The sequence below is a fragment of the Acipenser ruthenus genome, chromosome 25 (assembly GCF_902713425.1).
Source record: "Acipenser ruthenus chromosome 25, fAciRut3.2 maternal haplotype, whole genome shotgun sequence".
Classification (NCBI taxonomy): domain Eukaryota; kingdom Metazoa; phylum Chordata; class Actinopteri; order Acipenseriformes; family Acipenseridae; genus Acipenser; species Acipenser ruthenus.
The window spans coordinates 3,215,189-3,359,367 of NC_081213.1; the positions used below are offsets into that span (position 1 = coordinate 3,215,189).

At 39.1% G+C, this 144,179-nt stretch overlaps 5 protein-coding genes across 24 annotated transcripts in view; all 5 read left to right on the plus strand.

Moving 5' to 3' along the window:
• Positions 1-5,315: 5,315 nt before the first annotated feature.
• Positions 5,316-18,654, plus strand: LOC117413868 (nuclear GTPase SLIP-GC-like). Of its 5 annotated transcripts, none has more exons than XM_059000311.1 (22): positions 5,316-5,387; positions 5,652-5,672; positions 6,248-6,325; positions 6,901-6,936; positions 7,851-8,383; positions 8,966-9,052; positions 9,427-9,544; positions 9,815-10,037; positions 11,048-11,284; positions 11,428-11,616; positions 11,858-12,036; positions 12,123-12,159; positions 12,536-12,631; positions 13,514-13,634; positions 13,953-14,086; positions 14,222-14,398; positions 14,987-15,144; positions 15,480-15,603; positions 16,034-16,142; positions 16,508-16,641; positions 17,274-17,361; positions 17,712-18,654. In XM_059000311.1, the coding sequence occupies exons 5-22, from the start codon at positions 7,891-7,893 to the stop codon at positions 17,780-17,782; spliced, it is 2,775 nt and encodes a 924-aa protein (XP_058856294.1). In that variant the 5' UTR covers positions 5,316-5,387; positions 5,652-5,672; positions 6,248-6,325; positions 6,901-6,936; positions 7,851-7,890; the 3' UTR covers positions 17,783-18,654. The 5 variants fall into 5 exon arrangements, with proteins under 5 accessions (XP_058856294.1, XP_058856292.1, XP_058856293.1 ...); XM_059000309.1 differs by having other exon boundaries at positions 6,901-6,927; XM_059000310.1 differs by having other exon boundaries at positions 6,248-6,320.
• A 2,883-nt stretch (positions 18,655-21,537) lies between these two features.
• Positions 21,538-25,166, plus strand: LOC117413929 (ficolin-1-like). The gene is made up of 8 exons (XM_034023394.3): positions 21,538-21,663; positions 22,082-22,201; positions 22,567-22,647; positions 22,999-23,037; positions 23,132-23,259; positions 23,681-23,810; positions 23,961-24,095; positions 24,606-25,166. The coding sequence occupies exons 1-8, from the start codon at positions 21,567-21,569 to the stop codon at positions 24,836-24,838; spliced, it is 963 nt and encodes a 320-aa protein (XP_033879285.2). The 5' UTR covers positions 21,538-21,566; the 3' UTR covers positions 24,839-25,166.
• A 481-nt stretch (positions 25,167-25,647) lies between these two features.
• LOC117414092 (mitogen-activated protein kinase kinase kinase 5-like) lies at positions 25,648-48,953 on the plus strand. Of its 2 annotated transcripts, XM_034023768.3 has the most exons (29): positions 25,648-26,125; positions 29,859-29,998; positions 30,867-30,890; positions 32,309-32,499; positions 33,254-33,422; positions 33,810-33,916; positions 33,991-34,161; positions 35,520-35,632; positions 36,208-36,367; positions 37,100-37,250; positions 37,918-38,025; positions 38,302-38,351; positions 38,952-39,047; positions 39,569-39,653; positions 39,775-39,908; positions 40,209-40,336; positions 40,614-40,750; positions 41,326-41,431; positions 41,747-41,904; positions 42,258-42,459; positions 42,930-43,098; positions 43,452-43,620; positions 43,954-44,139; positions 44,485-44,590; positions 45,065-45,287; positions 45,671-45,765; positions 46,935-47,047; positions 47,591-47,667; positions 47,878-48,953. In XM_034023768.3, exons 1-29 carry the CDS (start codon positions 25,801-25,803, stop codon positions 47,939-47,941), a joined length of 3,957 nt encoding a protein of 1,318 aa, XP_033879659.3. In that variant the 5' UTR covers positions 25,648-25,800; the 3' UTR covers positions 47,942-48,953. The 2 variants fall into 2 exon arrangements, with proteins under 2 accessions (XP_033879659.3, XP_033879660.3); XM_034023769.3 differs by lacking the exon at positions 30,867-30,890.
• Positions 48,954-64,039: 15,086 nt separating this feature from the next.
• LOC117414001 (MAP7 domain-containing protein 1-like) lies at positions 64,040-116,325 on the plus strand. Of its 11 annotated transcripts, none has more exons than XM_058999371.1 (19): positions 64,040-64,479; positions 85,006-85,161; positions 90,220-90,288; positions 91,241-91,261; positions 94,358-94,521; positions 95,385-95,493; positions 97,874-97,984; positions 102,622-102,756; positions 103,204-103,385; positions 103,891-104,021; positions 105,893-106,134; positions 107,031-107,313; positions 108,425-108,617; positions 110,898-111,002; positions 112,313-112,363; positions 112,524-112,596; positions 113,474-113,576; positions 114,011-114,270; positions 115,792-116,325. In XM_058999371.1, exons 1-19 carry the CDS (start codon positions 64,425-64,427, stop codon positions 115,800-115,802), a joined length of 2,454 nt encoding a protein of 817 aa, XP_058855354.1. In that variant the 5' UTR covers positions 64,040-64,424; the 3' UTR covers positions 115,803-116,325. The 11 variants fall into 11 exon arrangements, with proteins under 11 accessions (XP_058855354.1, XP_058855355.1, XP_058855357.1 ...); XM_058999372.1 differs by having other exon boundaries at positions 105,896-106,134; XM_058999374.1 differs by having other exon boundaries at positions 103,204-103,373.
• Positions 116,326-142,360: 26,035 nt separating this feature from the next.
• LOC117413229 (thyroid hormone receptor-associated protein 3-like) overlaps positions 142,361-144,179 on the plus strand; it is a 19,437-nt gene continuing 17,618 nt past the window's right edge. For 2 of the 5 annotated variants that reach the window (XM_034022090.3, XM_034023623.3), the window contains exons 1-2: positions 142,389-142,660; positions 142,798-142,896. The gene's annotated coding sequence lies outside the window, so the exon portion shown is untranslated. Of the gene's footprint in view, positions 142,661-142,797; positions 142,897-144,179 lie in introns of all 5 variants that reach the window. The other 3 variants (XM_058999483.1, XM_034023622.3, XM_058999482.1) reach the window with 3 other exon arrangements.

Genomic DNA, 144,179 nt, shown 5'->3' on the forward strand with positions numbered 1-144,179 from the left:
ATTATTTAAGAAATAGCCTTTTCTGTGCTTGCCAGATGTTTACATGCAGGTTGATGAACGCTGTATATCAGTTTGGTAAGTAACTTTTCTCCCAGAACTTGAATATATACAGAGGCTTCGAGGCTCATGCACCCATGGGGAAAAATAAGCACACGTTGTATTTTTATGCGATGTCATGTAAAAAAAACATTGCTCTGAAAGCAAACTTTGAAAAAATAGCTACATTTGAAAGTTCCTGCATACTTCAGCATACCGCTACAGCCCCTACAACCGGTATTTTTGGAGAATAAAAGTAAAATAAAAATTCTTAACAACACTTCTACACTTGTTAATGATGGGTGGAAAGAGGGAAGATTTAATGGACAGACCACAACAATTAATTGTCTTTCCTTTTTATCCTAAATGGAAAAGAACAGGTATGTAAGATAAAGTAAACTTATACTACGCAAAATTGGTCTTGTGTTGTATTAAAACGTCGCTTTAATTTTTTGAGAGTCGCGTTGCGTGACTGACTGGTGTCAATGCACGTCATTAGAATTTTAGAATCATCCTATCCCCACCAGTTCAACTAAGAAAAACTAGAACTACTAAAGAAAATGTATAGAATTTGTATAAACACCCCCACTCCCCTCGTTCTGAAATGGGTTGGGCTTGTTTTGTTCATTTGTTCTTAATTTTATTCCAATAAATAAATACCACGTACCACATTTAACATCTTGTAGTTCAGGATGCTGAATTTTAAGGGCCGTTTATCTGTTTGCATTTTATTATAAATTAATTTCTTACTTGCTGTCTATCCTGTCGTAATGTTTTTATTACGTAGGTGCTTAATACGTGTTATGAAACGCGCCTTTAAATGTCATTACGTTTATAGTAGTGCTGGTCCTGAAGGCTGCAGGAGCGAATAAATAAATGCACGTCGCAGAGGAAGCGAACGACACAGATATGCTGCTCACCTACCCCTAGTTATGGCTCTGGGGTTGCGAGTTGAAAAGCATTAACTAAATCAAACTGTCCCGCTGAACACGGAGCCATATAGTCACCTTACCTGTAAAGGACGTACTGTTGTAAAAAGAAACCGTGAGTTTGTGGTGTTTTGTTTTGTTTCTCTATTAAACTGTCACGTTTCTCATTTATAGAAGGCTAAACTCTGGGAACTGTAGCTAAACAGCCAGCAAATAAAACCCGGACTACACTTCACCACTGCATACATAGCCCCTATATGGTCGGGACAGTCCCGATTTCCTGGCAAATGTCCCGCTTCCCAATGCATATGAAGAAAGTCCCGATATTTACCTCCCCCCCCCCAAAAAATACATTTATTCTGTACAGTAGAGTTAGTGAAAACCACACGCTGTGCTCTTCGTGCGGCTGACACATCTGCTGATCACTAACTTATACAAAGGCAAGAACGCTTCATTGAGTCTGTTTTTACTGTCATGATGGTCGTGCCGTGTTGAGTTAGGGGTGATACGTCTGTTATATGATAATGTAAATGAGTGTTTTTTGCGTATGATTCCTCCCATGTGTATGATGCATATGACTCATTGGGCACGTTTAAACGTGTAATTCACCGCTAGTTACACTAATAGCACTCACTCTCGGACTTGTGACCGTGTGTGTGTCTTGTTCGTGTAATTACTGTTATTACAGTATTTCGGGACTGAACCCCGTGGTTTTGACTGGTTTTACACATCGCTGTGTATAGCCAGTATTATTATTTAAGCAAATAATAAGGCTTCGTTTTTCACCATTGAACTGTTGTTGGATTGTTGTTACTGAGCACTGCATCACATCTACACCTGCGCACTGCAAACCACCTTGCCACAGTACTGTATTCATTTGTAAACCTTCTTATGTTCTTGTGTGTGTGTGTGTGTGTGTGTGTGTGTGTGTGTGTGTGTGTGTGTGTGTGTGTGTGTGACCCTCTGCTCCGTCCTTTGGATGAGACTTTAAACCGAGGTCCTTTGGATAAAAGCGTCAATGACTAATTAATATATATATATATATATATATATATATATATATATATATATATATATATATATAGACCAGTTTATTTAACAAGACACCCCCAGTCATTGAAATAGTATGCTCAGCTGAAGGACTGGGTGCAGGGCGAGTGTGAGTCTGTATAGAAACACCATGGTATCCTTTAACATGTTTTCTGCCCAGGTGCTGCGGGCCTGTCAGCTGCAGAGACTGCTGTTACTGCGGGGGTCGGAGGGGCTGTGGGGTATATCGGATCCGCAATCGCCAGCAAGTTTGAAAAATAGAAGAGAGCAGAGGAAACTAACAATCAGCCGCGGGCTGTTCTAACTCCTGTTTACTATAAAAGCCAATAAAAGTCTTTGCCTTGCATCTCTGGGTTTCCGTCCTCTTAGTTGCACAATAATCAAAGGGGCTTCTTCCTTTACTTTAGTTTACCTCTGAAACCATGTTTCCAGTATCTCCGAGGGGTCTCCCTGCATCAGGAATCATAAAACTATGTAACACAATTTTTGTTCCTGGGTAGTGTTATTTCCTAATTGCTTATGCCTCAAAAGTATAGAAAATGGCTATTATTCCCCAGAAACTTTGCTTTTGTGACCAGGACAGTGATATTTTGAAATTTACCTATTTCCAATGAGAAAACGGGCGAATTTGTGTCTTTTCGTTCACATAAAGTCAGAAAAAAACAACATATGAATCCAAATTAACATGTATTTATACTAAAGTAATACAAAAATGACTACAAAAGATTTAGAAGTGAGTAGTTTTTCGAGATTTACGATTATACTGTAAATCACTTTCACGAATCAGCCCCCAAATGTAGTCTCCCATCATGTTCTCGTTATACTGTCCTTGGTAGCGGCGTTCAAAGTCCAGTATATCCTGGTGGAAGCGCTCGCCTTGCTCCTCCGAGTACGCTCCCATGTTCTCCTTGAATTTATCAAGATGAGCATCAAGGATATGGACCTTGAGGGACTTCCTACAGCCCATTGTGCCGTAGTTCTTCACCAGAGTCTCAACCAGCTCCACATAGTTTTCGGCCTTGTGATTGCCCAGGAAGCCCCGAACCACTGCGACAAAGCTGTTCCAAGCCGCTTTCTCCTTACTAGTGAGCTTCTTGGGGAATTCATTGCACTCCAGGATCTTCTTTATCTGTGGTCCGACGAAGACACCGGCTTTGACCTTTGCCTCAGACAGCTTAGGGAAGAAGTCTTGAAGGTACTTGAAGGCTGCCGACTCCTTATCTAGAACTCTGACAAATTGTTTCATAAGGCCCAATTTGATGTGCAGTGGTGGCATCAGCACCTTCTGGGGGTCCACCAGTGACTCCCACTTGACGTTGTTCCTCCCCACAGAGAACTCGGTCCGCTGTGGCCAATCCCGCCTGTGGTAGTGCGCCTTGGTGTCCCTGCTGTCCCAAAGGCAAAGATAGCAGGGAAACTTGGTAAAACCGCCTTGGAGACCCATCAGGAATGGCACCATTTTGAAGTCTCCTATGACCTCCCAGCCGTACTCATCATACTTCAAGGCGTCCAGCAAGGTCTTGATGCTGTTGTAATCCTCTTTGAGGTGCACCGAGTGAGCCAGGGGAAGAGACGGGTACTTGTTACCATTATGGAGCAGCACGGCTTTGAGGCTCCTGGATGAGCTGTCAATGAAGAGGCGCCACTCATTCTGGTTACAGGCGATTCCGATTGCCTCGAACAGACTGGTCACATTGTGGCAGAAGCAGAGCCCATCTTGACGGGTGAAGAAGCTGGAAGAAGGTTGGTGACGCTTCCTCTGATCTGCGACTTGCACACTTTCATCCAACAAGTTCCACTGCTTGAGCCTAGACGTCAAAAGCTCGGCATTGGACTTGGTGAGACCAAGATCTCTAATCAAGTCGTTGAGGTCTTTTTGGTTGGGGTAGTATGGGTTTTTCTCCTCAGCTCCACCTCTGAAATTGTCATCTGGATCTACAACGTCTTCCTCGCTCTCTGACTTGCTGCTCTCTTCTAAAGACGGCTGCTCTCTCTCCGGAGGAGTGGGTACGGGGAGCTCATGGCAGTGTGGCACCGGGGCGATGGATGAAGGAAGGTCCGGATACGTGATAGCAGGTGCATTCTTGCCAGTCCGACGTTTGGAAGGGTCCACCATGTAGAAGTAGCAGTTGCTTGAGTGGTCAGTGGGTTCCCGCCAAATTCTTGGGATAGCGAACTTCATGGCTCTCTTTTCCCCTCTGTACCATCCTACAAAAATACATTTATTTCACCCAGCACTTAATCTATCTGGAATGTTCTGGAAATTAGGTACATTTCAAAATATCACTGTCCTGGTCACAAAAGCAAAGTTTCTGGGGAATAATAGCCATTTTCTATACTTTTGAGGCATAAGTAATTAGGAAATAACACTTACTACCCAGGAACCAAAAAAAAAAAAAAATTTGTTACACGGTGTATAATCTGGGACTGGAGCACACGTATAATGCCATGGCTGTGTGGTACTGCTGTGGATTACTGTTGTTTGGGACCTCCTCACTTGCCTGCATATAATACAATATCGCAGGTGTTTCTTTGTGTCAGCAGCTGATATGCGAAAGAGCAAATGAAAAAAACGTGTTAAATATTTCGACTAGAAGTCTGTAACGATGCCTTTTGTGTTATAACGTGGACAGAGACGCCTTGTAAAAACGTTTTGTGTTGTTTTATTAAGCCTGTTTAACCATCCCAATAGTTATTTTTATTTTACTGAAAGCTATTAGAACCTAATAGTTTTATTTAACTATTGGGTTAGTTTATAAACCTACACCTTATCCATTTATGGATGCCAGTTAGTTTAGTGTCAAGGGGTTCTGGTTGGGGTTCAACAGTCAATAAACACCCACATCTTTGTATGGGTCATAACAGTACCAACTGTACAAAAGAAAGGTGCTGGTTATAGCGTCAAGAAAAATGGAATCAAACTGCACCAGAGATGCTGAGAAAGTACACAGACACAATGCCAAAGAGATGCCAAGCTGTAATTGATGCCAAGGTGGCCAGACTAAATATTAGCTTAAAGACACTTTGAAGCATCGCTGTGTTTTTAGTTTTGAATTAGTTTCATGTAAGATGAGTAAATTCATAAATCTGTGTGCAAAGCTCAATAAATGACAAATCTTGAGGTGTTCTAACGCATTTGCACACTGCTCTAAATTGAACTTTTAGTACAGCGACATGCATGACCTAACCAAATCCATTTCTGCAGAAACGAAACTTAACACACACTTTGGGTGGAACTGAATTATTTACATTGACGTTTGTTTTTACCATTATTTCATGTTGTGACAAGAACGAGGGGCGTAAACCCAGCCCTATATAAAAATACGTGGTGCCGCATTCAATCCATGAGAATGTGTACTAGCAACTACACGGGTATGTACATTGCAGAAATACTGGTATTATTATTGTTATTATTATTATGATGATTATTATTATTATTATTATTATTATTATTATTATTATTATTATTATTATTATTATTATTATTATTATACTCCTTGCTTTTCCATGATAAGAATTGTTTGGGAAGGGTCAAGCGCGTCTCAAAGATTATTCAAAGGGGAACACACTATATTTATCGATGCATATTTTAAGATGTTTTTTTAATTGTATTTTTCTTTTTCTGTCTTATTACAGGATTTTAAAAAAACATGGCAAGTAAGTTATACTTTATACTTTTGTTTATAAGTTAATCTATCGAAAATGATTTTAATTCGGATAGGTTGCTTTATTTTTGAAAATATGGCTGCAAACAAGCTGTCAATCTAACGGAACTACTACTAAAAGAAACATATCGCCCTTTTGACAGGGTATGCTTGTTCAGGTGTTTAAAGCCCAGTTGGTTGATTAAATCAAGGTGCAAGTTCATGAAAACATTTTAAAACTGTTTTATTAGTTTATTGTTAATACTTTTATTGTTCATTGAAAAGCCACTCCTTAAATACGCCTTATTCACGCAGTGGCCATGTTTGGTTGAAAACGAGGCTTGGTGTGCGAGCAACTGTCATGGCTGCCGCAGCTACTGATAATATCACTGTGTGGACGAAATTGTTAATGTGTTCCTCAAATAAGTTTAAGAAATTGATAATTGGGCAGATAATGCGAGGATTCCAAAAAACATACACCAGAAAGGGTACAGCAATTGGATCGAGGGTTATATTCATTAAGTAGAAAGGGGGGGGGGGGGGGTATCTCCATAGATATAGATATCAATGTATTGTAATTTTTTTCAGGTGTTCGATGAGGAAGTTCATATTTCCTTTTTCCTCATCAGTTTGGGTTCGTTGCTGATTGGTGGTTGTACTGGTAAGGTGCGTTGTGTTTTCTTTGCCATCAACAGTATCTATTTCTAACCCTTATATGGTTAATTAAAAAAAAAAAAGATTACTGCAAAAAAAAAATGGTTTGATGAAAGCAAGTTTTGCTTATTTATTTGCTTATTTATTCCTTACTTATCAGTCCCGCTGATATGTACGGAACAATATATGTAGGCAAAATCTATGAAGTTTTGCATCACCCTATATAATTAACTTATTTTGCTAACTGAGTCAGACTTGTGTTATTCCATTATAATCTGCTCTGTATTTTCATTAAGATTAAGATAATATCAGTAAGGTCCCACTCCCATTGTATTTTAAGTACATTTTGTGCTGATCGTTTTAATGACACTGACACTATACAACAGTATCAGAATGCATTGATTACTTACTTTTAAGCAACTAATAGTTAATATGTTTTTCAGGAAACTGTGATTTTAAAGTTGGAACTAAGTTTTTATAGATTTCTGTAAAAAAAAAGTTGATCAGCATTAAAATAGGGTGATTCATATTTTTATCATGACTAGTGAATGCTACCTCTTTGCCATCATAATTTTGTTTCGTTGCAGAGTTATTCATGACTGGTGGTTGTATTGGTAAGGAAGGTACTTTTTATTTTTCTTCGCCATATTTCTGAACGTTGTATGATTTTAATAAATAAAAATACAGCAGCAAGGGTTTTATACCTTACTTATCATGTCCTAAAAAATGATACGTACTGTATTTAGTTCTGTGTTCTAGTAAAATCTTTGAAGATGAAAACTGTGTTCAGTTACTTTGCGATGAAAGGGTGCAGTCATTAAAATTATACTATGTGAGTGGATTGAAAAAAAAAATAGGAGTCACACTTTGTTATTCCATTAAAATGTGTTTACATTTTCATTAAGATTAAGATAATAATATCAGTAAGGTCCCACCCCCATTGTAAATGTATCTACCAGTATGCTGGCAGATTACACCAGGAAGTAAGTATATTCAGTGTAATTTGATATAGTTTGTGCCCTGGCAGATTACACTAGGAAGTGAGAATTAGACAAAATCTTTAATGGAACTAAACCATATGCAGACAAGACTGTTATAGACTACAAAAGCTAAAACTCTTTGAACATTAATTATCACTTATAGGGAGAATGCACATGCAACCTAATTGCATGAAATATAAGCAGAGTGGTTTAACTAGAAGTACATAACTTGTGGAAGGTAATTTTAATCTACCTCTTGATTTACATGAAGAGCCTTTAAGTAAACTTGCTATTTGTAGACATGTATATCTTGATGAGTTAAAGGTTTGATACAATTGGTTATTTTTGATACAATGTACATGTTTAAGATTCATTGCTGGCTTTAAGATTTATATTCTTTTCTATTTCTGTATTCAATAAACTCTGCTATTAATGAAACCTTTTGTGTGTCTGGAGTGTTCACAGTAATTCCACTATCTCTCTGAACTTAATGTATCAGATTGGAAATTACTCAATTGTAGTTAAACACTGCCTGTCTTGTCGATTGTATTTTACAGTGGATGTTCTCGTATCAAGTGTCTTAAAAAGCTAAGCAAAATGGAGCAAAAGATGATCAGGACAGTAGCTTTTGCATTCCCTCAAAGCTCTTCACATGTTCAGCCAGGAGTATATAAATGTGATGCAAAAAAATGTGACTGTTGCACCACTTATATAAGGTCTATTAATAATTTCACCAGCACCACAAAAAAGAAAACGCATCAGATCACAGATATATTAACATGTAAAACATCAGACGTTATCTATGTTATACAATGTGCACACACCGAATGTAAGAAGCAGTATGTTGGAAAGACCACATCGGCCTTGAAAAGCAGGTTCAGCGTCCACAAACGTGCCATCAGATATAAACAGAATACATCAGTCGCTGAGCATTTCAACAACAAAAATCATTGTTTGGATGACGTCACCATTTTTCCTATTGAGCAAATTTGTGATAAAAAAGCCCTGGGTGAGCGAGAGATGTTTTGGATCCGTGAGCTTGGCACAGAGTCTCCTGATGGGCTCAACCTGGATGTACCCATGGAGGAAGGTATGCGTTTAGTGATAATGATGGGTAACCTTGGCGAAGTGATCTCTAAGGTTCTTGTGTTGTTTATTACATAATATATGTAAGCACTAATATATGTAAGCAAAACTGTTAAAAGAAGAATATATAAAAAAGAACCAAGAAATTGGAACAACATACAGTAGCAGTTGAAAATATACCTGCTATTAAGACCACGTGATCCCTTCATCAGGTAAAAGTGGATTGAGAATAGTGAAGATGATTACATTTAAATGGAATTAGAACTTGTCAAAATGGAACACAGTTGAATAAAGTTCTGAAAAGTGTTGCATTCTGTTCTATGCGTACAGTATAGTGCAAAAGGCTGTCCACATAACAGGTTAGTAAGAAATAAAAGTATAACCATGGCATGTTTTTTAATGAGAGATTGCGGGTAATGTCAAATTAATCATTCTGTACTGTGCAACAAATGGTAAAATACTATTTTTGGAAATTTTCTAAATTGAATGTTGTGCTAGTCTTGATAAAACTAGTGGTTTAGAGCGTAATGATCCATGTGTTGAATTGTGCAGTATTGTAGTTTTAATATTATTTTGTTTATTACAGGAAAAAAGAGAAAACATGCAGCAGATTTTGCTCCTCCCAATAAAAAGCAAAAGATGTACTATGAAGCTGAAGAATCTATGAATTTTTGTAAGAACTAAATTTGTGTCTATCTCCTTGCCATGGTCATTGTAAGGCATACGGGTTGCATGTTATATACGAAGGTTACAGAATTCTGGTATGCATTATACAAAGGATGTAACAAGGTCAGGGAAGCATGTTATAGACAGGGTGCATGTTATATTATTAAAACGACAGTAATTGAACCTGTTCTCATTGCCTATTTAAAAAATAGACCTGTTGCACGCTACATCAATGCAGTCTGGAAATTTTGCGTTCTTTAAGCATCAGCCATTTTGTGTTGAAACTGTTTCTTTTTATGTTTTTATATGTTTGTTGAGTTATGGATAAATAGTAAAATTAATGGCAGACTTTGTAAAGATGTTTTTTCTTTTTTTTTCCAGGTTATGAAATGGAGGAAGAAGCCAGGAATATTATATCTCAAGTGTGTGAAAAACTTCAAAACGTGTGCTACAGTGATATGAAAGATGGGGAAGATGTGGAATTCCTGAATAAACTAATGTATGAATAACTGTCTGTCTATCTATCTATCTATCTATCTATCTATCTATCTCTATCTATCTATCTATCTATATATCAATGTTTCCTTTTCTAGCAATAAAATATATTTAAACATTTCCGAACAAATGCAATCATATATACACTCATGTTAATTAAAGGTAGCATTTGACCTGACATTATTATTATTATTATTATTATTATTATTATTATTATTATTATTATTATTATTATTATTATTATTATTATTATTATTGTTGTTTTTTTTAACAGAAAGGAGACGTCGAATTTGAAAGAAAAAAATCTGAAAAACAAAATTTACATTGGAGTGTTTGGAAAGACAGGGGCTGGAAAGAGTTCCTTAATAACTGCACTTGTGAATGAAAGAGATCTTCTGCCTGTATCAACATCCGGTGCTTGTACCGCCTGCTTTATTGAAGTTCAGGCTCATGAAAAGGCAACGTACAAAGCAGAGATTGATTTTATCACCAAAGAGGTATCGATGTAATAATAACACCGTGTAACAATTTTTTTTTTTTTTGTGGGAGACTACATTTGGGGGCTGATTCGTGAAAGTGATTTACAGTATAATCGTAAATCTCGAAAAACTACTCACTTCTAAATCTTTTGTAGTCATTTTTGTATTACTTTAGTATAAATACATGTTAATTTGGATTCATATGTTGTTTTTTTCTGACTTTATGTGAACGAAAAGACACAAATTCGCCCGTTTTCTCATTGGAAATAGGTAAATTTCAAAATATCACTGTCCTGGTCACAAAAGCAAAGTTTGTGGGGAATAATAGCCATTTTCTATACTTTTGAGGCATAAGCAATTAGGAAATAACACTTACTACCCAGGAACAAAAATTGTGTTATTTAGTGTAATCATGTTAAGTGTCGTATGACAAAATATAAACAATTGTTTGTTTGCTGTTGTACAGTAAGGTTTTATAGGGCCAGATTTTCAGAGGGCTGTTGGAGGAATACATAACAACCATTCAGCACAAAGCACAAAGTCTGTTACACTGGATTCTGTATGAAATCAAAGATATAGGGAATTGGTTTAAATATTTAGGTTGACGTTAGGAATTAAAAAAACACCTACTTTTGTACATGCAAAAGTAAATAAAGTCTGACTAAAGTTAGCATGTTCTCAACTAAGTAAAAGACATTTACAGAAACCTATTTACTGTACCATTCTACAAAGTAGTCATCCTGGTTCGGCTTTGTACCATATTCTACATAGTAAGGCTGGCCCAAGATTAAAAATCAGAGGAAATCAATATGATGAGTGTTAGAAATAGCTTCTGTACATTTTTTTCTTGAATAAGTCATAGTTGATCTCTTTATTGAAATGTGTAATCGGGGCTCAATTTGTTTTACATTTAAGGACATGTGTGATTTTGTACAGCGTCCTCTCGCTCATGAAATGCTGCACGAAACATAAAATATGATTAGGTTTACATGAAAAACAGAAATATGGAAATTAAGTCTTTATTACAGGACTGGAAGCAAGAATTACTGTGTCTAGTGGAAAATTGTCAGAAAAATGCAGAAGATGGGGAGTACGAAGATGAGGATTCTGAAGATGAGGATTCTGAAGATGATGAATATATAATGGCAAAAGCAAAAATACAAGCAGTTTATGGGGAAATAGGGTTAACGCAAACTTATGATGAACTGCAGCGATCAGCAGTAGAAATCCCAAACACACACAAGAAAACGATTACTTCAAATTCTGTAAGTACAGTGTTAACTCATTTTAAATAATGTGAAAATCACAATAATGTTATTCAAAGGACTCGGGCAATGTATATGATATCAGAAGGCTAATTTATTTGAATATTTAGGTGTCTTTTAAACTAAGCTTTGATTGTTTGCAGGCGAGTGATCTTTCAAGAGAGATAAGTGGCTATATAAGGAGTGACACTGAATCACAACAGTACTGGCCCCTAGTGAAAAAGGTGACTCTGTACGTGCCAGGATCTTCTGTTCTTCTGGATCGGATAGTGCTGGTTGACCTCCCTGGGGCTGGAGATGCCAATAAGTGCCGAGATCAAATGTGGAAAGAGGTACCGGTCCATTCTGTTTACCCCTTTCCTCTTTAGATAGCATGCAGTAAGTTCTTTCACTTTTCAGGTCCATTGCCTTCATTCATTATTTTTTTGTGTAGTATTAAGGGAAAGCCATCAGATCCTGAAAATGTATATCTTTCTATTTTATGATGGCTGTTATAATTTAGACCCAGCTTCAGTCGTATCCATGTAAATAGCCTGATTGTGTGAAATTATTGTTTTATTTTACTTTGCACAGTACCTAGGCAAATGCTCGTCTGTGTGGATTGTTAACGATATCACCCGGGCAATCAGTGACAAGACAGCAATGGAAATCCAGAACACAACTATAAGAAATGTGGTTGGTGGTGGAGAGTGCCATAATATTACCTACATTTGCACCAAATCAGATAATATAGACCCACACCACTTGAAAAGGTATTACATTTTTAAAATATGGTTAAAATTGATTGATCATAATTCAATTTAAATTGTAAACTAATTGTTATATATTTTATTCTCAGGCAATATAACCTGACAGATGAAAAACTTGGAATAACAGTATGTAATTTTTACTATAGAGAACTACAGATACTTAGGATTATAATTAGCTAAATGTGTTACATTTTTTTTTGACTTGAATTAATATGCCTGCCATCCTGAGGTAATGTGGCTTTGTAAGTTGTGCTGTAAAGGAACAGTATTTCTTGTTTGGCACACAGCTGTATTCCTGGAATTTCTTATTCATGCAATGCCCTTGGGGATGCTTTTTTTTTTTTTTTTTTTACTAAAACTCCCATTTTTGATTTTAGACGCACAATCTCACTGTAAACCCCCAAATGGATTTATTAAAGTTTAAGTATTATAGTTTTAGTTCACTGTAAGTTTATGCAGACTGTTCAATCTTACAGTATTTTTCAAAATTAATTCTTTACAGATCCCCAATGATAAGAAAGTAAAGAATAAGTGCATACTATACAGAAATGACAAGGTTAAAGAACTTGTGAGGAAAAACTTCAATGAAAAAGTAAAGGTGAGATTTGCGTGTTTAATGAGTTCTCAACAGCACTAATGCCAGCTTTCTGCTGAAAGCATCGGAAAATAGCTTTCCATTTTCACATTTGGAGAAGATGACTCCAGCACAATCGCTGTTCCCTGTACAGTTACCTGAGGCACACATGACAGGCAAGACACCATAAACTTTGAGCATCTTCAAAAAAGGTTTCATGAACACTTGCTTAAATATATTTGAAGTTAAAAAGATATATTTGAGGGCTCCCGAGTGGCGCTTCCAGTAAAGGAGCTACGTGTGGAGTGCAGGATGCGCTCTATGGCCTGGACGTCGCCGGTTCGAGTCCAGGCTGTTCCACAGCCGACTGTGGACGGGAGCTCCCAGGGGGAGGTGCACAATTGGCTGAGCGTCGCCCGGGTGGGGCGGGGTGGGGTGCGGTGTGGGGGGGGTTTAGGTTGGCCAGGGTATCCTCGGCTCACCACACACCAGTGATCCCTGTAGTCTGGCCGGGCGCCTGTAAGCTGCCTGAGAGCTGCATTGTCCTCCGACGCTGTAGCTCTTGGGTGGCTGCATGGTGAGTCCGCAGTGTGAAAAAAAGCGGTCGGCTGACGGCACATGCTTCGGAGGACAGCATGTGTTCGTCTTCACCCTCCCGAGTCAGCGCAGGGGTGGTAGTGGTGAGCTGAGCCTAAAAATAATTGGCCATTCCAAATTGGGAGGAAAATAATTTAAAATATTTGGCAACGACTAAATAAAAAAAAAATTAAAAAAGATATATTTGTAATCAAGAAACTGTAATTCTCTGTAACTGTAATTCTGTAATTACAGTTACTTCTCTGTAAACTGTAATACTCTGTAGTGTCTTTTTCTGTATATTGCTATTGTATTTATTCATTTTTTCAGAAAAAGCTCCTTGGTACTGATGTGAACAGCACTGAGTTTTTTAAGGTATTCACAGTCAGTTCTGCAGACTTTTGGAATAATGAAGAAAAAAAAGAACATATCCTCGATCGTGATGAAACTGGTATGACTCAAGACTCTCTTGTATTGTGTATCTTATGGAATACATGTCAGCTGCACTATTTATATAAATAATTATTCAGTCATGTGAGACCGCCTATTTGTAGTAAAGTATGAAAAGATAAAAACAAAACCTGAAATATCCGGCCATGTTCACAAAACTTAAATGACTGTTTTGAGGAATGTTTTTTTGATAGTGATGAATCTAAAATTGTTTCCAGAGCTGATTTCATTAATCTAAGGGGATTTAAAAACAGTCAAACAAAACAAGTCTTTCTCAGGAGTGTTCATCATTTTATTTCATTTCAATTCACTGTTCTAGAATTGCCAGCACTTAAAGAACATATCAAGGATCTGTATGTCAGCCACTCTCAGAAAGCAGTAAAAGACTATGTATCTAAAGTCTCTGGGATTGTTTCTTTTCTTCACATTCCAAAGAAAAACACAAGCACTCAGGTATCATTTTCTTTTGTTAATATTCATAAACTTGTTACACCATACATACATTATGATATACAACAAAATAATGAATTTGTACATGTTTTAAAATTAACGTTTTAAATCAAACCATTAGTCTATTAACTGTTTCAGACTGAAGACTTGAAGGATAAACTATTCTCAGAACTGAAACAGAAATTTGAGACTAGACTTCAAGATCTGGCCAAATTTTTCGACGGTGTTTACACAAAAATGACGAACAACTTGGATGAAGGTGTGAAGAACGCTGAGAAACAATGCCTCATAAATGCTCTCAAAGTCCTTAAGCCTGTAAGTGAATTCAGCTTTTTTCTATAATTATTTTTTTTAAAACAAATAATTACTTATCTCAGCTGGGAACTTCATATTTGCAGTGTTGTAGACACTCCTTGGCCACAATCCATTGGCACCCTTCACTTTGACCTGTGACCTAAGATGGCCACCACATTGGAGTCATTTGACTTTTTGGTTTCTGGATAATTAGACTCAACAATCTGAGATATTGGCTTCATACACATATGTATTCTGTGATTCGCTAGGTGAGCAACTCCCCCCACAGCTCAGGAGAACTGAAGGATCACAGGGCTTATTTCCTCTCAGGAGGGCGAGTAATTGGGATTCTGCTACTAGGGATGCTCCCATTTCTAGCCAATCTCATTCTTTCTTTTCACACTGAGTTAATGTATAAAGTTTGTCTATTAGTGGCTTAATGCGCCAAATTTGATGAGATTTCACTTTGTATTATTTTTCTTAATGTTTATTGTTAGGACATGCATATAAATACTAACATTTTCAAACTGTACAAATACTTATAAATACTGTAATTCAAACAAGGCAGTGTGTTAATTGGCATGAATATGTTTTTTGTTTTTTGTACAGGAAAAGACAAAATTTAGTGGATACCATAAGACACTTAAGGCTTTATGTAGGTGTTCCGGATACTACAGATCCCGTGATGGTAAAACTGTAGATTTGAACTATGCTTTAGTCTTACCCATGTATGCTGCTATGGATAACACTTTCGTCAGCTGTTTTCGGTAAGCGTGTGTGTTTCACTTTATTAGTTGGGCAGAAAGAATTGTGGTTTAATTGTTGTGTACATAACGTTAAAAAAAATAAATAAATCCTGAATCCTTATCAAAGGACGTTTCAGACAATGTGTCTGGATTCAGTGCAATAGGTATTGATTTTCAAATGAGACTTAATTAATTAATTGATTAATTAATTAATTAATTAATTAATTAATTAATTAATTAATTAATTAATTAATTATATATATAACCCTCCACCCAGTAAACCAAAGTGTTTGTATCAATTGATCCAGTATTAGACCCAGTATGTGCTTATTCAAATGATCATATTATAATTATAGGTTCAATCAAAACTCAAGGAGCTCAATTAAGGGAGCCTTTGATCTTCTTCAAAATGATTTGATTATAATTGACAAGAGAAAACATGCTGCCGTCGAGCTGCGTCTGACGTACATCAAAACAGAGGTAAGAAGAAAAAAAATCACTTCCAGTTTAGCAAAGCACGATACATTTTACCAAATACTATTAAAGATTTTACAAAAACTCCATGGAACGTACTGTAGATTCTGCTGTTTGCCGGTTTTCGTTTTCATTTTCATTTTTAAACATAACTAGTTTGGATGGCTCCGCATACTATGCCATTTTTTTCCCATGATATGATGATTGGCTAGGTACCAGTGGTGTCTATTTATTTGGGTTTATCTTGCTCTAGGCTGTCCCAGAGTAGCCTACAGACATTACCAGAATAATTAAATAAAACCCTTTGAAGATGATTCATGAGGGGTTGAGTTTATTCTAACCTGAGAGTTGAACTTCTTTAAAATCAGACTTTACAGTTTTGTTTGTAATGCTTTTATACACACCTTTCAGATATACTTTATTTTATATTATTTAGCTCAGAATACTAATAGCTGACTTGGAGACAGAAGTCATTGCAAGAAAGAAAAACATCTACAATTCTATTACCCAGTCTGTCCAGGATACCATGGACCCAGCTTATAAAGGTACAATTCTATTATTTTTGTAAACATTACAATATGTATTGTTGTAAAAGTTCAATTTTTAAAGACGAATAGTATAACAATATCGAATTTACAATAAAATCATATTAAATTACAATTACTGTAAAAGTAATTGCCATCATTTACGAAAAATATAATACCGTAGAAATGATATTAAAATTACAAGTATACATGTATAGTAAAAATAATATTGATTCCAACTGTGGTGATATTATACTATATAATAAAACACAGTAAGCTGCAGTCAAAATGTGTAAATTCATTGCTGTTTAAAAGTCATGCTTTTATTAATATTATTAGAATTTTACCATTCGCTCTTATATATATTTTTTATATTTAATTTTCAGATGGAGCAGTGATAACTGGAAGTGAATTAGTTACCAGAATTCAAAGGAGGCTTAAAGAACATGTAGAATCATATAAACTGTCCATGTTCAGGGAAGCAAAGAAAAGAGTGATGGACCAGTTCAAGCAACTGAAGGTTTGTCAAGTCTGGCTATTCTGCCGTTAAATGTCCAGAGCTCCAGTCAAAATGTGCACATTTATTGCTGTTTAAAAATCATGCTTTTTATTAATATAATTGGAACTTTACCATTCACTGTTATATATTTTAAAAATATGTAGTTAATGTGTCATTTAATATTGAAATAAGCATAATTAAACTGTGAAACAAATGTGATCATTTTTGTTGAAAATGAACTGTAGAAAGAAACTAAGCCAAGTTGACAAACATTTTGGTCAGTGCCACTCATTTTTAATTATGAAATATATAGAGAATATGCCATGAACATTCATATACTTTAGCTACCCTAACTCATCTGCATGGTAATCTATTACTTTAGAGTAGGCAGTGTAGAGCTCCTCCCTAACAGGTGAGCTGGATGTAGTGAAATTCATTCTTCAGATCCAGTGTTTTGTAATTAATCTACTAAAAATCCTTATGGAAGTCAAAATGCAGATCAAAGTTTACTTCTATCTTTAAAATATTATTTATTTTAATAAAGAGTTTAAATGATACACAGTTATGTCAAAATGAAAACCTTTTAATCCAAAGTATCTGTCATTATATCTTCTATTCCCAGTCACTGTACTATTTTTTTAAAATCCCTCTAGGACTATGTGATTCAAACTTTGAAGAAAGAAATGGGCATGTCAATGAAACTGGCACTGACTCAGCTTCCCACAGATGTCACTTTCCCAGGTAAAAATAATATAAGGATATGCAGCTTTTATATTTTAATTAATATTATGAATAATCAGATATAGAAATGGACTAAAATAATACAAATGCTTATTTCACAAAAATAGGTTATGAGGTGAAGTAAGCATGTTATCATGCAGTTTCATCTGGAAAACTCTTCTGTTGCTGGTCTTTTTTTATTTTATTAGCTCAACAAGCTTGTTTTGAGTGTAAAATAATGTCTTAATCAAAGTCATGCAGCTTGACATTGGCAGCCAGTAAGTGGCAGGTAATGTCCTCAATTGCTGCAGTCGTTTGTTATTTCTAAGATCTGTTTTCTTAAATATCTTTCTGTTACATTTATATTTTAGATGTTGAAGATGAACTCAAGAAGATGAAGGGAATTTGTAAAGCTTTGGAGCTAGACGTATTTCAAGATTAAAAACATTCCACCATGTGTTTGAACAAACAAACTTGCAGGAGTTGTTCAATCAAAAACGACAGATGAAGCGCTTACTGAATACTAATGAAAGTTTTGATTTACCAAACTCTAAATTAGCAAGAAACTGAATACTAATGAAAGTTTTGATTTACCAAACTCTAAATTAGCAAGATGTCCTGAAAAAAGAGAAAGCTGCCTGATGAGACTATAAAAGGAAAATTGCAAACAAAAAATAAGATGGATTATGAACTACTTTGCTTCTGTGTGGTACTAAACTGATTCTACTTTTAATCTTTTTTTATAATGACGAGAGCAGTGGTGATTTAAAATGACATTTAGAAACTGGTTATGGGATTTTTAAAAGTTTTATGTTGTCTATATAATAATGGTTAAAGTAGTATTTTCTAGAAGATAAATGATTAGGGAACAGCGAGAAAAGAATAATCAGAAACTGATTTTTAAAACATTACAGCATAGCTCGCAAAAATATAGCAATAGAATTAAGATGAGAAATGTTGTGTGAGCTATGTGACTATTTTAGATGGGTCCAGTTGGTGATTTGTGGCTCCTTAAATTTGTGGTAAAGGGTGCTCAGTATATGATGTTTTTAATTATTTGTCTTTAACTGATCTGATATTAAATTGCATGCTGTTTTTATTATAAAAAATGTGCTTGATAATGACTGACTGCTAATTATTTTAATCTACAATATTTACATTTGTATCAGCAGTAATAGCAGTTTATTTTTGCCTCATCAAATGCTTGATTTCTTTTAATAGCATTATTATAATTTTCCTTATTAAATCTTCTTTAATTAACCAAAAAATAATAAAATTAATCTGTAAAATTGTGTGGTTTATTTTCATCATAATGCAGCCGTTACATTTGTCGACATTGCTCGATGGTGGATCTCTTTTCACTGTATTTCACTGTCAGTATTTAGATCTGTCTACATCATAAAAATATACCTTGCCTTTAAAGCGAATTTGTCTTCTGATAGTTGAATTATTTCTGTGAACACTTTGGAAGTTTTTATGAAGAATCCTGTCATGTCATTTCTCGACAGTGTGGCAATAGGGTCTACTTTCTTTATACATACTGTAGTAATTGTAATGCTTGAGTCCGGAAATACACAATCAGATGCTAACAGATGAGAATGACATTTGCTTTTAGAAATTTAGCAAATGTGCCTTATTTAAGTGTATAAAATAACATTTACATAAATGTATGCTGAAAAAAAAAAGTTTTGATTCATGGAAGCCAAACAGGATTAGACTTTAAACTTTGTTTTATTATTTAGTCATTTAGCAGTGACTTACAGAGACTTGGGGGTGAACTATGCATCACAACTGTTGCTGCAGAGTCATTTACAATAGGACCTTGTTTTTTTATGTCTCATCAGAAGGATGGAACATAAAGAGGTTAAGTGACTTATTCAGGATCACACAGTGAGTCAGTGTCTGAGCTGGGATCGAACCTGGAACCTCCTAGTAACAAGCCCCCCTTTATTTAACCACTGGACCACCAAGCCTCCTTGCAAAAAAGAAATAATGTATGATAAATCCAAATCAGCACAAACAGGGAAACTTTCTTAATTCAGATTTATTTTATTAACTTTACTCAAAAGATATTTTCCATTATATGTACACATTCTATTTATTAACTATTTCATTTGAGAAAGGAAGCTTTATCATTGATTCAAACAGGGTTATACTAGATACATTATAACATGTTACTCAGCTCAACTATCCTATAGCTCCCAGTCAGTGTATTCTCTGTATGAAGCTAGGTCTGCACCTAGCTAGTTGCATGTTGTACAACTTACCCTTGGACTCATTTTTAACTATGGCACTGCTATCCGAATAACACAATCTATGATAACTGTGTAGTTATTTATTGAGAAATAGCGGCTCAATAATAATAATTTAAAAAATACCTTAGGGTAAGTTGCTAACTTGCTCATCCGGTGAAGTAGCAGGCATCATGGAAAACAGTCAATCAGAAAATAGGCACATACAATTTGCTTGAGCTGATCACTCTAAACTAGAACCCTGCTCTTTTCAACCCAAGTTGTGCTAAAGCTTGCAAACAGTCCACAACTAGTTGCCTGGTGGCAACAGGTTGCACTTCCAAATAACGTAGTTTTGTACCTGCCTTAAGATATCATGAACCAATTTAGTATAGTATATAGGCAAACTGATTAGGGACCATTTGTGACAAAACATTGCTGCCGGGGATTGTAGAGGACATAGGTCTCTAGGGATAGTGGTAACATATAAGCTTGTTTGTTTGTTTGTTTGTTTAATGTACACGATGAGGAATTGAAAGGCTTCTGGTAAGAGAGCAGCTCTTCAGTGAGTTATTGTGCTGCAATCATCTCCACTGCACTGAATTCTTCTCAAAGTGGAACCCACTTGTTACAGAAGTTGTACAGAAAAGACTGTTTTGTTGGCTTCTCCGGCTAGTAGTAACCTACAAACAGAGATGCTTGCTTAACATGCATGTTTAATAAAATAGTCAATATACATTGATGTCATATTTCACACCTTTGACTAGATAACCACTTGTTTAATTCTTAATATATTAATACACAGAAATTGAAGTGTTACTGAGTCAGCTATTCACCACATTCACTCCTTCTTCAAAGATATTTTTGACGAGAGCTATGCAATTTTAAGGTGTAACGCTACACTATTTTTTAATAAAGACTCATTCTGTTGCATACATTACCTGGTTGGTTTCATAGAGGAATCTTTTAGTTTGAGAAGTGAACCCTTTCCTTTCTGTGTTGCAGGTGACCACTGTCTGGTATTTTGAGGGAATCGAAGATATTTTTGTTTTAAATCTAAATCCTAGACCCCATAAGAAAAATGTCAGTTAGTTCTTGGACAAATTTTTGAACAAGCATTGCTTGAAATGTATTCACTGGCAAAAATAGAAATGAATGGATGCGTCAAAAAAGATATCAAGACGTCTGAAATAAATAGCTCACATTCTAGTGTATTGAAGAGTGTTTCTCTCCTTTCCTTAATAGGTCATTTGACTGAGTGCCTAGATTATTTTACTTTTTTTATGTAATTGGTACGAATTATACTTTTGTTTTTCATTAAATTCAAAATGTGTTTAAATGTTTAAATTTTGAAAGAGTATTTGTACTCTATTTGTACAGTATTTGAAAAACCCATGTTCGTCCTGCAGCGCTAAAGTCAGCAGAAAAGTGATTTAAAAATGTACTCTTAACTGTAAATGCTCAACCAGGATCCAAAAGGTAATACCCAAAAACATTTGCCTACTTGTTACAGTCACTGTCATCCCTCAAACCTTAGCAGAAGCAATGCAAAGCGGCATGGTATATACAGTAGTTTATTTCTAATTATACCGTCCCTCTACGAAGTTTGCCTGCATTGTTGTGAATTTGAGCAGTTTCTCCTAATAGAAAGGAAATGACCATGCATTTTTATGGAGTATTCACAAATCTCCTTCCTAGTGTTTGGGTGTTCTTCTGACCTTCGCATATCTGATAATGGGCTATTCACACACGAAAATACCTTATCAGTGGAAAAGCATCAATGACAGGAAGCTTCCCTGAAAAAGAAAAAAAAAAAAAAAGGATTTATTCCTAAACATTCCCCACAACATTTCCTGATTTTAATAGTGTACCATTGTTTAAAAAATGGGAGGGAAAAAAACATTATTGCTCAACAACAGATTTGTTTTCGGGGTGGGGTATGTTAGGGATATAAAACGTCTGCTAACACAGCAGAGAGAGGACAGTGGAATTGAAATGGACCAGACCATGTATTCCATCACAAGTGCAGCAAAACTAAGTGTTTTTCTTCTGCTTTCCTCTGTGGTATGTGAAGATCAAGGAAAGTGTCCTGGTAAGTACATTTGCATTCATTTAAATACTTATTCAAACAAAGGTTATGTGTAATAAATGCTACTACTTCATTGTGACTTTGTTGTGCCTGTTTTGTTTAGTTTTTTTTTTTGTGAAGATTGAACAAAGTAGCTGACGTTTTATAAGTGTAATCCTTATTATAAGTCTTGCACACAAAAGCGATGACAACAAACCATGCAAGCAAGTATAAAAGTACTGTTATCCAGACTGTGTGGAATCGTACTGCACCAAGGTCAGGTTAACCATACTGAACTGTAGTATAGTGCATGTGATACAGTATCCCACCTTGCAGTATATGTAAGATTAGCATATTGTATGTGCTGTATATTTCATATGGGCTTGGAATCAGGGTGTGACAATTGAAATATCTATTTTTTTGTGCCCTGTTTTCCTTGCAGAGGTTAAGGTTGTAGGAGTGGGCTCGGAGAAACTCACTTTACTACAGGGGTGTCCTGGAACCCCAGGACAAAATGGGTTCCCAGGCACAAAGGGGGAGATCGGCGCCACTGGGAGTAAAGGCAAGGACTATTTTTCTTTATCCAGCTGTTTCTGAATCCTGGGAAGTGTATGTTGGGACTGTACAGTATACCAATACTATATAAAACAACTGCAATGAAAGTGTAGTCAATTGTTATAAAATTACATCCCCAGTCATTCATGTACAAAATTAGACAGTGGCTTCTTGTTAAAATTTCATTGCAATTGCCACTGCAGCGTTCGTCCACTAGGTGGCATTATATACAAAGGGATGTTCTATGTTCCACATACAGTTTTTGTTATGCTGATAACATCTAATAGAAAATGCTTACAACTGCTCATCTTTTAGCAATTCTGAATGTGTGCCCTGTACCTTGAACTGGGAAGTCTTTTCATTGTGTTTAAGGTGATAAGGGGGACCAAGGTATACCTGGAAAGGTGGGTCCTCCTGGAGAAAAGGGGGAGAGAGGTTTTCCTGGAGAAAAGGGTGAGCAAGATCATTTAGATAAGCAACCGCAAATACTCACTCATTTTCTTTTTTCTTAGCTTTATTAATAACACTGGTGCCGCTTTTGTTGTGCAGAGAATCTGCAGATAAAGGATGACATCCTGGAACCTTTGTGTGAGGTCAGATGATATGAGTAGCGATTAGCGAGTAGAGATTAGCCCTCCTTTTAAAGGCACCACGCTTAATGTGTACTGTTAGTCACAGCATTTGTTGGCATTTGGCTAAGCATGTGTTTTAAAAACAAAAAGTGTTTTTAAAATATCATATTAAAAGTATTTTTTTTTTTGTAAAAATGAATTCATTTATTATTGTTAATATGTATTTACACAGGATCATTTGCAAACTTGAATGTTTCCCAATGTCAGAATGGTAAGCCTTTTTAAAATATATCTATTATGCATGCACATGTTGAGTTACACACGCTTCAGAAGAGAACCCAATAATCAGACTGTCTTCAATCTAGGAGCTAGGAACTGCAAGCAGCTGCTGCAGCGAGGGCACACAATAAGTGGTTGGTACACCATATTTACAGACTCCTGCAAGGCAGTGAGGGTGCTCTGTGACATGGATACCAATGGAGGGGGCTGGGTGGTGAGTGTGCTTTCAAAAATAGTCTCATTTGTTTTCAGTTTGTAAGTCAGTTATTAGTGTTATTATATAGTACAGTATATCAACAAATTGTATGGCACTGAACAGTGTAATGAAAAGTGGTATTTAAGACGTAATGTCATTAGGTAAGCAAATGAGGTGTTAGTAAAATGGTAAAGTGTACAAGAATGACGTTTTGTGTTCTCGACAAATGTACGGACAGGCAGAAACTAATCTCAGGATCTAATCAATAACTAATCTGTCTCTTTCTATATATGCTATAAAATGTTAATATTAAATTGCATCACGACCGCCTGCATTGTATCCCATGGCCAGTGAGGGTGGGAGGATCTAACTCCACTCCACATCTCTTTAATAATTCCTTACTAACAGTTTTTTTTTTTTTTTTTCTAATGTGTTGCAGGTTTTTCAAAGGCGCATGGACGGCTCTGTGGATTTCTATCGCAACTGGGAGTCTTACAAGAATGGATTTGGAAAGCAGCAGTCTGAGTTCTGGCTGGGGAATGAAAATATCCACATGCTCACACAAAATGGTATCACTGCACTGTATTAAGTATTTTTCAACCAAAAACCCTATATATTAAAAAGAAACAAAGTTCTGTTCCGTTGATATTTAAAGTTTGTTTGCTGTTTTTGTGTACCGGCTTGTAATCATTTTCTGTTTGAATATCTGGATTTTGTAGGAAATGAGGAGTTCAGAGTTGATTTGGAAGATTTTGACGGGAAAAAGACACACGCCACATACAAGTCTTTTAAACTGGCGGGGGAATCAGAACTTTACAAACTTCATCTGGGTGCATTTCTTGGAGGCCCTGCAGGTAAAACACAAACTATTCTTTCCTTTTCTTTTTTAAACTTTTCCTTTGTGGCTTTTGTGATTATAGACGGCTGTCCTGCATGTTAGCAGCACTGATTCAGTTTCTGCTCTCGAGATGTGGCCTCTTGCTAATGCTGTATTACAGAGCTGTATAGATTTTTTGGCTGAAAAACCATTCTTAGAGTTCTTAAAGAGCCATAAACAAAATAATCACTCTTTTTAAAACGGATCTACAAGTTGCTTCAGTATTTGTGTGTTCATTAAACAGGTTTAAACGATTGCAGAGCATTTGTTTCAAACACTACAGAATGTCCAGCCTTCACCTCCAAATCAAGAGCAATATTGTGGAGCTCAAAGTCCTTTTGAAAGTCTTGGCCACACCCCTGAAAATAAAACAATTTTCGCTATAAAAAGAAAAACATATCACCAAATATTACATGTTGATAGATGGTTTGCTGCTCCGGAAAATGAATAACTCTGAATGTTTTTTTTTTCTTTTTTCTCTACCTAGGGGATTCTCTGACCTTTCATAATGACCAGCCTTTCTCCACTTTTGACAAGGACAATGACAATGGGTCCTTAAACTGTGCCGTCACTGTCAGTGGAGCCTGGTGGTATCAGACCTGCTACTCTTCAAACTTAAATGGGAAGTATTCCAAGGAAGCAATTAAATACGGCATAGACTGGAAAACTGGGAAGGGGATTGGTTATTCATACAAGTACACAGATATGAAGTTCAGGTGATATTTCTCTGCACTTTGTCCATTTTTGTTTTTTGTTGCTGTGACCACTCTTGGATGGCTATCAGCTTTCATCGTGCAGAACCCTATACAATGTTCTGAATATATAAAACACTGTCAGGTTTGGTTACCACCATAATGATGCACCTGTATGGCTATATTTCTGTAATATAAGTTTTTAACTAATTCTGATTTTTTTTTCAAGCTTTTTAAAAACTGCTTGTTCATATTGTCAATATTTGTTTGTGCTTTCTGTAGAATAAAATGCTCAAGTTAAAAAGTTATTTCTGCATATGTAACGTGAATGAATAAAATATAAATACACAAGTAAATGTTGTTTTACTGTGTAATCCAAAAAGCAATTTTCTCCATTGGGGCATTCATGTGCTGCCTGATGTTTATATTTACTAAAATATCGTTCCTTAGTGTCTGCTTATTACAGTAGTGTATATCTTAGTCTTCTCTCCACAGCTTTATCAAACAGTAGAATTTGTTGCCAGTCCATTTGGTTTACCTTGTTTTTTTTATGTAGACATAATTCCTTCTCCCTTGAATCCTGCCTACCACTATTGTCCCACTGTGAGACAGTAATTAGGTATGCTCTGGCTTATGAATGATATTCAATTATGCTCAATATTCCAGCTATGTTACAATATTAATTTATTTACCAATCCATGCATTTTAATATACATACATAAACAGTTTTTAGTTTCCCTAAATCATCCTGTACTGTGGTTAGTGTTTTAATTTTGCACACTTATTTTATCCGAACGACACAAGAGGTCGCATTGGTACTAACATTTTGTTATGGGAAGTTTTTGAGGGGCGTGTCTGCTGACTCCCTGAGAGAGCAAACAGCAAGTGAACTTCCTAGAAGTGCCTGCCGACTAACATGTGGAATTACGGAAGCATGGACGGTCTGCAGACGTAATGGGTTCACCTGAGCAATAAAAAGTAAAAGGCGAAATGGATGAACATTACGACAGGCCGCTGCAAAACGAGCCCAAGGCGGACACAAACGGTGCTTCAGCTGGGAGTTTTTGGCAGGACCCTTTGGCTATTGCATTAAGCAATACACCTAAAGATATAATTTCTCCCAGGAGCCGAACTAGAGCAGTAACTGTGGTATACATTTTAATAGACGAAGCTGACTTGCCACAGTCGGAGGAGAATCTTTCACTAAGATGCCTGGAAGAGGCTTGTGCCTATGCCCACGCCAAAATGAACACCATTCCATTTGGGAGTCTTGCGCTTGGAACGACGGATATTTTAGACATCTTCTACAACGCAGGCAAGTACTGGCTTGGCTTGTTTACATCTAGGCGTTGTTTAAAGGTATTTACAGCGCGATGTCCAAACCTGAGCAAGGGCTTCAGGTAGCCTGAAGATACTGTAAGGAATGCAAGTGCGTAATGACTGAAAGTTGTATTTGTTTTAAATGTTAATGTTTTAAATCTAAACATTAAACTTGTAAATACATTCTTTAAAAAAACAATAGGTTGTTCTTGGCAATTAAGTCTCCAAAGATGTCAGTTTCCATTTGATCTGAATGCACTGATTTTGGCACAAAATCAAAGACGTACATGGCTGGGAAAGAGGTTACTTGAACGTGTCTCGGCAGTGTAAATAATTACGCATTGTGTAACCATTATGGTATTGCAGTATGTTTCTGGCATTGTTACTTAGCTGGTAAAACACAATTACAATACCAAAAATGCAGGCTATTAGTATTATGGGTGTTATAAAGTCAGTATTCCAATCTGTAATGGGTTGGGGGTTGGGGGTTGGGGGGGAGGGGAACACCAAAGAAGAAATAAACCTGACAGGTGTAGGCAGCAACAGATGGGCAAAAAAATCTAGGATTTTCCAGACAGAAGTCACAAAACTGTCTACATGGAGGATTGTAAGGGAGATCAGCTGAATGCAGAATTTGCTCCTGTTGATGAATACTAGTAAAGCCACTTTCAATAGTTCCTCTCCCGCTTTATGACCATCTGCAGTGACTAGACCTATCAAGACACTGTTTAATTACCAGCATGCAGTTAACGGCCAAACCCCGTTAAAACCTTGAATGTGTAACAGGGCGGAGGCCAATGCAGAAGAGGATTGGATTTGTGATTTTTAACCTCATCTCGTCTCACCGATAGGGACATTACAGGCAATGTATCACAGAGCACTACCTGTTACACATGCAACAGGTTTACATATTTTATTAAGCTTAACACAATAAGAAGACAAAAGAAAATACAGTCTTTTACAAATTATTTGACAAATGAATGTAAAATAACACAGCAGCAGTTCAAAGTCACATAATAATAACTGTATTATGTTAAATGTATTTAATATCAATATAGGGGGACACATACAGAATTGATTTAGGATCCGATTCACTACGTAACACAATTTTTGTTCCTGGGTAGTAAGTGTTATTTCCTAATTGCTTATGCCTCAAAAGTATAGAAAATGGCTATTGTTCCCCACAAACTTTGCTTTTGTGACCAGGACAGTAATATTTTGAAATTTACCTATTTCCAATGAGAAAACGGGCAAATTTGTGTCTTTTTGTTCACATAAAGTCAGAAAAAAACAACATATGAATCCAAATTAACATGTATTTATACTAAAGTAATACAAAAATGACTACAAAAGATTTAGAAGTGAGTAGTTTTTCGAGATTTACGATTATACTGTAAAGCACTTTCACGAATCAGCCCCCAAATGTAGTCTCCCATCATGTTCTCGTTATACTGTCCTTGGTAGCGGCGTTCAAAGTCCAGTATATCCTGGTGGAAGCGCTCGTCTTGCTCCTCCGAGTACGCTCCCATGTTCTCCTTGAATTGATCAAGATGAGCATCAAGGATATGGACTTTGAGGGACATCCTACAGCCCATTGTGCCGTAGTTCTTCACCAGAGTCTCAACCAGCTCCACATAGTTTTCAGCCTTGTGATTGCCCAGGAAGCCCCGAACGACTGCGACAAAGCTGTTCCAAGCCGCTTTCTCCTTACTAGTGAGCTTCTTGGGGAATTCATTGCACTCCAGGATCTTCTTTATCTGTGGTCCGACGAAGACACCGGCTTTGACCTTTGCCTCAGACAGCTTAGGGAAGAAGTCTTGTAGGTACTTGAAGGCTGCCGACTCCTTATCTAGAGCTCTGACAAATTGTTTCATAAGGCCCAATTTGATATGCAGTGTTGGCATCAGCACCTTCCGGGGGTCCTCCAGTGGCTCCCACTTGACGTTGTTCCTCCCCACAGAGAACTCGGTCCGCTGTGGCCAGTCCCGCCTGTGGTAGTGCGCCTTGGTGTCCCTGGTGTCCCTGCTGTCCCAAAGGCAAAGATAGCAGGGAAACTTGGTAAAACCGCCTTGGAGACCCATCAGGAATGCCACCATTTTGAAGTCTCCTATGACCTCCCAGCCTTACTCATCATACTTCAAGGCGTCCAGCAAGGTCTTGATGCTGTTGTAATCCTCTTTGAGGTGCACCGAGTGAGCCAGGGGAAGAGACGGGTACTTGTTACCATTATGGAGCAGCACGGCTTTGAGGCTCCTGGATGAGCTGTCAATGAAGAGGCGCCACTCATTCTGGTTACAGGCGATTCCGATTGCCTCGAACAGACTGGTCACATTGTGGCAGAAGCAGAGCCCATCTTGACGGGTGAAGAAGCTGGAAGAAGGTTGGTGACGCTTCCTCTGATCTGCGACTTGCACACTTTCATCCAACAAGTTCCACTGCTTGAGCCTAGACGTCAAAAGCTCGGCATTGGACTTGGTGAGACCAAGATCTCTAATCAAGTCGTTGAGGTCTTTTTGGTTGGGGTAGTATGGATTTCTCTCCTCAGCTCCACCTCTGAAATTGAAATTGTCACCTGGATCTACAACGTCTTCCTCGCTCTCTGATTTGCTGCTCTCTTCTAAAGACGGCTGCTCTCTCTCCGGAGGAGTGGGTACGGGGAGCTCATGGCAGTGTGGCACCGGGGCGATGGATGAAGGAAGGTCCGGATACGTGATAGCAGGTGCATTCTTGTCAGTCTGACGTTTGGAAGGGTCCACCATGCAGAAGTAGCAGTTGCTTGAGTGGTCAGTGGGTTCCCGTCAAATTCTTGGGATAGCGAACTTCATGGCTCTCTTTTCCCCTCTGTACCATCCTACAAAAATACGTTTATTTCACCCATGACTAATGTGTAAGAGATTCTCGCAACATTTTTCATATATGATATATTTTTTCAATAACATTGAAAATTGTAAAACATTTTAAAATTAAAAACTTTTACAATTTTAAAAATTTTAACAAATTTTATAACAGAAAATTCCGAGCTTACCTTCCAGAGTTTTTTTTGCAGTGCTCGCAGGTGAAATGAGGTGCCCAGGGTTTGTCTTGATCCCCGACAGGGGACATGCCGAAATATGCCTTGTAGGCCTCACACATCTTAGCAAATGCTTCCACGGAGTACTTTTTCGCTCTTGTCTTGATAAATTGGCCGCAGATATAGCAAAATGCGTCTGCCGGATGCTTGCAGCCTCTTGATGCCATCTCAGAAAAATGCAGATATGTATCCACTTAGGCAACTGGAACTAAACTGAACTGGTGGGCTTAAGGCCCCTGTATTTATGATACTATTTATATTACTGGAAAGTTTTAGAAAGTTCTAGAAGTTACTCCAAGTTTACTCAGCACTGAATCTATATGGAATGTTCTGGAAAATAGGTAAATTTCAAAATATCACTGTCCTGGTCACAAAAGCAAAGTTTGTGGGGAATAATAGCCATTTTCTATACTTTTGAGGCATAAGCAATTAGGAAATAACATTTACTACCCAGGAACCAAAAAACAAAATTGTTACACGGTGTTATGTGACGTAATACGCTTTAAAAAAAGGTGGTTTTAAAATATAATTGAATTGGAAAGCTATTGTTCAGTGTGAACGGCAGCTAGGGAATGTGGAAAGGCTGATGGAACTTGATTGGGAGGTTTAATAAAATGATTTTGAAGCTGTTTTGCGGATTGATGTGTTTTTCTTGCAGACGTTGCTGTGGTGGAGATGAGCGATACGTTCTGCCAGCCCTCCCTTTTCTACCACCTGGGAGTGCGGGAGAGTTTCAGCATGACCAACAACTTCATCATGTACTGTGTGAAGAAGCAGAACGACCTGCAGGCACTCAAGGTGAGGGCTGGCTTCTGCAAGGGGAAGCTGCTCACTCCATGAGCTTGTAGGCATTGCAAAACGTGCCAGTACGCTGCACTGATGAAACGTCAAACGTCTCTGTATTAAAGGTGAAATCGAAAGACAGTTCTGAAGAATCACCTTATATAGTTTACCTTGTTTAATAAAGACCACTTTTAAATGGTGCCTTGGTAGTCTTTATAAACAGGTTTGACACTGTGTTCCTGTGGCACGCCTTAGAGTTCAGGTGTGGCCCCCCCGAGGCTAGCTTCACAAACCACTGCTACTGTAGCACTTTACAGGCTGCTAGCTGGAAAGCGGTCTTATTTCTTACCTGTTTTTTGATAGAACGATAGTTTAGTAGAGCTCCACTCAACAAGTCTACATGATTAAAGATTGAATGTGTTATTTTCTTCTTTTTTTTGTTATGGGAGTGAATTGCATTTGGTTGACTGCTACCTAGAAGTGCTTTGTTAAACTCGCCCCTGGTGCTTCCAGTGGAGGTTTGACACGCGATTGCATTCACTCAGTAAAGACTGTGCAGCCCTCATACATAGCTGCAGGGTCTCTCTTCATCATTTAATGATCTAAACAGTGACAGAACCTTTTTGTGCCATATTTTTCTCGTACTCCGGGATGCTAATATGGGGAACAGTATGGAGTTAATGAGTTTGTATGAAAACGCTAATGACTAATGAACCTAATGTTTGGACAACCTAATGTTAGCTGTTAGGTAAGGCAGTCTAAGAGTCATGTTTATACACTATTGTCAATGTATCCCAGCAGGCTCCTTCCAATGTGTAGACTAGTGTGTGGGAAACCCTCTCTGTTCATGATGTAACATGTTTTATTGCTGCTTTTTACACAGAAAGACATCTTCCCGAGGAATGTGGTATGTTTAACAATCATTTCAATTTTAAGCACAAGTATTCTACGTACATGTATCACCCCCTTTCACCCCTTTCACTCACCTGCTTTTTAATAAATGCATGTGTACATGTGGGCGGTTTAGAGACAGAAAGGGCTTTGTTGTCTTTTCCTTTGTATCTCAGCATAACTCTTTGGAGTGACCATTTGAACACAATGCCCTTCAATGTCTAACCCAGTTCTTAAACAGCAGTATTTATTGAGGTGTCAGCTGTTGCCAGATACTGTGCAGCAAGTGTTAGCAGCAGCTATTTTTATGTCAGGGCTGAGGTTTTGCCTCTGAGTGAAAGTAAAGTGCTTTAAAATATAACAAGCTGTTGTTAGTGGCAGCCACAAGCTGTTTTCAGATCTTTGTGTGCACAGGGAAGAGAATACAAATATACTTTTTTTTTTTTTAATAAAATAACCAAAAGAATATTCAGAACTCGTGAAAATAAAACACAACCTGACGGTTTCACTAGCCCCAGTCTATGTAACCTGGTTAGTGCTTTATTAGGCGAATGACCTGGTCAGCACTCCATTAAAGAGACTGCATCGAGTATTACCATGTGGTTAGCCCTATGTTGCATTGCATCTAGCTCTCCTGGACATTATACAGGTCCAAATAGCAGATTTTTGATCTGCAAAATGTTATAATATAGTAAGTTCCTATTTCAATTCATGTTTTGTCTAATATACCGGACACTGCATTAAGAGAAAGAAAAATGATCTCCAGTTGGTTTTTGACTTATTTGAATGGTTGTTGCTGTTTTGGACTCACAAAGGGTTAAACTCGCAGACTTTCAACCCAAAAGCAACCTTTGATCTGAACTGTCTTGCATTAATGATCTCCGTAAAGCTGGCACCAAGCTAACCCACAGTGCAGTCCTGTGACATTACAATACACTGGGATAGCAGGGACTGGCGAGCCTGCAAACAGAGTGCTTACATTTTATTTACAGTGGCTCTCACGGCAAGCAGAATATGCATTCCTGTGCTGCCACCGATATGCGAATAAAGGCATACCATGTTGTGTCGGCTGCTGGCAACAGTATCTGCCCTGGAGTGTTTGATATGAGCTGGAATGACACACTGCTCTGTATGGCTGTAGTTTGTTCCTGCTTCTATCTATGGGATAATGTTTAACTAACAAAAAAAAAAGTATAATCTCTGTGCCCATCACAGTCTCTTACCTATGACTTCTGATCGCTACAGTAGGTGGGCACTGTAGTGTTACATATTGCAGGGTTGTGGAGTCAAGCATAGTGAATCCCCATTTGTCCCTCTGCTGTCGTCTTGCCTGTTGTGTAAAGTGATCATGAGTCAGATCTTGCGGGGGTGAATCCATTGCAAGGCTTTCTCATGCGGATGGGGGTTTGATGCTCCTGTGGGTTTGGTTTGCAGGAGCAGTGTGGAAGCTACACCTTCATTCCCTACACGGTGTCGCCCCAGGGGAAGGTGTTTGCCTGTGAGGCGGGGGTGCAGATGAAGGGCCTTTCGGATCTGTTTCAAGCCAACTATAACATCGAGCCCCTACTGACGCCCCTTGTCGACCGCCTTGTCAAACTCCTGGATGATACACAGATCCACTCCTGGTGAGCAACCCTATCCCACCAATTTGCATAGCTCTGACTTGCAAATAGGTGTCTGCTTTTATGTGTGTGTGTAGGGGGAGCTACAAGAGATTGGGGTGGAGGGGTGGGGTCTTTTGTCTGGTCCTTTGATGCGATTACATATTTAAAAAATATTTGCTCCTTGATGAAAAAAATGTACCCCCTAAGGAAATTAATAAGTGCATTTTTGGCAATATTTTGTCCTACACTGTAATTTCCACTATTGCAGTCAAATTTCCCACTCCAAATTAAGTTCAGGGCTATTTTCCCACTGTGGAAATTCATGCCCAGTGATTTTACAGTAGAGCCACAGTGTACACTTTGTTGCACTGTGCTACTGTATTATAATGGTAACGGTCTAGATTACTGCATTATGTTACAAACACTTCAAAATGTAATTGCAAAACATACCAACATTGTTTTGCTATTTTTTTGTGTTTGTTTTCTAGACTTTATTTTCAACTCATAAACTCATTCCTGTGTTACAGTTATTAGAATCCCACCTGAACCCACAATTTAATATCTCAGTGGGAACCATAAAACACAAATGTATGTCTCAGGTGGGGTCCTAGTACCTGTAACACAGGTAAGTCAGCTTCTACATAGGCAGATGTGTGCTTGTTTGAGGTAAGAAAGTGTTTGAAAGCTTTGGTTATTGTAGCAATAAACAGACCACAGTGGAGCACATATCTATATTGCCAAAGACATGGGTTCATTATCCAGTGGTTATTTGCAGTGAATATTTCCGGGAGACAATCCGACGCGATATCCGCACTGCAAGGGAGAGGTACAGCGGGACGGATTTGAGCAGAGAACTGGTCAAAATTCAGCAGAGGCTGGATACAGTGGAGCTGCTGAGTCCTGATATAGTGATGAACCTGCTGCTGTCTTACAGGGATGTACAGGTAAAACCAAATATATATCTGTCTATCTATCTACCAGACATTATATCTACATAGCACACAGTGCCACTGCTGGACAAATGTTGTGATTGTATATCTTATGTCCACCCCCAAAAACGTAATAGCAGCTTATCCCTTATAATTGTTGTCCATAGTAAAAGCATTGCAAAGTGTAACAAAGCAAACTGAAACCACAGTAAAGCATAGGTAAGCATTGTAAAGCTCATGAGGGTACATGACAGACCATGGTAAACTATGGTAGATTGCATAGTGTAACTATGTGAAAAGTGGCTAAATTACTCTGGTAAACCTTTATAAGGGTTTCCGCAGCAGCTGTACCTGAAAGCATTATCAGTGATTATCAGTTTCACTCTCTTTTCTTTTTACTAGGATTATGATGCTGTTATCAGACTTGTTAAGACTTTAAATGACCTTCCAACATGTGACGTGACTGAGCAGGACAATGTAAAGTTCCAGTATGCCTTTGCACTGAACAGGTGAGTTTCCCTGTGTTAATTCTAGGTGTCTGTGGTTACCTGGCAGTTTTGATACCTTTGTATTGGCTCCGCAGGAGGAACCAGCCTGGCGATCGTCAGAAAGCCCTCCAGGTCATCCTGCCCGTGGTGGAGAAGTGTGAGCAAGTCGCCTCAGATCTGTACTGCCTGTGTGGCCGGATTTACAAAGACATGTTCCTCAGTTCAGGGTTCACAGACCATGACAGCAGAGACAAGGCTTGCTACTGGTAAGAAACGTCCATCAGTCTATGAAATTTCCTGCCAGACCGATTAGGACCTGCTTAATAGGTTCTCATTCACACTAGGAAGGAAAACTGTAGACTTGTAGTTGAGAAATCTTCTCGTGTGTGTTCCTGGCATCGTGGTCATTTTGAGTTTAGTTTTACAAAATGTATTCTAAGAGTTGCTGCTTGTCCACTGAACCGAAAGGGATCTGTTGACTGGACCAGCAAGACTGTCTTTGTTGTTTGTTCCTCAGGGATAAAATATGATGTATTAATCAGTCAAACACGTCAATTGTGAAAGCAACGGAAATTATACACAAAGGGATTACCTGCGTATGACTTTCTTCCTTGCTTACATTTGAAATCAATAAAATACATAGTATTTAACAGTTTGACTGAGAAGGAAATGCCAGTCTGCTAGTGTACCATGTTGAACACACCAGGAATTGAATGGGAATCTAGCCATTGTGTAGATGTTGGATAAGAAAAAGGTTCAGAATGATTTTTCCATTCCCTAATAGGGTCCCATGTGCTCAGTTTTTAAAGAATCGCTAGTCAAGGTGAACATGTATTTCCATATAAACATTGATATCTGGTACCAGACCTGGGATCAATTATATTAATTACAACTACAATTACGGCCTAATTGTTTGCTAAAATTGCAATTACAATACTATTTTGTATCATTACAATTAGTTACAATTATGTTGCAATGTAACATAAACAAATGCACACCATAACACGCATACTTAAGTTATTCTCAATAACCAAGCAATAATCACAGGTACAAATACATACTATATAAATTTTTATATTTTTTCAAACAAATGAGTCACTAAAAGTGTTTGAAAATGCAAGTGTAAGGATCGAAGGACAAGTCAATGCGTAATTGAAGTGTAATATATCAGTTGTGTTGCATAAATGCAATTACACCGGTGTGTCAAGATTCAAGTACAAATTACAATTACATTGTAATTGCAATTAATTACGAATTGCCCAATGGAAAGTGTAATTGACCCCATCTTATACTGTCAGTAGTGTGTTACTGTTTTACTTCCCAGGTCAATTGACTGTAGGATTGTCTTAGTTGTCAAAGGATGTCATTAATTAGCTCAAGTTCACTCTCCAGGTGAATTGGCCTCATAACTGCATTCAAACAAAGCTATGTACATTTTTTTGCTACATGATAAACCTACACATTGAATGGAATTATACGTCAGTAAAGATTTCTGGAATTATTTTATCAGCTCCTGTATTTCCTCTTCAAAGTCCACCTACTGCACTGTAATTATCACGTCACCAGCGACTGTGATTGGCTGAATCACACAGTTTCCAGCTTGACATTTTTTTTTTTTTTCTAGGTACGGTAAAGCTTTTGAAGGCGAGCCAACACTGCACTCGGGAATCAACAACCTAGTTCTCTTAATGGCAGCTGGCCACCAATTTGAAACATCAATTGAACTGAGGAAAATAGGTATTTTATCTGATGCGTGTAGATAACTTCCAGGCTGTTTGACTAACAGGTTGCTAATCCAAATGCTAACACTTAGTTTGTGCTGAACATATTTTCCACCAGAGTGGGATGTGTGTAAATAGTGCTTATTGGCATGTCTGTGAGTATTAAATACACTCTCTTCTAGCATGTATTTGCACAGTATTGAGACTTACGCAATGTTTTATTACTCAAAATGCACCTTTGCCTTTGGCTTCAAAATAGGGCCAGTAATCTTCAAGGTAAAACTTTTCCAAACTAAGTCAAATGGCCTTTCTGATTGAGTGGTATGGAGTTATGGATGGACCCCTAATCTTTACCAATTGTGTCTTTCTGTTTTAGTTACCTTTCTTCGTTTTATTAATTTCAATTACCAATCATAAAATTATCAATTATAAGTATGAAATACACAACATAAAACATGCTAGAAGCCGAACCATTTTCAACAATGGAACTATGTCCAAGATGTGTTAACCGACACATTTCAAATGATCATGTTTTTTTAATGGAACTTGTGCAGTGCGGATGGTAACAGCTCTTTTCTGGTTTTGCCACAGGTGCGAAGCTGAGCAGCCTGCTTGGCCGAAAGGGAAGCCTGGAGAAGATGAATTATTACTGGGATGTGGGCTTTTACTTTGGAGCCAGTATCCTGGCCAACGACCACAGCAAAGTCATACAGGCCTCTGAGAAACTGTACAAGTTAAAGGCGCCCATATGGTAAGCTTATTGCCTACTCTCATCTGAACTTCAAAACCTTGGAAGAGTAGTGACAGCGTAAGGCTTTAAAGAGATTGTAGCTAAGAAAATAATTACATAAATCACTTGTGTTTCCTAAGTCATTTCAACCTCAGTTTTTTTTCGTTTCAGCGTTTCAATTCAGTTTCAGTTTTTTTATTTAGTTGGTAAGATTATTATTTGGTTTTCATTTTAAATAATTATTATGTTTTAGTTTCAGTTAACTAAATTCAGAAAGATATATTTCAGTTTAAGAATTTTTTTTTTTTTAAGTTTCAGTAACTTTTCATTTTAAGACTTTTTTAGGTTCACGCTGAGATGCTGCATACAAAAAAAAAGTATGAATCACTTAATTCCAGTTCTCTATTTTGACAGTTCAAACACATTCATCCATGTGCTTTGGACAGGGATTCAATGCAGCTTGGCTGTGCTATTTATACAGCATTTTCATGAAACGACATTAACACAAATAGCATGTGTTTCTTGCAAAACTGCATGTGAGACATATAACAAATGGAAGTCACAGGACGCACCAGGTATCACTTCTGGAATTAAGTTGTTAGCTAGATAGTAACTACATCTGGAAATGTTTCTACCTCTCATTAGTGACAGCTTTCTTGCACGTCTCTTGTAAAGTTTCTGCAGATGTGCAGGTCCCCACATCTGTAGATCTGCTACGACACAAGGGTGACATCATTGACAATGTTTCTTTAGGTTCCTGGGATCATGCATGGAGACGTTTCTGCTCTATAAGAAGTTTGCAAAACACCCTGAAGAGAAATCGGCGAAGCAAGAACTGTTTGGTTTCTGGATGGAGCTATTACTGCAAGCTTGCAAACCCACAGTGTCCACAATGAGATGTCCAGTAAGGAGCTGTTCATACTGTTGTATTAATGACCCGTGTCTCTAACAGTACATTCATCTTGAGTATTGCAGTCTGTGGTTTAGTAGCTGTGAACCACGGGCCAGCCATGGTCAGTGTTACCACATGGGTAACGTGACAGTTCCATGAGAACATAGGCAATGCTGCACTGTTTCTGTATATTAACTGATACCCTGTCTGAAGGGATCTCTTTTGCTCTTTAATGGAGGAACTAGCCGGTTAGGGGCAGGGAGTTGTATTTACATTAGTTACTGGTTGCAGTAAAACCAGATGGCCATATTACTGCTATTTGCTTTTGTAATAAAAAAAACAACAACATTTAAACAAGTATTTGTACATAGATACAACTTTTATGACCATGTTCTATGTTCTAATATGGTGTCATAAAGTTAGTATACAGAAGTTTTACATGGTCCCTATAAGATGTAGTGCAGGGTTAGCAATCTAGTTTTGCGTCCTTGCTGTGAGAAGTTGCTTCCCTTTGCTTGGTATTGTTGCATTGTAGGGATGGGAGATAGTCAAGCTGCTACTGGGTGTAAAGTAGCAATAGGCTAAGCGGATTGGAGGACGCAATTGGATATTCTAAATTGGAGTGAAAAACAGGGTTCAAGTGTGCACTTTAAAATTTGCTCATCAGTGTGCTTCTTAGGTTCTTATTCTGGAGCCCACCAAAGTGTTTCAGTCCTCCTACCTGAGCGTCTGTGAAGAGGACCTGGACAAGGCTGTCCAACTGTGGCACATCTGCCCTGCTGAGGAGGTAACACACACACCGTCAATACAGGGGACTCTCTCTGTGTGCAACAAAACTACAAAACCCCTTATTTGAATAAAGACGAAGGCATTGTATTGCACTTGCTTTTACCACTGTCTGACATTTTTAAATTGAGATATCTTTATAGGTAGTGTTGCCATACATAATATCAAGATAATTAACATGTGCTAATCTTTTCCTTTTGCCTGATTTATTGCACATGAGCTGCTCAAACCTTGTATCATTTACATGTTACACAAATTCTGTTGTGTTTCTTTACAGAAGGGTATCCACAACTGGACTTTCCCCGCATCAGACATTCGAGGTGTGAGGTAATACATATTAACCTTAATTCACCTATGGTTTGCTCACAAATCAAACTGATTGTGATGTCACTGAGAAGAGAAGGCAGCTTACACTGTCAGGTGATGGTAGGAAATGGGTGTAACAGCTGCAGAGTGCCAGACATTAACCACAGGTAGAATACACTGTCATGCAGAACAACCAGGATAAATACGGAAATACACTAGACCCTTATGAGAATCGTTTTTATATCTTAAGTCAACGTATCACCTGGACTGTAAATGTTAACGCAAACTGAATTGAAAAAGCTGTTATTTATTTAATTGGCTGCTGACGCTATCAGGATAACGCATTTTATTTTGTCTTTTAATACACTGATATATATATATATATATATATATATGACAAAATAAAATGTGTTACCCCGATGGCTGTTGCCATGGGAACCATGGTCTGTTTCTATGGAGAACTGTCTTTTCTGAAGAAGGAAATGAGTTTAGTGTCTGGTCCGAAGCCACAGGTTAAGACACTTTTAGTGGTAAGGAACATGACTTGCTTGTGAATTTCATGCCCTGGTTGCTTCAGTTGTGTGCACATACTGCGTTTGAACTTGCCCTTCTCTGCCCCAGTGTTTCGAAATTTGACGAGCGCTGCTGTTTCCTGTATGTGCTGCACAATTCTGAGGATTTCCAGCTGTTTTTCCCCAGCGAATCACACTGCAAGGGGTAGGTGGTGCGGAAATGCGTCTGAGAAACGTTTGCCAAACTATCTGTGTGGGTGTGCAGGCCTGCTTAACTCTTTACTAGTCAGTGGGGTGAAATGTGTACTACAAACAAACTGAATTCATAAGCAACCAAGCTTCTAGCTGTCTGTATAATTGCCATGAATTAAATTACAGAGAGAATGTGCTGGTTACCACCAGCCACAGGGAGGGATAGCGTAGGCCTCTGTACGTCTGTAGCTATGTCACACTTTTTACATTCATCTTTAGTGTCATAAACTGGAGGAGCCTGCTGATTTGATAGTATTTTAAGCTAGTATAAACACAATCATTTTGCTTAGAGGGGGTTATGAAATTGTAAAAAAAAGATTCCTTGTACTGTAAAGTGAGTTTCCTGTACTACACTCTAGAGCAGTTGAATCCAAAATGGGAATTACAGGGAAATAGCCCAATGTTTTGGACCCGGTATTATAAAATCCTCTATTCTCTTGGTATTTCCCATTATGCTGTTGTTTCTGTTCCTAGGTTCTGTGAGTTGGTGAACTCCTTAGCAGAGGAGAATGCAGTGAATGTGGTAGATGCTGCAGTGCGCTCTGAAGGGGTATTGGAAGTGAGTTGTCTTTGAAGAGTCCTAGAACCACGATTCCAATGCAGGTCCATGAAGATAATCTCTTTATCTTGGAGAATTTTTGTATTTCAACATTCCGATTTTAGAATTTTCTATTTTTCAGTATTCTTATGAGTATTCCGAGAGCAGATATAAGGTGGTCCTGGGGAAGGGGACCTATGGAGTTGTGTACTCAGGCAGAGATCTGAGCAACCAAGTGCGCATCGCTATCAAAGAGATCCCTGAGAAGGACAGCAGGTAGATCCCTGTGGGGTAGCCCTATGACTGTTTCACCTGCACAATAATAAGATACCAGCAGCAAAAGGGTCAATTAATCACCAAGAGCAGTGATTATCCAACAGTGTGTCACCTTCCTTATTTACTTCTTCAAACCCTTCACGATCAGTCTATTCTATGCTAGGTGTTTATTTTGACATCTGTAGGCTGTCGTAGGTTTTCAATAGCAGTCCTGCTTTGTTTGTGGTGGAAAGGTGTAATGATGATGACGGGTCTTCAAACCACATCTCACCCCACCACCCTTTTCTGCACTACCCGCAGGTTCTCTGAGGCTCTTCATGAAGAGATATCCTTGCACAAGCGTCTCAAGCACAGGAATATAGTCCAATACCTGGGCTCGGTCAGTGAGAATGGCTTCATCAAAATCTTTATGGAGGAAGTCCCGGGAGGTAGGACTTCATCGTGGGTTGGGGGCTGTTTTGTTGTTTATTGCATTAGATCTCACTGCATGGTTACCGTTGATAAAATGATGCTTCCATCCCCTACTCAAGAGTGCATTTTAAAGATGTTTATGTTTGTGTAGCTCTTTAAATAAAACTGCTTGAACACAAGTAACACATAAAAAGGTCTTGACCTTTTCATTAGAACGTTTCGAAGGTTTTGTAATCTGGTTGTGACATCCGTGATGCCAGTAAGGGATTTAGCAGGAAAGTGTTGTGTGTTTAGGCAGCCTCTCTTCGCTGTTGAGATCGAAATGGGGACCTCTGAAAGACAACGAGGCCACAGTTGTTTACTACACCAAACAGATCCTGGAGGGACTGAAGTACCTGCATGAGAACCAGATTGTTCACAGAGACATCAAGGTGAGTGTTGAGATTGACCTGCATTGTTAACCTCACAAATCATTTCATACATTAACAGAACCCAGCTAACGTCAGCAAACCGTAGAGTCTTCACTCTCGCACTGGAACAGCGGCTTGGGTCACGCGTCCCTGTAGCCCAGTAAGAAAATCACAGCACCTTTTAAAAACATCTTCATACGGAACAGCTTTCTGGTTCATCGCAGAAACTTCCTGCAGCTGGCAATGCAAACCAGACACCGTACCTTAACCAGATTATGATCTAACTCTGTGTCAACCCCCTTTATTTTATTGACCTCTCGCATTGTGCTTTGGTTGCTTGCCACAGTCAGTAATCTGTCTTGTCATTCAAACAGTACTATGAGAACCCCTAGCAAGTCTTGCAGAGTTCGAGAAGATTCAATCGAGACTAAAAGTCTTCAGAATAGGTGTTTGGATTTGAAAACCAACCCTCTATCGCCATCTGCTGTCGAAAGTCTGACAGTTCAAAGAGGCCTTAATCAGTACACTGGGGATTGTGTGTTTGTATCTGTAGATGCTGAAGTATTTTTTATAACCTTGAATATGTTCATTTTCAGGGGGATAATGTGCTCATTAACACCTACAATGGGGTGTTGAAAATTTCAGATTTTGGGACCTCCAAGAGACTGGCTGGAATCAATCCGCGCACTGAGACTTTTACAGGTAGCTTCTTGTCTTACTGTAAATTCATATATTATGTATTTTAATTTTAACTTGGAGAGCTAAGCGTTTCAAAGTGCAAGAGCCTGAATCAAATCAAAAGTTCATGGCGCTACTATAACTATACTTTGACAGTGTCATAATTATGATTTAATCCAGGCCGAGGTCTGTCTTTTTAAATTGATGTCAGAGCCACCCAGCTTTGTATGCATGGGGTTCAAACTCTACATGGCTATCTGAAAATGATTGAAACGTTAGGGATTTGAAAGCCTGTGTGGTTCAACACGTGTTTGTTTTGAACGTTGTGCCTGTGCTCAGGAACTCTGCAGTACATGGCACCAGAAATTATTGACAAGGGTCCAAGAGGTTACGGGAAGGCTGCTGATATCTGGTCTCTGGGCTGCACTATTATTGAGATGGCCACGGGGAAACCTCCCTTCCACGAGCTCGAGAGCCCACAGGCTGCCATGTTTAAGGTAACAGAGACAGCAGTGAGCCACGGGCGCTCAAATACATAACATAATCCACTGAGAGGCAGGGAAAGATCACTGACACAAACATATAGAACAAAGTGGTGTCTTATCTGTATATGTATATGTATGTTTTTAACACCATGTTTTTTTTGTTTTTTTTTTAAAATGGGAACCAGTATTGAAGGTTTAGGAAGTGTGAATAATAATTAAAAACTTCAGCTAGCATTTGTCACCTTTATTAAAACCACCAGACGCCAGATTTATTTTTAAATTATATTATGTATAAATAAAAATATGTATTTTTTTTAAATACTGATCATTGTTGTGACCGTGGGGCTGGCGCTGTCCTCCTCCAGGTGGGCATGTTCAAAATCCACCCCAGGGTCCCAGAGTGCATGTCCGAGGAGGCCAAGGCTTTCATCGTGAGGTGTTTCAAACCCGACCCCGACCAGAGAGCCACGGCCGCTGAGCTGCTGCAGGACTCCTTCCTGAGGAAGCCCGCCAGGAGGAAAACCAGGACCCCCAGCCAGCCCCCCCAGAGCGACACGGTCCTGCCAGGTAGACCCTCCATCCTTACACTCTACAGGGTCTAACTCACTGGATTGTTCCTCTTGGAACACTAAAAAATCCAGTTCAGCATTTTATTAAGTATATTGGAGAAGAAAGGCTTTCTGAAAGTTATCATATTTGCGGAGTAATGTAGGAATCCATCCTTTTTATATTTTTTTATAAAAGGTAGGGAGAAGAACATTGTTTGGGAATCTTTGGTGGTGGCACCCTATTTTGTTTTATCCCGCACAATGACAATTGAACTGTACAGTTTTCATGTATAATCGAATGCTCCTCATTGTAGTTCCTTCACAAACTTTAAGTTATCCTATAAGATTGTTTCAGCTCCCCTTGGCCCCTTGTTCCATATAGGTAGGGGGGGGGCTCTCTTTAGAAATAACCACTGAGTTTATAAAAAACTTTTACAGCGCTAATTAAGGATTTGCATCAAACAGAGATGTATTATTTGTGTCGTTCAGGTGACTATCACCGAAGCATGTCGGTCCCGCTGCGAGTTCAGGACACCAGCGGCTCTGTGAAGTGTGATCAGACCTTCTCTTTAGACACCAGGAAGCCCGTACCGGTCCTACAGAGGAGTAATACCAACTCTGGTACCATTGAGAAGACCACAAAGCAAGGTCTCCTTGGGTGGGTGCAGCCTTCTCTGTTGACTGGGACGTTGTATTGAGAAGTCTAGCCAGGGGGGGATATGGGTAACAGGAAGCAGGAAATAAACAGATAGCGAGGGAGTTAAATTAAGAAATGGATTTTGCACTTCCCCTGATTTAAGTGTTGAAAATAACCATTTGCTTAAGTAAAAAATGGAATAGCAATATGATGTTAACTGTTATTTAGGAGGAAAAGTACAATGTGGAATTAAAGCATCACTTTTTGAAACTACATGAAATAGCTCACACCTTATCGTTAGAGTAAAAATAAGGTTGCTAATGATAGGCAAGACACTGGTTTTGAAAGTCTTGGTTATTACTCCTGTAATTCAGAAGCGTGGTGGAGGAGTCTCTTTATGACTTGAGCAGACCTTCGTCTCCAGAGGAGAGCCCTGGCTTTTTCATGCTGAGGAAGGACAGCGAGCGCCGGGCTACCCTGTACAAGATCCTCACTGACCACGAGAACACTGTGGTCAGCAACATACTGGAGACCCAGACTGAGGTAGGGAGCGCACATCCCAGCCACTGAGACTTGCAAGGAGTTACTGCAACCCATCAATACAGGGCTTTGGATATGGAAGCACCAGGAAGATGCAGCTTTTATACGTTACAGAATGCATACAAGGCATAACATATACCTTGAACAAAAGTGTGTGCTATAGATGGCAGGTGTTTTCTATTTTAATGTTATAGTGTAGTTGCAAAATATGATGAGTAAGAATTATTATTAGTAGTAGTAGTAGTTGTTGTAGCAGTAGTAGTATACAAAGGCTATTACAGTTTTTCATGTTTAGATATATTTTAAAAATATATTTAACTGATATTTTTTACCCAGAATACAGAAGAGGCTGAATTCACGGCTGAACACATCGGTATGCTGGTGTCCTCTCTGAGGGAGCACATCCACACTCCAGACAGGAAGAACCTCACTAACAGTCTGGTCAAGCTCCGGGCGAAGCTCCATTCTGATGCAGTTCCGCTCAGCCACCTGCAGGAGGTGCTGTTCAGCTTCCAAGATGCTGTGAGTTTGAAAATACACTACAAAGTTCAGAACTAGAACTTTTAAAAGCATGGCTTTCACTGGTGATCAGCTCAGGCGATGATTAAAATATCTTTTTGCAAACAAAAAATCAAATATCTACCTTGTTGCTATATCTTGAAAACCACTTATCTAAATGTAATGAAACTTCCAGTGTGTGCATTCATTAGCACTCATAATCTAGGTTAATTGCATTAAGCTTTGTTATTGATGTCCTTGCTCTGGGTTTGGTACAGTATTCACAGACGCTCCTAGTTTTAAGGTATTGCAGGGTAAGCTTGGATGTGTTCTTACTGTATAGCTGGGCTGTGTGTTCCTCACTTGCAGGTGAAAAAGATCCTGAGGCAGCAGAGAATCAGACCTCACTGGATGTTTGCTCTGGTTAACCTGCTCAGACAAGCGGTTCAGACAGCCATTACCATCCTCATCCCAGGTACTACGACCACCACTATTACTATCAGAGCTCCAATACTACTGCTACTACTATTACTATACAGCTGTGGACAAAGGTTTAGCATCACCTAGACTTTTAGGATTGAGGCATAATTAAAAAAAAAAAAAAAAAAAATACATAAACATAATTGAGATCTTTTATTTAACATCATGTAATCAAAGAAACTACAAAATTATATTGCAAAAGTCTACCGGAAGCCCTAATAGTAGTACTTTAGTATTTCATGCTATATTTCAAAACGGCAAATTTTTAAATTTTTTGTCAGTTTTTCATGAAATATATGGAAAACTACAAAGCGGTATGTAATTCAATATGTTAATGGGACATTATTCTGCAGGTTTTGTCTGACTTCATCAAGCAAAATGAGTTAATTCTATAGGGTAAAACTGTACTATTATTACTATCACTACTAATTGTTATGTTTATTATTATTATTATTCTTCCGTGTTTCAGAGCTCAAGATGCAAGCACAGTCCTCGTTTGAGGCTGAATTCCAGGAGGTAACAGCTCAGGGCGAGTGTGTAGCAGAGGAGAGAGAGGGGTCGCCCCCTGTGAAGGACCAGGATGTTGAGACATCTGGTGTGAGCACGCTCAGTTCATGTACGCTGAGTGAGTTCCTGCAGGACCCCTGCCCACTGATACTGCAGCTGAAAGAGCTCAGAGTGGAGACAGGCAGGTAGGCATTGATCCATTCTAATGCTTCTCTGTGATACACTCATCAAGCACACCGTTTTCAGATAATGGCTTCATTGGTGTTGCATGATGTTGTTCTGCCCATACCTTCATAACATTTATAAGAACTTAAGGGTCTGGTTTTATCGACCTGTTCTCCACTGGGTTGTATATCTTTTTTTTTACAGCAATGGGGCATCTATCCAGGGCTATGAAATCCAGAGGGATTCCCCACTGCTGTAAAATGCCGTCATAAAGTAGTTTTACCTTTTATTAACTGCCAGATTGGTGGCATAACTGGAAAAATAAACAGGGATGGGATTGGATCAATTTGCGGCAGCGGCAGTATTTTTTAAAGTGTCCCCTCTCAAGCTGTGTGTATTGCAGGCTGTTGACTCAGCTCGCTGAGAAGGAAAAGGAGTATCACGATCTGCTGCGGGACACTGTCAGGAAGAGAGAGGAGGACATTGAGCTTCTCACAGGTGAGACGCTCTGCAGTGTGTGTGTGTGTGTGTGTGTGTGTTTAGCACCTCGAGTCTCAGCCACACTGCCGTTATCTCAGTTTTAACAATAAGAGGGATGAAGGGGTTATTTACAGTAGGGCAGTTCAACAGACGGCTCTTAAACATCATATGGTTCATTCTAATATATCCCGTTTTAAGGTTTTTAGTATGTTTTGAAAAGAGTGCAGTCTGTAGTTTAAGGTAGATGCAGACGCCGTCAAACTGCAGCAAGCAGAGCAGAAGACTACTGAAGTCATGTCTTAAGTGTAGTGGCTACTAATTAGTTATCTTTTAAGTGGCTAATATTTTGTTTGATCTGAATGCAGAGAAGTATTTCGCCCATAGTAGTTTTTAAATTCGAGTGAAGGCTTGTGGTCAGACATAAGGGAAGGACAAACAGAAAATAAGTCATCATTTCGAGTGTCTGAGAACATTTCATCAGCTGTGTTGTTCAATCAAAACATAGAAATGTTTTTTTCTACAGACTGGTAACAATACAATGCAGGTCCAGGCAAGAGCTAAAGCATGTTGAGAACTGAAAACTGCTTTCCTAATTGAAAAGATTCACTTGTTCCATTGCACGTCACTGCTTTGGTCTCCATCAGCAGGTTTCACACAACAAACACTGTGCTTGCCAACCCCTGGAATGCTGGTATGAAGAGTGCTTGCAGGGACTCGTTTTAAGTTGGATTTGGTCAGACACGGTTTTGAATATGTTGCAATGGGTCTGCAAACAGTGTATGTTCTGCAAAATGAACCAGACTCCGTCAGGTACCAAGTGTTGAGAGAAATGTTTGGAGAGCTAACCTTGCACCAGCAATTAAAAAGGGTTACATGATAATGCTGCTTACTTTAAAGCCTTCTTGAAATGTGTACTCTCTTGATAATATTAAGCCTTTCATTTACTCTCTGAAGGTACAACACTGTAAGGCAACAAATCATTCAACAATTGCTATTACGGTGCTATTAACTACTTCAGGCTTAATACTCTTCCTGACATGAAGCCACATGTGATGAATGGACTCTGTAAGGTCATTATCTAATATTAGCAATGACTGTGTTTGAGGATGTTATTGCTGCTGTTGAGAATGCTGTTGAGCTGGTCAGAGATGCAGCTCTCCTGTATCAAAGCTGTCTGTTTCTCTCAGATATCCCCTCTGTCTCCCCGTACCACTGGAAGACAACCCAAGGCGACTCGGAGAGCTCCACTCTGACACAGTGGCTGCAGCGCACAGGGGCTGATGGGGACACGATCAACAGAGTAAGAGGGTTCATGAAATATACAGTGCAGTCGTGCTGCCTTTTCCCAATTCAGGTCCATCTCTTTGCTTTGTAACTGCCGAGACACTAGCATAGGGCCCTATTCACAGAACTCTGACTGTTTCGAAACATTCTCTTAGGTTTAGCAGTGCTTTGAAAAAAAAAAAAACCTAACCTTCTCTAAAACAGTTGATAAAATGTTGCTTGCATTTTAAGAACGCCTTATTAGCTTTAGTGCAGTTTTCATTGCTCCCCTACGTTCCTCCCCTGTTTATGGAGATCCCTTTTCTCAAGTCTGCCGTTGCAATGTACAGGACATCGACCCCATGCTGTGTGTAAGCGCCACCTTTGGTTCTGTGCTGTAGAAATCTTTTGTATGTCTGGCATTTAAGATTTCCTGTGACCATAACATGCATGCTTCTAGCGGAAACGTTTGTCATTGAATTTATTAAGTTTTTTTTGGTATTTCTAAATGTCAGTATCATTTTATGATTTATGATTTATTTTTATAGTGTACAGTTATTTTTCTTTTCCTTTTTTTTAGTTACTTGCAGCTGACTTTTCTCTTCAGGATCTGCTTTCTATTGCTACTAGGGATGACCTGAAATATTGTGGGATAAGGTAAACCCTTAGCCAGGCACTGTGTACTGTATATATGCAATATAAATCATATGAGTTCTAAAACACATTCTTACATAGCTATGATATATTTGAACCAAATATATTTAGAAGATTGTTTAAAAACATATTATTTACTGAGATTTCGACATACCAAAGATACAGCGATAATTCTGCATATAAACAAGTGATATAGCTTTTCTTTCCTTCCAGGGGCGGTATGCTATGTCGACTATGGGCAGCAATAACGAGGCACAGAAATACCCCAATCAAATAGCCCCGGACTGCACAGCACTGGATTTGAAAACACTCTACACATCTCCACTTACTAATGGAAGCAGTGCATCTAATGTAGCAGTAACTAGAAATCATGACATGGTTGATGAAACCTTGCATTGGACTTGCCTCAAATTGAGGATCTGCAAAACTACTAGCTGGTCCCAGACTGGTCAGAGAGATAGACTAGAATGCAGTTAATTTAAACTGAATCTTTGGGAGACCTGATGTTTTTATTAATATATTTCATAGATATAGGGGTTTAATGATCCATTCCAGGTTTTAATATGAGCTGGATGAGCCACAGTGTATAGGTAGCAAGCTCAGGTGTGTCTTCTTAAACTCTTAGTAAAACCAGGAATGGATCCAGGAATCGAGCCCTATTTCCATCCCTGTATTTAATTGATAAGGTGCTAAATAGATCACTCCTGGAGGTAAGCATTAGCGGAGTACAATATGTAGCTTAAGAGCGGCCACATTAAGATCCAACACTGTCGAGAGAACATAGTTATAGTGTTAGATCAAGCTTTGGTGGTCTCGTGTGTTTGCTTGTGGACAGTGATCCACAGAAATGTTATTCTATATGGTGTTGATGGCAGGTCAGAGGTGAAGTAGCCTAATGTTCCAGCTACTCATAGGATACACTGGACACAGTGTTCTAGTTGACCTGTACCCTTATAAAAGGTTACCATGGTAAATTTGCACAGTATTTTTGCAGTTTTCTCATTCTTATCCTGTTAATATGGTATGCATTTACCATAGTTTACCATGATTTGGCAGGTTGTTGTTTTTTTTATATGCTTTACCATACCTGTCTGGACTTTTACATGCTTTCATTCATCTTTATTACACTTTATAGTGATTTTGCTATGGGGATCTTTTATAAAGATACATGCAATAGACATGAAACATCTTGTTTTATTGTTTTGTTTTTTTTTAATATTCAATTTAATCATCCAAGTTCTTTTCGTTCCCTGTACATCTTGCACTAAATCGAAATATTTCAACACTAAGATGTAGCAGACTGTTTTTGGAATTGACATTAAATGTATACAGTATTGGATGGAAAAATATGTTTTAGTTGCAATGTGCTGCTATAATTGAATCGGGTTTCATCTTTTGTCTTATCCTGTAATCAGTAAACCCTTTTACAAAAAACAGCATGGTATTTGAGTGTTTGACAGATACAGTTTTTACTTTGTGATTCCCACACTATTCCTACATTCAGTGTGTGTGTGTGTGTGTGTGTGTGTGTGTGTGTGTGCGTTTCCATCACAGCTCCCAGTACAGGAGGCTGTGTGGTCCGGTGGTTAAAGAAAAGGGCTTGTAACCAGGAGGTCCCCGGTTCAAATCCCACCTCAGCCACTGACTCACTGTGTGCCCCTGAACAAGTCACTTAACCTTCTTGTGCTCTGTCTTTCGGGTGAGACGTAATTGTAAGTGACTCTGCAGCTGATGCATAGTTCACACACCCTAGTCTCTGTAAGTCGCCTTGGATAAAGGCGTCTGCTAAATAAACTAATAATAATAATAAAGTACAGGCTCCAATTCTCCCATGTGATTGCGAGGCAGGTGACTTGGCTGAAAGCTCACAGCCAATCACAGCACAGAATCACAGAGAACACTTCTCTGAGTCAAGGTTAAATCTGAGCAGCTTCATTTGTTATTCAAATGACATCTCATGGGTTCTGGAATATATCAAAGCTTCATCTCCCTATTGCACTTTAATTCAAGATGGGCAAGGTCGCAAATCTGAAAGAGTGTCCCAGAAGGAATTTGAGGCATTACCCCTCCATAACAATTCAAACACACTGATCTGCCACTTTGAAGCAGGGCCACTCTGACCGGATATATATTTAGAAGAAAAGTTGTATCCGATTCGAATGAAGAGTGCCTCAAAGGTTAAGTAGTGAAGTAGACCTGAAGCTGATGTGAATTTCGAGGATCTTAAACACTGAACCCCACTAACATTCTGCTTTCACTTTGTATGTTTGCTCCAGTGGTTTTTGGGTTCTTTCCAAAAGTAACACAAAGCTGCCAAACACTGTAGCGTACATAAGAATCCTGACTTGTCAGATAACCTTCTAGATCTGTACGAAGCACACAAAGTTAAACAATACTACCAAACAGGGAACTATAATCATAGAGAAAGCTTAAAGAAAGTGCATGGCTGCCGCTGTGGTGGTATGCCAATCTGGGATTGTACCCTTTTACCCAACAGTAGTGTTTGGTACAAATCTAGGGGCAGATGTGTTAAATATGACTGACTATTTCGAACACAGCAATTGCACTATGGGATTTAAACCAGTAAGTGCACCCTGGTGTAACATGTGCCTGGCATATTTAACTACTCCATTCAACCTTTAAAGAGCCCATGGTAGCTATGTGAATGTTAGTTTGAGGGAATGACCTTATTTTTTATTATTAAGTGGCTTAACGGTTTACGTTGCGTGGTTAAGGTAAAGCTGGAGCATTTTTATTTGTCAAACTTAAATCTTTTTTTATTTTTTTTTTAAACTCTTAAGTGCTGACGGAGATGCTTCTGTCCATGCTTCAGAAAAGCTCTACAACCTGACATAGAAATTGGTTTTGATGTGGTGGCGGTGTGAGCAGAAAAAGGAAGCTGCATTGTGGGAAGCCTTCTTGAATTCCTGCTTGCCTGCCTGCCTGCCTGCCTGCTCTGGAAGAAGTGATGCACTGCAGTGTTCCAGAGGGACATTCCGGACGTTCTTGCGAGTTGTTTGTAATTCTGTTGATATTGCCTTGGAAACCAGTGCTTTCGTCTTCCTGTTATCTGCATATCCAGGGGCTACGTACTCCCCTGTACAATTAGTCAGTGACACTGACTGGGAGTGTGTGTGTGCGTGCGTGCGTGCGTGTGTGTGTTTGGGGTTGTATTACTTTGTAAAATTGGATCCAAACACAACAAAGTTTTTTTTTTTTTTTTTAAAACCTTTTAATATAATCAGCTCAGATCTTGCTATGGTTAGTTGCCAAAGTAGTTAGCTGTTAAACTAGAAGGAACCTTTTTATACTGGGGAGGGAGTCCAGCCACAATACCCCCACCTCGACCCCTGAGCATTCCAGTAATCTCTGTCACTAAAGTGATGAAATGCCACTAACATGTGAAGAGCCATTGATAAGCATTGAGGGGAAAGGACTATTACAGTTCCATTTGTATTTGCATTCAAGTTGTTTACTGCCTGTAAAAGTTGTCTTTGGACTGCATTTGGCTGAGATGGAGACGTTGGAAAATACATTTTGTCTTTTTTATAAATCTTTTTTTCATTTCATCAAAATATTGTCTGTTGTGTAGGGTATAATTCCTAGCAAAATGTATTCCGATATATTCTGATTGTAACATGTAATTGTGCAGGAATACATATTCTGCTGTTTCCAAAATCCTTGAGGCAGGAAGAAGGGCTGCAGTTTGAAAAGTTTCCAGCAGGTGGAGTTTAAAGACTTTAATCCAGCCTCTTTAGTAAGAAATAACATGGCTCAGAAACAATTCTAAACAGAATTCCTCATGACCTCACTGTTTCTCAAAAGAAAAACAACTTCACTGTAGTCTGTCATTGTGAGATGCATAGCAGCCTGGCATTGCTTGACCTTGTCTGCTTACACCAATTAGCTGTGAAATGAGTGGCTGGCTCCTTCAATTCTCTACAGATTTTCTGGCGTCGTAGAAACTTTTTAAAGGTGTTTTTTTTTTGTTTGTTTGTTTTTTTTTTAAAGAAGTGGATGAGTTTTTGGTTAGGTGAAGAAGCTCTTGTTCCTGCAGATACAACATTTGGGGGGATTTGTAAACTAGAATATCGAAAAAGACTTTCTGACACTTTTATTTTGGTTATGTAGCACTGACACCTAAAGATATTTGAGATAGCTGTTCTAGTTCTGTGTGGGGGGAGACAACACTTGTTCACTGTAGCTTATGGCATTTAAGTCTGATGGGCTTGATGTCTCAGAATGTGGTCATGACTAGATGGGATAGGTTTGTGGTTTTTTATTTTTATTTATTTTTTTAATCGTGCTGTTTTTTTATTATCATTTATAGTTTTATTGTGAAGTGCCTTGGGGTCATTCAAAAGTGAACTTTTTATAGCATTATTATTATTTGTATTATTAGTATTACGATTAGTATTATACAGTAAATTATCCACAAATACTAAACTATGGAAGAATGTAGTATTTTTGTGTGGAAATAATCACATTTGCTATTTTGTTAGGTTTGAATTATGAGCGATGACCCAGTATGCTCACACAACAACAACAACATCAACAATGCATGGGCAGCTGGGGTCATGGGCTGATAGACAGCTGAGCTGTGGCATGTGGGTGGAGCTCAGACCAAACCAACTGTTTCAAAAAGGTGAGGGGACGATTGAAACAGCATGATACTGGAATCCCATCGATCCTTTCAGCACCAGAACAGCACGGACAGTCCAGATACTGGTTCTTTTGTGGTGACATTCCACCTCATGCACCTCAGCTTTCAACCATTTAGAGCTGCAGCAAGTTTTCACTTACTCGTCATAGGGTAGGTTAGAGAGGTGTGAGGAGAAAGGTGACTTTTCCTTTAATAACGCTGCACATGGCTAGCTGACACACTAGGTCAAAATTAAATAAAGTTGCTGTCTGGACTTAGCACTCCCGAATCCACAATTTGGACCAGTTCCTTGACAAATAAGTGACATCATTGAACTACAGAGTGTGGATTCAAACACACAGCTATATGTCTTTGGTTTGTGAAACAATTAACAAAGCAAACTGAAAACCTGTGTCACATGTTGTATTACAACAGCAAGGCAGTGCAAAGTGCAGAATGCTATTGATTTCCATCCCATGCAATGTTGATTTCTCTGTGAGAAGAGCAGCAGTTTGAATCAACACCGAGGACAATTTCAACTGGGTGTGGCAGGAGGCACAGGCACAAACACAGATAGGCTAGTGAATCTAGTTTCTATGACGATGAAGACATTAATCTTTTTCCAAGAGCAACGCAAAACACTGCGGCTTACTGCAATGTAAATAAAATTGAGTTTTCACGTATTACCTCGCAACCCACAGTGGTTCAATTATGTCACTTATTTCCAAGGTATTGTTGAAGCCCTTCTCCTTATGTCACATGTTTATTGGTACAGTATATCCAGGATACAGTGAAGCTCACTGTGCTCCTGTAACGTTCTTCTCCCCATCAATCAGGGTGGAAGCCTCAAGTGTAGCATGCTGGAGAGATCCATTTACAAGATTCAATTGAACAAATGGCTCAGCAATGCCTTGCAATGCAATACCCTCAGCACTTGCCCATTATGGAATGTCAGGAACGTAGCACAGGCTGGGTGAGACTTTTTTCCATTTGCTGGGAGTTTGTTATGAGTCAGGGATTGTTTAAAGGGACTGTGTTGGCAGAAAGCTGACATACAGTATATGGAATAATATTTCTTTACAAGAGATTTATTTGCAGTCTGGTCTAGTGCTAGAATTGCTAGATGCTTGATTTTTTTTTCATAATTCTTTTACGAGATCTTGTGTGTGCATGAAACAGCATACTGTTGGATCAGAAGTTTAGGATCTAATTTCACTGTACTTTGAGACACGCTGTGTATTAATCATTCTCCACACTGAGACCTCCACGATTCTGATTCTTGCCTAGGGAAGGGATGGCAATCATTGGAATAGCACAGTGCCCATCAAGAATGACTCCCAGACCACAACCCAGTGTGTCTGTGACAACTAGACTGTTTCAGGCCTTTTGTGGACTTCAACATTTATCATCTTAAAGCTCCAGCAAAACGTTCCCAGCAGAAGCTAATTGAATTACAAACTCCCTGATTACTGATGTCTCATCTTAATTAGAGATCACTTGAAATAGAATTATACATATCTCCAAGATAGAAGCACCCAACTCTCTAATTAAATGTGAAAGCCTGTTTGGTATGCACTGTAATTACAGCAACGGTGCTAAATCAGATACAGAGCCTTTTATTCCTGATACACAAAGCACACGTGCCGGGGTAAGGCTGTGAATGTGCTTTTAATAAAAATAAATTGGATTTCAGAAAGGCTTTTTAATGGGTTTCTCAAAGTCATGATGTGCTTTCTCCCAAATCTTTTGACCTCTTTAAGCTTGTTGAAGAAGAACTGGGGTAGAGGGTTTCATTCAGGACATATTTAACAGAGCACAGAGGTGTTTTGGAAAGTGCTGTTGAAAAAGGTAAGGATTGAGAGCAATAGATAAATTTTATAGGGTTTTACAGTTGGGGGGGGGGGGGGGCGGCAAAAAGCGTATTTTTATTTAAACACAGTTGTAAAATACAGTAGTTCCAAAAATAGTTATCCTGAAGATGTGCCCTACTGGGGGTGCTTTATTGTAGACCTCCCAGGGGGCAGCTCCTCTTCACCTCCCGGGGCTGTAGGATTTCAGTTTCCCCCGCTTTCCTTCCTAAATTCCCTCTCTTCTGTTCAGAGGGCTTTGAAACAGTGGAACTAATCCATTAACTGTGGAATAATGAGGATTGCTGTCAGGGGTTCTGTATTACCACTCTCCAGGCGGTCCTTCTCTGTGGGATTAATGGCCTTGTCTGAGCACCCCAGAGCCTGACCACTGCCCCCCCCCCTTTGAGAAGGTAGATAAAGGAATGCAGAAATGGGGTGGGGGGGCTCTTTTAAACTGGTAGCATCTCTCCTGCTCCCTGATCTATAACATCTAACTGTCATCAGCATGCTCTGGACTTCAGCACCTTGTGTACTCAGTATTTAGATGCAATGATGTCACCACTCTCTGAACTGAAGATAGGTGATTGGCTGGTACTATATGGTAGGGGTGAACAAATCCTCGAGATCCAGATTCCTCCAGTTTTTAATTAACTGATTAAAAACCTAGGTGTAACAAAGACCAGGAATGGACTTCAAGGACCAGAACTGTGCACCTGTGCTATATGGGAAGCGCTCCGTTCAAATGTGAAAGAGGGAGTTTTTGTTGCTACCTTATTTTGCTCGTATGGCATCTGGTCAGGGAGGGATTCCTTCAATAAGGAAAGTGAGTCGGTTGTGGCGTGCAGCACAAAGGAATGCCTCTCTGAAGGGGGGAGACTCAGGGCATCAGGGGGTACCTTTCTTTGCCCTGGGTTTGTCATGCTAATGAAAGGCTCCCCGCCAGGTCAGACAGTGAAAAGCTGAATGACAACACAAAAGTGTGCTGGGGCTGGAGTGCTTCAATCATGCAGGGTTAAAGGGCTGTCAGTCCGGAGCCTGCCTGCCTGCCTCTCGCACAAAGACCCCGGGTCTCAGAGAGACGTTTCACTGGGGACAGATTTACCGAGCTTTTATCAAGTCGAATTCCAAATAGAAAAAAAAAAACATAAGTGTGTAAAACTGAGCAATACCAAGTAATAAACAACTCACAATATCAAAGTGAGGGGTTTCTTCTTGAAATAATTTTCTTGCTTTGTTTGGTTTCTATTCAGAAAAAAACCTTAATCTGACACATTTGTGTTTGTGATAAACCAGAAGTAAAGTATCCAAACTCACCATAGATACAAAATACGATCCCCTTATTCAGCATCTGCCATCTCTACCAACAACTGCAATCATTTTTTTTCATTGATTTCAGTTCATTTCAGCTTTCCACTTGGCGTCCAGCAGGTGGTGTTAGTGTATATACTAATTATTAGTTCTGGGTGAAGCCAGGAAGGGACATGTCGCATTATAGCCGTGGACATTATACATCAAATAAAAAGTTTACAACAGTGAACTATGCTTTTATTATGATTATATTATTCTTTGGCATACTTATGTGTTTATAGTGCGTTTACACTTTTCTGTGCCACAGTAACCCTTTTTTTCACTGTGTTGTATTACACTTTGCTGTGCCACGGTAAACCTTTCTTATAGATTGAATAACCTGAAGCAGGCAGTAATGGACCATTGATGGAAGATTATCAGCAGTGACTAACGGTACGTTAATTAAATACAGGCTGGCTTATTTCTAGTTTTGGACCTCAGTTTTACAAGAAGTCATCCCTTATGACCAAATGATCCTTATGTGTGGGTAGGAACCTGTAGTTTACTGTAGGTTTTTTTTTTTTTTTTTTGTTTTTACTAAACTGAAAAAGCAAAACTAGCTCAGAATGTTTATATTATTTCAAAATCTAAATTTGAGGCCATTTTTATTTTTCAAAAAAAGCCGCTCGTAAAATAAAAAAAACTGTCAGTATTTATTTTATTTTAGATAGGAGACATGTGATATTTATAATCATATTGCGACATTCCAGACAATGCCTCTGCAAGGACAACATGCCCATTAATTAAAATACAGTGGTGTTTATCACTGGAGTTGGGCCCCACTCATGTTTAAACATGAATCAGCCCGGTAGCTAACTGGCCTGAATGAGTTGCTGTACCTTGAGTTCCATTCATTTTTAATCAGAATCATTGTGAAAACGAATACGAATTTCTGTTCATGCTCAGCCCTCAGACAAAATGTGGTCTTAATGGTCTCTTTCTTAATGAGCTTAATGAGCTTGCTGACAACAGCCACTAAGTTCTATGGACTTGTAGTAGCAACTGTTCCATTGTTATGGTCGGTATCTTAGCTTCTGTTGCTATCATTAACTGGAAGGCTTCAATCCAGTGACCATGGGATGGACAAGCAGGGCTTGACATTTGACCTAGGGCTTATGCTCTGTGATCAGATTCCTAAACAAATTCACCTCTATCGCCAAATGAAACCTTGGAGTTAGTTGTATGGTATTAATAAAAAGAATATTCATTATCTTGCTTGAAAACTGAAGAAGAAGAAGAAGACGACGATGATGTGTTTTAACTGGGATTTCTTGCACTGTTCTCCTGCTCATTATTTCTTGAAGTAGACTTTGCCAGTCTGTGCTTTAATGGTTATGCGTTGTGTGTGGAGGACCTACTGTACAGCTGTAAGTTCACAATTAACAAGAGCTATTAAGAGCCTCCTAACTGAATAAAGATACATTACCCTACTTTGTGTTCCTACGCTAAAAAGCACTCCAGGGCCATTCTCCCCACTCAACACTGCGTGTGAATGGTTCTCTACCCAAGCACTTGAGCACTTTACATGAAAAAAACAGGCACCTCCAGACTCAAGGGTAGACAACTAATCATAGCTTCTTCTGTACTTACTGGCATCCTCAAACTTTTACAGGTGCTCAGCATTTGCACATGAGCTACATCGCTCAGTGTGAAGAGCTCTGGCATATATCAGTCACTCTGTATGCCAGCCATCTATTTCTCCAGTCAGCACCGCTGCATTGAAGACAATGTGAAAGCACAGACTGCCTTTTCAATTCCATTTTTATAATAACCTGTTTTTCTGCTTTTTCATCCTCAGTTGCCATGGCAATAAGGTAGGTGATGGATTAACACTGCTGAGTTTTATGTTGTGTTTATTTGTTCGATTTTTTAATGTAGGGCAGCTGAAAGAAATAATTACGAATAACTACTTTATATAGAAAAAGCTAGGGCTCCCCACAGTGCAGAAGCCATTAAATAGTAACACCTGGGTTTTGACCTGAGAAAACCATAACCATTAACACACCACAGCATTACCAGGAACTGCAATAAAATATACTGTCATCAAAATAAACTTATCACTTATATCTGCATAAAATTCACTAGATGTGATCGAAAAATGATGTGTCGATCTTGGGCAGGTGTTGTGATTCTTGGTCTCCCAGTTCGTGGCCTGTCATTGACAGAGTGTGTCTGGTTATACCTTCTTGCCAGGTTTGAAATTGCTGGCTGTGAGCACCCAAGATGGCGAGCCACAGCACGCTGCCCGAGTCCAGCCTCCAACATGCCGATTGCACGAAGGCGCTGCTCTTGACAGACGTGGCATATTGAGTTTTTTTTTCTGTGATTTTCTTTATTGCTTCTATGGAAGCTTGCAATTCAACAGCTGAAATCACTCCATATCCAGTGTCCAATCAACTGTCTCACTAATTAGCTGATTAAGTGCATCTGCTTCAGTCATGGTCACTCAAGTGTGTCATGGTGAGGATGAATGATCGAGTGATTAAAAAGAAACCAAAAACATTTTGTCAATGTCCATCATTTATATACCTTATTTTTTTCGAAAATAAATGTGTTATAATAGTGATAAGTTTCTTTTGCTGCTCGGTATACATTTGGAGCAAAGTGGTACTGATACAGTAGCACACAGGAGCTGAAATGGTGCTCTGGTACTGTATCAGTTTGCATAGTTCATATCACTCGCGCCTGTGTCAAAAAGTGTTACAACTGTGGTATAATATTCTGCCAAAGGGCAATTTAGCTGCACTCGTGCTACTGTTGTTCCTCAGTATGGCCAGTTCACCTCTATTTTGTTTCTTGAAAAAACATACTTTGCTAGGCAGCATCAACACAGGCAACAGCTGCATGCATTTCAATAAGAGCAAAAAAAAAAAAAAAAAAGATTATTATAAAAATATTTTTAAACCCTTCTTAAAAACAATGAGTATTCTAAAAGGGGTTTGTGTTATTTAGAGTGTTTAATACATTAAGACCTTATTGGTTTTTTTTTTCTCTATTCTGAAACCAATGCTGTCGGTGACCCATTGGGATTGTTGTATCTCAAAACAGGAAGTTGTCCACTTGGCTGGGTAGATCTTCACCATACAATTTTATTACCTTGTGCACATTTTCTGTGGAACATTGTCTCACGCCGCTGGACATATTGAGATAAAAAGAAATGAATGAAGGATGTATCGGAAAAGACAGGTATATAAAGATAAGCACTGAAACCACCCTTTTAAAAAAAATTGCCAGAGTAAAAACTTAGCCAAGGGTATATCACTGACATTTTTCCACTTTTCGGTAAGGTTAAGCACCATATATATTAGTATTAAAAAGAAACACAGTAATATATTTAGACAGACGTTTCAGCACAAACTCTTTGTCAGTTTCTTGTGAGGTATACTATAAGGGAGAGTATTAGTGCAATGGGTAAGGGGTGGCCACAGAATTAGACTTAAAAGGGAGGATAATTGGAGAGAGGGGCTGCTGGCTGAGATGAAAGGGAAAGAGAATTGATGGGATTCAATAGGCACAGGAGAGGCTGCTGGGAATGCTTGGCAAAGAGCTTTTTGGAGATGTGCAGAGGCACAAAGGTATTATTGGGAGTTGTTTTTTTTTTCTTTGCTGGAACAAATCAGGCAGGATACAAAGGGTTAATCCTAGAGAAAAATGCTGTGCAATGCAGAACACCCTACAATGTTTACAAGAAAAACATACGTTCAATTATTCTAAAATTGAAAATGCATTGCAAAATCCATAAACATTTCCGCATTCTGGGACTTAAACTGAGGCACAATGGTTAACACTGACAAAGAATCTGTTCCAGTAGACTGGTCGCCCCATTTTAAATGTGTTGTTCCAAATACATAAATAGCCCTGTATGTTACATAGCTGTTTTTTACAAGTCCTTTGACATTTCATTCATGAAAGAAAAAAAGAACACTTGGTGCAAACGTTGCACTGAGGTTAATCTAGTCCGATATGAAAATGATATACATGCAGAAGTACCCTAAGATAGCATGCCAGTTTAATTAATTAATTAATTAATTCATTTATTTAATTGCCTTATCAGAATTCTCTGGTCAGCAGACTGCCTCATGTTTATGATAATCCAGTCGGGTCGACAGGTGGCCCCTGGGCTTGTGAGCTAACGCAGCCTAACAGCTGCACAAAGGACCCCCGTTGAGTGCACAGAGAGGAGACATCACCAGCCGAGTGTCCCGATTGTTACTTTTGTGAGTGTGTTCCTGGCAGATGCTGTTTACTAAGTGGAGTGTGAAGCACAGGTGGCTTTGCCTATGCAACGTATGGCAGAGCAGGCTAAGGGGCTGTTTAAAACAGAATCTAAGTCAGGGGCCTGTTTTATGATGCAGCACCCACTCAAACTCACATTATCCTAAAAAGCAGCGGCTATAACATATGCAAGGCCTGCTTTTTAACTTCATCTGAACACTGGAGTCAAAGATCTAATAGAAGAAAAATCTTGTTTTTTTACATATGTTCAAAAATCCCTTTAAGAAAAATCATTGCTATTCCATGATAATACAAGAAAACCTTTGAAAGTCCCTTAACTGACTACTGCATTACCAGCAATGGCAACAGATATTGCACATAGGTTCTGATACGGTAGTACTATGCTACAGTTCTGCTTTTCTCTATATATTAAATATGTTTAGCTATGAAGGCTATTTTATTTCTTTATTACACTGTTAAATATTGTCATTTCCAATCCAAACTGACTATCGCCCATGCCGTACATAAAGACCACATGGATTCGAGGGCAGAACTGAATCAGGATATCACGGTCAATAACCTTTGCCCTTTTATTGCCTGCAGAAATGTCAATAAAGCAGGTTAGACTGGTTTAATATTTCAACAGAAGGATTTTGATTAGTTGAGAAAGGTTTGTCTGTGCTGGGTTTTGGTAAATGGATTAAATACCAAGATAAGCTTAGATCACCAACAATATTCAATCAGTATGTATTTAAATGCAGCTTTTGCTGATGCAGCACGATTTAATGAAAACCTAGTCTATAATTATCTATAATGACTAGGCAGCTACTTGTATTACCCTTACAGAGAAATCTATATAAGTTCCTGTGGTATTGAAAAAAAAAAAATCAACACAGTAGCCTGTGGTGTTATGGACTGATTTTCAAGACAAGGTAAAATACTTAATTTTTTAATTTTTTTTGTATAATGATCTCATTTTGTATCTTTGGCAATATGTTTTTGTTTTCTTCTCAGAGGCACACATAAAACTGATTCATAAATAAAAAATATCTAAACATAATGGTATTAGGATTTGTCACTGGTTAGATAATTAAAATAGCCCCCCCCCCCCCCCCAAAAAAAAAAATATAGACAAGGGCAACACCCCAACCCTCCCATCCTGAATTGAAGAAAAAAAAAACTCACTGGCGTTTCCCATACCGGTATCCGAAACAGGACTGCACTGCTCTTTACCAGACTCATTGTCTGCTTCTGGTCACATAACAAGGGCTGGAGACATAAAATAAACCTCAGTTCAGACTTACAAGCTTCCCTGTGAGGGTAAATCAAAAATGTGTGGTAATCCAAGAAGCTTATAAAAAGCTGTCAGTTTAGCCACCCCTGCAGGGTGCAGCACATTAGTGTAAATCAGGGAAAGAGCCTTGAGGATTCAATAGGTTCAGAAGAACACGCTGCTGAGCCACAAGAGTGTGGGGAGCTGTGGGGGTCCCTTCTAAAGGGTTATACCATGGTAAAAGCACCAGATAAAGGTCTACAGGGTTATACCATGGTAAAAGCACCAGATAAAGGTCTACAGGGTTATACCATGGTAAAAGCACCAGATAAAGGTCTACAGGGTTATACCATGGTAAAAGCACCAGATAAAGGTCTACAGGGTTATACCATGGTAAAAGCACCAGATAAAGGTCTACAGGGTTATACCATGGTAAAAGCACCAGCTGTGTCGTAAAAGCACACTAGAAGCTTGGTAAAATACAGGCAAAATTAGTATTACCTGAACATGTTAAACAATGTTAAGCATAACAAATATGGTATAAGCAGGTAGAATTTGACTAGTACCTGGTTGTGATTTTATATAACATATACTGGTATCTGAATATATATATATATATATAGAAGCTTCCACTTATATTTAAGGATTTTTTAATGCCATCATTGAGTTGATTATGGGTATATCCTGCATACTTTATTTGGATTACTTGCCTTGCCTTTCTGCACAAGTAAATGAGAGTTTGGTTCCAGAAAGCAGCAGGAATAAAATTATTTTCAGTCCTTTTCGGAAGCAAAGGCTTTACTGCTTCACAGGGAGACCCCGATCTGTCTCTGAGAAGATGTATCACGTGGTGAGTGCTTACACTTGTGGTTTGAAACTGTACTTAGAAGCTGAGCTTTGTTCTGGACATTTTCAGAGCATTTCATTCTCCATCACTGACATGATTAGATCCCCATAGCTACAAGCCATACGACCTTGTACACATATGGTCAAACCTGGAATAAAATACCGCTAGTCTATTGTGAGCTGGAGACCCTCTTTATACAAAACCACCTGTATAAGACCAACTGTCTATTAATAGCGCTGTTATGGTTCCTTCTGTATACTATAGCATAATATATTGCAGCGATCCTGAGGGGAGGGGAAAGAATCGGGATCGTGTAGAGGGTGTGTGTGCGCGTGCAAAGTGTTGCATGGTGGGTGTGTGCGTGCAGGGGTTGCATGATGTGTGCGTACAGGGGCTGCATGTTATGTGTGTGAGTGCAGGGGTTGCATGGTGGGTGTGTGCGTGCAGGGGTTGCATGGTGGGTGTGTGCGTGCAGGGGTTGCATGGTGTGTGCAATGGTTGCATGGTGTGTGCAATGGTTGCATGGTGGGTGTGTGCGTGCAGGGGTTGCATGGTGGGTGTGTGCGTGCAGGGGTTGCATGGTGTGTGCAATGGTTGCATGGTGGGTGTGTGCGTGCAGGGGTTGCATGGTGTGTGCGTGCAGGGGTTGCATGGTGGGTGTGTGCGTGCAGGGGTTGCAAGGTGTGTGCAATGGTTGCATGGTGTGTGCAATGGTTGCATGGTGGGTGTGTGCGTGCAGGGGTTGCATGGTGGGTGTGTGCGTGCAGGGGTTGCATGGTGTGTGCAATGGTTGCATGGTGGGTGTGTGCGTGCAGGGGTTGCATGATGTGTGCAGTGGTTGCATGGTGGGTGTGTGCGTGTGTGTGCAGGGGGTTGCATGTTGTGCGTGTTGGGGGGGGGGGTAATTGGGGTGCAGTGTTTGCGCGAAGGACGTAGGGGCGGAGGGAGCTAGGGGATATAAGAGGGTGCATGGAAAAGACCGAGAAAGTGGAGAAGACAAGAGTGAGAGAGAGGAAGGTGTGGGTGGACAGATAGCGAGAGAAATAGGGGAAGGATAAAGACAAACAAAAACTACTTACAATCATTTTATTTCATTTTCGACTCCCAGTTCCCTTCCCTCACTTTATGAGTTTATTTAATTAATTGATTCTTGTATAAAAATAAACGGCTTGAGCCTTTAAATTTATTATTCACGGCCAGACTCATTTCTGTCCCAGAAGAACCGAAAACGATACGATATAATATATTATATACTGCTAGACGGGTTTGAGGATGTTTATAATAATAATAATAATAATAATAATAATAATAATAATAATAATAACTTATTTAATAGCAGCAGAGATGCTTATGTAATGGGTGATTTCATATTTCAATTTATTCAGGCCCAATACGGGCAAAACATATTGCAGTGCAAAATAAAAATACTGCATAACGATACGCTAAATATTTTCTACAGCGATTGAAAATAAATGACGTCCCGTTACTTTTGTAGCGGTCTCTGTTTAAAAAGATTACAAAGTTGCCCCTGCAATTACTGCAGAGAAACGACCGGAAGCAGCGACGCCTAGTGGTCGATAAGAGTTAATGGAATGCCTTCTGCTTGCTTGGCATGAACAGAAATGTACGTGCAAAAGAAACCCGTTTTGTTCAAAGTTTTGCAAGAAAGATGGTGGGCATGATGTGTACAACTTTTATTCCAATACTGCGTATATTTATTTATTTTGGTTTCCCATGCTTTTGAGTTGTTTTAGGTACTTGAGTTCTAGAGCACTAATGAAACAAGCTAATGGTCATAGGAAAATCGTATAATAATTATCATCCCTACACGTCAAGCGGACTGTATCTTTAAATGGGCTGGGCGAATAGATGGCCGTGATCTTTCCTAAATGACTCACCATCTGTGCTTGCAGCCAGAAGAATTCAACTTTCCCCAGATAGTCTGAAACACTCTGGGATCTTCAGTGGGGCGAAACCATTCTGGGGAAAGGGATGGGGAAGTCTAAATTAATAGATCTTTCCTATCAGCTTCCATTGTGATAGAGAGATAAGAAAGCTAAACAAAATAAACGACATATCTATGAAGCAACTCCACAGAATATGTATTATGATTGATTCTCTGTTTTTTTTTTCTTCTTTTTTAACAGTTTGATTATAGTTCTCCCTCCTGTTTTGGTACAGCCTGCATTAGAGGCCAAGCAGGGACCTTCAGTTCAATAGCAGAGCAATCAGCTGCTGCTGCTGGTGTGAATGAGAAATTTTGTTGCCTGTGATTTTCAATCAAAGTTCTGCTGACATCAGATCCTTACTGTAGCAGGAAACTGACCTGCCAAAGGGAGAAGGTGCTAGCCGGTTAAAATCTTTTAATCTGATTTTATTAAGAACAGAGAAAACACAGATACCCGGCTACCATTTCCTGTGCTTTCCACACGGACTGTGAGGGCAGGCTGATTGTGGGTGTGAATACAGGCTAGTGCTGGTGTATCGAGGGAGAAAAAAAGTGATTGATCTGCTTCTGGGGGAATCTGGAAAGGAATGCCATTTCTGCCGATCGGGAGCGGAGAAGCGCATTGACTGAATGAAAAAATGGAATGCAAGGATGCAGAAGCCGTCGTGGAGGAGCAAGCGGAGCACACGGAGTGTAAGTTCGCTTTAGGCGAGACCTTGAGATTGTTGCATTTTGTATTCGATCATCTTTAGTCTGTATCCAGGGGCGAGCCAACATCCTCTCTTCAGCCGTGTAATGTTAAATACCTTTCCTCGCAATGCAATGCACGTTAGACGCAGTGCATTTGTAGTTAAACCGAGTGGGATACCAACAATAATCGCATTTGAATGAATTGTTTAGAACAAGAGAAGATCCATTTAATCATCTTATTTAATAATAGAATCCGTTTGAGTAAAATACAGAAACAGGGCTGATGTTTTATCGTTGTAGCCTGTGTTTGTGTAATGTACTAGCTGCATTAAATGCGTCAAGATGTAATTATCACATTGCTGGAACGCAGTATTATATCAGTCTGTAATCTGAAATAACTGCAATAATCTTATATAAGACCATAACCATCCCGAGGATTTTGAAACGATTTTGAAATTCAGTTTTACACGTTTCTATTGTGTTTCGAGTGGAATTTTACTAAACAGCAACAGACAGCTATAGAGTTTCAAGGTGTGAGTAGAAGGTTCTGAAAAGATGTGTTTCTTTTTAGCGGCTCTCGTTTCCATTTGTTGCGCATGTGTCGGTGAATGATGTGGACTATTTTAATCGTTTGTTTCTGCTTTTCCGAAGGCATTTTGATACACAGGCATCATTGGTGAAGATATTTTTCCAAAGCCGATGCCAGATAGTGAATGTCACATCTGTTAGACGACGCATTAGTAATATTTTGTCTAATTATGGTTGTTTTGTGCAGTAAATAGGAATGGAAATAAGGGATTGGTTGAGTAAAGAAGTACACTTCTTTCAGCCTCTAGTCTAGTAGTGTGGCTTTGTGATCATTAAGATGGCTGGTACAGTACCTTGTTGAAAGTCAAGTTTGTAATGTGCCTTATCCCCATATTATTATTATTATTATTATTATTATTATTATTATTATTATTATTATTATTATTATTATTATATTTTTTTTTACCAAAAGTACTTTAAAGAGAAGGGAGATTTAGGTTACATTCATTTAAAATATAGAGTAGTTACTTATGACTTTTTTTTGCCATCTTAAAAGTTTTATTTAAGTTTTGTGTTTATAAAACTGTTCAAGACTGTCATAGAACGTGAAATAATAATAATAAAAAAAACAATAATAAAGAAAATATGATTTTGAATCGAGCATTATTGGCTACCATCATCACACTTTTTTTTCTTGTTCGTTTGCCGATTTGTTTATATAAAACTGCTGCAGTTTTTAGTAACGCACTTTCTAATTTAGTTCAGTTCTCTAAAGGAACAGTCCAGTGTTAACGGTCAGGAATTCGAAGCCCATGGCCCTGTCATTGAGGTGTGAACCCACATTAACAGCCTATCTAGTTACAGTTGAAACTGATTGAGTATTCAGGGTTATTTGTAAGTGACATACCTGCCACCTACCCCTGCTATATCACCATAATGTACCATTTTACAAACTAAAAACCAGTCTACCTGTTCGCTTTGAAGAATCCCTAAGCTTTTAATGCAATTTGGCCATGAGTTATTAAGGTTTTAGTGCTAGAATGCAGTTTGCACCATTAATAAAGTTAAAGGAGTCAAGAGTATGACTAATGTGTATCAAAAAGCTCTGCAAAGGAAACCAATTCATAAATAACATTGGAACACACGTTCTGCTGTGCAGAAGACTGTTTCTTTCTTTATATTAATAGGTAACATGATGGGGTACTGGGTTTACTGGACTCTTGAGAGAGTTCTGTAATATGATATACACTTTGGTTTCACAATTCAAAATGATTGAATATTGTAACGTAAAAGCCCACGTCGGTCCCAGCACTTGAATAAAGAAGTGTTTTGCCTAAACCTCTGTAATAGCTACTCAGAGTTCATTCTTGGACAACAAAATGCGAGCTTCCTTCCTCTCTCTGTGGCTGGTGGTGGAACCGGCTCAGTTTCAGGGCTGAACCACACCCTTGCATTGGGAAGCTTCAGCTGGCTGGATCAGAAACAGCTGCTCCAATGGGAAAGGTTCCGTTTCCGTGGTCCAGCCAGTAGACAGAGCAGCTGAACCCCATGGATGCCGTGCTCTCTTCATGGGCTGTATTTGGACTGCCCAGCTGCACATGTGTTTATCTGTTTGAGGTCTGCAAAGCACTGATAATATGTATGTGCATTTTTAAAAGACTGTGTATTATTTGTTTGTTTCAGTTTAATTAGAATATACATAATCCTTAAGGAAAAAAAGTCATCTAAAAAAGCAGATTATGAAGTATGAATTATAAGCAAGAGTTTTAAAGGTTAGCACTATCTTTTATATAGGCTACAGGTAGCAGTTTTAGAGAGTAAAACTTTTGACTGCTAACAAGTCTATTTCACACTATGCCTAAGCGCTAACTTATAGTTTTGTATTTGTTCCTCCATTTACTGCAGGACTGTCCAATAATTGACTCATTGAGCTCCACAGTGTAGCTCTTTTTGAAGGATCCCGTTTCAGGTTTTTAGTTTGAAAAGGCTGCATGGGCAGTCTGGTAAACTGCAGCATATTAAGACCTCCATGGTAATTGTAATGGCTCTTAAGGCTACTTCCTAAAATAAATTTAAAAAAAGCCATGCTTGTGTGGCAGACTTGTATATAAATACGGAAAAGGCCAGCAGTTTAACTGTCATGACATTCCTGTGGGAAATTGTTCTTTTTGTTTTAATGAAAGAATCAATTTTTCTTCTACTTCTCGAGCTGTGGCCCTAGTAAAACAACTCCAGAATGTTTAGGTTCAGCTTGTTGTTTTATTGAAACAAGCAGGGAGTCTTGCAAGCATTCTGGGTCGTTTCCCTGCTTTTATAATCGTTCTGCAGGGGCGTGCACACGTGGACACATCTGTTGCTTATGAAGTCCTTGGGTATAGCAGTGCTGCTGCTAATGTTTGCATTAGATGATTTTTTTTTTCAGTTCCTTTTTGAATGGTAGGGTTTTGAGAGTAATTCAGGTGCAGGATGAAAGTGCAGAGAAGAGATGTATGTTATGGTAGCAGAAAAAAACATGACCCTACAGCACTGCATGGCCCCTTCAACCATGATAAATAAGGGTGGGGGTAACAGAACTTCCTGAACAAAGTGTGTTAGAACCATAAACCCCCCTGACAAAGGTATCTGTTAAACACACTAGTAGTGTGGGAATGATAGAAAAGGAGGTCAATATGATGTCAACTAGCGTACAATAAATGCATAGTTTCAGCAAACCCAGGCAAATGGCCCCCAAGATATAGCCAACTATTCAGATGACTAAAAATAGATTCTGATACCCTGTTTAACTGATCTGCTAATGGAATGTCCGTACCAAGTTTAATCTGAATGACCCAAGGTATAGCCAAAAATGTTATATACCTGCCACCTATTCCCAGTATTCCTGTTTTAAAGACAGAGCTCTGTACCTTCTGCATCCACAATGATCATCAGGTATGCCTTTCTTCCATAACCGAGACAAATGAATGATTAGTTTGAAGCCAGAGTGGAAGCAGCACAGAACTTGCTGTTAAAAACCATGATCTTTTAAAGATCGAACAAAACACTTTGAATAGCCATCAGTACTGTAATTCTTCATGGCAAACGCATGTAAACTGTAAATAAGTCAGTTAGCCATGTTGGAATGGTGCTGTGTGTCCCTGTGGCAATGCTACACCGGGCTGTTTTTAATGTTATATCAACGATGGAACATTTAATTGCTCTTTGCGTTTTTTCTTTTTTTAATTCCCTGTAATTTATTTCCAAAAGAAACACAAAAGCTGTTTGTTTTGTCCTGCTGGAGTAGGACTGCTTTATTACATTGATATTCTGCCTGCAGTAAACACTGCATGCAGGTACTGTCATGCTAACACGGTTTTATTATGCCCCATTATATTAACTACACAGACATTGTCTTGGCCCAGATTTAGGGAGAGAAGGCAAACAGAAAGCTGCATAATAATAAAGCAAGCCTTGACAACACAGGCATCACAATGAGTCTTATTGCTGAACACCCAGTTTCTTCTTAATCCTAATAATATGTTCGTTAGTCGCACCTGGTTTAAGAATTGGCACCTCACAGGATACTGTGCTTAGTGTATGGTACATTGATTAAGAACTGCTTTGTCTGTTTAGTTGCAGTCTGAAAAGCTACCAGAGTGTGTTGGATATAGCCTCGCTCCTGTGTTATTTCTCCTCTTCGAAATGGTTTAATTCCATCAAATTTGCTACAGGAGCAGTGTATACATATCTTAATTCTGTCTGTCTTCTCACAAAAATGACATTTTTTGCAACGTTTCTTCTCATAGTTTTTTTTTTTGTTTGCTCATATTTGATTACAAAATGGCAAAACTCTATATTGACCATTTTGTAAAGTACAGCGCGATACGGGATGTGAAGTACGCTTGTGTTCCTGTCACATTGCTTGTTCATGGTTTTTATCTGTAACCTTCCTTCGCTCCTGCTGTTCGTGTGCTTTTCTGATTTCACCCAACCACTGGTGATGCAGCATTAGTCATCAAGTGCGATTGAAACACTTTTATTGAGAGCAGCAACATAGCATTATTGCACTGTTATGTAAAAGGCATTACATAACAGCAGAAAAATTAATCCCAGTGATCTTACATTAAGTCATCCATAGCCTGTTTCTGGAAGTAATGTCTTTTTCCAGTCTTTACAAGACAAACACCCTAAAGAGAATGATTTTGGTGGTCTTGGCTTAGTTCTCTTCACAAAGACACCTGAGTTCAGTACACCTGGCACTGTGCACCTGTATCCCAATACAGAAGCCAAGGACTGGATGGGGAGGGAGGCTGAACTGCTCCCTCACCCTCTAAAGGATGGTTCCTCTAGGGCAGGCTTGAAGCATGCATTTGTGGAGATGGGGAGGATCATTGCTTTTAAGGGGGGTTAGTTCTCGAAGATTTTGCTTCAAGATCAAAGCAGAATACCAAGTGCCAGTATGCTTGTTTTATATAATTGGTGTATACGACTTCACAGCATTTTAGCTCTCTGAAAAGATAGAAGTTTGTGCAGGGTCTGTCAAATGGGCAGAAAGTTATTCCCACACTGATAGCATTTAGAAAGACAGATTTGATCTAGTTATTGAAGCTGCTGTGTTTGAGAAAATCATTGTCAGTCCTGCACTCAAATATAATGCTCTGGTGTTGGTTTATTATCTTCTGTACTGAAACCTGCGAGGCACTCTAGTGCCTCAGGAAGCAGGCTTTGTTGACAGCTCAGTTTGTTTGATTGACAGTGGAAGTTGTGGTGACTCGCATTTCCTTCCTATGAGAGCCAGATATGCATGCCAGTCAAAGAGCATGAAAAAATAACTTTGTTTCTGGGTTAAAAGCTATTTACAAATAAAATCTTGTTTATAATTCTAGGTTAATATTTTGAGGTGATGTAAGGATATGCACAAAGTGATATGCAGGTGCAAAACCCTCATAATGCTGCCATAAATGGTGTTTAGCAACTGTAAAGGGCAGGCCAAACATATAATTTCCTAGGATACTCGCATAACTGATGTTGACTGAGGCTTCTCCAAGCAATTCCATTTCATGCTGGGTGACCTCAGCCTTAAGGAGACTCCGCTGCTTCTCAGAAAACTTTTCTTTTCCGTACGCCAAGAGGACTTTGCTGCCCTTCCTCTGACATATGTTTTTTTGCTTTGTATTTTCATGTGTGTGTGTGTGTGTATATACTTTTTTTTTTGGGGGGGAAGAAAGAGAAGTCCAGAATGCAATATGGGCTTCTGTTAAAACCTGTCAGCACTGGCTCAAGCTGAAGTTGAAAAGAAAGCTTTAGTGCTCTGTGGGCTGACAATGGAGAGTGGGTGATATTTTTTGAGTCAGACAAGTGGAGGCTGGGGGAGTGTGGCGGTGGAGGAGGAGAATTGGAGTGGGACGGGGCTTTCTAGCTGAGCGCTCTTCAGCTTGTTATCCCCTCAGTCAGGCGGCATGGCCAGGGGAGAGGGAGAGGGAGAGAGGGGGAGGGGCTGCAGTTCCGTCCCCATCGCTGCTCATGCATACAAATAGCAGCACTGTCAAGTGCGCAGATGGTATAAATCATACTGATCAGCCTGTGACCATACAGAGTCCTGATGAGCAAGAGAAGTAACTGCACAGTAAAGTGCTTCAGCTAGCGGAGGAGCAGGGATGGAAGCTTGTTTGTTATTGTCCTGCAACACATTCCCCTCTCTGCAAGTGGGAGATCAATGTAACGCACTGGTTCTCTGAATGGTTGGTGTAGACTATATCCCTTTCAGTCTCTTTGGTAATTAGAAATTTTAAAACAGTCTGTGTGAACTCTATGGAGTTTGAAAAGTTGCCCTGCCAAAACCTTTGAAAAAAAACACATTATGCATTATAAAATATACATATAGGAAACTTAACATGGTACAATTATGCACTCAGTGATTTTATATATATATATATATATATATATATATATATATATATATATATATATATATATATATATATATATATATATATATAAAATGTATAAAATTATATTTGTTTGAAACTAAGGACTCCAGTTGTGCAGCACATTCCATTTCAGGTTTGCTTTAATTACCTGTACAAAAGGTATGTGGTATGCTTAATTGTTTCAAACCTGAAGTCAGAAACTCCCACAATAATTTGAGTTGAGCAACAGCTTATGTTTTGTACAGACTTGCAGCCCTTGTGATTGTATTGTCGAAACCATCTACTGTAGGTATCTCGCAGCAGTAGAACATAGCTGTGTTTATTCACTTTGGATGCCCACAGAAATGTTTCATTTACACGAAGCCCTTTATTCTGAATTGGAGAGTGTGGTACAGTTGCTTACACGGGTCATCACAGACTCAGCCCAGCTCTTGTGTTGGTCCTCTCTTTATTCCTCTATTCAGATACATTCTGAAGCACCATCACAGATTCTTGTGTGCTGCTGCAGGGCTGTGCTCTGCTTAAGGGCTGCCTCTGTGTTTCAGAAACACTGTCTTGTTCCTCTGCAGCAGGGCTCTGTGGCTGACTTCTGACCTGGGCAGGAAGCAAATTCAGCATAAATGTAGTTCCGCAGTATTTTGTTTAAGGGTGTAGCTTCTATTTATTTATTTTTGACCACACATTTTTTAACTGGAAAGGACCTTGCATCTGATTACTTTGAAGCTTTTGTTGCCAGTTCACCTTTGCAGATGTTAGCCATACTTCTATCTTCAATTCCACTTCTGTTTCCATGACCCGAGTTACACTGCCTTCATTGGATCAATGCAGGGAGCAGTTTCCTTTGCAATGTACATATCCCAAAGAGACTGATTTTTCACTTGCTCTGTCCCCACCTGCATGCGTTTGATGCATGCACTTTATCACTTGATGCAGCCCTGCCATGTTGCAGCTGTGCTGCCCTTTGAAATCCATTCGGGGTGACACCCAGAGGTTCAGCACAAGTTGGAATAGTTTAGAGCAAATCAGCATGCCACTCCCAGAGAACTTGAATTGATGGAATTGTTCTTTGTTTCAGATAAAAAAAAAAATATTATAGTACACAAATAAAGGAGAAGAAAAGCTGTGTGGTTTGTTTCCTGGATTACATATGAAGTATTTGTTAGGTGTGCAGTGCAGTTATATGTAATCTCTCACTGCTGTAGTACATAAGGTGGGTATTATTGTATTTCATATGTGCTTGGTTGTGCCATTGAGATTTAAAAAGTCCAGTATGGTCAACTCTTGATGCAGAATGCGGAAAGATAGACGCATCTCTCTATTCTTGTATGTTTGGACTGGAAGCTATTTTCTATAATTGGAAATGTAGACTAGACTTCCTTTCTCTTCCATCTCTTGAGACGGGGCCCGCATTTGTGCTGTGGCCTACTTTTGAGCAGTGAGCCGATGGGACCTTGCAGTTGACTAGAAATGGAGCCGGGCTCGTCTTCTTTAGCCACATTTCCTGTAAGCTGCTCCCGATCCAAAAATAACCCGTCTGGGCTCCATTCGCAGGCCCTGGCCGGCTCCTCCAGCACTCACTCTGGCTTATCCGGTGACAGGGCTCTAATATTAGACAGGGAAAGCACATTTAAAGGGCATGTCTTGCTTTGTCATGGCTACATTCCCCTTTAGCTTCAGACAGAATACCAAAAAATACACATCTCTACCAAGTTTACTCTATACAGCACTTTAAAGCTGGATATAAGGTTTTTATACTTTGCTGTTCTATAACACAATGGGCCATATTTTCAAAGCGTTTACTCCAGTCTTTAACTCCTATTTTTTTTTTTTTTGTTCTCAAATTCTCTTACGCTCCCTCAAGGTGTTTTGTGTCATTTTGTAACATTTAATGTGGTTCTTTCTCCTTTAAAAAAAATAAAATAAAAATAGGTGTTAATTAAAGAATGGAGGCTTTGAAAATAAGGCCTGTACATCTCGAGGCACTGACCGTCCTATACGGCTGTGTTTTTACCCAGGCATATAGTCAGAGGAAAAAATATATACAGCACTTCATCTGATTCATGAAACAAAGGGTCGTGCTGACTGTGTGAGAACCACGAGCAGTTCTATTTTTGTTGCATTTTTGTACATGTTATGGCAGGTCTTTCTGTTTTTTCTCCTGATAACAATATAATTGTCATGTACAGTACATAGTTGTCCTACGGGAATTGGAGCATTTCGCATTGAAAAGATAGTAAGGTGTCAATACTGTGTTTAAGAGTAGATGTGAATTCTGGGTAACACTTTACATTAAGTGTCTCTAATTTACTGTGAATTTAAGTAATAGTAACTTGGTAAATGCATGTGTGCTTACACACAGTTGAATGTTATTATGCATAGTTACAACATACTTAATGGGTACATCTTTCTGTCCGATACATAATCCTATCCTTAACCCTCTCCCTAATTCTAACCCTTTTTTGATATAATTTTGTACTTGCATATATTTTTGCACAATATGTACACAATGATATCAGAAAAGGGTTAGGGTATTTAATTCACCACTTTTATCCCCATATAGAAATGGAATAAAACAGTCTGAATATTTAGTCTGCTTCCTGTTGTGCAATGTTTGTTTCAGGAGCATGTAAACACTTTTTTTTTTTTTTCTCAAAGGCGTGGCTGTAATATCTGGGAGTAATTGCATCTCGGAGAACCTAATTATAGGCTGCATGCAGTTGTTTAAAAACAGCTGATTTACCAGCTGATTTACAGCAGCTGAAAGCTTTTGACAATTTTAGTTTTTTAGGGTGAAATTCATCAGAAAATGGTGAGTCCTAAGGTTCAAGGTAAACATGACAAGATCCGGTAGCTTGTATCTCCAGCAGTATATTCGAGCTGAAGCGTGCCTGAATGACGTTCCGGGACTGTTTTGTATAGGCAGCAGTGGTGCAGTCAAGTCGGAACTTGCATGACGGGCAAGCTGAGTCACATGACTCCTCCCCCACACAACTGTCTGATTTCAGTCAGTACTGTAGTCCTCTTAATGCAATGAAAAGAGCGTTCGGAACTTCTATTACAAACTACGTCTTTAAGAAGGCTACTAATGCTGACGAAGACGACAGCAACAGTGCATCGACTAGGACTGTGGACCCAAACAAACGAAGCCACTGACACACACACATACACGCACACACACACACACACACATTGAGTAATTCATTCTGACAAGATGGAGGAAGACTTTTTGTGGAGATACTTGATTTCCATGACATGAGAGTAGATGTTAAAAGTTCATGCTGATGCTCTCGCCAAGATAAGCACCAACTAAGATGTAGCTCCACAGTAAACTAATGTGATCCATCTGTGTCTCCATCCATTTGCGTTTCCTTCCATATTATAGGAGGCTGTGTGGTCCAGTGGTTAAGGAAAAGGGCTTGTAACCAGGAGGTCCCCGGTTCAAATCCCACCTCAGCCACTGACTCATTGTGTGACCCTGAGCAAGTCACTTAACCTCCTTGTGCTCCGTCTTTCGGGTGAGACGTAATTGTAAGTGACTCTGCAGCTGATGCATAGTTCACACACCCTAGTCTCTGTAAGTCGCCTTGGACAAAGGCGTCTGCCAAATAAACATAATAATAATGTGATGATGTAGATATCCTTCTGTCTGGTGTTGATGGCTAAAGTGTAATGCTGGCTCCAGGGATCAGCTTATTTTGCCTCCCTAGCGCATCAGCACATAAATTAGATAAATGCATTACCTATTACTAGAATACCAAAAATATGAATTTGTATAATAAATGTTGTTTAAGAAAATCTGTATTTTTAGTGGCATTGTGCTACCTTCGGATTTATGACTACACCACTGACTCTTCCACACAAGCGTAAGACTGCTCAGTGAAACAGTAAAATGGTGTGTTTTAAAAAAAAAAAAAAATATTCCCTAACGGAGTGCAATAAGAAGATGCTGGAAGGTATGAAATTCTCCCTGGTGGATTTTCATGACACATTAGTTCAATGTGAATGACCCAAGTTAAGGAGAAATTATGCTTATTTAATTCTATGTATGTATGCATGTGCAATATGTCTTGTGCATGCTTAATTTCACCACGTAGCTGCATTCAGTAATGCAACTCCTAATGCGTGCCTTCAAATCCCCCTGCGAGTAAATTCATGAAATATTTATGATCCTCCCCTAGTTCTGTTTTCAGGCTAGGTAAAAGGGATTAAATCTGGTGCCATGAAATTACTTAAAAAATATGCAACTGATGAATAGACCAGCAAAATAGATTTCATTCTAAAACCTCACTGTGGTAGTAATTGATTTGATGGAGGTATTTACTGCGCAAGCTGCAAAATAATAAAAAAATCTGTCCATTTATTTTGTTGTTTGATAGAAATAAGGTGAAACTATGAAAAGTGAACTAGGTTTTCACTAATGCCTGAAGCGTTTTCCGGAACATTTGTCTAATTTGACATTTTAATCCATTAAAACTCAATTACATGTTTTTTTTTTCAATTAATACATTTAAATTATTAATTTGAGGCCTTTGACAATTGTATCCTAGGAACAGTTATCTAGTTAAAGAAAACATGAAATACATTTTGCTTAATAGTGGTTCCGTTTCATACTTTAATCAGGATGTTCCTATGTAACTGTAAGATTTTTAAACTCTGTTAACATTCCTTTAACTCCCATTGTTAATGAAGAGAAACACCCTTTGACTCCTAATATAATAACCACAGAATCACAGTGCTAACCTCACACACACTGTACAGCAGGTGTGTATGTTTGTCTGCTTGGCTAGCAAAGATATTTGCTTTCCATTATGGGCGTTCTGCTCTGTATGTGTGGGATAAATGTATATACTGTACTTGCACTGACACGTGAAATAACTGAAACCGGAGAGGTTTTAGCTGGGGTGAAGCCGTGGGTTAACCCGTACTCGCTCCCACCAAGAGGACATTAAGCATGTTGCCAAGGGCTTCATGAAGACCACAAGAGGCATCACTGTGAATAGCATCCTATCCTGCTCAGATTTCTAGGGCTGGCCTCATTAACAGTACTGACAGAGATCCAGCTCTTGCCTTTCTTATACAAGCAGTACGCTGGAAACCAATGAAAAGTAATCCTGCCTTTTGTTAATACTGTATGTGAGAATGACCCAAGATTACACGGTTTAGTTACAGTCTGTCGGCATACATCACACCGATAATTGTAAAGAAGTGTTTTGGCCGTGCCTGGGGGTTTGATGTGATCCAGACACAGGTTTGCTGGAAGGTCACAGCACTTCATTGGTCCGGTGTATGCTACTGCACAAAGTCATCAAAAATGTTTTTAAGGAATGTTTGTTTTTTTAAGGGCTGTTTTTTAAAAGGGAGTTTTATCAATTCTCCTAGATTTTAAGTGTGCTTTTAATAGTGACAATTACAGTACATTTTAAGTCTGTCTTAAACAGTTGAGATATTTGAACGGACTGCAAACACAATATGATGCATGCTTTCCTTCAAACTAACTTTTTTTTTAACAAAACTTGGTAACTTCTTTTGAGTAAAACTCAAGTTCTAAACTTATGTAACAAAAAACAATCTTGCACATAAATTAACAAGGCGAAACAGGACAGTATTTTCAGTTGAAATAGAACAGCAAAGCGTTTTTATTGGCACTTTTGGAAACGTTAAAAGTAAGTATATTTACCCATTTATACAGTATATAGAAATTTTCAAACAATGAACGAGCTTGAAAGAGCGTGTTAATTACAGACTGGCTGCATTGCATTTCCCAGGCTTCTATTAGCAGCACGGAGAGGCATATTTTACCTTTTATGTAAGGTCTGTTTTACCACCCATTGGAGGGTTAGCGGTTGGTTAATCCAGTTATATTGGCAGTGCATTCATTGGATTGCTGCTGTTCCTTGACAGTAGGTCTTTATTGCCTAAATGGAAGACTGCAGACTGACAAGGTGGTAACTGGAGATTTTTGGAATTGGTGTCTGCAGTCAGTGCAGTGCAAAGCATGCCGAGGCCTGAGGCATTGCTTTTCTGGAGGGGGTGATAATTGGAGTCAGGTTCAGGCCACTGCTACTGTTCATTAACCAGTGTTAGAGTGGTAGAAACATGAAAGAAGCATGACTGGAGGCACTTCGAAATGAAGGTGTGCACGCTAGTGTTTACAGATTATGAATACATTGAAGGGGCTACAGAAGTGTAAGTATGGTTTGCCGTTGGTTAAAGGATACAATTTAAAATACAAATTCAAGTCTTCTGTTTTTTTATTTAAACTTCCAGCATTCCTCTGAAAACTCCTTTAGAAATGTAAATCATCATGCTTTATTTCCCTTGGACAGACACAGTCGAAAAACCCGTATGAATAATTTATTGGAGAAGTTGAATTTATTGGTTGGAACAGACGGAGGCTGCGGAGGAAGTGCAGCTGATCAGTTGGCAGGGGCCAGAGTTTTGTAGGTTTTTGTAATTTTATTATTTATTTATTTTTCTCGTCAGTCTTATCGAAACAGCCTTTGGACTGCTGTAATGTTTACAGACTGAGTTCAGCAGGGCTGAGCTCCCTGTAACACATGGCCAGACAGCAATGACATCACCCTCTTTTTCAAGGCAGAGGTTAATTAAGTGACCTTAAAGCTGTGCTTTAGGTTTTTCACATCACTCCCTGTGTCCCTCTTTCGCTTACCAAACGAGATGCCTCTCATTACTTAAAGCCTTTTTTATTGCCTTATTGCCATTCCAGTCCATCATGAACTTGCATGTGTTAAATGAGCTAATGAGTGATTGTGTCTTTTTAGTGACATGCAGAACATGGCTGTGGTTTCTGTTACATTTCCAATGGAAGTTGCTAAACAATGTAAAAAGATTCAAGTTACTGTAGAATTCAATGGAATGAGTTCTAATGATTTTAAACTCCAGTCGATTCGAATTATTCCCTCAGTCACTCCGTGCATAATTGTACCACGTTAAGTTTCCTATCTGTGGATCTATTTGATAATGCATATGTTTTTTTTTTTTTTAATTAATTTTCTTTTTTTCCAAAGTTTTGGCAGGGCAACTTCTTGAAATCAATACTTCTTGAAATCAATACACAAACTGTTTTCAAATTTCTAAAAATGAGGCCTAAATAAATAATTGTGACTGGGGGGTTGATATAGTTATTAAACCAGCCTCTTTCCAATGTAATTGTAATTTACCTATTGTGTTTAGCTATGTGGGACTGAAATAGACCTAAAGGCAGTACTTTGATCCACTGGTCTGATCTTTTATTACTAGGTCATTATTCTTAACTCATAATGCATTTCCCAATTTCAGTTAAGAAGCATTCATGCAGTCCTGGAACACCAATAAGTAACATTCAGCAAGCCATTCTCTGCAAAAGCATATCTCTTCAATAGCTGTAATATCGGCTTTTAATATTTAATTAGTCACCAGATCCACACACTGAGGCCAGCCCTTCAGTCTTTTATTCCACCCTGATTATCTTTGGCTTTTCCTGTTCTGTGGAAGGAGACATTTAAAAGCATGATTGAAACACTCATCCTGATAGCTCTTCTGTATTGTGATGCTGGAAGCAGTGCCAGCCCCAGCTTAGTTTATAAATTCTGATTTTAATAAAGCCATTTGATGGATTAAAGGGAGCCGAGTCTGTGCTCATTAAACTCTTGCTCCATTTTCACTTTAATTTCTGTCACAGATCCGTCAGGAAAATCGGCTCTATTGTATGTGCATGTAAACCTGGCTATGCAATACCAGTACTGCGGTTGTCTGCCGTGAAGTTTAGTTGGAACAATGAGAAAATACATTCTTTGCTCCATACAATAATCCATGATGGGCCACCTGATTTTTATCTAGGTGTATTCTAAAGGATCATACCCAGTTTTTATGGGTAACCTCTCTCTATATTCTCCCTGTTCACACTTGTATCGGAACGATAATGGTAAAATGACTCTCGGTTTAGAATATACAGACAAGATAACACTTTCTGTCCTAACTCACTTTTCAACACCAGTACAAGACCGATACTGTTGTGATGCACCTGTCCACATGTAAACTGGTTTATATTGATACACTGACTTGCATCAAAGATATTATGTATTACACCAAGATACTTAACTCCACTGATTCTCTATGGGGACCGCTGTCACGCTGCGCGCAAAGGGTTATGGGATATATAGAGAGCTTGGGAGAAGATTTTCTATTGAGTCAATGGAGCTCTATCGGATTAAGCTGCTTTGAGCTTATTTTATCGATGTTTTAAGAATATAAAAAAGTTGCGAAGTCTGTTTTACTCTTGCCTAAAGTGTATTGAAGAAAAACATACAATATAACCCGTGGTAATAATGACATACCGTAATCTATATGAAAAATGCACTTCTGTTAAGGTTAAGGCAATCCAGAGATCTCCCGGTATTGTATTAACATTTATATCCCAGAGTATCAAATCGACCCCGTAGTTTCTTATCGTTTTTATCTGTTTTCTAACTTGATCAATCTGTTCTGTCCACATGTACACAGTGAATAGTATTGTGACCTGTTTCATAATGTGTATTGTAAACAGGTAGCTGTTTTTCTGCGTGGCGTGTGTCATACGAAATCGCTGTGTAAAGTTCAAAGGTCAAGGTAAAATCTTTGACTCCTTACTGTTAGTGGGTTTACAAGTCAATACAGTCTACAGCCTAACCCAATTCCAACCTCATTGTGCATGTATTCAGTCATTTATTCATGCGCTCACAGTGCGTAATCAGCCAAGGTGAGTCAGTGCAAAGCGAGCTGGTGCATGTGCAACATGAGCCCCGTGGTTGGGGGTTGAGTTTCCAGCTTCAGGGGGTGTCCATGATCTCATCATTGTTTCCTCTGGTGTCTGATTATCAGATGAGTTTCAGCCTGGAAGCACCCTGATCTTGCCAGTCTCTATCCAGGGGTGTGGGTTGCAAATTAGACGCGCCTCGTCTTGCAGTTTGGTGATAAAGATCTAATGGAACTAGTGACCACAATACAAACCAGCAAGCATGTCCTTAAACTTCCCAAAATGAGGATCTGCAAATAAAATTGCTATTTGTTTTTATGTAGAAATATTGGGTGTTATTATTGGGGGTATTTTAAGATTTCTATGATACATTTTAATATAATTGCGGTTTTGTAGCAGTAACAGACAGAGAGCCTGCACTCTCTGGGGAAAGACAAACCTGCAGTTTAAACTACTGAAGCAGCGAGGCTAATCATTATTTGTTCCAATTCCCAACACACCTCTGGTCGCCAGCTGGGTTGGAATTGTCACCCGGCTTGTTTAGTACATACTTTAACTTTGGTTCGTTGAGTCCTGTTGGGTATTCTGCTAATGGAGTTGACAGGGTGCCAAGGAACGTTGTTGCTATCCTGGTCAGCTGGTTGCATTCCAGTGGTTCTTGTGGAACTGACCTAGATTCGTTCTCTTGAAGCTCAGAGGAACACTGCTGCAGGTCTGGACTCCATGGGGAATTCCAACACGGTGGATGAAACAGACAGGCGCGTTCCCCTGGTGTGGCTCGAATACCAAACCCTATGAGTACGACAATGCTTTTCAGAGAGGATTGCTGGGCGGTGCAGCTGCCTAACCCAGCCTACACAGAGATTCATCTCGCTTCCTCAGCAGGGACGCCAAGTCTGAAAGTTGTTTTGATGCCAGAGATATTTACTACCTGTGAGAACCAGTTAGTTAATATGCATAGCAGGGGGGTAGCAGGAGAACTGTCCTCCCAAAGTGCATGCACAAATATATAGTTTACCATAAGAGAAATGGTCAACTTATTATAAAGCATGGCATGCTTTTTTAATGTCAACATCTTTACCTAAAATGAATGTTTTTAGTAGTGTTGGAAGGCTTCTGTGAAAAGCCTATGCCTTTTTTTTTGCACTTGCTGTTGAATAGTAAGGTGTTCTCAAAGCAGCGCTGACTGCTGAATATTCCCTGTCTTGGTTGCTTACTGCTCCTGTACATACAACAGGGTTAATTTATAGAGCTTCTTCAGAACGTCATGGTGAACCTGTTCATGTGCAAGGTGCTGCTTTGAAGCACTTGAGAATGTTCCGGTCTCTTTTATCAGAGCTCCAGTTGCTTTCATTATTTATGCCTAGTCAGTCGCAGTCTCTCTCACGTCAGGCTGATCCCTGTGGGATACTTGCATGGAGAGCAGGATAGAGTCGAATACTTCGCTGACAGGAGAGAAACAGCCTGCTGAATGTTACTGCCTTTAGATTATGTAGCAGTAAAGTAGTCACTGATAAAATGTGTAATTTAACTAATTGGGTAAATTCAGTGTTGGGACTGTACAGTGTGTTGTTTTTTTTTTTTTTTTTTTTTTTTTTGGCAAGCTCTATTCCTAGTTCTGTTTTCACAGGCCCTGGAATTGACAGCAGTTTTGTTCCCTTACTTTTCTTGTTAGTCCTGAAGCAATAATTAGGAGAGCGGATATTGCATAATGTTCCACTTTGGAGTGCTATGTGATCAGATTGTGTCATTCCATGAGTCAACAGGAAGGAGCTGAACACCTATTTTAAAAGGTATTTTATTTGTACACCTGGATTGGTGAGGGCTTATTCATATGCTGGCAACCAGTTCAGGGGTGTAAATAAGACTCCAGTTGCATAGCAGTCTCGCCCATTCCAGGTTTTTAATATGTGCTTGACTAGCGCCATTGTGTAGGCAACACGCTTATTACATGTAGTAAAACCAGGAATGGGTCAAACTGCTATGCTATCTTATTTCTATCCCTGCAATACATGTAGCACTGTAACGCATGAGAAAAATGCCACTCAAGTGAACTATTGAATAAATAAAAATCCCTTGTACCATTTTGAAATGCCTCCTTTGGAAGAGTCTTTTTATAAATAATAATGAACTGTATAGAGGGCTGTGTAAACGGTGCACAAGTCTTACGCAGTCAGCTAGCAAATGCAAACTGGCATCTACCCAGCAGAATGAACACCCCACCCTCATGCTCCCCACCCTTCATGTGGTGCTGGGAGGCGTCTCGAGAGATCTTATTCCATTCCATGGCATCTTATTCCATTGATATTTCATGCAATTGATGCAGAGAGGTAGACACAGGATTGTGATGACGGCTGCATCGTTCAAGTTGATTCCAAGCATGCACGACTGGATTAAGAGCCAGTGATTGCTTCTTAGAAGATGCCTGAAGTCAAGCTCCTAAAACCATTCTGCGCACAATTCTGGCAGGGTGGGTGCATTGTCATTGTAAAAGTAGCCTTTCCTATATGGCTACAAGTGCAGCATTGTTGGGTAGGCTTGAAGTAAACTAGTATTTTACTTGGCAGTTATTATACCATGCCCAGGACATGAATCCTAGTAGACCATTATTTTTTCATGCAGGAACTCGGTTTGCCTCTCTCTCTCTCTCCTTTTTTTTTTTTTTTTTGCGCATTTATATTTCATACAGAAAGGAGAAGTCGTTCCACAGCTGTTGTTCATTCTCTTAAAGCCCCAGCGCCTTCTGCTGGGAGTGGCAGGCCTGTGTGGGTTGGTTTGTTTGATGTCCTAGAAATTTAGAGCGACTTAGCAAAAACCTCTGGAGCGTTTCAGGAGAGCAGGCTACTGTTGCATCCAGACCTACTTACTAGTTTCCCTGCCTTGACAAAGATACAGTTGCTATTTTTACATAGCCGCGTTTTACTCCTGCCAGAAGACTGCAATTATCATCTGCACTCGAGGGAAAAATGAGATTTCTCAGATTGTATTTGCATACGTTTAAATCCACCTCATTTTCTAACTTCTCCTGTATGCAGTCTATGGAGAAAGTGTTCCAGTTTTAACTGTTGAAGAGCCAGACAAGACACTTGATAAAACTACACAGCAACAGTTAATATTTTATTGTTCAAGGAGTGACAGTATTCAGTGTGTGGGATGCAGTAATGGAAACATTTATCTAATTAATGCTTTGCTGAATCGTACATCTTAACTTCTCATTAGTGTATGTTAAATATGTTATTCACTTGCACATTCATTTGCGATGTGGACCAAATAAAACAAAAATGCCTTTGAAAGTGATTTGATGTAGGCTTGAGTTTTGACTGTTTCAACATTCAATATGTATTGATCGTATCTGTCTAGGGTGAGCATGGTGACCTCTTGCAGAATATACCTTGTATAGTCTGATCTTATACACATCTGTAACCTATAGATTGATTTAGTTCAAGACTGAGGATATGAGGACCTCCCATGAGTGTGAGGACTGGTGACCTAGAAGTAGCTAGCACAGCCAGAGAGGAGCCAGAGACAGCTGTGACCTTGAGGCTGGTTAAATCCTCTTCAAGAAGCTTTAGCTCCTCTCCCTAGCATGGGGGCAAGGTCTTGGCTTGCGAATATAGTCAAGTACAACAACAACAACAACAACAGAGAGGGGAAGGGGGAAGGTTTGCTGGCCTTTTGCTTTGTGCCATTGTCACTGAAGAGGAAGCATGTAGATGCTACAGACTAACATCGTCCTCCTCCCCATGTGCGCTCTGTGACTCGAAGATTCCTCTAGTTGTGCATTCATGCAGCAGGTTTTCTGCAGTTGCTTATATTTGTGTTACCTTTGTGGAATGTGAACTCTGAACCAAGTCTGCTTTCTCTTTACTGAGCACAGAGGGTTTCATTTAGGAAGATTGTGGTAAATAGGAAATTCTGTATTCATGTCCCATTGAACATGGCTTTGGGATGCTGCAGATGTAATCCTCGAAAGTAAGCAATAGCAGGCATGCTAAATGAAGGTTGAGAGTCCCTGTCCTCCGGTGTACAGTGAGAAGCGGGGAGAATGCTTCGAATTACTGTTAGGAATTGCTTTTTAGATGGGGACTTGGTTTCTGTGGTTCAGTTACGGGCTAGTATGATGTCATCTTGCTTGCAGTCCAAAATAGAACAGTCTGGTGGTGTGTCCAAAAATCTGAGTAACAAGTAGCTATCCATTCCCATTGCAATTACCGGATAGCAGACTTTTAATAGTATTAAGCCACAGAAGCAATATACAAAAAGTGCTGGAATCTGTAAAGTGTATTACAGTAAGTGTACTAGCATACTGATACCCCTGTAGTTTAAACTGGGCTTTAGGTTATAGTACATAAGATGTACCTTTTTTTGTGTAGGTATGGGTTTTATAAAGCTTCCCACAGGCTGTGCTGCATTTACGTATAAGGGTAAACCTCAAAGAACTGGCGCCGTTTCTGCAAACGGATTGTAAGGTGGTTCGAATGCAGAAAGCTCTTAAAAGGATTGTTTGAGGCATTTTAAAATGATTTACTTCCAGTATTATTCTGCTGAGCGTTACAGTTTCAGTCATCCAGCTCGGGGACTAGAGAGAGGGCTTTAATCTGAAAGGTTCAAGAGCTGTTCTCAACTAAAAACAAACATGTTTGATAAAAGCAAATCAAAGCGCAGGACTTTCTCTTGCTTTTTGTCTTAGATAATGTGCTGTTTCAGGTTTGTGGATCCGCAGTGCAGAGGATGATAGGACTGACAGGATTTCTTGAGTCGCATTATATAATCTTACATTATTAATACATTCTCTTCACTGTAGAAAGTCTGTAAAGGGACTAAACTATAGACGTCCTTCGTGCCCCTTGATTTATTTCTAAACAGAGTCTCTTTCCAGTTAGAACTCCACTTAACACCATTCTGTTCTATTCTTCTTCAGTCTAACCAGGAGAATAATACTGTATAATGAGTGATTGTCCATTTACTTTACTGGGGGACTTCAAAACCTGGGAACCAACATGGGGAAGAGGGCTGTTTTATAGCATTACACCTTAACGTTTCAAAGTTAAGAAAGCTTACTAGAAATGGGAATTTTAATTTTAAAATGTTATGGTGGTCAGGATTTCAAAACCTTTTACTGCCCCTCCTATGAGTACTGTGTTAAATGAGCCTGCACTCCTTCATCTTTTCAACGTCAGCAGCCTGCCGGCTGTCTGGGATTGTATTAGTGGCTGTTGTGGTGTGGCCTGGTGTGGTTCAGGATTTCTATGCTGTGTCTCTCTGTCTCCCCAGCTGTTGATTTGACAGTGGAAAGTTTCATATTTGCAGTTGCAACAGCAGATTTCACCATGTGTGTTTTTATTTTTTTTCTTTCTTCAGCTCCTGAAGTAAAACCCAAAGAAGAGGAGAAGAGCCAAACCAAAAGTGACCAATCCCCCTCCACACCGGGCCCCTCCCCCTCCACACCGGGCCCCTCCCCCTCCACACCGGGCCCCTCCCCCTCCACACCGGGAGTCAGCCCTCGACCCAAGCAAGGTACCCACCCTCATCTTTTCTTCACCAGCTATAAAATGAGTCAATTTCTCTTCACTGGCAGACCAGTTCGTATGCACTACAGTCTGAGGGATTTCAAGAAACATGTATTGTGACCTTCATTGATTTTGCAACAAAACACAGGGAAGCAACACAAGGCCAGCTCTTTAGATCTTTCAGTTGTTTCCGACTGTGAACCCCTTTACTGCTTGTGCTTCCTGGGGTCATTTCAGTTGGTTCATACACTGGCAAGGCCCTCAGTCATTGACTTAACAGCTTGGCTGCACTGATATCCTATTTCCTGATTACCCTGAAAATGTGAAGTATCATTATTTTTCCAATGGGTAGCTACAGCTAAGGTACCATTTATTACTGTGCTGGAATTAAAGTTACAGGCTCCTTGATGCATTACTCATCTGTCTGCAGGAGCAATCTGCCACTTCTCTGCCAGAACAGCCAGATCACCTCAGGGGAGCTTTTAATCAAACGAACGCCAGTTTTTCAGTATTGCACACAGCACTTTGCAGGAATGTGCGAGTCTAGTAGCCTCATAATACTGTTGGTATTTCTCCACCTTGCACAAAAGGGGCTGTGTGAAACACTGAGATATTGGTCGTCTATTATAGGCAGCAACAATTGATTTAGCAATACGTGTTCAAGTGACGGTTTAGTCAAATGTATTTCTATACGTGACTTGTGTGGAATGGAAAGTAAAACTCTATTTGGTTTGGTTTAGGGTGTGTGCCACAGTATCATACCAATACATCAATTAATTAATCTTGTATGCAACCTAGACAATGGAGAACAGATTATCATCAGTTGTCAATATTGACCTGCCCATGACTTTCAAAGCTGAAGCAGGTGTTTAAAAAACTCACAAGCAAATGTGTCAAGATTAAAACCATATCCATCAATGCAACCACACTCCACATACATTAAACAAAAAACGAGCAGTAAACACATGCAGGGTGAGTTTTGCAGCTTTCAGCTCAAACTGAGTTTTAGACAGGTGCTAAGTTGATTTTAAGTAATGCAATATATGCATATTTCCATAATTGGTGAACAGGCTTTCAGGGATATCTTCCGATTTGTCACTTTAAAGCAGGCGAGATTCAGATTTCCCCTGTGCTGTTTTCCTTATCTGCCTTTCATTAGTAAAAGGAGTCTGCGTGTCTTTGCACATGTCAGTGGTAAGGCCTCTGATATAACTCTGTATTGTTAGAAACAACCTCTATCCAAGCCCATGCACCATGTGCTGGAAAAGTCCACTGAGCACAAGATAGTACTTCCAAAATACAGCACTCTCGCTTAAAACGTTTCTATGATGTTCTTTTTATATTCTAGTTGTCTTATTTATGTAATTTTGTTATTAAACTGGATTCGTCAGAGAAACCATAGTAACTAATCCGCAGCAGCTAACGGCAATTGTGCAGGTTTTCCAACTAAAGGTCAGTCACCAACAAAATTGGAATACTTATTATTTATTGTGTTTTATTTTTTAGATACAGCCATTTTGAATGAATTTCAGCTCATTCAGATGTATCAAGTTGCATGAACATCAATTAAAACATAGTTTGTCTTGTTTATGCTTCAAAGACAGTGTAGTCTCTTACAGCTAAAAAAAAAAAACAAAAACCTTATGAAACATTTATTGAAATATCCATTTTCATAGAGAGGATTAGAGGATTATAAAATCTCTAAGTATAACTGACAACCAGAAATGTTCAGATACAATATTATATAACAAAAACATGGCAGTAAACCTTACATTAACATCAAAAGGGATTTTAGAGGGATGTGGGTGGGTAACTTAGGCCAATCACTTGTACTTTTACTGGGGATATTGTAGTGCAGCCCTCCACTGTTGTAAGCAACCAATCAATTAAGTGGATATTTTCCCCTTCAAAACAACCCTTTTCTGGTTCCAGTTGCCTAGCAACAGGTCAGAAGTTGTTGGCTGGGATTGGTCTGTCTGATTTTTAAGTTCCTTTCAGTTCCTGGAAAACAATACCTAGGTATCCTTATTTAAAATCTCAGTATTGTATAGATTTGTCCTATTGTCTTTTGTACCAGGATTAATTAATATTCGATTTGGCGTGACACAACCGCTGTATTTGAAAACACTTGGTTGGATCAAAATGGCAGTGCAATGGCCATTTTAATCATGTTTAAATGAAAGCTAAAATAGGACGTAAATGAGAAGATCACTGTGTCAAAAAACTCTTAATCTTCCACGGTGTAGGAGGCAAAGAACAGGCAGAATCCAGTTTCTTAATGAGTCAAGGGGTGAGCATGTTTTTTATTAAAGAATATTTATTGTTTTTTATTTATTTATTTATTTATTTATTTATTTATTTATTTATTTATTTATTTTTTATAAATTTAGTCGTTGCCAATTATTTTTTATTATTTTCTCCCAATTTGGAATGGCCAATTATTTTATTACAGTCGGCTCACCGCTACCACCCCTGCGCTGACTCGGGAGGGTGAAGATGAACACACGCTGTCCTCCGGAGCGTGTGCCGTCAAGCCGACCGCTTTTTTTCGCACTGCAGACTCACCATGCAGCCACCCAAGAGCTACAGCGTCTGAGGACAACGCAGCTCTTGGGCAGCTTACAGGCAAGCCTGAAGGCGCCCGGCCAGACTACAGGGGTCGCTGGTGCACGGTGAGCCGAGGACACCCTGACCAACCTAACCCTCCCTCCCCCCGGGCGATGCTCGGCCAATTGTGCGCCGCCCCTTGGGAGCTCCCGTCCTCGATCGGCAAAGGAATAGCCTGGATTCGAACTCGCGACTTGCAGGCTATAGAGCGCATCCTGCACTCACGTGGAGCGCCTTAACTGGATGCGCCACTCGGGAGCCCCAAGAATATTTAATGTTTTAATTAAATTTTACACTCTCTTCTCTCTCTAAATCAGACAGATGGCCTAGCAGTTAGGGAAGGCACTCTGTAACTGGGAGGTTCTCAGACCTAGGCCTTTGTTGTCATTGACGTAGTTTACTCACCAGTGTGAAATTCATTCTCTGAAGCACTGTCCAGAAATACAGTGAGTAGGTGAATTCTGGTGGTAAGAAGAATAAAAACAGTCTCCATGGAAACCAGAATTTACTTCAGGTCGAAGGTATTGGTATAGAGGATCTTGAAGCCGCCTAGCTTTATAAGTTTTGCAGAAACCTGAAGCTCACAAGAGCTGAATATGTTGCTTATATTTACTGGGACAGTATGGTTTTTAGGGATGCATTGATACTTGAATGAATCACAGTTTGACGAAACTATGGTCCCTAACTTCAGCACCAATTCTGTTTTTTGGTTTGCGTTTACAAAATATGACATCTTTTTAGTATTTTGTTTCATTAAACTATTCTAAAGAAAAAAGAAGAAAAAGGTATACAGTAAGGATAGACAACCCATCTGTGACATTTCTTTCCTACAATAATTAATACATTTGACATCCAATTGTACCAAAATTGTCATTTTAATGTTAAGTAATTAAGATTACGTGATCTCATCAAATATTCAGTTAACCCTTCAAATGTATGCTAACTGAAACAAATAAGCTTTGCCAGCTTGAGAATGCGGTTGCTCTATCTCCTTATGACTCTGCTTGAATCAGGAGTGCGTTTGTTGCAGTTCATGAAGGTCTTGTTTTGTTGGCTGATTAGTCCGTATGCCTTCTGCAGAGTCTCTCTTTCTCTCCTCAGGCTGCCCTCGCTCTGTGATTAAACCCCACAGAGTCCCATTGTTATGATTTGCACAGCCTTTGCTTTTGTGTTCTGCAGTTACAGCTTAAATTCATATTTTGGTTTTGCTGGCGTTACTGAAACGACAGTCCAGAGATTCAGAGATGATGCAGAGTTGGGAGCACACAGTTTGTGATTTGGTGTATTTAGGATAGCTGTGTGTGTGTGTGTGTGTGTGTGTGCTAATCGGTGAATTTTAGCAGACAGATTATGTTGTTATAGAGTGTGCATCCACATTAAGTAATATGTAGTCTATCTATGTACTTATCTATGTAATTAGCCAATTAAAGTAAGCATTACTGAAATGGTTTATTGTACAATGTTATGTACCAATGTTGGACAGCTCTTTGTCTAGCAATCTAAATTCTCCATACTGTAAGATATTCTGCACATTCTTACTGTTTTGTTGGTGCATTCATAATACACAGCAACAGAGCAAAGTTTACAGTATCCCAGGAATAAAGATAGCAGCCTTTCTATTGGAGTTACATCATCAGAGGAGTGTTTAGTTCAAGGATGATTGCATAATGGAATTGAAAGGGTATCAGTACACAGAATTACTGCAGTATCAGAGTAACAAAACACTGTTTCACTTTTTAGGATTAGAGGGAACGTTTTGACCTAAAACATTTCCTTGATACCTGGTCTTCCACCTGTGATAAACACTGAATTATTTTTGTCATTTTAAAATATCTCATCTTTAACTGGGTCCTTAATCAAATTCAAGGACGCCTTCTATCAAGAAGTGTTGTCTGTGTCCTGTGAAAATAATGTTTTTTATTTTTTTTTTTTATTCTCGGTGTTTGTCTTGTACAGTTACCTCCAGACAAAACGTGGCCAGACTGAGCACTTAATAATGAACCATACAGGTTACAACTAGAGCCAAGATAGCAACCCCTGCTGTTTGGTGTCCATTTTGTCCGCTGCAGCGATGCAAAGGGATTTTATAGTCAGCCTGTCCACTCTCTGTCTGTCTGCGTGCTGGGTTTGGGCTTCTAAAGCATTACTAAACAAATAGGGAGATCCTGTAAATGGCACGCAAGACTATAAGTTTCAGCACGGTTACTAGGCTGTCAAAGAATTGCATTGTTGTAAAGCTTGGGTTATCTGATTTTTATTGTTTCAGTGACTAGCTGGTCCGATCTTGTCAATCTGAGAAAGTAAATTAGGATTTATGACAAGTGGTGTGTTGTGTTCTATTGTGCTTTTATTATATAAATATCAACAGTGACTTAAATGCGATACACTTTTTAATGTAGTTCATTGAACTGGAGTTTGCTTGTGAATGCTGACTTTTTTAGTTTTTCCCTCTGTGCAGATGGAGTGAAAGCAGAAGAGAGACAGAAACTGGCAAAGGAGCGTCGAGAGGAGAGAGCCAAGTATCTGGGTAAGGATTCCAGGGACCAGGTTTCAAGTGTAGGCTCATGAAAGACAGGGCAAGGGAATGTCAAGGATGAAAGCCTCCTGGTGGAGGAGTGAGAGAGCATGACGGAGTGCCTGTTTTTAAAAATGTACCTCTGATTTGGGCAATTGGACTATTAACTCTTTAAGCACTGGTGTATATGCTTGCATTGGTTTTCTGTGGAAAGTCTAATTTCTGTATGGTGGGGGTGTCAATCACATGCCTCTATGCATATTCATGTCATTCAAGTATTTTTCAACTGAATTGCTATTTTCAGATGCAGTGTTTTATTCTAGTTTTACATAGTGGTACATAAATTAAAATTTGCCTTACCAAAAACAACAATGTGGTCATTACCCATTTAAGTACCAAATTTTATTTAAAATAAATAAATTAAAAATCAGAACACAAGCTTTATTTATGTAATTTTGATGCATTTTAAAGTGTAAAATGACAGACACTTTACACTTTAACATCACTGTGGGTAGGAAAACACCAACAAATGTGTTATTTTTAGGCTTCATTTTGCTATTTTATATTGAGGCAACATAAAAGCATCCGAATGACTATATTTGAGTTACTTTTAGACTTTTGCGGTTAACAGAATTAGAGTAAGTTATCATAACAATATAATTTAAAAAGAAAATTCAAAGAACAAGTAGATGATGCCAGTTAAAAAAAAAAAGCCTGTCATCAAATGAGAACAGTGGCACTGAGTGGGTTAAGAAAAGATGGTTACTGAATTATCAGTTTCTTGTCAATTTGTTTTTCTTCATGTGTTGGCAACTCTGCTAAACATACAACAAAAACACAAAGATATAAAACATTGAGTATAATATCACAGCTTACCTGAAATGCATCTGTGGTGGTGGCGGCCACACAGTACCTCAAGTTGCATGAATGATAGAATCTCTTTGTATTTCTTTTCGTTCCTCAGAAAGCCGTAACTTGAGTAAAGGTAAGCAGCAAAATCTGTTTAAAATGTCATTGTTCAAATCCGTGGTGGTGGTTTTATGATTTCTAGTAAATTGATGGTAGAAGTTTACATCCGTGATGTGTGTGTGAGTTTGTGTTGTGTTGTGTTGTGTGTGTGTGTGTGTGTTTAATCAATTTCTTCCTACTTCAGTACCATTTCCTCTTTTGACCATTGTGCACTTGTTGTTTTGGTGTGTATTTTTGTTAGGATCTCATATTTTGTTCTGTTTTTGGTCCTTTTTGAATAGGAGGACTTATTCAGAATTTCTTGTTTTAAAATGTCCGTTCAGCTCTCCTTTCTCTATTAAACCCAGTCAATGCGTTTTAAAGGTAGCGCACTAAGGTACTCAAGGCATTGAACAGTTTCTTCTTACATTTGAGAGCGACTCAAGTATCACTGTATCAAAAAGCAGCAATGTTGCTATCGTTAATAATCCAAATTGCATTTGCCCCCAGAGTAAAATGTTTTCCAGGGGATGCTACAAGAGTTACCCCAAATTGAAGATATTGTGTGTATTTAAACTGCCACCCTTTCAAACTCCTAACTCCTGATGGAAAGAGGGTTAAAGCACTCATTACAGCTGATCAATAAACAGATGGCTACATCTGTCGACCGTAAAGCTTTTTACCTCCCCTGCCATTTAACAGAACCAAAGGGAAATTGGAAACACTTGGCCTGAAAAGTCAATTTTCTTGTTCAGATCAGTTCGTTGTTAGTTCACTGTTATCTCCATCTGTTTCAGTCTACACATTGCATTGCATTGCATTGCATGCATGCATGCATACCTTCCGTATCTCCACCAGATTGGCACCACAGTTCTTCCCAGTAAGGAAAAAAAGGAGAAAAAACCTTAAAGGCACAGTGTTCCTTTTTGGCGGTTCCGTTTTGCGATAACCTGTAAACACAGCAGTTGAGGAATACCCTGAAGACATGCTAAGACAACATGCCGTATCTTTAGCAACAGACTGGAAATGAAAGCAGTAAAACATGCTTAAATCATTTGCAGGTTTCCCTCTCATGCCAGCAACGCACAAAACCAGGATTCAGGTTACCACACACTTCATGTTATCAGGATTTTTGTCTCCTGGTGTATTGACAGTAAAGGCGTTTCTTATTTTGTGCCACAACAGACATAGCTGCCTTTCTAGGAACATGTTCACAGTTAACTACCCACTAAGACAATTAGGGGAAGCCAGTCTTGGTTTCATTAGATTTTAAAGACAGGAGTAGACAGAATCTTCCTTGGCCTCTTCACTTTTGTTTACCAACAGCAATAGCAGTGACTCCTAATTTTATATCTGTGGCCTGGGAGTGTCAAACGTGAAGCCTGAACCACAAACCATACTAAATTTAGACAGTGTGGGAAGTCTTAACCAGATTTTATTTTTTCAAATTGCTCAGCATGTTCTTCCTTCTTATTGGTCGGTGCTGTGGGCCAATAAAAGGCTGTAGAAGGCGGGGCTTCTTGCTGCTTGCCAACACAATTTTTCTTGATTTTAACTAAATTCTGAATATTGAAAGTTAATTTCTCCTTGTCACTGATCATCTTAGCCTGGGGCACTGTTAAAAAAATTCATCAAAGAAGAAAATGTCTGCAGGCTGTTTACTAACTAACATGGAAGAGGCAAGAAGGTTTTGAAGTTGCTCAGTACTGCTCTAAAATAAAAAGCAGCAATGATGTTGAACCATCTTAGATGGCTGAAAATATACCCCTTTGTTCTAACTCAAAAGCCTCAAAAATACTAATTATAAAAATGTACCTTGTAGGTGTAAAAACAAAGACAAAATGTTGGTATCCCTGGATAAAAAATTTAATTTTTGGGGTGCTTTTGTAGCACATCTGGCTTCTATCTGACCGCACATCTCCAGTTCTATTGACAACTGGAAATGCATTGTTCTTGGGAATTAAGAGAGAGATCCAAGAAGCAACAAAAGCAGGAAGCCTGTCTAGGAAACAGTTTCTTCATAAGGGGTCCTGGAGATGGCAGCGGTTGCACAGATGGCTCCAAACCCACGGCATTAAATCTGTTAAAGTGGAGACCCTGGTGAAAGTGGACAAAGGGGAGTTGCTGACTTGTATCAAACAGAAATGCTCATAAAATGTACTCTTCTATGGGGCTAAAATGTCTGCACTGTTCCAGAATAAGTCCCCCATTAGTATATGCTACATTTGGATAAGACCAAGCCTGGGCTGTATCACTGTGGCCTACAGTGCAAGGAGCTCTGAGTAGCTGCAGGACGTCATGGTAGTTGGAATCCTAAGTGTGGTTGGTTAATCATGTGATCTCCCAGCAGCCCTGGCCCCAAGCAGTCTGAACAAATGGGGACAAAGGTTATGATGCAACCATTTCCAGTACTGTCCATTATTGATCAGATTGGAAGATGTGTCGGTCACCGCTTGTGTTTAAAAAAATAAATAAATAAATAAAATAATAACAATTAATACATGCAGCTAAATAAATCACCTGCAAGAGAATTACAGACATATTTGTCAATGAAAAATATACATTCAAATAGTGTCTGAAAGGAATATGTTGTGGGCTGGCTGTCTGTTCCCATAACAGCATTGTTATTTTTTGTAATTATCGTGCCTGTTCTGTTTGTAGAATAACCAATAATTGGTCACCAAAACTATTACAAATCATTTGGGTGGAAGAAATGAAAAAAAAAATGCTTAATGTGTGTTTTTAATTCAACAAAGCTGTGCAAGCAGAACACCCACATTGCACATTCGACTCACACAGAGAAAGAGGAACATTTACAAGATTTTTTAGTTTCAAAATAAAATAAATGTATTTTTTTTTAAATACAGTTCATATTTAGGCAGGAGAATCATAGTCCTAACAGTAGCTTTGGGCTGTTACTGTTTCTGAATCTTTGCATTGCTAACGCCTTCTAAAGAATACATTCTAGTTACAAAGTAAAACTACAAGTCAAGTAGGCCGACGTTTCAGGCACTGCCGCCTTCGGTGTTTCTTCTAGCTTCACTGTAGAATTCGGATCGAGTTAAGTTATGGATAGTTCATTACAATGGCGAGAAAGAAATCCAGACCTTAACGTTTCTCGATTCTCTTGCAGCTGCCAAGAAGGCCCAGTGGCTGGAGAAGGAGGAGAAAGCCAAGCACCTGAGGGAGAAACTGCTGGAGGACCGGAGGAAGAAGCTGGAGGAGCAGAGGGTGAAGGCAGAGAAACGACGGGCAGCACTGGAGGAGAGGCAGAGGCAGAAACTGGAGAAAAACAAGGTAGGCCTCAGGAGAGAACCACTGCTTCCAGATTTTGGTTACTTATTGATTTGAGAGAATTGTGAATTCTAAATGATAAACCAACCCAAATTATACTTTTAAATCTGAGTGATGCTGTACAGGACGACAGTACAGAAAGCTTATTTGGGATGTAGGGCAATGCAGGAAGCAGTTTCCTTTTACACAAGTCTTGACTGCCACCACGCTTCCCCAGGAACTGTCACTTCCACCGGCCAGGTGCTGTGCTCTGTACATTTCCTCACTTCGAGCCTGTTATTGATGGGTTGCTTGCAACCATGCATGGCCGTTCACATGGCACAATGGCAATCTTTTTTTTTTTTTTTTTAAACCCTTGGAGATGCAGGATACACAGATGCATCTTGCAAACGGATCTACATTGCTTGGCAAATGCCACTCGCTGAAATGAGCGCTCATACAATATTTTTTTGATTGGTAAATACCAGGCATGTAATATATAAAATATGCATCTCCCTGTTGCAAGTCATTTTATGTACCAATGTGTATTACTCACTGTGATCAAGTATCCCTAAGGAAAATTTATAAAACGCATCATAGGGAATCAATGCAGCCCATTGCAGGGATGGAACTCTCATTCCTGGTTTTACAGTGAGTTTAATAAGACATACCTGAGCTTGTTACCTATACTCTGTGGCTAATCAAGCTCATAGTAAAAAGTGGAGTGGGTGAAACTGCTATGCAATAAGAGTCTTGTATCCATCCCTGCATTGTGGCAGTACACACTATTTTATGTTTTAAATGTTGTGGTTTAAGTTGCTCTATAAATGTGGTCTCCAGCTCGTTCGCTTGTCTAATACAAGTGCCTGTGCTGCTTTCTCCTCTAGGAGCGGTATGAAGCTGCAATTCAGAGATCGACAAAGAAAACCTGGGCAGAAATCCGTCGGCAGAGATGGTCTTGGGCTGGAGGTCTGAATCAAAACACACAGAGAGAAGGTGAGCTGATGACATGGAACAGGAGGCAGAGTTCACAAGGAGCAGTCCGTAGCAAAACCCATTCTCTCTCCTGCCTCGGCTTTGTGGACTATAGGGAAGTATTTGGATTTAACAAGACCTGGGAACGGCATCCGAATACTATTATCGTTAAGCTGGCTTCATTGTGTTTCCAAGGTGGTGGAAGCGTGTGTGTGTGTCCTCTTTGGTAAACGCTCAGGACTGTCGTTATTTCAGGGTCGGTCTTTAAACTGATTTAATAGACCGCCTGTAATCTTGAAATGAAATGCCATGAAGAATGACCTACTCTTTTAAGCTTAAAAGAGCTAGGTGTTGAGACTTTGGCAAACGCAGTGCTGTTCATTTTAATGCTCAAGTCTTGCTGCATGTTGTGTGAAACAGGGAAATATTTCTTTTGTGTTTGGAGTTTGGGTGTGGTGGCTGGGGGTGCTTTTGTATTTGCATGGCAGCTGGTGGTTTTCCTGCCTTGATATTAGTAACACTGAATCATTTTTATCATGCTGGTTTTTTTACAATGTGCTTTTGTTGACTAATTAAACACCAATTCAACCTATGCAACTTTTGCACTGAAGAGAAGATTGGAAGACTCAATAGCCAGTTAGTGTGTTCTGTTTTTGGGTAGGTTAAATTGCCATAATATTGCTGTTGGAGCACTATTGCTTACTGTACGCTACCTATATCCTCACTACTTTGTCATAGCTTAAGATGCATCATTCAGCTTCATCAAGCTAAAACATCCACTCTCAATACTACCTTAAATTAATAATACAGCCTTAAACACCTTTTGTGTCAACTTCTGGATATGTACCTAAGTGAGCGATTGTTATATTAAACTCAATTGCCAGTGTCGACAAGACCCACTGCATAAACCAGTGCAAATTATGTGTGGGAGAAAGGTGTGCGATTTATATGTTTGTTTAGTAAAATAACCGTTGAGTCAGAAGTGACCTATCAAAAATAATACTTACCTTAAAGAGATACTAACGCTTTTTGCACTTGCTGTTTTATTTTTAATTGTATTACATTTTCTTACCTTTTATTTTAAAGTCGTCGAGAGTAAATATAAAGTAAAATTTGGTCTAGAACATCAACAGCTCTCTCTCTCTCTCTCTCTCTCTCTCTCTCTCTCTCTCTCTCTCTCTCTCTCTCTCTCTCTCTCTCTCTCTCTCTCTCTCTCTCTCTCTCTCTCTCTCTCTCTCTCTCTCTCTCTCTCTCTCTCTCTCTCTCTCTCTCTCTCTCACACACACACACACAATATCCAGTTAAACATTATGTCATCGAAGCATTAAAACATTATGTAAAACAGGAACAGCTTTCTATTACAAAATTTCATGTGCTTGAAAACCATGCAGCGATGTCAAGGTACCGAGTTTTTAAGCTGTTTTGAAGATGAAATACTCTTGTTGATGAGTTTTTGGGAGTTTTGGTCTTTACTTTTCTTTTCTTTTGTGTTTTACGGAAGGGGGGGGGGGGGGGTTCAGAGGTATTTTTCCAATTCTACTGGTGTTTCAGTCTGGCTATTTCATTAGAATGCCACAAGGTGTCAGTATATCACCACTACAAACCTTTCTGTTGTGTTCCTGGAGTAGGTGACTTTTCAGTCACAGGTTCTTGTAGTGCGTGTGTATGTACTGTGTGTGTTTTTTTATAATTGAGTTATGACTTTATGGGAAGTATAAGGTATTCCCAAGAACAATACAGACTTGGCAAGATGCAGGAAAATGGATGAAACATATTCTTGCTGTCCTGAATTATTTTTGTGGAGCTGAAGAAGGAACTCCTTTATTGAGTATACATGAGAGAAGGACAGAATATATTTTGTACATATATTTTTACACGACCTCAGACTAGGAACTAGGAGTCCTGTGAGGTTCCAACGTGATTTCCGATGGCATGTATTAAACATATGGCTCTAAGGTAAGGCAGGACCTTGAGGTCCTGTCAGGACTGAAAGGGTTAAGTCATATTTGTATTAAAGCAGCAATCCCAGGTTGGTGTTTGTGTTTCGTTTAAGAGTATTTGTTTTCAATAAGCAACATATTGTTTCCTAACTGGTTCTCTTTCACTGGAATCGTGTGTTTCTGCTCTTGGGTGAATGGTGGTGGATTGTGGTGCTGGTGGGTGGTGGAGTATGGTCTTTAATAATTAAATAGCCCTGGAATGAGCACATTCGTGAGTGTGCATCATTATCAAGAGCATATTGTCAAGTATGCTAATGGTTTCCAGCGTGCTGTCAACGTGAGCGGACATGGAAAGCAGGGTTCCTGCCCCTGGTGTGTTGAGACAGTCCCTGTAAGCGTCGTATTCAGCAGTGCTTCTAGAGCCTCAGTTGTGAATGTTCTTGTTTATACACTCTTCTCAGGTTCAGGGAGATGTTCGATGTCGGCAGTCAACCTTCCTAAACACGTGGATTCCGTAATAAACAAGAGACTGTCCAAATCCTCCGCCACCCTGTGGAATTCACCGAACCGAAGTAAGGAACTTGCCTGGGTCTCCCTGCTTGTGTCACCTTTTCACGAGGCTTTCCAATCCCTCCTACCTTATGATTTATTTTTAAAATTTGTTTTACTCGTTCAGTCCGTCTTCAACCCTTCCTCAGTTTTTTTTTAAAATGCCAATTGGTTTTGAGTTCAACCCTTCACTGCACTGTCCCTTTTTTGTTTGCACAGCCTACATCATGTCCTGTTAAAATATAAATTCTACCTCCTATAAGTGAAAGTATGTGTTTTTTTTTATTTTAATACAAATTACAAATTGTATCAATTTCAATTCAGTACTAGGCACTAGTAGGCACAACTAGTCAACAGTGACATGCATTGCCTGCTGGGAATCTCCAAAGTGGCGACTGAATGAACATTGGAGGAACAGCTGTGGTCAGACTGTTAATTGCAGAGGTCACCTCTAAAGCAGAAATCCTCTAAGGAATTAAACCCAAGATGTACTAATGGGTATGATGATTCCTTGAAGGTCAAATCGAATGATCGTTGATGGCCTGTTCTATTGATTTCCTCACAGGGGGCAAAAAATAAATGAAAATCCAGACATGGTCCCCAGACTATGGAGTATTTTGTGTATTTGAGAATGAGAATGCTTAACTTCATATTCATATAAAACCACTTCCTGTTACCACAATACATCTATTCAGCGGACTATCGTTTAGGCCCTTGAAGTCAGACTTCAATAAGGAAGCAATGCAATATGGGAACTTATCTGCCTTTAGCTTGAATTTTGAAGTCTCCAGGCTATGATGACAAACATAAAATTATATACAAAGTGATTCAAAGAAAAAAAAAAAGATATATATATTGGAATAGACTGAAAAAAATGACAGTATTTCCATACATCTGTGTGTGATTATTTTATGTTCCTCTTCATCAGAAACTCATTTGTCCACTCTATATAGAATTCTACAAAGGGTTTTCAAGCATGGCCAATCCACAAATACAAGACAATAGAGACGGTCTCAGCGAAAACACAAGAGGCTTATCAACACAGACTTTTTGTAGCCATTTCCCTTTTAAATTAAAAAAAAAACTTGAAGTTTTCTGACAGACTGTGAAAGGTTTACACAGCTCTACAAATGACATCAAAAAGCTTGACAGTCAAAATGGCAGTTGGTTTGCCGTGCAAACATTTCTGAGGAATCCTGTATTAAATTGCCATTACAAGAAAAGAAATAAGGACAAAAGGGTGCTGTTGACCCCAGAAGACCTTCTCCAGACACTTGGTTCAGCGTCCAATATTAATTTATTCAGTGTTTATTGTATTGGGGTACAGACGTGCCATCATGTTGCTTAGCAACCAGGCTAGCAACCACTACAACATATCAAAATATTTCCAGTCTAAAAATACGCTATAAGCAGCATGGAAAAGTCCCATCTGGAAAGCTGGCTGGAGTATGAACAGCATTTCTAGGTATGCCTGCCCACCAGGTGCTGGGGGGAACAGTTAGTTCAAGAAGGGAACCCCGAGTTACCTGAAACCTGATTTCTGACGCCCTTTGAAGAAGTCTAACCAATAGCCATGTCTTGTATAAAAGCTGCATGCCTTGCAGTAAATCATACTTTGTTATAATGCGTCTTGTCCCTGTTTTGTGAATGCACATAATGTTTACAGACGTAATTGTTTTTGCGTTAAACCAAGACTTCTTTCGGGATATACCAGAGAATAAAACCCTCTTTATCCCAACCGCTCCGGGGAACCAGCAAGAAGTAAATAAACAGGGGTTTGGATAAAACAGAGTTGATACTGGTGGCAAATATTGGGGGGGGGTTACTCCTCCCAGTTTTTTTTTATTTATTTATAAGAAAAGGTCTACTGTGTAACTGTAGATCAGAATTTTCTAAGAAAGTAAGTTTATGGCTGTTCTGTCTGAACATATTGATACATACGAATACCTTCTTGCATTATGTAGGAAAAGGTTGGGAGTGGCTGGTATTTGACTGCTTTGTAGCAGGTTTACTGGTATTAAGACTCATTGAATAGATGTTGGAGCATTCCCAGCCTTTATGCAGTAGACCATTTTATTTTTTTAGGGCATTATATTATTTTCCATGCAGCATGCCTAATCCAGACCTTTCGTCAGCAAAATGCCAAAGATATAATGTAGAAGGTTTCCTTTAGGGAGTCTAAGGCCATTGCTATTGTTTGGACAGTTACGGATGTTTCTTTCCATTCAGCGCTCGGGACTCGATTCCTACGCTGTGTGTGAGTGGCCTTCATGCCTACTAGGCAGCTTCAGAAGGAGATAAGAGAGCACAATGATGCTACTATTACACAGCCCTGGCCTGGCCTTCTGTAGCTAATAAGAGGAGTTATTCATGGTATCCTTGTGAAGCAACAAGAAGACGGACAGAACAAGACATGGCTTGGCTCTTAGTTCATTTCTAGAGCAAAACCGGTTCACTTGTGTCTGTGTGTGTGATCTGCTTGATTCGCTCATGATTTATTCACTTGTCTGTCATTTTTCTCCTATCTTTTCTTATAAAACAGGAAGCTGCACGGCGACGGTGCTGCTTTAAATTGCTTCCCCACTTCTGCTCTTGCCTACATGAAAGGCACGCTTGCAAACTACAGAAAGGTAGAACTTTAAGAAAACAAGTTGACAGATGTTTTGGCCACCTTTTAAATGTACTAAAACTACAGGAACAAAACCTTAGGAGTGAAGCGATACAGGTTAGAGTAGAAGTGGGGAAGCAGTTTATAGCTGCACCGCACTTTGAGACTTCCTGGTTAGCTTTTGAAAGAGTATAGAATTGGAGAAAAGTAGGAGAGAATAATTACCACCTATGAAATAATCCTTTAAAGTCGAACTGATTTTTATTGTGGAGCTGTATCGTGGTATTCTTATTTAAAACAAGGTGCCTTTTTTATTAAAGCCTATAATAGTTATGCAACAGCTGCACAATTGTCTCAAGAAAGGTATGGTTATACATTTTGGGTTTGTTTCCTGCTGAGGTGGAACTTGTTTGAAGGTGACTCTCCGATAGTTAGACATCCTCCAGTCTGGTCTTGTATTGTCTCCCAGAACGACAGCTCCTGTCTTTCCTTTGCAATTGGCATTCCTGAAGCGGTACCACTTGGAATCAACAGAACGGAGATGGGGAGAGGAAGGGGGAGATTTTAATTTTTTTTTTTTTGCATTGGAATTTGGACGAGAAGACCAGAATATTGATTTGCTTCAGGTGCTTAAAGATCGACAGTTAAGCTGCACTTTCTCAAACTTACTGTCATGCACTCCCCTAGGTGGCTTCTCTTCTTGCTGGTGGTGTTTTTATCATTGCATTAGAAAGAGCAGACTTGAAGGACTATGGCACTATGTCTTTTCTTCACATCGCTTTTCATGTTCAGCATATTGATTCTTTAAAAGACCTCGGGACCTTTTTTCATTCTTATGGAAAAGTGGGTCTTAGTTCAGAATGTGCTTCTTTTTGGCAGATTTACAGAAAGCAATACATTGTGAGCCACTCCGGGCTTATGTGCTAAAGCCACACCTACGATTTGGTTTAATTACCTTTTGCATACCCTCAGCATTGGAAATATAGAGTTGTGGCTTACCGTACATTTGATGTACTCTATCTAGAGAACCAGCTGTCTGATGGATATTCATTTGCACAAGTTCATGAGAGTATCACAATCTAGGTCACAAGTTTGGTTTTTGTTTTAGGAACTGGTTGCATCAGTTTCATGACACATTGCCAATGTCTATTTGTTATTCAACCTACTGTGGACATATTCTGTAATAAATGTTGGCAACATGCTTTTTTCAGGTTAAGTTTGTGTAAAACCTGGAAAGACCTGAACTGCTATGTGTGTCAGTTTTTGTCTTCTTGTTTTATAACTGTACAGAATGTTAAATGTCCTGCACTTGCATATGATGTTTATGTGTTTGAATATTGGGAATCCAGTATTCAATTACAGAGGATAAATCATCCCTATTGGATCACAGGCAGTTAACTGAAGCCGAAGCAGGGGTTCTATATAATTGATGTAAACCATATGGTTTGACAGACGGTACTGTATTGGTGGTCATTGCTGCAGTGTTTTCTGTCCCCCAAACCAGCAGGGGTCACTATGGAGTAAACAATAATTGGGCACTTGAAAAGAATTGTGGAATACAAGTATACTCATGTTCCTGCCCTCTGTACAAAGTCTAATATTTACTATTTTATTTTTATTTTATATATAGGAATTATACAAAATAGGCTCCTTCTATTTATGTGATACAATAAAACATATGGGCAATGTATACTGCATGCCCATCATTGGCTTTTAAACCCTGTCTTTATGCCTTATACAGAATGCACTAGTGTTATTTTATGTAATTGTTTAATAATGATGAAACTAACAGTGGCCTAAACTGCTGATCTACATATTTAATGATTCTGCTGAACTATAAGCCAATGGGAAGTCTTCAATCAAAGGTTTGAAGGTCAGTATGCATGACATCATCAGGTGCAAGGTGGCACAGTAGATGCCTGGTTGATTCTTGATGTAGATGTTCTAGAATGCAGTTGCGTGACTCTGGGGATTCTGATGAGGATGCTGTACTGTGTTTAGGTACAGTATTGGATCTATCTGTAGATAACGGTGTTGGTTTTCCCTCTCCAGCCCGGAGTTTGCAGCTGAGCCCGTGGGAGAGCAGTATTGTGGACCGGCTGATGACCCCCACCCTGTCCTTCCTCGCCCGGAGCAGGAGTGTTGCCACACTGCTGGGAAACAGCAAAGACTCCCGTAAGTCTTCCCGTAAGTCTCGGTTACAGAGTTTGAGGGAGTTTATTCACAAAAGCCGTGGAGCATACTTCAGGGAAACCTGAAGTGTGGATCCTATTCACAAAGGATCACGCATCAGGGTGTGGATGTGATTACACGTGGTGATTTGTCACCAGATGGATTATATTTTGATATGTTTTGAAGATCTGAATGTAAAGGTTTGTTTTGATGGATTCAGTAAAGTGTGACGTTAACTGTCAGACTGGTGTTCTCTGCTTTAGCAGTCTTGAACTGTTTCCTGTAATACTGTATTAAACTTCATAAACTCGTACAGTGCGTCACATTCATACCTTTTAAACGATGAAGGGCCGAGCTGAACAGCTTGCTGCTTCACTTCCTGTGCTCATTCTGAATGGTTGGTTTCAGTGTCAGTAAGCTGTGGCTCTAGTTTGATTTGGACATCCTCTCTTTCCTCTGCAGTGTCTCCCCTGTGCCCTCGCTCAGCCTCTGCCAGCCCCCTCACAGCCTGTAACCACCACAGACCCCACCACAGAGGCTCCGAGCGATGGAGGGTCTCGGCAAGCAGCCCTGACATCACGCCACGCAAACCCAGGGACTCCCTGCCTGTACGTAAGACGAGCACAAAGCAGGTTACTGAACTGGTTTGTAATTGTTATTATTATTATTGTTGTTGTTCTTGTTGTAGATCGTATCATTGTGATTGTTAGCATCATCGTTGTGTTGCTGTTATCATTATTGTTAATATTGTTTTATATTATATATTATTTGTATTAGTAGTAGTTGTATTAGTATTCTTATTTGACCACATTCCAGTCTTTTCTTGTGTGTGTTCTTGTTTTTTCTTTTTTGAAGAGGTCTTGAAGACTACATAATATCTTATGACTGATTTTATTTACATGTACAGTATAAAATCCTAAGTGGTAGATCCAAGTCAATCCATGTCACTATATCAACCCTAGTGCAGTGTGTGGGATGACAGGGCACAAATAGAAGCTGTGCTTGTGAATTGAGAATGGAAAAGATTACGCAGCCAGTGAAGCGACTGCATCAGGGTGTTTTTTTTTTATTCCCCCCTCCTCATCTCCTAACCTTGGGCTGTTCTGCGGAAGCTCATTTTTAATTGATCCTCCACGGTTCTGTCTCCAGGTGGAAAAGAAGAAAAAGGAGAAGAAAGACAAAGAGCGAGAGAATGAAAAAGAAAAGAATGCCCTCGCTAAGGAGAAGGTGTTGAAGAAGAGACAGTCCTTGCCGAATATGAAGCACAGAACAGAAGCCAGGTACTGCTTTACCTTTTGCATTTCACTGCCTGTCTCTCTGTCTCTCCTTTTAAAGACTCTGTTCAAGGCATGTATGTCAAAATGGAGGAACTGAAAATAATGTGACTACTTCATAGGACCTGTGATGTATCCATTCGCATGTGAATGTGTTGTTTAGGATGGTATGGTGGTGCATTGTTTGTATGGGACAGCTGTGTCGTGTATGCAAAAGAGAACTAATAAGTAGGGGTACATTCACTCTGTGGCAAGCGAGTATTCTTTGCAAAATGACCCAATTTATCAATGTGCTGCCGGGCTTTAGTCAGCAAATTGGTTTCAGTGAGACTGAACTGCAGCTGTAAAGAGTGTGAAACCAGCCTGATAGAAACAGACATGGAAAAGAGAAAACATCGGCCTCTAACCGTGAACACTGCTTATGTGCTCCGATTTACATCCTTGGCATTGCTGTAGCTCTTTGGTTATCGCATAACAATGTTAGAGAATGATAAGCTTTAGTAGCGTGCGATGTCTGTGTTGCAACGCATTCAAACTAGATAAGGGTACTGTCAGCTAGAAGATCTGGGGTGAGATCTTTATTCTGTGTTATGAATTCCGTTTCATCTGTTTAGTGTTGTTTTAATGCAAGGGTTTAAAAAGAAAATCCTCATGTCCTAGTAAATGCCTCATATTTATGTACAAGTTGTCGCTTTTAAAGACAGCTTCAATTGAGGGCTAAGTTAAATGAATTGCCAGTATGACAGATAGTTGCTCAGACTGTACAGCTGATGGGTCCATTTTTTAAGTTTCTTCAAACCGAAAATACATTATGAAGGTGTCTATAGAGAGTTTCATTCTGAAACACTGCATTTCTGGGAAGAAACTGCAATTTCTTTCCACCAGGCTTTCCCAAGACCTGTTGAAAAAACAGAAGTGGCTAAGAAAATGTAATTTAATCCCATTAACTTCGTATAGGACTGTGTTTGTTTGCCCATAAATATATTCGTCTTTCTGCAGTACATTGAAGAAGGCACTGGCTGAGACGTTTGTTTACTAGACTGTCTTCGAGTTTTACCTTGAGCGTGTCTGAGTGGTTTGAATTATGAATTATATATTTTTCAAAGCAGTTTATATTTTCAGCACTCAATAATTTAATTGAAAGCTGTGCTGGACCATTAGGCAGGCTCACAGGAGATTTATGTGAACGTAAAGGGCAGATCAGTTCCTGAGGCAATCAATACCTTGGGCTTTTAGAGCATTTGGAGCTAAATTTACCTTTAAACAAAACCATTGGGTGGAACTAGTCTGTGTGTCCATAGTGATGATGTGACCTGGAGTGAGCAAGAGGGTTTTATAATGTAAAGTTTATAAGAAACTCAGGTAGTTTCCGCTTATCCCTGATGTTGAGGATTTAAGACTGGAGTTAAATGGGAATGTGTCTTTCAACATAGATTTTTAAATAGTTTTAGACACATAAATATAGATTAACGAGCACCATTCTTTCACTAGAGGTAGTTGTTTAATTAATTGTTTAATTAATTTAATGCTGTGCCACTTTGGTATTATTTTAAGATTTGATCATTTGGTTAATTCTCCCTTTGGAACATGTCAACAGTAAATGCTGCATAATACTGCCTAAGAACCTGTCTGTAATGCCCTAAAAAATATATTTATTTCAGCTAGAGGATGAACAGTATCATGCTAAAGCTCATTGTAAAATGGGCCTGTGGTTCTTTATTAAATATATTTAAAGCACATATGATGTTTTTTAATTGGCTGTTTGCTTGCTTGTTTATTTGTTTCTCTCCCCACCCCCACCCCCACCCCCACCCCCCCACACTGCAGTACAGCTGTGAACCTCTTGTTAAGGTTTCTATGTGTTTTATATTTCCCAGCAGTCCTGTGTCAAAGAACCGCCCCTCGTCCCCTTCCACCCCCAAGCAGCATGCCACGTCCCCCAGCCCCGTGGTGTCCCCCAAACCGCCCTTCCCCCGGGGCTCTCACTCCGTCCCCAAGACACGGGGCAAGAGACAGAAGAAGACAGAGGACAAGACGCCAGCGAAGGAGCACGAGCGAACAGCTTCACCCCTCGCAGTCGAGAAAACAAAGGAGCCACGCAGAGCGGCCACTCCCGATGGTATGTCATCCGCCTGTCCCTCTGTCCATGTGGCACAGTTACATGTGTCTAGACTAGCACTTCATGTTAGGACACTTTTCAGCACTGATTTATTGAGAGTATCTGCATGTGGGGGTTTATGGAGGCATCTGTGCATCACTCTTACTTACACTGAAACACTGTGAATGTCAGTCGCAGTGATTTACTTTTTGAAAATACTGACTTTGGATTAAAGATGTGGCAGGGTATTTATTTATTTATTTATTTATTTATTTATTTATTTATTTATTTATGTACTTATTTTTTTGTTAATTTATAATTTGATAAGCCAAAAGTCCATTTATCTTATTTTACAGTTACTGTACATATTTAAACACAATCCAGTACAATACAGAAAAACAATACAATGCCTAAAAGATGTGACTCAAAGTAGGAGTAATAACAATGATGATGATGATGATGATGGTGGTGGTGGCAATAACAGCTTATTTCTTTTTGTAGAAGAATCCCTGGTTATATAAGATCAGTCCATTTGAGCTGGGAAAGGCATGTGGAAAATTGAATTGAATTATCCGCATGAGTTGATCATTTCATCAGCCCTGCATTACAAACAGGAGAACAGGATGGCCAGAACACTTGTTAGTGCCCCTGCCAGCATTTGTGCAGAGAGAGTGGTTGCAAATTCCATGGGCTTCATTAATGGTCTTCTCTGATAGTTACTGATGAAGCGGTGTGAAATAATGTAGTACCCAGAAATCATATTTTAGTCTGAAATTGAACATGATTGTGGGTCACTGTCGCTTTAAGACTACAGAATAATGTTCATTCCGACCTCTTTAAAAAGGCATCCAAGTCTATTCATTGATTTGTATTACGTCACAGCCTATAATCCCTTCTTTGTTATTTTTCTGTTTCAGGCTCTTCCCCTCTCCCTGCTATTGTTGTGTCCTCTGCACCAGGCACGCCCCCAGCCCCTGCTGCACCAATCCCAGCCCAGACCTCGACTCCAACCCCTCCCCCAGCCCAAGCTCCAGAGCAGACACCTCCCACAGCCCCGGCCACAGCTTCTCCTGGCAAACCGATGGCTGGAACCAACAATGCAGAGGAGGCAGCTCGAATCCTGGCTGAGAATCGCAGGCAGGCCCGCGAGCAGCGGGAGCGCGAGGAGCAGGAGAGGAGGGAGCAGGAGGAGAGGGACAGGTGAGTCTGAACACTGCTTTCTGAACAGCAACACAGAGGTCGCTCGGATTGTATTTCACTTCAGTGTTCGATGGGGTCTGGAATAGCCTCGGTGGACTGTATAAGCTTTGTCTGCTTTTGCACTCAGTCATGCTTTGTAATCCTGTGTCTCTCTCGTGACTTGTGATGCACAAGGCCTGTAAAGGGGCTTGGAATTGTAATAATGGGGGACGTCAAATTCCAGGGAGAAACATGATTTGTTTGGTGATGCAGAGCAATCCCATGGAGAGGGAGGGGAATGCAAGGGAGTGTTCTCTCAAGCCCAATGGCTTATTGATTCAGATATTCGTGAGATATAATATTTATGAGTTTTATAGAAACACCGTTTAAAAAGGAGGTCAGGAATCTGAACAAGTTTGTATTACTGTATGAATATTTGCATGTATAAAATCACTTTCACAATATATTACACTTTACTATGTTTTACGGACAGTAATTCAGTACAGATGTCACTGTGTCCAGCAGCTGCATTGTCCGTTACTGTTGAATGAAAACCTGTTTTTAAAATGAATGCAACAAAGTCTAGTTCTTACCAATGCTTTTATATAGCTTATCTAGCTTCTTACTGACCGTAGTAATATAAGGCTGGTATCTCTTGTGCTGAGAATGTTCTGGCTCTCCATTGTTTTGTTACGTTAATTCAGGATAGAAATATTTCAGACACTGCAAATAAATGTCTGAATACTGGCACTGCACCAGTGGAGTTGGTAGCAGGGTTGGGTCAATTCCTTTTTTTTCACTTTTACAACAGGCTTTATTGAGCAAACCATAGATACAACTTGTCAACATCACATACAATTACACAACTTCATGTGTTGTTGACAAGTTGTATACATTTTTGCTCGATAAAGCCTGTCGTCAAAGGAATTGAAATTAGAATTGAATTAAAAGGGAATGGAAGCTTTGAATCTATAGCTTTGTCTTTTAAAAAAGGCAAGGCTATATTCCAAATTGAAATAAACAATAAACAAATAGAAGAAAAGGATTCCAGTGATAACACTGCTGGCGCTAACGAGACAATGGATTTGAAGTCCTCTGTTTTAAACGTTGAGCGGTGTGTGTGTCCCGGCAGGCGCCTGAGAGAGGAGCAGGCCGTGCAGGAGGCGGAAGACAAGGCCCGGCGTGAGGTGGAGGCCCAGAGACTCGCCGAGGAGAGGAAGCAGCGGGACGAGGAGCAGAGGATCGAGGACGAGGCTCGCCAGCAGAGGGAGGCAGAGGCACGGGCTCAAGCAGAGCAGGAGGAGCAGGAGCGGCTGCAGAAACAGGTCGGTGGGAAGAGAGCAGGCCGGAAACAGGGCTGTCAACTACAGTGTTAAACACGTTTCAGCATATTGGAGAAGCAGAAAAGCCACAAAGTGTATCCCTTTTATAATGGACTGCAATGTGTTTTGTGTGTATAAGACCTGTGTGCTTACAGTATTTAGTTGTATGTGGAATAGATGGAAAAATACTGACTGAAAACGAAATATTATGTAAACACTCATTTGGAATTGAAAAACAGAAATTGACCACAACCCCGCAAGCAAGTGCAGCTGCAATGCTGGTATCCGTTTCTAATGTGATTTATCTTAGCTGCTCCATTGCTTCTGTTGTCATCTTGATGTTTTTCCCTCAGGTTATAAGCTTCTGTCTTCACACGGCTGTCAGACTTTGTGACTGTATTGTCCAATGGGACTTTTCATCCCCAGCAGCAGTGAAAGAAATTGTCATGAACAGCTCTGATGTCCATAAAACACCTGCATATTTCTTGCAGTGAAATCTGAGCTTCAGCGATACTTCTACATCTAACTGCTGTCATACCTCTTGAATGAAACCTTATTAGTGTTAATATAATTGAACAAGGTTTTTGAACTATTGGGTTAATATTTGGTTTTTAAAATTGAGTCAAATTATGAACGTAATTCATTGATTAACACTGTGTAACTGGGTAGTAAGTGTTATTTCCTAATTGCTTATGCCTCAAAAGTATAGAAAATGGCTATTATTCCCCACAAACTTTGCTTTTGTGACCAGGACAGTGATATTTTGAAATTTACCTATTTTCCAGAACATTCCAGAATGATTCAGTGCTGAGTAAACTTGGAGTAACTTCTAGAACTTTCCAGTAATATAAATAGTATAAATACAGGGGCCTTAAGCCCACCAGTTCAGTTTAGTTCCAGCTGCCTAAGTGGATGCATATCTGCATTTTTCTGAGATGGCATCAAGGTCATAGGAGACTTCAAAATGGTGGCATTCCTGATGGGTCTCCAAGGCGGTTTTACCAAGTTTCCCTGCTATCTTTGCCTTTGGGACAGCAGGGACACCAAGGCGCACTACCACAGGTGGGACTGGCCACAGCGGACCGAGTTCTCTGTGGAGAGGAACAACGTCAAGTGGGAGCCACTGGTGGACCCCCGGAAGGTGCTGATGCCACCACTGTACATCAAATTGGGCCTTATGAAACAATTTGTCAGAGCTCTAGATAAGGAGTCGGCAGCCTTCAAGTACCTTCAAGACTTCTTCCCTAAGCTGTCTGAGGCAAAGGTCAAAGCCGGTGTCTTCGTCGGACCACATATAAAGAAGATCCTGGAGTGCAATGAATTCCCCAAGAAGCTCACTAGTAAGGAGAAAGCGGCTTGGAACAGCTTTGTCGCAGTGGTTCGGGGCTTCCTGGGCAATCACAAGGCCGAAAACTATGTGGAGCTGGTTGAGACTCTGGTGAAGAACTACGGCACAATGGGCTGTAGGATGTCCCTCAAAGTCCATATCCTTGATGCTCATCTTGATAAATTCAAGGAGAACATGGGAGCGTACTCGGAGGAGCAAGGCGAGCGCTTCCACCAGGATATACTGGACTTTGAACGCCGCTACCAAGGACAGTATAACGAGAACATCATGGGAGACTACATTTGGGGGCTGATTTGTGAAAGTGATTTACAGTATAATCGTAAATCTCGAAAAACTACTCACTTCTAAATCTTGTGTAGTCATTTTTGTATTACTTTTGTATAAATACATGTTAATTTGGATTCATATGTTGTGTTTTTCTGACTATGTGAACGAAAAGACACAAATTCGCCCGTTTTCTCATTGGAAATAGGTAAATTTCAAAATATCACTGTCTGGTCACAAAAGCAAAGTTTGTGGGGAATAGTAGCCATTTTCTATACTTTTGAGGCATAAGCAATTAGGAAATAACACTTACTACCCAGGAACAAAAATTGTGTTACATAGTGTTATACAAAGCAAGTGTTGAAGTAACAAGACGGGCAATATACACACACACACATGGGATTCCCTACTGTACTTTCAATAGCAGTCTGCTATTTAATATTCGTCAACACTAATTGGCTATTGAAGGACATCTTAGAAATGAATTGTCTTGTTTTTAACCAGCTTGGGCAGTTATTGTAACTGTATATTCTACCTGCGGTGGATGCAGTTCATTGTGGTACAAGCGGTGCCTGTAATGTGGTGCTGATATCCCTGGCTGGGGATATGTACTGTACTGTGTGTGTAGTGGCACCTGCACTCACCTGCCTTGTATCGTTGCTGTGTTTCAGAGGGAGGCGGCAGAGGCCAAAGCCCGAGAGGAGGCAGAGAAGCAGAGACTGGAGCGGGAGAAACACTTCCAGAAAGAGGAGCAGGAGCGGCTGGAGAGGAAGAAGGTGAACAAAAATACAGTCCCCACAAACAACCACATCGCTGTGTTCTGTGGTAACCCATGCTGAGCCTATTCCGAATAAATACATGCAGAAATTAAAGTCCAGGCAGCAAAAACAGGTGCTGGAAGGGGTTACATTAATCTGCTTTTATTAATTGAATTCAGGAAGATTTTTACTAATTGTAAGTAGTAGACAGTGGAAGTACATGGAAGGGTTTGGAACAAGTAGCTCGTAACATTGAGCCAGTCCATTTTTAACCCAGTCATGCTCATTTTGCATTTCATTGGAGAACCTTGTATCAATGAATAGTGATACTTTCTTTACATTATATATTGCATCGTAATAGAGGTCTGTTCGTTTGTATTGTGATTACAAGAACAAAAACATGACCAAGCTCATTGCACTTCACCAATGGTTCTTGAATATGTGTTTTTATAGTTGGTATCAATACATACCTTCCCTATCTCATTTCATTCTTATTTTATTAACAATATGCGGCAAGGGGTTTATAAAGAGAGTTCACAGTGAGCGCAGCAGCTGAACAGATAACTCCCTGTCTATTAGAGGTGAACCTAACCTTGGCAAGTGTCAGGGCTGTGAGGATTCTGTTTATCACACTCTTGGAAACAGCTACTCTTTTTTTTTTTTCCCAATGTGTTTCTATTTCATGTTTTCTGCACGTAATGTAATGCCCTTATCAGCCTGTCTGCATGCTGCTGAGCAGAGCTGTGCAGAGTCTTGCGTGTTGGAGTTCAGTGAGGTTATTCTGCTAGAACAGTGTGTGCCACATTCTTAGGAGGTTAGGCTAGACTGTGCTTTACTTTCAGATCTACATCAAGGCTGCAAATCCAACCCATTGCTAAAACCAGGCTCTTCCTGTTATAAAACTAGAAGCATACGGGTCTAGGAAAAATAACTCCACTCAAAACTGCAGGCTAATCTAGAAGTGCAAGAAAGATAACTCCACTCAAAGCAGCTGACCAGTAAACTAATCTAATATACCAATGTCTGTGTCCATTTTACATATTTATTTTCCAGTGTGCGACACTTAAACTGAGTAAGTTAGGTAATGTTTGGCAATGTGACATTAGTGCTGCGTGGTTGATTTTTACATGGATTTTTTTCTCCTTTCAAACAAATGACATTATAGTTTGTATGGTAAACATCATTAAACAGTCAATCTTGTGCTGCAGACAGTACTTCATAAAGCTGGAATGAGTATGGCATTACATTATCTGCACACCATGCTATAGGATTATATATTCCTGTTTCCAGATTTTTGGAGGCTCATTTTTGTTGTCTTTTAATTCCAGCGCTTGGAGCAGATTATGAAAAGAACAAGAAAACCGGAATCAGGTGACAAAGTACGTGTCTCCTTCTCCTAAAACAATTCATTGATATTAATGTTAAAAAAATAAATTTTTAAAACAATCAGTAATCCACTGTTAATAGGATACAGCAGTATCAACAGAAAAAGTTAGACCATTTGAAGGTTGCAAGATTAGAAACCTGTTTTTCTTGCAGAAAGAAACCACATCTTCCTCTCCTGCACAAATGAATGGTAAAGATGCTAAACCTGATCCTGAAAGCAGCAAAGGTCAGTCAATGTTTCTACCTATGGAGAACTAGGGGCCATCAATAAATTACACAGGTTCAGGAAGTTAGATTCAAACTTGTTTGGTACAAAGTTATTGATAACCCCTGAAGAAATACAGCACACAGCTTGAATGCATTTAGAAAAAGTACAGTTTTGAATGCACAATCCCCATAATGCTGCATTATATTGCTGTATTAAATGTGTACAAAGCACCATTTGCTGCAATTGAAAGCATATGGCTCGGAGGTAAAGTTAAAATGGTGACTCAGTGAAACTCTTTTTTATTTTAATTGGACGTGTATGTTTTCCCCCCTTCAGTTTGCCCACATCCTTGTTGTTAGAAACCTCAGCCGCTACACTGTGGCGTGACGCCAATCTAAACTGGCCATGTGTGTCTGTCTGGTTTTTGTAAAAAATGCAGCACAGAGAACAGAAATGCAGACAAATGTTACAACGTCCCCTGGAACACTTCTTGTTAGACTTTTGAGCTTTGTTTTCAGAAAAGGTTAGCCTTGGTCTTGTCATGGACTATTGCAAGAGAACCAAATCAAATGCTTGTGTCACATATTTTCAGCTTTTTCATGCTTTATCCAATTATTTTAAAACCCATTTTTAAGCATTAGTAGGATCTTTTTTTTAATCATATTTTTGTTTTTGTTTTAGGGATATGCAGATTTGTTTTTCAAATAATAAACTATAGATTCAGAATGTTTTAACTGCTGGTAAGAGCCCACATGCTTTTAAAATGATAAATCTGTTACAAAAACTAGTAGAAACGGTTCAAATGAGATCTGAGCAAACCGGCTCAAAAGACGTGTTTTAAATAACGTGAACAAACAGCAAACCACAGAAATAACCTTCGCCCCTTGTCCTGTAGGATCACTTGGCTCCCAAACCCCTCTTATCACAGACGAGATTGAGGTGAACAGCCAATCGCAGAGCAGCACTAAAGAGGAACCCTGTGAGCAGAATACACAGAGGTGAGCAGGGAGATTTGCAGTGGGCTGGTTCACTAGACTGGAGACCTTGTGGTTAAATTAGACTCGAGGTGTGGTGCTCCCAACCTACCTCACAATTTCCAGTCCCTGCTTAACACTGGACCTGAATGGCAGGGGGTGTTCAGATCAGAATTGACTCTTTGTGTCAGCTGGGACTGTGCTTGTCTGTAGCTAGAGACATTGTGCTTCACCTTACAGGAGCACTAAATTCACCCAAAAGAAGTACAGTAAAATACTGTCAAGTACCTTGGGAGTTCATAAAAAATAAAATAAAAAAAAGTGTATTGTACTGTTTTGATTTCAAGTTCTGATGCCATGGTTTTTGGTATTTAGTAAGAAGCCGTGTAGAACACACGTTGATTGTATTTTAATTTCACTCTGTAAAATCCCATCTGTGTATTTGTGTGGGTCTGCAGTGTCCCTGTGAAGGAACCCAGACAGAGCCCAGCCCTGGTGAACGGCATGCAGCCGGCCAAGCATGAGAATGGCCTTTCCACCAAGAGGGAGGGGCCTGACTTTGAGGAGATCATCGACCTGTCCAATCACAGCGACAGCAGCAACAGGGGGCGGGAGAAATCGGAGAGCGAGATCCCCAGTGACCCAATCATCGCCTTCGAGGAAGGAGAGTCCTTCCTGAAGAAGAAAGCAGGCTCCCTCAAGCCTCAACATGTAGCAGGTAGTGCGCAGGAGATCAAGGATTTTATTGTCGTTCCTTTTTAAATAGTCTATCAAAAGTCTGTTTGTTGGAAATCAGGTGTTTTACATGATGCAGATTCGATGGTCGGACAAACCGCTGCCAAAACTATCAACGGGGTGTGATGCCAACTTGGAACTGATTTTCAATATTTCAATTGTACTGAAGGGACACAATGACTATAGCCTGGTTCCTGAATGCATTTTGGAGGAAAGTTAGTGATGGAAATCATCAGCAAGTCTAGTCTCCTGAATGGCCCATTGAAGAAAATGTCAGATTTGCTGTCTTACCCGTCATGACTGAAACTGCATTGAAACCGGGAGCCTATTACAGAAGTCAGGGATGTCGATAACAAATGACTCGGTCATGTGAGGGTTGCTAAATATCTTGGTGTGTTACTTTTTGACCATTTAGAGACACCCCACTTTTACTAATTGACTTGAGTAATGCCATCTTCGCTGTGTGGACTGAAACAAGATTCATTCGAAATTCTGACAAAATATTCACAAATAAGTGAGAAATACCAGTTATATACCAATACCAGTGAGAAATACCTTACTGGGGGTGGTGGGTCTAGAGGCTTGCTGACAGGCTTGCTGAAAGGGGATCTGGCCCTGGGAATCACTGCAGTTGGGCTGCTTGGATTTTAAGGTTGAAATTGGAACAGCTTCACCTCTGCGTCTCTGCAGGATCTCCCTCCACCTGTCGCTGCGGAAGACAGACTGCTCATTTAATAACCCGCAAAGCTAACTCAAGACACTGCAGGACAAGTGCAATGTGTAAACCCCTAAAGCATATCTATGTACAAGCTGCAGTATACATGTTTATTTATACATTATATTCAGAAAGTTTGAGTCTTCGATTACCGCTCATAGGTCAAGGTGGGAGATGCATTGCGTTTTCCTTTTAATGGAAGGTGTCCTTGTTCTGTTTTAGTTTAGTGCAAATGGTCAGGATACTTTACACCTCTCATTAGGAGCCAAGCATTTTGTATGTTACAGTGAGCTGTGTGTTATACTGAGGCAACAATTAATATTAGAGTGTTGGGTGCAAATACAATATGAAATACCACCATTTCTGTATATATTTATATTTGGCAAAATCCTTATAAAAGTTTATCATTGTAAAAGCAAAGTGTAATAAATCATTGTGAAAGCATGGTAAAGCCCAGAGAGGTATGGCGTAGTTAAATACATGACCAGCTATGGTAAATGCATAGTATAAGCATAAGCATTGCAAAATGAACATGTACATTTACCATGGTAACCGTTTTATAAGAGAACCACATTCCTGTGAATTTCAAAAACACGACAGAAAAGCAGAAAAATAACACGAGGGCAAGTTCAAAAACTGGTAGAATAGAATTGATACGCACTATTATTCAAAAAACAAATAAGAAGTGTTTATTCAGAATGTAGGACTGTGTTTACAAGTCATAGATAGAAACGTCTCAGTGTTTTGCTGTTTCAAATGACATCTGTTTATCATCTTCTCTTGTTTCAGAAGTTCTCTGAGAAAGTCTACAATGGGAAATGTGTTTCCCACACATCGGACTGGCAACTTTTTAAAGCATGGCTGAGAGAGGAAAAAAAAGAACAAAAATTGGTGCCAATTCCAGAGTTTAGATTTTCAAACCAAGAAAACAAACTTCCAGGGAGAGGAATGAACAATGGATGCAAGAGGAAAAAAAAATACAAACAGAAACTTCACTTCAAAAAGGGGGCAGCCTTTATTTGAAAGAAATCAATTATCACCTGCAGTTTTTAACATGCACCTTAAGACTGACTGCTTAATTCATTGTAGAGAACCAAGCAAAGCCACAATATTTCATTATTATTATTATTATTATTATTATTATTATTATTATTATTATTATTGAGTTTCAGCAAAAGAAGTGTGTTGTTATTCTGTCTTTTAGTTATTTAACTTTGGAAAAAGTAAGCAAGCTACTGGGTATGTGAATAATGTAAATAAACTTCACAGTGTTACAACAGGAATTGTGGGTATGCTCTATGTAATAAAGATTTATTAAAAGGAGATGAGTCTACTTTTAATTTACAGCAATAAGCCCACTAACCAGAAGTATATTATCTGTCTATCTAACAACCTATTGCTGCAGATGTGTTTTCACACTGCCTGGAGCAAGAGAGTGGGGCCCTGCGGTGGTTGTGTAAATCTGAGGGAACTCAAAGCCACTGCATGAAGCACCAGGGGAGACTTGGGGTTTAACACAGCAAAGTTGCCTCAAACTAGGTCCCCGGTCTCCGAGAACCAGACTCTTGATTAACATACTCAAGCAGCCCGAAGTGAGAAGAGTTTTTACCACATCTGAAAGTCTTTTTTGGTGTAGGCCAACTTCTTCAAATGGGTTACATTTCCATTTCCCTGGTATTAAAAATAATGACTTTGAGAGAAAATGCTTCAAAAGTAATTTTGGTGGTTCTGTGTTTTTCTCAATGTGCCTGTATATGGCTTTGAGCTGCTTTTTGAGCTTGTTTAGAAAACAAGTGTTGTCACTGAATAGTCTTCCCCCTTCCATTCAAATCATGTGGCAATGTGACCTTTCAACTCTGCCAGCCCAACCTACTCTCAATGTATATTGGGGCTAGTAGAGTATTTGAAAAACAGAACCCACAACCACTTTCTTTCAAGCAAACTAGGCGTTCTGGTGAATTTCCATGTCCGTTTTTTCTGAAAAACCAACCATAAACATACTGAACCAAAAGAATACTGTTTGGTTGGCAGTCACAAAATGATGGCAGCTCTCTCTCGAATGTGACGGAGTTCTGCAGTGGTTGCACAGAGCGCACAGGATGGGTGCATGAAAAGCACTTCTTCCATGCAAACTGCAAACCAGTAGTGTGCCCAGACATTGATTCAGACTTCCCCACAGGAGCCCCTGTCGTGTGGTATTCCGGTTACGACAGGAAGCCAAGCAAACAGATCAACACTCCCTGCAGAAACTCGGCGCTAGAGAGTTCTGTCAGCTGTTTGACTGCCCGGCTGGCCTCTCGAGAACGCTCTGCTCTGAAAGATCACTCTTACTCCATTTTATCACGGCCTATCCCAATGCCAGAATTGTGTGTACATGGTGTGAGGAGGAGCATGACAGAGATAGTAGCAATACTTGATGAACCTGACTGATTCATTTGTCATCATCATTCTCTGCCTACACCTACCTGTCTGCACCGCTTGCCTGAAATATGAATGACTGAATGGATACCCATCCCTCGAGACACCGTCCTGCAAAAATCAGTAAAACAAACCTTTACCAAAAATACATTTGAGACTTCTCAAAATGCATATCATTTGGTGAAATAATAATAAATCAAAAATTGCAGTAGCTGCATGCAATACTGATAAATGTCCATGAGGTGTCAGCACTGTTCTTATTTTACAATGCCTGAGCTGCATACAGAGGAATGTTCAGAAAACTGGGTTCCTCGTTGCTCAGACCTGCCTCATTTTGCGATTCTCTGTTTCTTTCCACCTAGTGTGATGTTCTCTGTTATCAGAGTTGGGTGGGGTGGGGTGTGAGGAATGAAAGCCAGAAATGTTGGCTGATTCCAAACTATCATTACCTGGCATGAGAGGCAGGCTGATGGCTGTCTAGGGCCGGCTTATATTCCTGTCAATCGCTCCTGAACAGAACTATTTTTAGCTGCTTTTCAACAGGTCTTGATTTATACCTGATGTCTCTGCCAAGAGCCTTCAGTTCATATTGGAGTATAAGAGTGGGAGACCCAGCAAGATTTACAAGGCTGTGATGGGCACAAATGAGATAAATATCCTATTTTATTATCCACCAATTTATTTCTGAAGAGCTCTATGGTCTTTAGTCTGAGCGAGCGTGTCGGTATGTTTAAAGGGAAAGCGTGTTTGAAAACAAACAGTGGAGGCACTCCTAGGCTTTTGATGCCTAAGTGGTTTGTACTTTAGGGAGATATCGCGAGTTGTGTGTTTGTACTTTAGGGAGATATCGCGAGTTGTCTGATTTACTCATGTTTTTTTTATCCTTCTCGCTTATAAAAAGCACCGTGGTTTCAGTATTATATTGACGTGATTCATTGCCGTTTGCTGACTATGTGCTTCCATAAAGTAGTTTAACATTCTGAATGCTAAAGCAGGCTTGTGGGGCTGTCCAGTTTGTTTATAGTCTCCAGAGTTGGCTGAAGATACAGAGACTCAAGCTTCCATGTGAAAATAGAGCTGCAATTTCTAACATGGGCTCATACAGTAACAGCCAAATAAAATATGCAAAACACTAACGTTTGTTTGATCCTGACAGTGGCAGTTGCTTACACAATAAGACTTTTCTGCGGCTTGAACTTGATTAAGATGTTTTATGTGGGCACAAGAATGGCTGGAATGCACATTAAAACAACTGCCTGTCACTGGCTTGCCTTTTAACTGAGAAGACCCTCGGCTAGAGGTGCCCAGTTCACTACACAGAATGCTTTAAAAGTCCTAGGAAGCCTGACTATTTTAGCTGCTTTTCAGCAGCAACACCAGCCACAGATTTACAACCTGGCCTGCCTCACTGGTCTTCTAAAATGAACTGGGCAAAAGAGGCCATTGCTGTCCCTCCATAGCTCTGCAGGGATTTGGTTCCGAACGAATAAGAATGTGGTAATGGACCAGTCTGTTTCTGCAAATGTACTCTATGGTATTTCCATTAAAGGCGAAACCACTTCCATGGTAAATATTTACTTACTGGGCCGTCACTATTAAGAAGAAACTCCTCAGACCATTAAGTTAACTGCAACTGCGTTGTTTCCTGCTTCCACTGCGCACTGAAAATTGTTTTTTTCCTTTCTAAAAATGAGCTTTTGCCTTTTCAAAATAGGGTCCATGTTAAAAGTAAGTGGTCTCATCATTTCATCTTTTTTCCATTCCGTCCTAGGCTAGTCCTGGGATCCATTAGGAGGGCACCAAACTAATTTCTTATTTATTTGAACCAAGGCACGAGAAACAAGCCCTCTTTGCATAGCCCACCTTATACTTCAATTAATGTAGGACCCCAAGGGACTGAGATAAGGGATCAGTACTGTGCTAATCAGGCTTAAATTGAAACTAACGGTCTCCTGAGAGCAGAGATATGACTCATATGGGCTTATACAGAAAATGTGTGGCTTCTCGCTGCTTTTGGCTCTCGACCCACATTTACATAAATGGCTCTATTCATACCATTTTATTAGCGTGCCCAGAAGTACAGCCATAAAAACAGGGAACATTTTACAGAAATAGTATCAAATGAACATGAGCTGGTTCATTTTGGGAACTGACTGTTCTGTTGTGCTTTTTAGCCACAATAGAGAATTTGTTTTCTTCTTTTTTTTTTTTTGCAACAGATTAGAGGATGGTTTTTTAAGCAGTTTGCTTCAATGCATCCCTGTTGGAAATTCCAGTAATGAACAGCACTGGTTTATCATGGTCAGAGCTGTTAGTTTACTGGTTTTCATGCTGGTTGAACATTACAGTCATTTTACTAAAGACAATCATTTGCCGGGTGCAATCCTACTCTAATTGTAAACCTGTGTCCCTTTTTATATTCTGTACCTCTTGGGTAGCTCATAGGAAAGCCAAATATATTTGTTCCAATTCCCAGCTCTTGCAGGGGAACAGCTCATCAGCTGTTGCTGGGATTACCCAGCAGGTCATTTATCTGTTCTAAAGAGCAAGGTTTAGAATAGGGTGCAGTTATAGCAGTCTCTCATATACCGGTGGTATTATGAGCTTCCATCTCCTGAGATTTTATTTTTGCAGCTGCTGTAGAACGATCAAAATGTGCAATTAGACACACAGATTGAGATACTTTCCAGTATCCACTGCAGAGATAAAGATCATTTCGCTCATTAGTTTTGTCATGCACTGCCTGAACACTTTATTAGGACCTGCACCTAGTTGGTGCAGAGAAATAGCCAGAGCTTGTTAACGATGAATGCACTGTTCAAGTTTATCCCAGCCATGCTCACTTGGATCTGGATTGTGGAGACCATGGAACACGCCCAAAATATCTTTCATGCTCCAAGGCTACATGCCCCATATGTGGGCAATGCCAAATCCAGGTACCAATAAAGTATCCCGGCAGTAAGTGTGGATGCATTTTTGCACTTAAGAAAGGTCTGGCTGAAGCCCTCTCAATTAGCAAATCCACAGAGCAGCACAAGCAGAATGTAAACCAAACGGATAGCCAACAAGTCAGGAACAATATGAACACAAACACAGGATACTTCAACTTTAAGTAACCTCAGTCATCGATATCTCCCAGTTTCCCCGTTATTCATTTGGAACCCTTCTTCTTTTCATGTGCTCACTGCTCCCCTTCTCCCTGTTATTTTTCTCATCCTCTCATTAGGGTTTAAGAGTAAACACATCATGTTTTTGTCACGCCTGGGCATTCTCTAGTTTCATAGTACTGTCAAGGGATCAAGGTTTTGGATGGAAAATAAAGCAATATGTGCAATGGTGAGAAAAAATAATAGCACCACAGATTCTTCATTGCATTGTACCAAGTGAGGCCAATTAACCTTCTCGTGCAAATTAAACATATTGAGGACTTGTGTATGTACTTGTCTTGATAAGCTGCCAACTACAATCCTTGCTTACAGCAAAATGTATACCCTAGGCTGGCTGCCCTAAAAACACGTTCAAGTATATCTATGTTGTTGTTTGGTGTCATAATTGTGTGCAGCCATGCAAAGCGCAGTGGGAGACACTAAAAATGCTGCTTTCCATCTGTAAGTTACGCAAGTGAACTAGGTTTCATTACATTTAGAGTGCCCAATTGTTCTCCCCAAAGTAGTGTTCAGTTCTGTTCCATGCTTCCTCACCGCAGCAACATAATATGTTCCAATAGAGAGAGAATTAAAAAGATTTCATTGCAGGACCCAGAATTAGATCAGACATCTCTAATGTCTATTTAGCCATTGCCTTACTTCACATTCATCCGTGGCCTAAATTAGGTCACTAATAAAGAATCAGCCTCTGTTATTATTTGTCGGGTACAATAGGTAACTGTTCAGCTTTTGTTCTTATTAAAAAAAATCAATCTGGCATGAACAGTAGCCCCAAGGCGTCTGCTGTTGATTAAAAGCAAGGTGCGTTTAATCAGTTTCCAGTGGTACAGATGCAGCACAATGCGCTATGAACGCCTAGAGCAACATTACAACCTCAGGGGTGCTGTTTGGTAAAGTCTTGAGTGTATTCATTATTTCACACGGTGTGTTTGTTAAGCAACAATATGACACTCTATCTGTAGCAGCTTGAGTCTAACAAGTGAAAATGATGTTACAGCATCGCTTTATAAAGTTACAATCCAGAAAGCAAGCACAAGACGCTTTGAATCAGTTTCAATAGAAGATGCCCAGACACACGCAAGAACAGATATCCTGCACCAAGCACCTTGACGTCATTTTAGCATCTTCTTTTACTGTTAAATATCGATGATTAACTGGCCTTAAATCTGCAGGACGAAAGTGTTTCAAAATGGTAGTGAAGAAGAAAGATCAAAAATGTATTCTATGATTTCATCCGTACACAAATACTGTGGTGTGCTTTAAAATCGTACGAGAATTTGGGAATGTACTATTACTTTCTGGTTTCTTTGAGTACATGATGTTAAATAAAATATCTAAATTATATCCTTATAGTTTTCTTTTTAATTTGTTTTATAATAATCCTAAAATTCTAGGTGATGCAAAACTTTTGGTCATAGCTGTATGGATTATGTTAGCCATTTAGTACCAATCAATGTATTTTTGGATACCAACAAGGACATCTGTTCTGTTTCATTCAAAACTGTATACTTTACAGCCTAATTAAGTCCTGGCAATAACCCAAGAGCAACAGGAAGGTTTTGAACTTGATGAAGTGGAATCGAGAGAGAGGCTACGTTAGAACACTAATGCCATTGAGAGACTTTAAAAGATTAACAAATGAGATCACAGCTATTTTAGTGGTTAGTGATATAAAAAAAAGGCAACTGAAATTAGGGGAAAAGAAAAAGCAACTGTACAATAAAATAATACTCAAAAAAAAAAAAAATCTCTCAAAATCTCTTATCTGTCTTGTCAGTATGTCTATGTGCTGAACGTAAAGTGTATATGGCCAAGATCAGTGAGCTGTTAGCTCAAATGTGTGACAGATTTGAATTTGAAAGGGGCATGATCATGGGTGCCCAACTGATTGCAGCTGTATCTCAGCATGCAAATTCAGACGAGAAATCATGGACCATGCTGTTGTGGATCTTTAAAATGCAACATTTTTGGTGAAGCCTGTGGCTGGAGAGGCTTGTGACATCTGAAAATAACCTAAATACTGAATGCAGGTTTTCAAGATACCTGTATGAAAAAAACTATAAATCCTATAAAACTATAAATCCTACAGTATATTTTCCCACACAGCTTATACACATTGCAATAAACTAGTACCATACACATGCTGTAACATCTGTAGGGCGGGAAGCAATAAACAAATTATTTCCAGTAAGTGTCTTAAACAGAAGGCAAATGAAGCTAAACTGAAAGTTTCAAACCCCTCTGAGGACTCTGACATTATCTAGTCAGAAGTAGAACCTGTTAGCTCCAATCTGCCAACACACCCCCTAGGAAACTTCCATTGTGCTTTTCATGGTTTCACAGTTAGCGTTCTCAGTGGTTCCTTCAATTGTGAGTTTGTTTTTTCAGGTTGACTTCCTAGCTTTGTTCTTGGGGCTTTCCACAGTAAAGCTGCACATTCGTTTTGATTGCTTCTGGAAAAGGTAAGGCATTTCTTTTGTTAATGTATTAAGTGTCAAGTTGATGTACTTTATATTTTTCATATCCTGTCATATTTGCTGCACTGTGTGTGGCGGTCCATTTTACAGCACAACACATTACAGCAGCGCCAAGGTTACACCCAGTGCCAGCAGAAACAGGGATGCCATTCCAATTAAATCAAGCACCCCTTTTAATAAAGCTACGTTGGGGTTTTAGTCACATATTTTAGAACCAATCAGATCACAATATTTTTCTTACATGGTGTTTTTTAGCATAAAACTGGAGCTTATTTTGCAAACCTGCGCCCTCCTGACCTCTCCCTCGCACACCACGTGGCTGTGCCACTCAGGTACCCTTACTTTGAGTTTTACAAATGTCTACGAGTACCATTAATAGAAGATATTATTATGCAGCACAAAAGGACAGTTTGAGTCTAATCTAATTAAGAATTACTCAGTGTAGTTCTACAATTCAGTAACCATACCACACAAATGAATGTGGCGTTACGAACCTCATACCAGTATGAATGTTCCTTTCATTTCAGAAATTCAGTTTTGCTTTGGATAAAAAGCTTTACAATCAGGTCCAGACTCTAAGAACTTTTTTTTTTTCTCTAACCGAGATTTAAATGCCAGTGGTTCCACCACTGCCTCCCTAAAGCCAACAAAACATCTATTAATAAAGACAGTGACTGAAGAAGATAAATAGCATACACTTCACATTTAGCTGGCATGTGTGATCAGTACTTAAACAATTCCTCAAGCCTCTTTAGGCAAACCAAAGCAGACAGAGGTTTTCTATCACTTCCCAGCACCAGAAAATATGCCTACATTAAAAACTGGCTTTAAGGCCACACCTGTATTCTGTAATAAGGCTGATGATTTTATAGTCTAATCAAGTGTAACCACTGGGCATAATTTCTATCAAAAAATGTAAAACTACAGTGTATATAATTAAGCTATAGAACCCTGCTTGGAAGGCAACCACCGATGCTATTAGAATGTTTTATTGTATAGAAGACGGTAAACATTTTATACAGGGTAGTGCCCAGCAATGGAGCTTGCTGATTGGTGGATGAAAGTTCTGAGGTATCTCATGTGTTTCTCATGTTCTTTTTGTACAGTATGTTGGCTGGTGAAAGTACCGTGGTGTTGTTACCTTGTGTGCTGTGGGAGCTTTTCTTACAAACCTTGTTCATTACATCCTAATTCTGACCCTGAAAAGCAACCGATATTATACCCTTTGCTTCTCCCACTCACTGCCAGATTTGTCCAAACTAATGACTCAAAATTGTGCAGCTTGTGGACTGGTTTGTCTGGATTCAACCCGAGCCTCCAGAGATAGAATGCTATTGCATTAACCCACCCCTTGTGCTTTCAGTTTGTTTTTATGATATTCTTTGATGCTAGTATATTGGGAAAGGTTTGTTTAGACACATTTCAACTACAGAACAGAATGAAAAGGAAGCAAAGAAATGGCACGAAGCCCAGAAGAAGATTTTGAATATGAAACATTCCAACTTTAAATCTAAGAGAGCTCAGCCGAATGAAAGGAACAGGAAGTTCATGCAAAAGATTGATATCTATTGCTATCTAAGCGTATCTTCCTGTCCATTTCATAATTCGACCTTGGTCTTACACAACCAAAGAACAAAATTAAATCCCATGTGTTTAGTTTATTTATTGACTTTACTGTAACCCCTCAAGAAATTTCAGAATGGAGGGTTTCAACAGGCGTCTTAAAAGTACATGGTACCTATTATTATTTATTTCTTAGCAGATGCCCTTATCCAGGGTGGCTTACAATTGTTACAACATATCACATTATACATTATACAGATATCACATTATTTTTACATACAGTTACCCATTTATACAGTTGGGTTTTTACTGGAGCAATCTAGGTAAAGTACCTTGCCCAAAGGTACAGCAGCAGTGTCACCCACCTGGGATTGAACCCATGACCCTCCGGTCAAGAGTCCAGAGCCCTAACCACTACTCCACACTGCTGCCCCAGTGTGGCAGTATAGTTGTTGGTATAGACAACTAGAAGGGGAATTTAAATTGTACTTTTACAAAGTTCATCCTTGTAATAAATTAAATAAAATCAGATTATGTCTGCATACAGGAAGACATAGAGGTTAGTGACAGCATGGTATAATGTCAGGCCATAAAGGAGAAGTCTAACTGGGGCATATAAACAACGCTTGAAATCTCAAAATAAAAAAAATGCCTGAAATGCGAGCATGACTTTGTTTGTTTAAGCTGTCATGTTGAAGCTGGTACCAGGCATGTGGAGCTCTCATGTTACACACAAAATGACGTCTCCCTGCGATAAAACCCCAGAAGGCCACATAGAACAGTCAGCAGCAAGATCTGGATGCTTGAATTGTGACCAAACCAACTTGTTTATTTATTTATTTTCATTTTTGTTCTGGTGTCAAGCCCTGAATATGATTTTTTACATGTTTTCCAATGCTTTTCCATTTTTGCATGTTGTGATAAAGCACTGGCAGGCATGACAGAAGTACAGGCACGTTTTGTATGCAAGCTGCAGTACTGTACCCTAAGCAAGGAAACCAGTGGGAACCTGTGGAAACGTATTTAAAATAACTACGTTCCATATCAGTATCAGAAAAGCAATACCAGCAGTGGGAGTTCTATGTTAAACTCACACAGTAGTTTTATAAAGTCTCTTCTGAATGCATTTTTATAATGTCAGATGTCTTCCCAATAGAAACACTGTTAATGATTCAGTGTAATGTCTAATTATGCATTAAGAGTATAATATAATTGAATTCCTCCTCAGAGAGATGTGGAAATCTTTCTGAGGCTTGGAGCTGAGCCATTCTGGAAGAGACATTTAGGCAGTGGCGTGCATGGGACTGTAATATCAGCCTTTACAAAAAACTTTTTAAAAACCCTGTTACTATTCAGTTCCATTAGCAGCCATTAGGAGACCGCCACACATTTCTTTCACGCAATGGATTTGATACCAATAATAACATTGCTTGTGAAAGAGGAACCATTGCCTTGTCATTGCAGATCGTTTGATAAGCGTTGCTATTGAAGCATTGTACGTTAAATCAGCATAACACGTTTTGAAATACGTTTTCATCTCTGAGCAAAGCTCAGTTTCGTGTGCAAATATTTGCTGAATGCTCTTTCCTAAGTACTGAAAAAAAACAAGTCAAGGCTTTGACCTAGAGTTCAGTGATTATTTAACAAATAGAGAACAGGTGCACATAATAATTATGCACATATTTATTTCTTATTTAGTTTATATGCCACAGTGCAAAGTGGTTTCTAGTGGAGTCTTTATGAAGCTAGGATCCCACAGTGCTTTACATATACCACACAATGTAATCACTATTGAACCACAGAGGCAAAGCCACCAGCTTCAGTTTGACCTTACCTTATATTTACTATAACCTTTACACCAGGTATATACTGTGCCCGATATACTAAACTGCATGTGTTCTCATTCATCATTTTTAAATCATTTGCATTTCTTGTTTCATTTTTAAGACATTCTGCAGTTAATTCCTGTATTTCAAACTGACCGCTTTTGCATTTTAGAATGTGTCATGGACCAACACATGTCAATAGCAGTTCATTTCAAACAAGTTTTTTTTTTATCAAGTTTTTATTAAGACAACAAACATTTCTACAGTTCCAAGAAAGTAGACTTCTCCAAATGTAATTCTATTTACCTCTGCCTTGATTTAAAAGGAACATCTCATATTCTGCATATCCTGTATAGTGTTGCTATAACAGAACAGTGGCGCATATTATTTTCGGACTTTATTAACATAAAGGCAGTTGAGGTGTTCCCTTCTTAGTTTTGACTATCCAGTTTGAGTATACTGAAAGATAAAGCTAAACAGGTTCTCTCTATGTTTATCATGGAATATTTTCACAGTAATTTGCCCTGTATTCTACTGTATTGTTTTTGGCATTGCATTGTTTTGTTTTACTGTATCTTGTAAAGCGCTTGGTGATGGTGGTCCGCTATGAAAGGCGCTATATAAAATAAAGATTGATTCTCTATGCTTGGCAATGGTTATAAATGATGTTCACTCTTCTATCTAGTATCTAACTATATTCCTACTGCCATCTGCGAAGCTATTGTGAGGAGCACTTTGACCAATGAAGATTGTTTCGTGGCACAGTATTACTGCTTGAGGAGATGCCAGCTGTTTCCAAATTCAGAGAGGAAATAGTTTACTACAGTTTTGAATGAATGACTTAACTTGCCCATAGGGGGTTGAGTCTGGTTTAGATCAATGCTCCATTCTTTAAATTATCTCTGATTCAGCAGGCGCTGGTGGTCAGTGAATTGTGGTTTTGCGACCTCTGCAGCTGAGATGATATTTGGGATACAGCTGCGATCTGACTTGTTTAACTGCACCTGTGCAAATCTGTGTGCATCAAATCTCAGCGCAACACACATGTTTCAGTGTGCCAGCTCAGGCATGCAGCTGGTGAGAGAAACCCTCCCAATCACCACTGTTAAGATGTGCGCTCATTAGCAGACCTCACAAGATGGTGATGCAGTTTCTGGACACCATGGTGAAAGCTTATCAAAGTGTAGTAGAGTATTATAAGCATGATAAGGCCAGCAAGTCTGGGGAAGCTTTGTTCTCTATCCGTTATGCTATTTGAATAACAAGCAGTGCAAGGTTGTCAAGGGAAAGCATTGAAAAAAAGATTATTAGTTGTACCTGTACACAACGTGTTTTGGAGATGAGTACTATAAAAATGTAAAAGTCATTATGCTTTAAGAATCTGTACAGTGTTTTTATCTGTGTTTTGCCAAACTGGGCTGACACCTTTCCCTTGATTAATTGGAAGCTTCCTGTAATTCGAAGGAGAAGCTCCTGGTGGACAACAAAATGATATTTTAGACCAAACTGTATCCATGTAATTGTCTTACACTTAATGCAAATGTTGCCCCTGTCTCTGAAAACAGTAGAAAAATAAGTACTGTATGTTCAGTATGTTGGAAGTTATTGATTTGCCGGTTCTCAATGCTGCAGTGACATTAACACTGGGAATAGCAGTATGCTGCATTGAAAAAACCTGCTTATAATAATGTGTAGAATTATTCATAATTGGATTTATTGACAGTAATCATATTGTTTTAGGCCTGTAAAGTGACTGATAAGGTGAGGTAGACGAGGACGCTCCAGGGAGTGTGTGTGTGTGTCTGTTTTTATAAAGTGCTCTAACGCAGCAACAGTCTGTGTAAGTAGGTCACAGTGATAAGGTGATAGTTACAAAGCACACTTTCAAAGTCTGGAACAGAAATATGACACTTCATTGTAAATAATATGGAAATGTGCTGTGCTTGGCTAGTAAAGGTGTGAGGAGATGCAAGTTCAGTCAGGGAATGCGATAGAGAACCATGTTTATTAAAGCTTAGACAATAAATAATGCGTTATACATATTTTCATTACATCTTTGGCCTCGCTCTTCAAGGTACCTCTGCCCATAATTTAGTTTGCTGATAATAGAGAGGCTGACTGTAGGGATCTTGTGCAGTTATGTTGTGGCTGCTCAAACTGCTCAACGTGACGTATTAACTTATTATTAATCACGAAAACAACGCCTGTACTCGGAAACAGCTGCTTTTTCAATTTAGAACTGTGGTCTGTGTCCCATGCACAGCGTGACATCTGTTCTGTACACAGGATAGGGTCACAGTTCTTGAACAGATTTATAATGAAATAAAAACTATACAATACAAGTTTGTATTTTCATCAGTGCCTTTATAAGATACACTTGGGTCAATGCACGTTGTTTGATAAAAGATGCGCATTAGGTGTTTGAAATAGATAACAAAAAAGCACCCTGCTGGATGAGACAAGACAAGAAAGGAAATAACAAGAACTCTGGATGAGTCAGCTGACATAAGTTAGCAATCTCTACTCAACATCTGCTAAACATTACCAAGCAGTGCTTTGAACAGTCTTGCACCAGCATATCTAGGTTACATTCCCAATTGCTTTCTCCCTTGCTACTATCTGCAAAAACTGGTCTGCTCGGTACAACAGTTTTTGGTGGGGCTTTTAGCTGATACACCCTGAATATGGAACACCTTTTCTGGGTACATCAGGCGACGCAGTAATGTAGTAAATCAAATCAAAATGCTAGCAACGCTACAGAGAGATACAGAGACACCTAATCGGTTTGGATTTAATGAGGAAGTCTTGTATGCTGATGAATTACTTCTGCTTTGTTGTCTACTCTCCACAGGGAAATGTAAACAGTCGGAAGCTAAATATATTCAGTGGGAATACAGTATATGCAGTAGGTTGTTGATTGCTAAATGCACCGGAAACATTACAGACTTTGAAGTGATCTGTTGATTTGAGAATAATATTTCCATCATCTCGCGGCAGCAATTTTGCTATGTGATAGTGATGATTAGGTCAGGATTAAGTTGAAGGGTTAGGGTTAGGGTTAGTAGATTTTAGTAGATTAGTAGATGCCCCTGGAAGAGTGGCTGTTCCTGAAGGATTTTGGACTGACTAACGAAGTTCATGTATTTATGTCGTTCTTACCATTTGATTTGTGTCTTGAGCTCCACTGACTCATTTGTGATAAAGCTTGGTTTGGACATTTATTCCTTTAGCACAAGTCCTTGATGTTTTAATATTATCAGTCATGGTGATTTATTTGTGGTTTTCTTTCAGATCCCTTTGCCAAATATGCTGAAACAACATGGACAGCAATATATTACATGGACAGCAATATATCCCAAATACAAATTGAACTACTTTTTCAAGGGACTGGCTGAACAACTTGTCACATTTCTCACCAGCAGCTGCTGTTTTTTTCATAATAAGCTATTTGCTCCAGGGAATAATGTGTCACATTTATTCAGTTAAAAGCATAAAACAGCTCAAGAATCCTTACACCTTTGGGCTGGTTTATGTCTAGTTTTGTAACAACCCAATCTGGATAAAAAAAGCTTTGCTGCCTGTTAATAACTTACAAACAGCGCAGAGTGAATCTGCCTCAGCAACAGGTGCATTGGATTAGCAGAAGCATTTAACCCTGTGCATCAGTAGGTCAACAAGTTGTTTCATGGGTCTGTCTGCATTAAGACCAGCATTCGTGACACTACATCCAATTCTGTATGCCTTTACATGCAGGTTCATTGCTTACCCTGCAGGAGAGAACTGGGATAAATGATGCAAAATGATCATATATATATATATATATATATATATATATATATATATATATATATATAGTTTTCTCCTGCTGCGCGGCTTGTTTGTTATTGGGAGCAGGTTGTGGCATGTGCTGGCTGCAGGAAAGCCTGCAGGTTCACTCTGCCTGTCTCTCCCAGGTGGCTTAACTACAGAGACCTGGAGGACATAAATAAAAAGGAAAACAAATGACTGTTTGTGCAGTTAACACAGCTCCACATTTCCATTGTGTCACATGTGTCACAACTTTATAACCCTTTCAGTCACTGCATGAATAATTGGACCACAATATGTTTTTCTATCATGTATCTGTTTTTATTATGCATATATGTTTTTTCCAAAGTTTTGGCAGGGCAGCTTCTCGAACTCCACAGAGTTCACACAAACTGTTTCAAAATTTCTAAAAATTAAAATAAAAAGTCGTGACTGAAGGGGATATGCATCTCCTCAATGTACATGAATCCAACAATAGTTTGCTTTCCCTATTAGTTTACATTGTGAGGTGATAAGATATATGCTATCACCTCCAAAGCGATGGTGTGCAAAGTCTATATACTCCTTAACTTTTTCACAGAATTTAGCTTTTTCAACTACGATAGGCTGTTAAAAGGAATTGCCCATGATTATATCTTACCCATCCGAGTAATAGCGGACCGTTTTGCTGAGTAGACATGCAGATGTATTCTTTATCAATAAGATAATCCTTTCAACTACATGTATAAAGATTTAGTGAAGAGAAAGGGAAGGATAATCTGACAGTATGGAACACTTTCTCAGCCTAAAACTGAAAAACTGTATTCTAGTCTTCTTCCAGCTACATAGTAAAAGGAATCAGGTACTGATCTGATGAAACTCCACCAGACTTGGGGATTGCTCCCTAATAGTGATTTCAACTGTACCAGCTGCTGTGCATAGCTGTGCAAATCCCTTTTTTATGAGTTTGCATCTCTGAACTATATGAGCAGTCTATTTAAGTCAACTATGTTGGCGTGGGTTTGATTGGTGGCTTATGAGGAGTTATATAAAAAAAAAAAAAAACTCAAGGAAGGTACTTGGTGAATACAGCTGGCGCCAGTTTAATCTGGCTCATTAGAAAGATTTGAACTGTTGAGTCGATTTTAATATGTTGAAAGATAATATAAAATACGGCACACTGTTAGCAGGAGTTAGAAGTGAGAATGAGCAGTTGTATAAGCAGTCTCAAAGAAAATCCTAAATGTAAGAGTGAACATATCCCAGCATCACATTATAACATATTAGCTATATAATTCAATTACATAGATGCTATTCACTATGTATTCAAAATACAGTATGGGATATCAGATAGTGTGTACTAATTTTGTGAATATACTTGTATTTTCCATCTATTTTACAAATCAAATTGAGTCCTATTATCTAAAATGTCTTTGTAATTAATATCCTCAATTCCCTTTCCTGTACATCTGATATTCCATGGTCATCGCATGCTTCAAAGTTAATATACAATTTGATGAGCATTTTCATTTTAACGTCCAGTTAGTATTTTTAATGTAAACAGTTTAATGAAATGATTTATCCTTCCTAACATCTGCTTCCAATACTCTATCATGAGTGGATTTAAAAGAAATTATCACAAAATATAATTATGGCTCTCATTGTTTGGGTAAGTTAAAACACATTAGAAAAGTAACATGAGCCAGAAAATTGTATTAGGAAACAGCCTGTGAGAAAATGGGAAACTTGACCGAGCCATTGTGGGTAGGGTACCACAGTGCTGACATTGTCATATTTGGATTTATACCCGTGGCATTGCAATAATATGAACCAAAATTGCCTGGTAATACATTGTTTTAGCATGGTAACATATCAGGACTGTATCTGCTCCATTGCTTACAAATCCATTGGCTTGTGACAAGTCTGTTTCAAAGCTCTTTTCAAACTGGCCGCTCTAGTGCACTGGGTTTTGAGACCTGTCCTCTACATCACAGCAGGGAGAGCGATAAAAAAAATTTAAAAAATCATAACAAGTGCTGTGGCTTTTCTATTCCGAACCACATCATGGATCGCGTGGAACGCTATATTTTTCAGAAACCCCACTACTTACTCTTCAATAGGCTTGCTATTCTTTAAAATACTTTGCTATGCCTTTACTACTAAACTTTCATAAGGGGCTGTGCATATATATATATATATATATATATATATATATATATATATATATATATATATATATATATATATATATATATATATTATTTTTACATTTTTATATTGGTTAGAGCATATTGGTTTTGAACAGTACAGGACCATTAATTTAATAAGCAATATCTAAATAAGGAAAATACAGCATCATAAAGCACTATACATGATTTATATATAACATTCTATATTTAAAACAGGCAGTTCCAGTTTTCTTATAAGCAAATTCAGATGTATTCAGTCTTCGGAGGCTTCTTAAGATAAAAATAATTTCTGCTAAATGATTTTAGCGAGTCATCTGTTAGGAATTGTAAGTAGACTGCTCTTATAATGGGCAGCCAGCAATTTCAGATATGCATTGTGAAAGCCAAGCGATTTAAACCCTACAGTTTATATACATGTGATACTGTATATGACAAGCTTTGCTTCCTCCTGATGTCATAGCTCATTGTACATGTTTAGTATAATGGAATAAGAATAAATGTATTTCTTGTCAGTTATCAACTTACATAACAACTATAACGACTGTAAGTCGCCATGGATAAGGGCGTCTGCTAAGAAATAAATAAATAAATAATAATAATAATAATAATAATAATAATAATAATAATAATAATAATAATAATAATAATAATAATACAGTTAGATTAGTCTTAAGAAACTGCCAGTTTGTTTTAGTTATGGAAAGTTCTGCATTTTACACATGCTGTGTTCAAAGAAAATCTAAAATTGGAGTCTTGGCAGTTTTTAAAAGAAAAAAGTAAAACATAAATGATTTACTCCCTGCCTCTTCACTGTAGCCATTGTATCCATAAACTTTGTGGTTGCTTTGTTATATTCCTTCATGGTAGTTAGAAAGCAAGCCCATTTTGTTCCGAGTTCAAAAGCACAAACCTCTGCTGCCTGGTCAGTTAGGGGTATGATTTTTTTCCCCATAATTGAAGGATTGATCCAATATGAATAGATGCCGAGGCCTGAGGGAAGCCAGGTCAGTTCCAAGCAGTGGAATAAATATATTATCCCATAAAGGCTTCACAATATAAGCTGGCTCTGGAACCACATGTTGGGTTTTTGTTTTTTGTTGCCAGCTTTGAATTAAAACGTCTCTCTAGTTAATTGTGTCCTTTCTTCCATAGATGCTGCTTCAGTTCTGAATGTACAGAGCTTGTACGTAACCTGTAATATGTGGCTCACACATTTACGCAAATGTGTTATTATGTATTATCAATCATGTCGAAGAAATCGTTAAGGATTTTCCAAAATCTGAGCTGGCCCTTTCCCTGCATATAGATATCATCAAGTGCAAAGATAATACAGCAATGTTAATATGTTGTATGTAGGGTGACTCTTATTATAGCAGTTGGGGCAGCCAGAGCCTGCAAGAGGTGACAATCAGAGATACACAACATGAATCAATGAGGAACAATGCAAACACCTTGCACACTCATCACATGGAATCAACGCTGCCCTGGCTGCCCATGGAGGCCCCTCACTCTATGGACTATGTTTCTGTTGTTTTATCCAGCACTTCTTTTCTTTATAGTGTTCATTTTAAATAGCATTTACTGATTAATACAATAAACACATCTACAAAATGCGCTGAAAAACAGTCATACAGAGAGCTTGAGGTTCCCATAGTGGTAGAAATATCTGAAGATATGTGTGACAAGCTTGATAGATGCACAAACTTGTGTGCGTGTGATGTGAGTACATATCGCACAGATGTTCAGATTCATTGAGTTTCCATGGTTTCAGCGATTCAAATCTGAATTTGCCAACATATAAATAACTTTTCCTACAGGCGACAGTCTACATTAGGATGCATTAATCCAGAGGTTTTTTTTAAAGATTCTGCTAGCTGACCATGTTGTGTCTATTGTCCATTATGGGCAGGGGATGGTCAACAAATGAAGGCTTGTTTACAGTCTAATAAATATCCCTGTTCCAAACTTTTCTTGTTTATTGTCCAAGATCCCCTGGAAGCCGGTATGCCCTAAGGGTGTGTGGAAATATTGAGAAGATTCAAATACATTCTGAACAGCTGTGTTTCCATCAATGTCATCGACAACAGCCAACTCCATGTACATTTGTGTTAATCGTACTATCCATGCTGGGTCTGCCAGCACAAGGAACACAGGCTCCAACACTTGGCTTTAGGCTTGCATTTAAAGTTGCGTCTTTGTTTTAAAAGCACACATGTTTTTCTTGGCCCATTTTGAGTTGGTGCCCCTTTTATGAATTTATTTATTTATTTGGACTCCAGCTGGTAGGTAATACTAGACCAGGTTTCAAAGGGATTCAGTAACTGCTTAATTTTTTTTTTGGCAGTGGGTTCTTAAAACTGCCCTTATACTTTTCACAAAGCAAGATGTAAGGGCCCAATGTTAATTTAATGAAAAGGTTTAGTCTAAATCAGTGGCACTACCAGGATTTTCACACTCCCACACAAGGTGTAAATACTTTTACTGTGTGCTTTAACATTTTACACTGCGGTCTGTTTAGATCAGCAGAATAGACCCAGGTTTGTATCTTATGTAATAATAATAATAATATTGCAAGTTTAAATAATAATAATATTGCAAGTTTGCATTGTGCAATGTCAAGGCCCTGCAAGCAAGGCGGTCAAATAAAATGAAAGAAAAAACACCATTGGGAATTTAATGAAATGGAATGAAGGATTGTAGATACTTGTTCCCACGGTAAATATGAAAATAAAATACATTTATGACTGAAAAGTTCACACTTTTCCCCCAAGTTCCCATATGCTCGAATCCTGGCAGCTGATTTAGACCAGAGATTAAAATAATACATGCAACATGGTCAAAGGCGCTGGAACTAGGGGTGCTGGGGGTGCGGCAGCACCCCATTGGCTTTGCATGGCTTCCAACATATACAGGGGTTACAGTTTTGTTCAATGGCTTTCAGCACCCACACTTTAAAAATGGTTCCAGTGCCACTGAACATGGGCTTACAATTTTTTGTTTTTCAAACAGAAGGCTTTCTTTTTCAAACCATATTGTGTAGTAGATATTTTCTTCCATAGAAAGGATTGAACCATTCACACATTGAAGTAATTACGGTTCCCAAGCTCATGCATTTACAGAAATGTGCTTTACCATGCATTTCACCACCATTACCATCACACACAGTGGAAAACTTTTTACAAGAGGCTTAATTAAAGAGCAAAATGAAGAGAGCGATAAATCATTATTTTAGTACTGTAGCAAATAGTAATAGTAACCAGCAAGTGGTATTGGCACTTTATCTCTAATTGACTCTTTGTGTCTGTGTTGACACATCATCCCCATATGTCCTTGAAATGCCAGCTTGACTGCAATGGCAGGCTGGTAAATTAGCCTTTCTAATCTAGATCTCTGTGCCTAGCTCCCCACTCTCTTCTTTGTGGCTTGGGATGTCAGGATAGTGTTACGTGTTCTAGCAGGTGGAGCAAACGGTTGATAACTCCTTTCTGCGCTGAAGTTAAACAACGTCGGGGGGCTCTCTGATGAGTTGGGAACAAATGGTTTCATTTTAGCGCGCTGGTTTGACAGCGAGCCACTTAAATAATAGAACTGGCAAGGCTCTTTTGGAATGAAACTCACACATTTTCCGCATCAATTTTGGCAGCCTCACTCCTAATACAAAAGAATTTTTTTTGCTTTTAATTGAGTGCTTTTTAATTGAGTGTTTGGAACTATTACTTCTATTGTTTGGGTATTTTTTTTCAAATCTGACTCATTTGGATGCCCTAAACTTTTCTGAAAGAATGTGATGGACAATAATATTTTGCATTGTGAGCTTTTTCAGGACAGTGATATAAATGGTGGGGGTAGAAACTGTAAGGTTAACATAAAAGAGAATGGGCTGGTAAATGCTATTTTAATGTATGACTTTTACTGAAGAAACCCAAGAAGAACCATTGCTAAACAACGGAACACATATTCCACAAAGGTAATGATATACAGTGCCTTGCGAAAGTATTCGGCCCCCTTGAACTTTGCGACCTTTTGCCACATTTCAGGCTTCAAACATAAAGATATGAAACTGTAATTTTTTGTGAAGAATCAACAACAAGTGGGACACAATCATGAAGTGGAACGAAATTTATTGGATATTTCAAACTTTTTTAACAAATAAAAAACTGAAAAATTGGGCGTGCAAAATTATTCAGCCCCCTTAAGTTAATACTTTGTAGCGCCACCTTTTGCTGCGATTACAGCTGTAAGTCGCTTGGGGTATGTCTCTATCAGTTTTGCACATCGAGAGACTGAAATTTTTGCCCATTCCTCCTTGCAAAACAGCTCGAGCTCAGTGAGGTTGGATGGAGAGCATTTGTGAACAGCAGTTTTCAGTTCTTTCCACAGATTCTCGATTGGATTCAGGTCTGGACTTTGACTTGGCCATTCTAACACCTGGATATGTTTATTTGTGAACCATTCCATTGTAGATTTTGCTTTATGTTTTGGATCATTGTCTTGTTGGAAGACAAATCTCCGTCCCAGTCTCAGGTCTTTTGCAGACTCCATCAGGTTTTCTTCCAGAATGGTCCTGTATTTGGCTCCATCCATCTTCCCATCAATTTTAACCATCTTCCCTGTCCCTGCTGAAGAAAAGCAGGCCCAAACCATGATGCTGCCACCACCATGTTTGACAGTGGGGATGGTGTGTTCAGGGTGATGAGCTGTGTTGCTTTTACGCCAAACATAACGTTTTGCATTGTTGCCAAAAAGTTCGATTTTGGTTTCATCTGACCAGAGCACCTTCTTCCACATGTTTGGTGTGTCTCCCAGGTGGCGTGTGGCAAACTGTAAACGACACTTTTTATGGATATCTTTAAGAAATGGCTTTCTTCTTGCCACTCTTCCATAAAGGCCAGATTTGTGCAGTATACGACTGATTGTTGTCCTATGGACAGAGTCTCCCACCTCAGCTGTAGATCTCTGCAGTTCATCCAGAGTGATCATGGGCCTCTTGGCTGCATCTCTGATCAGTCTTCTCCTTGTATGAGCTGAAAGTTTAGAGGGACGGCCAGGTCTTGGTAGATTTGCAGTGGTCTGATACTCCTTCCATTTCAATATTATCGCTTGCACAGTGCTCCTTGGGATGTTTAAAGCTTGGGAAATCTTTTTGTATCCAAATCCGGCTTTAAACTTCTCCACAACAGTATCTCGGACCTGCCTGGTGTGTTCCTTGTTCTTCATGATGCTTTCTGCGCTTTAAACGGACCTCTGAGACTATCACAGTGCAGGTGCATTTATACGGAGACTTGATTACACACAGGTGGATTCTATTTATCATCATTAGTCATTTAGGTCAACATTAGATCATTCAGAGATCCTCACTGAACTTCTGGAGAGAGTTTGCTGCACTGAAAGTAAAGGGGCTGAATAATTTTGCACGCCCAATTTTTCAGTTTTTTATTTGTTAAAAAAGTTTGAAATATCCAATAAATTTCGTTCCACTTCATGATTGTGTCCCACTTGTTGTTGATTCTTCACAAAAAATTACAGTTTCATATCTTTATGTTTGAAGCCTGAAATGTGGCAAAAGGTTGCAAAGTTCAAGGGGGCCGAATACTTTCGCAAGGCACTGTAGTAGCTCATTGACAGTGATCTCCTAGTGTAATACTGTAATGGACTGTGTTGCCTATTGAGAGACTATTGGTAAGTCGAAATGAAAGTATGAAAATGTGGTTCTTTTCTAGCAGTGGTTCTGCCACTGTAGCTGCACTTGTGTTACCACCATTGCGTTGTACTGCAGTTGCATTCTGTGCTGTTGAAGGCACCAGAAGGCAAAAACACTAAAGAGAACCTATTGAAATTCACAATATAAGCGGAAGCATTTGGTCAAAACACAATATTCCAGTTGGCTTGTGAGTCATCATCACTATTCCACTCCAAGAATAGCATCTGCTTCATGGATCGAAAGAAGAGCTGCAGCTTGGCACATTAGTATTATTTTTTAAGTGGTACCACTTGCTGCCTCTGAGCAACAGAGACAGAGGAAAGCATAGATAAAAAGCCAGAAGAGATCTTGGGTAAATCATGCATGTGTTCTTCAACTGCAGTGCACACAAGTGTGGGGGGGGGGGGGATTAACATTAAACCTGACCAAAATAATCCTGTTACTTGTGAGGCATGACAACTGATATCCACAGCTGTAATAAGTTTATGTTGAGGTATTTTTTATGAAGCACATTACTAAAATAAAAACGGGAACTGGGGAAGTGCAAGAATAAAAGATTTCACTCACTGATTCCATTCAGTAATACATAATGAACTGTTCTGCTGGCTAAAACTGGAATAGAACTTCTACTTTTGAGCAGAACAAGCCAGTGGAAAAGTAGCCAAAGCATTTTAATCAGCATTTCAATGCCACTGTTATTATTCATTTCTGTATAAAGTCTCAGCTGACAAAATGCTGCTTTCATTGTGTGGAAAATGTTCATAACCCTTTTTGCCTGCAGAAGAACCACAGCTTCCTTTTTCAGAGTTACTGTCTCTAAAGCGCTGCAGCCACATTCAACACATACACTTAATATTGATACCGCATGAAGATGGGCCTTGTTCTTTTTTTATAGCTGTCCTCGATGTCAACTATGAAGATGTAGCTATACTTCCCCATGTTATTCCCCTATCTTATGCTGCTATTTAATCAAATCTCCAGACAGAGCTAAAGTAGCTCATAGAAGGCATTTTGTATACACTACAAACTTGCAAACAGTATAATGCAATGCTTAATAATTCAGCAACACTGCATTCTGTTAGAAAAATGATTTAACCGAGTTACAGTAGATGCCAAAGAAAGTGAAAATGTGTATCTTTATGTGACACCTAACACTGAAATGGGAAATGACATAAGCTAAGCGCAGTAGAGAACAAAAAAGTGATGTAATGCAGAACAGACTGCATTGGACCACTTGTTCGCCTGCCTAATTGCTTTAGATTAGGTTTCTTTCTTTTTTTGAGTGTGTTTATTAATGACTGTATTTCTAGTAACCCTAGACTTGGCGTCTTGACAAACGTAAAACATTTGTTTTTCTTATTTTAGTATACTTCAACAGCTGGTTGAAAACGTGCAGCCAAGTTATATTTAATGGGAATGCAGCTGTGATACTGAAATGGAAAATCAATGGTTCTGTGACAATGGTAACAGAAGGGCAGCTAATTCAATGAGAACCAATGTGCTACCATATCAAGACCACCGTGCAATGTCTGTTGAAAATCTGCTGTGTTGCTGATGATTCTTCAAGGCTATATTAGCATCCCAATAGCAATTGTATTCCAATGGTAATTTGTCTGTAGGGTGAAAGCAGTAGCTTGTGTACAGTAACTGTGATCCATACACACAAGTTTACCATTGTATACAGTATTATATATTGTATACTATACTAAAATATAGTGTTTTGGCCACAGCTATAGAATGCAATAATATTTGTAACCACTATGCAGAACAGCAGGGCATGCCTTTTAACCTCCACTCATATTCCATAATGCCAGTGCATCACACAGCGTTGGCTGTTACAAGCAGGAACCATCTTTTTATGATACTATAGCGAGCATCAAAAGAAACTGATCACTATTATAACACATTTATTTTGGAAAAAATAAGATATATAAATGATGGACATTGACAAAATGTTTTTGCTTTCTTTTTAATCACTCGATCATTCATCCTTGACCATGACACGCTTAAGTGACTATGACTGAAGCAGATGCACTTAACCACCTAATTAGTGAGACAGTTGATTGGACACTGGATATGGAGTGATTTCAGCTGTTGAATTGCAAGCTTGAATAAAAGCAATAAAGAAAATCACAGAAAAAAAAACAATATGCCACATCTGTCAAGAGAGCAGCGCCTTCGTGCAATCAGCATGTTGGAGGCTGGACTAGGGCAGAGTACTGTGGCTCGCTGTCTTGGGTGCTCACAGCCAGCAATTTCAAACCTGGCGAGACAGAATAACCAGACACACTCTGTCAATGAGAGGCCACGAACTGGGAGACCAAGAGTCACAACACCTGCCCAAGATCGACAGATCATTTTGCAGCATCTTCATGATGTCAATTGCTAATCAGCACAATAAAAAGTCACTGCACCTGCTCTAAAACAGTTTGTCATTTTTCGATCACATCTAGTGAATTTTATCCAAATATAAGTGATAAGTTTCTTTTGATGCTCAAATGTAAGTGCTAAGTTTCTTCTGATGCTCAGTATACATTGGTCCCCATTTAAAGCCATTATAACTAATAGATGCTTTCATAGTTGCACATAGCCAATGCCATTTATTGACTCCATTATAATAGAAACTATGCTCTGTACTTTCATCATTAATGTAAATGCTGCCGTGGTTCCTTGAAGCAGGGAAATCTGAGCTCAGATACGATCTTATAAAAAGAAAAAATGTAAATTAACTAAACAAGAAGCGCTTTGACTGTCAAAACCTGAAAAATATTGTACCGAGTGACTGAGTCAGGAGTTCAGAAAGGACATACTATCACTGCAATTCCTTCTTTTATTGAGACAGGACACAAATTACATTTTTATGGCTTTCTAACACAGGCCATATGTTTATACTCGATTTTTGACCGAAGTCCACATACAGTACATGAGGAAACACTAAAGTAACCAATAAAGTTGTCATTTTAATAGGAGTTAAGCTTTTTTCTAGACAAATGAAACTTGAGTTCTCGGCCTACCTTTAAGGACCTTTACTTCCAAGAGTTTGGTAACTTGAGATAACATGCTCTGCAAGTGCATTCAACTTTACTGGCAATGATGTCACAGTGACCTACTTTTCCCTGGTAACAACTGATTGGCTGAGCTTTTGTAGGCTATGTTTCTGGGGGCCACTTGTTGGCCTCTTGGTTTAGTGAAACATTGCAAACAATGCTATGCTAATATCATTTCCAAGCCAATTTGCATAGATTACAATGGTTTTAGCCTGCTTTGCACTTCACCCTTTTACATCCTTGTAGAGTATGTATCACTTTGCTCTACTATGCTTTCACTGTACTTGGTTCTACTGTATGTGTGTCCATAGTACTCTTTACCTCATTCATCTTTTTAAGACCACAATGATTACAGTACAGCACAGAGATTAAATGTTATCAACAGTAACAATATAAAATGTACTTGTAATTGACTTTAGTCATGCTTTGAATAGGTTTTTGTTCCCAGGAAAGATTAGTGTCTTTATTGAAACAGATGTACACATATTAGCTTTGTAAACAGTAGTATGTGCCATGTGACTTTACTATTTGATCTCTGTTTCAGGGTTTCTTTATATGCTACAGTACATGCGGTATAGAGGTGCATATTTGCATAGGTGTAGTCCCCAAATGTAATGAAGGTGCTGTAGACACTAACCCAAACCTTGGTATCCAAATTGGTCTATAATCTGACACTTCTATATCATAATGAAATGCATGTGTGTAAAAATATTTACAGCTGTCTGTATTTTGTATTCAAAACAATATTCCTTTAGAGAGAGAGAGAGAGAGAGAGAGAGAGAGAGAGAGAGAGAGAGAGAGAGAGAGAGAGAGAGAGAGAGAGAGAGAGAGAGAGATTAAAAACCAGAAACAAAGACAGGGCATTTATTTTAAAATGGTGGGCATTTATTTTAAAATGGTACACATTGTTGTGCTGCATGTTTGTTTCCCGTCATGTCTTTTGTTAAACAGTCTCTATTCAAATTGTATTTGTTTAAACACCAGTTGTACTGCAGTAATTATTATTATTATTATTATTATTATTGGCAAACAATCAGTTTTAAACTCAAATTAAAGTCCAGTCTTATAAAAAAAATGTTTAAAATATACTGTAACACAGCAAATAACTTAAATAGAAAATCGGAGGCTGTGCGCCGCGGGATAGTTGACAGTTGAACGCGAACTTCCCCTTCCTCTTCTATGACTGGAAAAAAAAGACGTCGAACGTAAGACATCACCAGCACAGCGACGTTCTCGTGGTTCGATTATCAACGCGTTAACGAAAGGGAGATTTGGGGCCTGTTTATGTGCGTACTATAAACAGATCTGATAGATCGATATTTCAAAAAAGAAAACTGCTGTTTACTGTTTCTTTAAAATAAATGTAGGTGGGAACAAGGCGTCACAGTAAACCTTGTTTGACAGGAAAAACCAGGAAGGAAATGTGTCCTCTTGTGCTGCAAGTACTCTGTAGTATGAATGTAATGGAGTAGCATTTGCACACGGTAAAGCTCTGATCAACCATAGGTCGTTTTTTTTATTTTTTAAATGTGTATTCTTACTTATGCCCTGCATTAAGGGATCGAATTACCACACTGGTTGTTTGAAGAAACAAAAAAAAAACTGTTTTCGATTTTTGCAGGTGGAAGAAGGATCTGAAAATCTTGCGAATGGTAATATTTTGTGACGGGTGATACGTTCAGCGTTGGCACAAAGAAACACGTCGAAAAGAGAAACTAAGGTAAGCATATTTTATTTTTTTGGGGATACACAACCGTTCGCATGAGCTTAGGCCTACATAACAATGCATAAATAAACGTCTCATGCGCACTCACGTTGTACTACGCAGTATTTTGAACCTACAAGTAGTGTATTGCTGTAGTTTAAAATTAATTTGATATGTTTCGCTCATTAAAATAATTATATAAAAAAAACACATTTTTATTAAGTCAGGTGACCGCTATCAAATGATAAATAGCTTAAAATTGCCGTGAAATTGTTGACATCACTAATGTACATGTTTTCTGGCTTGCCTTATATTGTAAATATTATTATTTTCAGACGTTTTGAGCTTTTTTTTTATTTTTAACTTTTTTTATTTGTTAAAACGGACATGTTTACTACATTTAGGATGAAAATCCAAGTACGAGCCGGTGGCACGTATCGGCAGGTCCGTAAAATACATATTCAAATGGCGGTTGATTTAGAAAAGAAAAACAAACGCCATAATGTACATGAACCGGTTTATTGACACATGAGGAGTGTATATTTTGCCATTTCTCTTGACAAAAAACATATTATAATAATGTTTTTTTTTCTTTAAATGTATTTTAAATGTATTAATATATGTAGGAGGCGGAGTTGAGTAGGATTTTGACAAATCCACGAACTGTTGCTCATCCCCCACATCTTATTAATAAATCACTCCTCTTTTATAGGTTCGAAATTATAACATTATACAACTTAACTGTGCGACAGGTTTCAGAGTACAGATCGTGGTCCCACAGATTCATGGATGTATGCGTTATTCCCGTTACCCTTAGGCATGAAAATCCACTCTGATATTGTGTTCTTTTGGACTAGCTATCTATTAACAGTTTACCGTATTCAGGCCATTGAAATCATAAAGAGAAATCCTCTAGAATGCCCAATTGTATGCATAAGCTGAAAACATTGGTGAATTTAATTGTTAAATTAGGTCAATTGATCTAATTTAACATTCTACTTGTTAAATTAACTGCCTGCATAACCCAATGCTAGTTGCAATGCACAATAAATAATGAACTGAGTAAAGTGGTCTTATTGACCTTTATATAGAGCAATCTTGATCTTTATTTATTCAAAGGGACTGAGGGAGACTAATCTTTAATGGTGAGCTGTTCACAAAGAGACACTGTAGTGGTAGATATATTATGTTTGGAACAAAGACATGGCCTGAAATCTTAATGTTTGCCTAGAGCTTGGGTACAACAGGCCCTGCTAACTACAACTCCCAAGAAACTCACTTGACCCTTTTTGAATTGA

Coding starts and splice junctions, on each gene's coding strand:
- LOC117413868 (XM_059000311.1), top strand. CDS start 7,891: ATGGAGCAAAAGATGATCAGGACAGTAGCTTTTGCATTCCCTCAAAGC. Junction 12,037..12,122: donor GACCCACACCACTTGAAAAG/GTATTACATTTT, acceptor TTTTATTCTCAG/GCAATATAACCTGACAGATG. Junction 15,145..15,479: donor ACTTTCGTCAGCTGTTTTCG/GTAAGCGTGTGT, acceptor TTATAATTATAG/GTTCAATCAAAACTCAAGGA.
- LOC117413929 (XM_034023394.3), top strand. CDS start 21,567: ATGGACCAGACCATGTATTCCATCACAAGTGCAGCAAAACTAAGTGTT. Junction 22,202..22,566: donor CGGCGCCACTGGGAGTAAAG/GCAAGGACTATT, acceptor ATTGTGTTTAAG/GTGATAAGGGGGACCAAGGT. Junction 23,260..23,680: donor CCAATGGAGGGGGCTGGGTG/GTGAGTGTGCTT, acceptor AATGTGTTGCAG/GTTTTTCAAAGGCGCATGGA.
- LOC117414092 (XM_034023768.3), top strand. CDS start 25,801: ATGGATGAACATTACGACAGGCCGCTGCAAAACGAGCCCAAGGCGGAC. Junction 38,026..38,301: donor ACATCTGCCCTGCTGAGGAG/GTAACACACACA, acceptor GTTTCTTTACAG/AAGGGTATCCACAACTGGAC. Junction 39,048..39,568: donor AGCGAATCACACTGCAAGGG/GTAGGTGGTGCG, acceptor TTCTGTTCCTAG/GTTCTGTGAGTTGGTGAACT.
- LOC117414001 (XM_058999371.1), top strand. CDS start 64,425: ATGGAATGCAAGGATGCAGAAGCCGTCGTGGAGGAGCAAGCGGAGCAC. Junction 94,522..95,384: donor AGAAACTGGAGAAAAACAAG/GTAGGCCTCAGG, acceptor TTTCTCCTCTAG/GAGCGGTATGAAGCTGCAAT. Junction 104,022..105,892: donor AAGCACAGAACAGAAGCCAG/GTACTGCTTTAC, acceptor TATATTTCCCAG/CAGTCCTGTGTCAAAGAACC.